This window comes from Perna viridis, chromosome 1 (assembly GCF_037379345.1).
Source record: "Perna viridis isolate PV_CMFRI_1.1 ecotype Kerala chromosome 1, ASM3737934v1, whole genome shotgun sequence".
NCBI lineage: Eukaryota > Metazoa > Mollusca > Bivalvia > Mytilida > Mytilidae > Perna > Perna viridis.
The window spans coordinates 22,271,305-22,378,508 of NC_142445.1; the positions used below are offsets into that span (position 1 = coordinate 22,271,305).

At 32.5% G+C, this 107,204-nt stretch overlaps 8 protein-coding genes across 15 annotated transcripts; 3 read left to right on the forward strand and 5 right to left on the reverse strand.

The window, feature by feature from the left end:
* Positions 1 to 523: 523 nt before the first annotated feature.
* Positions 524 to 17,056, reverse strand: LOC148627799 (inhibitor of growth protein 3-like). Of its 2 annotated transcripts, none has more exons than XM_088579270.1 (11): positions 16,921 to 17,056; positions 14,459 to 14,530; positions 12,038 to 12,144; positions 11,541 to 11,606; positions 11,047 to 11,143; positions 10,687 to 10,737; positions 8,793 to 8,999; positions 8,226 to 8,296; positions 7,110 to 7,261; positions 6,230 to 6,512; positions 524 to 4,842 (listed from the first exon to the last, which is right to left on the reverse strand). In XM_088579270.1, the coding sequence occupies exons 1-11, from the start codon at positions 16,946 to 16,948 to the stop codon at positions 4,732 to 4,734; spliced, it is 1,245 nt and encodes a 414-aa protein (XP_088435396.1). In that variant the 5' UTR covers positions 16,949 to 17,056; the 3' UTR covers positions 524 to 4,731. The 2 variants fall into 2 exon arrangements, with proteins under 2 accessions (XP_088435396.1, XP_088435388.1); XM_088579262.1 differs by having other exon boundaries at positions 8,196 to 8,296.
* A 329-nt stretch (positions 17,057 to 17,385) lies between these two features.
* LOC148627800 (aminomethyltransferase, mitochondrial-like) lies at positions 17,386 to 25,320 on the forward strand. 3 transcript variants are annotated; one of them, XM_088579282.1, is made up of 7 exons: positions 17,386 to 17,549; positions 20,356 to 20,733; positions 21,040 to 21,118; positions 21,776 to 21,921; positions 22,545 to 22,731; positions 22,969 to 23,085; positions 23,836 to 25,320. In XM_088579282.1, the coding sequence occupies exons 1-7, from the start codon at positions 17,463 to 17,465 to the stop codon at positions 24,054 to 24,056; spliced, it is 1,215 nt and encodes a 404-aa protein (XP_088435408.1). In that variant the 5' UTR covers positions 17,386 to 17,462; the 3' UTR covers positions 24,057 to 25,320. The 3 variants fall into 3 exon arrangements, with proteins under 3 accessions (XP_088435408.1, XP_088435422.1, XP_088435412.1); XM_088579296.1 differs by lacking the exon at positions 17,386 to 17,549 and adding an exon at positions 17,647 to 17,772; XM_088579286.1 differs by lacking the exon at positions 17,386 to 17,549 and adding an exon at positions 17,817 to 19,607.
* A 1,502-nt stretch (positions 25,321 to 26,822) lies between these two features.
* Positions 26,823 to 34,098, reverse strand: LOC148627801 (calcium-independent phospholipase A2-gamma-like). The gene is made up of 8 exons (XM_088579235.1): positions 33,932 to 34,098; positions 32,268 to 33,093; positions 31,796 to 31,947; positions 31,037 to 31,300; positions 30,805 to 30,865; positions 30,169 to 30,360; positions 29,600 to 29,795; positions 26,823 to 29,337 (listed from the first exon to the last, which is right to left on the reverse strand). Exons 1-8 carry the CDS (start codon positions 33,949 to 33,951, stop codon positions 29,060 to 29,062), a joined length of 1,989 nt encoding a protein of 662 aa, XP_088435361.1. The 5' UTR covers positions 33,952 to 34,098; the 3' UTR covers positions 26,823 to 29,059.
* A 2,242-nt stretch (positions 34,099 to 36,340) lies between these two features.
* LOC148627802 (uncharacterized) lies at positions 36,341 to 82,484 on the forward strand. 5 transcript variants are annotated; one of them, XM_088579315.1, is made up of 53 exons: positions 36,341 to 36,541; positions 38,131 to 38,289; positions 38,834 to 38,906; positions 39,399 to 39,509; positions 39,923 to 40,047; positions 40,585 to 40,768; positions 41,098 to 41,166; positions 41,753 to 41,969; positions 42,233 to 42,345; positions 42,620 to 42,745; positions 43,053 to 43,393; positions 43,845 to 43,969; positions 47,003 to 47,032; positions 48,003 to 48,109; positions 48,658 to 48,755; positions 48,955 to 49,056; positions 49,799 to 49,936; positions 50,301 to 50,412; positions 50,683 to 50,808; positions 51,099 to 51,299; positions 51,758 to 51,867; positions 52,333 to 52,423; positions 53,594 to 53,731; positions 53,884 to 54,036; positions 54,294 to 54,353; positions 54,651 to 54,805; positions 55,330 to 55,426; positions 55,774 to 55,907; positions 56,942 to 57,110; positions 57,687 to 57,787; positions 61,064 to 61,186; positions 61,554 to 61,619; positions 62,583 to 62,603; positions 65,585 to 65,865; positions 66,419 to 66,597; positions 66,968 to 67,119; positions 67,500 to 67,589; positions 68,282 to 68,469; positions 68,877 to 69,042; positions 69,343 to 69,493; positions 69,912 to 70,049; positions 70,672 to 70,850; positions 71,061 to 71,124; positions 73,089 to 73,188; positions 73,537 to 73,693; positions 74,410 to 74,510; positions 75,014 to 75,162; positions 76,239 to 76,409; positions 76,946 to 77,041; positions 77,631 to 77,819; positions 79,398 to 79,467; positions 79,647 to 79,834; positions 80,821 to 82,484. In XM_088579315.1, exons 2-53 carry the CDS (start codon positions 38,144 to 38,146, stop codon positions 80,932 to 80,934), a joined length of 6,885 nt encoding a protein of 2,294 aa, XP_088435441.1. In that variant the 5' UTR covers positions 36,341 to 36,541; positions 38,131 to 38,143; the 3' UTR covers positions 80,935 to 82,484. The 5 variants fall into 5 exon arrangements, with proteins under 5 accessions (XP_088435441.1, XP_088435432.1, XP_088435449.1 ...); XM_088579306.1 differs by lacking the exon at positions 47,003 to 47,032 and adding an exon at positions 56,249 to 56,293; XM_088579323.1 differs by lacking the exon at positions 62,583 to 62,603.
* Positions 58,056 to 59,177, reverse strand: LOC148627803 (uncharacterized). The gene is made up of 2 exons (XM_088579353.1): positions 58,590 to 59,177; positions 58,056 to 58,373 (listed from the first exon to the last, which is right to left on the reverse strand). The coding sequence occupies exons 1-2, from the start codon at positions 59,175 to 59,177 to the stop codon at positions 58,056 to 58,058; spliced, it is 906 nt and encodes a 301-aa protein (XP_088435479.1).
* A 4,839-nt stretch (positions 82,485 to 87,323) lies between the features above and the next one.
* On the reverse strand, positions 87,324 to 89,061 carry LOC148627804 (uncharacterized). Its single transcript, XM_088564687.1, has 3 exons — positions 88,602 to 89,061; positions 88,076 to 88,368; positions 87,324 to 87,818 (listed from the first exon to the last, which is right to left on the reverse strand). Exons 1-3 carry the CDS (start codon positions 88,804 to 88,806, stop codon positions 87,363 to 87,365), a joined length of 954 nt encoding a protein of 317 aa, XP_088420813.1. The 5' UTR covers positions 88,807 to 89,061; the 3' UTR covers positions 87,324 to 87,362.
* Positions 89,062 to 90,771: 1,710 nt separating this feature from the next.
* Positions 90,772 to 93,493, forward strand: LOC148627805 (uncharacterized). The gene is made up of 4 exons (XM_088564688.1): positions 90,772 to 90,935; positions 91,398 to 91,791; positions 92,346 to 92,599; positions 92,855 to 93,493. Exons 1-4 carry the CDS (start codon positions 90,924 to 90,926, stop codon positions 93,299 to 93,301), a joined length of 1,107 nt encoding a protein of 368 aa, XP_088420814.1. The 5' UTR covers positions 90,772 to 90,923; the 3' UTR covers positions 93,302 to 93,493.
* A 6,387-nt stretch (positions 93,494 to 99,880) lies between these two features.
* Positions 99,881 to 102,110, reverse strand: LOC148627806 (uncharacterized). The gene is made up of 3 exons (XM_088564689.1): positions 101,887 to 102,110; positions 101,201 to 101,514; positions 99,881 to 100,835 (listed from the first exon to the last, which is right to left on the reverse strand). The coding sequence occupies exons 1-3, from the start codon at positions 102,026 to 102,028 to the stop codon at positions 100,350 to 100,352; spliced, it is 942 nt and encodes a 313-aa protein (XP_088420815.1). The 5' UTR covers positions 102,029 to 102,110; the 3' UTR covers positions 99,881 to 100,349.
* Positions 102,111 to 107,204: the final 5,094 nt, after the last annotated feature.

Genomic DNA, 107,204 nt, shown 5'->3' on the forward strand with positions numbered 1-107,204 from the left:
TGTCCATAATGAATTGTAAGTCACTATGCTCAAGTGTGTCAAAAAACTAATCATGTGTCCATACTTGCCTCAAGTGATCAGAAAAGGGAACAGCGGCAAACACATAACAACTTTTAGCTATAAAATTGAAGTAAATGAAGTTGTACAGACTTTTATGAAACTATGCAACAAGGTTCAAAACCATCCAAGCCTGAAATTTAATATTGCTCAGCTCAGAGTCAGAACATTGTATTCCAGTTGGGTGGAGGTCTTCCTGTTGGCTGCTGCTTCTTTGAGCTAGCACAATAAAGACCTGGCTCAGCATGTTGGTCTAATGAAAAGTAGGATCTGTTTGATTGGTCAATTGTTCCCGTCCTAAAATGCATGAAATATCTGCCATAGGATGATCAATCAACCTTGTTTTCAAGATGGTCTAAATAGGTGTCTACAATGAAACTTGGTTTCACCTTTATGTTTTTTTTAATATGCTCTGTCAGATCTGTCAATAGTTTACAACATGGCTTAAATAAAGTGAGAAAAAGACTACTGTTCTTAAGCTTTTATTATTAACAATGAAATGATGCTCTCACTCAATATCATCAAAATAAACAAAATATCATAACAATTATACATGATCTTCTCTTTAAATCACATGATCAGCAAATAGAAAGCATGCATTCAATCACATAAAAAGCCCCAGTAAGTCCACCTCTCATACTAACACACAGTACTACAAAACACGAGTTTCAAGATGATTAAAAAAATACAAAACTTTACAGAAAGGACAAAAAAAAAAAAAAAATACAATAGCTCATTAGAGGGCATTCTTCTTTTTTACAAATTGTTCACTGTAACAAATAATTCAGTGAAATTTTCATATAAATACATAATTTATAGCACTCATCGATCTTTTCCCCAGGATCAGAAAAATAACTTTTCAACACAGGTTACTAGTTGGAAACAACATCTTTCCCAGCAACAAATTAGTCATTACATGTCAACAATTCCACATACAAAACATTCTGTAGTGAAATATTCGGAAAGTAAAAATATCACTAAACTAGTGATGTTAAAATCTGCTTGCTAACATTAAATACAATGATTATGGTATTGTGATTTCTAGGGCAATTTCAAATCAGTTACTTCTCAGGATGTATATCATGCAAAGCAGCTATTTTTTTTTTAATTCATCAAAAATGCAAATAAAGGTATGGAAACCAAAAATTTGCTGGAATTTCTAATTTTTCAATTAAGAATTTTTAGCAAGCAGGTTAAATTTTTTTTCCCATTAAAAGAGAAGAAGGAATGTGAAAAGTATAAAGAGGTAGAGTATTTCTTTAATTTGTTATGTCTGGGTCAAGTTGCAGGAATGTCAAATGGTTTAAACATTCTGTTACCCTACCCATATACAGTTAACTTGGAGATAACTAACAGGTAACCTTAACTGTTGTTCACATTCAGAACTGTTAATGAGTATAAATCTAAGGAACTGTTAAACATATTTGGGTGGCAAAAAAAAGTAATTTTAAACACATACTTGTTGAAAAAATGCTGATCTGCATCATTTTTCCCCTCAATTTTTCAAGATTAACTAAAACTTATGTTCATTTATATAGCAGTAGCACATTTTTTACTTTTTCTTCTTTTTTTCGCAGCTGGTACTTACACATGACTAATTGTATATTTTTGTACAATTTTTGAAATACATTGTAATACACATGTATTTGGACTAGTTTAATAATTTTGAGCAGATAGATATCACCGGTAAAAAAGGTTGGTTGTTTGATCATTGACACTAAGACTGACAATTTCCCACATTTTTGTTAAGTACTTAAGATGTAGCTCTGAATGATGTACTACAATATGTGAAATTCATTGTTGATTTAAAAGGTTAAGTATGAAATAATAATAAACCAATTTTATTTTAAAAATTCATGACTAATACTATATAGGTTGTCTTTCAAAGATCTGCAGTAGTGACTAAGGAGATAGACCTAGGTTAAGAGACATAACTTTTACAAATCATTGGAACGTCTGTATTCATCATACATCAATCTGGTGTAGCATCGAAGTAACTTTGGACTGATTTCATTCTGTTTCAAAGGAAAGCTTGAAAGGCTTTGGTGAAATTGAATATGATACAAACATATTACTGATTTCAAGAGTTATGTCCCTTACCCTAGGTCTACCTCCTTTTTCTACAATTTATATCAAAAATTCGACAACAGAATGAGTACTGGTAGAATCATTGATTGAAAACTTTCAAATATTTTGCTGTGATATTAATTATATAAATTTGTCTTACAGAGGGATTCAGAAAAGCCACACAAATGTATTGTAATTTTTGTTACCTTGAAGAAACTAAAGTCACACAAATGTACTCCTTAAAATGGTTTAAAAGTTGCACTTATAAGTTCCTTTTAATTAGTAAGTTGCCCAAGGGTGTATTGCACCTTTCATATTTCACTTTTCATTTGACATCAGTTAAACACTATAGCCTGAATTGCTCACCTGGTTAACTATTTGCTTATTTGAAAAACTTGAGAAATGAGAGAGGCTAAGTTAAAATTGGCTGAATTGTCAAATGCAGAAGATTCTTTTAATAGCATTTTTCTACCTGAACCAGAATTTTACTAAACGCAAGTTTCTGAATAATTTTTAAAAAACTGTCTTCCAAACCCTATGTTCCAATTTTAGTATAAGCACGGATAAAAAATCACAAGTCATTTCGAGCACAATACACTAAAGAACCAATATGCTGATTTTCATTAAATCATCTTCAATGGTTTTAGAGAAGATTTTCAAAGTTGTACATGTGAAGAAAAAAAATTAAAGAATTGTTTCAGGACCCGTAACAAGTACATCAGTAGATGAATCATATTGAAAATTTCAGCATTGGTCGGTCCAAGATGCTGAACAATATAACCCTGCAAAAATTTTGCTAAAGGCAATGGTTTTTGAGTCACTGGTATTTGCAAAAACTGCCTTCTGACCCCTATTTCATTTTTAGTAACAGCGGCCATGTTTTTTTCACAGGTCATTTTGTGTGGGATACCCTAAAGAACAAATATGCCAACTTTCATTCAATTCTGTACAATGGTTTTAGAGAAGATTTTCAAAGGCATACATATGAAAAAAAAAAATGCTTCAGGGGCTATTACTCCCACATCGGTTGACAAATTGCTTTGTACATTTCAGTGTAGGTCCATCTCGTTATGTTAAATATAACCCTGCCAGAATATTGCTAAAGGTAACGGTTCTTGAGTTTATTCCAAAAAAACTGCCTTCCGACTCCTATGTTCTATTTTCGGTAACAGTGGCCATGTTTTATCACAGATTTAAAAAGTCACAACAATCCATTTGTGTGGGATACCCTAAGGTACAAACTTTCATTGAATTTTGTAAAATGGTTTTTGAGAAGAAGAGTTTAAAGTTGTACATACAACAAATGGCAAAAAAAAACTGTTTCAGGGGCTGTAACTCCTACATCAAATGTCAAATTGTTTTTTTAAATTTCGACACAGTTCCATCTCTTGCTAAACAATATAACCCTGCCAGAATTTTGCAAAAGGCAACAACATTCGAGTTATTTGCAAAAAATTGTGTCCTGACCCCTAAGTTCTATTTTAAGTAACAGGGGCTATGTTTTTTCATGGATAAAAAATTCAAATGGTCATTTTGTGTGGCATACCCTAAGGAATTAATATGCCAAATTTCACTGAATTGGTAACAGTGGCCATGTTTTATCACAGATAAAAAATTCCAACAGTCCATTTGTGTGGGATACCCTAAGGTACAAATATGGCAACTTTCATTGAATTTTGTAAAATGGTTTTTGAAAAGAAGATTTTCAAAGTTGTACATGCAAAAAATGCCAAAAAAAAGCCTACATCAGTTGACAAATCATTCTGAAAATTTCAGCATAGGTCTGTCTCTTGATGCTTAACAATATTACCCACCAGAATTTTGCTAAAGGCAACAGTTTTTGAGTTATTGGCAAAAAAATGCATCCCGCCCCTACATCCTATTTTTAATAACGGCAGCCATGTTTTTTCACAAATCATAAATCCCAAAGGTCATTTTGTGCACAATACTCTAAAGAACAATCAATGCCAAGTTTACATTTTGTTTGTTATTTGTTTCTGTGGAGAAAATTTTCAAAACGACGAGGGACACCAAGTGATGGCATAAGTTCACTTGGTCTTTGGCCAGGTGAGCAAAAAAGTTCATTTCAACAATTTAAAAAAAAAAATAAAATAAATTTAATTACTTCACCAAATATAACTGAACGTGTAAAATATAATATATTTGCAGATATCTTAAAAGTATTCATAACCACATCAATAATAGAAATTTTATATATACAACTTTTAATAGTCATATTCTGTTGAAATTACCAGATTTCTTCATAGGCCCTACACTATAGTGATCTCAAACACAACAGCAAGAAATCACTTACTTTTTGTATATTCATCAAAAATATAATAATAATCTTCAATCAGAAGAAAATCTTTTTTATCATAATAGTATTATTAGTTGAATGTGGAAGCAAAAAGACATTTGAAATTTAATCCCACAGGTGCAATCATTAAAAGCTTAACATGTTTTTTTATTCAAACTGATAAAAAAATATAAGAAGTTGTTTTAAGTATGAAAAAAAATTCCCAATCTATCCAAACTGCTTGAATGCACTATAATAGCAGCACTAAACCAAGAGATTTAACAGTTTAAAGAATCTGGACATTTCTGATGTTATTTTCGTCCTCGTCTCTTCATTGCAGCAGTACATTGTGGACAATACCATTTCCCCTTTGGTGCTTGAGTAAGACCAACACAGCCATAGTGAAACCACTCTATTGGACACTGAAAATAGAAAATTGTCATGTTATTCTCAGGAACTACAGTTACTGCATTCCTTAACTAAATTCTGAATTAATTGTAAGTTGGTAGAATAAAAACATTTCCAAATGAAAATAGCTTGTAAATGATATATATTTTTTAATTTTCCTTATGATCCCAAAATGGACCAGTCACATGGAATAACTAAAAAACATGCATACCAGCAGCACCACCCATCTTCCCTGCCTATCTTAAGGTGTGAAGGTACAACTGATTTCACTTTGTTTACATACCAATTAATTGCATTTTCTAGTAAATCACATTTGAACTCGAACACAAACCCAATCTAATTTTACTGAGATTGACACAAACCTAAACTTAGATCAGCAATTTACTACTTTAGGAAAGAATATCCCATCACTAAAATACACTTAAACATTGAAAATTTGTTTTTTTCCCTTGAAATGATATTATGTATAAACTGTATATTTTTTATCGTCAAATAACTGAACTGGTACTAGCCCTTTATTTAGTTATAAGTAACACATGTCGCAATAACAAAGTCTATGGGAAAAAGTTTTCTAATTACTGAAACCATCAAAAATTTTCACATACACTAATATAAAAGAGCTTTGTGGAGCACAGCAAGATACTACAGGTGAACAGTTGGGGCAAGTGTGAACACAATATTAGTTTTTTGACATACTTGAGCATAGGGACTTACAATTCATTATTGACTCAACGACTGTTAGGAGACAATGTAGCAGAAAATTTGAAATTCAATAAAAAAAAATTTTAAATCAGACCACAAACAAAAAAGTCGATTATTTTTGGTGTAGCATTTTTAGCCTTTATAACTTGAAAACCATCACAGATATATGAAATCTGGCATGGAGTTTCATAAGGAATCAAAAAAAAAAAAAAATTTCAAAATCAGACCAAAAATTAAAGTCAATTTTTTTGGGGGTGGCCACTTAGACCCTTTATACCCTGTAAACAGTAACTGATATATACAATCTGATTGAAAAAAACAGGCAGGGATTTTCATAATAAGTGATTTCACCAATTACCATTATCATTATTTACTTCCTAAAATTTGAAATAAAGCTACATTTTAATATTAAGTGTTAGGGTTTTCAAATAAAATAATATTTATGATAGAATAATAAAACAAAATTTCAAAATCCACCCAAAAACAAAAAAGTTCAATTATTGGATGTTGCCCAACATTGACCCCCTATAACTTGAAAATAGTCTAAAATACATCAAATCTGCTAATGCAAGGGTTGACCATAACTTAATAAGGAACACAATAAATAAGGAATAATCAAAATCAGAAGAAAAACAAACATTCTACATAAGTTTTAATAAAAAAAAACTATTTTTAAGTTGCCTGGTAAAACATACTTACATCATCATTATCACAGCCAACCATGTCACCATAAGATACTTGATTACACAGACAATATCTAGGTTCATTAGGGTCATTCTGCCAGTCTACAGGCTGACCATGTTCGTCAACAATCTGCAAGTCTGAGCTAGCATCATCACGTAAGAGGGGTGATGCCTCAGCTGGGGCTGGTGTCTGTGGCGTCATTGGTTGTTTCTGTCCTAGTAATGATGCTGCTGTTGATGAGATTGCTGGTGCTGCTGCTTGTTGTTGTTGTGCTAACTGAGCTGCCTTTGATGTTTGCCTGGAGGAAGAACAATGTGTTTTTTTAATTTCAATTTTTAATTGGTTCAATCATACATTTAATATTGATATAATAACTTTATTTGAAACTAATGGTGCTATTAAAAGGTGTGTGAGGACTATGTAAGAGAGCTAATATAAATGACTTCCCTTCCTTCTGTAAGAATACATTTACTATGGTAATATGAAAGTCATAATGAACCTTTAAGTTGAATTATATTCCTTCACAATGACCAAACATCATTTAAAACTTTTCAATATATTTACCCGCAAGTTGGATTATCTCCTTTTGCAGGCACCATATAATATTGACCTTGCTCCATGATGCCTAACTTTCCCATAAGATTTCTGCGAAGTTCATTGTGCATGAAAGTGAGTATAAAGCTTCTTCCTCCCATTAAGACACACTTTTAACCAAAAAGTTTTCAAATCCCTCAAAATATTCTTTTAACAGTAATCATGTTTTTTTTTTTCAATAATAATCATAAAGTATGTACATAGGCAGAGGTCATGCATCAAGAAACAACAGTATTAAAACTGTAAATGTGTAAGTTAGGAGAAAATAAAAAACTAGCTCCACCAAATAAGTACGACATACTTTTTATTTCTAGATATCTTTGGTTCATGACTAGCTGTGGGAGTAGAAGGTGCTGAGTTATATACATCTTTAGGTATTGTTAGTTCCTTGGTTAACTCAGAATATGCCATCATACTAGCCTTCATACTAGGTGTTCTTCTGCCATGTTGTAACTAAAATTAAAAGACAGATTTGACATGTGTAATAGAAATCATGGCAAAGTTTTGACATTTTGTCCAGTGTTCTACAGTTGAATTTGAGATCATGGCAAAGTTTTGTCATTTTGTCCAGTGTTCTACTGTTGAATTTGAAATAGCAAAGTGTTTAATGTAACAATAACATGTTTTCTTTAGGCTTTCCTGCAAAATAATATCACATTCGTACCTATCATGAATTCTAACTAAAATGGATTTCAAAGCCAGAATCTACTACTGCAAGTCAATATCATTTTCACAGATACCTATAGTAAACTGAATTTTATGGCTTTTTAATTCAGCATCTTACACTTAACATGCTTATTTGTGTTGATTAATTTTGGGTGTTTTTTGTTAAGCAAAATAAATTGCTGATGAAAAGAAATAGGTTTACAGTACTAAGATAAACCAAAACTTTTCACTCCAAACATTGCAACCAATCAAAATGTAGAATTAGCTAGTATACTCCTCTCAAGTCAATCTTTGTGTAAAATTAATGTAATATTTCAATATCAATTACAATGAAGTATTGTAAATGTACTGTATTCCATTTAAACCATCATCTATCTATTTGTGTAATAACTTATATCAGAGTTCAGAAGCTTTAAATACCAGTAATAATTTTAATCATCCTGAATTTTAACTGTTCATAAACATTTAATTTTAATTCATCCAACTAACACTAAAATTAATTCATAATTTCCAAAAAGAAGAACTTAAACAAAATAGGTCAGACAAATACTTGCTATTCAAGAAATGACCAGACTTGGGGGGTCATAATGCACATATAAAGGTATTTCCAAGTTCCCTTCATCAACAAAAAGTAAAGTTAAAGCAGATAATTCTTTAAGTGCCATACAACCTCCAAGTGTAGTTAAATCTGGAACAACTATTGAATTCTAAAAAGACTTGCCTTGTCAGTTTGTGCTTTAAAGAAACCCACCTGTTGTGTGGCAGCAATGGCTTGTGATGCTGCAGCAGCAATTGCTGCATTGCTTCCAGCTCCTACATGACCTAAAGAAGTAAACATCCTATTAAGTCTTCATACTTAAATAAGGGGCGAGAATGGTTCTCATACCGTATCTTACTTAGCAACAGTCTGATTATGCACTTTTTCATAAGAATTTAATCTGGAAAAGTATTCATTCAAATCTCAGTGTGAGGATACTTCATTGATAGACTAGTATACATATAGTTTGCTGTGTATGCCTAGTTTTAATTTCGTTACTAATTGCAGAGAAACAAATGCTTTTCTTAATTAACTATACCAGGCTGAACACTGATTACACAATTCTTAAATCATGATTTAAGAGGCTCATTTTGTCATTGTAGCCAAGTAGTGTTGTGAACAATATGTAAATACTCTCATTTTTATAGGACTGAAAAACTTTTGAAAATCACACTCTAAGGCTAACATTGAAATATTTCAGTTTTCTTTTATCAACATTCATCAAAATCCTTTTCAATCTGCAGTCTGAGTGCATAACAGCAGTAGATCTAGTATACATACCTAAACTGTACGTCAGTGAAGGCACAGATGTTGAAGAATTAAACATTGATAAAGCTGGAGAATTAGAATTGGAATGTGTTTTCCTCTGACCTATAGCATCCATTGCAGCTTCATGTGCTAATGATGATAAAACTTTTTCTGTAGCTAGTCTTTTCTCTGATGAGTGATTATTCACTATATTTGACTGTGCATGTAATATTTTCCGTTCTGAAATGTGGTTGTAAGATTTATTTAGATGTTCATGGAATGATCACACACAATATAACAAGACCATCTAAAAAAAGGTAGACGTCAATATCTGATCTGAATTGGTAAACCGTTGGCTAAACCCAGAACTGTAAATTTAAAATTTTCATGTCTGCATAATTTTGGAACTATGCTTGTTAATATTACATGTTACTACTTGAGCATGATTTTTTTTCTGAAATAACACATTAGTAAACAAACATTGAGACTAAAAAAAAATGGATATAAAATGATATCCGGCCAGGTTGTTTATATAAGTAGGAATTAAAAAGAATAGAAACGGTGAATATGGACAGGCAGACGGACAGACACACAACTGCAAAAATTTTTTAAGGGTATCACATAATACCTTGCCACTATGTGTGGGGTGCAGGGGTATAAAAATGTAAATTGATGCACTTTGCATCCAACAGTGCTGCATAGGTACATCATACTTTAATTGATGGGAATCAATTTCTTGCTTTTGTTCTTTTGTGAATCTCACAAAATGCATGCAATAAGAGAATAGAATAATTAGAAATCTTACATTTCATTGAGAATTTGAATTAATGAACTGACCATACCATGAAAATCATAAAAAATTAGTATCCGAAGAAAATTAGTTATTCAATATACATGATATGTAACAAAAATCCACACAAAATTGTAATTTTTGTTACCTTGAAGCAGTAAAAAGTCACACAAATGTACTCTTTCAAAATGATTCAAAAGTTACATCTATAAGTTTCTTTAAATTAGTAAGTTGTCTATATGCAGTGCAAGAAACCATTTTTTTCCCCAACTTGCCATTCTGGCTAGTAGAATACTGATCTTGCTAGCCAAATATAAATTCAACTAGCCACATTTTTGTTTTTTTTTTCTGTACTATCATCTGTTTTCTCTTGGATTTGACTACCTTCAGCCTTTCTTTTTCTTTCTTTAACTATCTTTTCATTTCAAATATTCCCTCCCATTTAAGTTTTTTATGTACTTTACAGTAACAAAATGAGTACTCCATTTCTGAACTCATATTTTAAAAAAAATATAATTATATTTCAACTGATTCATCATTATGAAACTAGAAAATCACTTGCTTCTTGTTCATTTTTATTTTGACAATAAATAAACAACTAATTTGCAAGGTAACAAATCTTAAATTACAAAGATAATTTAGTTTGAATACTAATACGAGATCAGGACCGTCATCTAGGTTTTGGCACATCCCGTTTACCGGAAATTAAAATGGCAGATCCTAAACAATGCTTTACAAGTCAATAAAATTGTGCATATCATGCCAAAATTCACTTGACATATTCAAGCTAAACTTCTTAAAACGTAGGGAACATATTTTTAATGTGTGATGTTAAGGATGTTTTCATAAATAACCTGTTGGCAGGTTAACTTTCCTTGGAACTTGCCAATCAAATGATGGTCGCCAAATTGACGAGTGTAAGCAAATGAGAACTTGCCAAAATACACATCTACTCGTATTTGGCGAGCTGGTGAGCGGTGGTTTCTCACACTGTATATGAGTATTTCACCTTTAACATTTAACTTTTCATTTGACATCAGTTTAAAGCCAATTTTAATTTTAATAAAAATAATAACTTCAACATATCTTAAGATATATTTGTAAAGCCACACAAATGAAGACAATAAAAAAACTTACTTTCTGTTCTGTGGTTATTAATAGAAGGAGGTTTGTCTAGTTCTAAAGATCCTGAAATATACAAAAATGTACATCAACTATTAACTTTTTAGTGCATCTTTAGTTTTATTGTTAGTTTCAGCGAACAATTAGAATAGAAAAAGTAACACAGTAATAAGAGTAAAATGTAACATCTCCATACACTGACAATATTGTTTTTGCTCTAGTTATTTTAAAAAGTAATTTATAACATGAAAAATTTATGGATGAAGGATTAAGGTATCAAATATCTTGTATACAAAGAATGAAGATGTTATTATTATGATAATACTCTGGTTCACAATTTCTTAATGTGTACTGGAGTATTTTAGGGATGCCTACTTTTTTCTAAAACTTCTGTAATTCCTGCATTATCAGCTTCTAGTTCCATTTTGAACTTTGACAACTCTTGGTCCAATTTTCTTAAATGTCTATCAACCTGAAACACAATAATAAAAAATTTAGCTATAAGTTTTCTGTATAAATATAAGCTCTGGAACTGGTTCCATATCACAACCACATATTGATACATGTATTACATGGTTGACAATTATTAATTGAAGGATTAAACTTCAAAATACTGCTTTCCATTATTACATTGTAATACTTGAATTCCTTTTTCCTATGAATGACACAAAATAAGTTGTTTACTAACCTTTGGTGTCTAAGCTCAAGATATAAAACAAGTTTATACTCATTTATTTAGAATCTGAAAATCAAAATTCAAGATTTTTTTCTCAGCATCACAATGGGAAAGTGTGCTGTTTTTATATAACAGTGATAATTCAATAACATGCCACTTTGCAAAAATGGCCATCCTTATCAAAAATAATTACCAAATCATATATATGGTTGGCCAAATGAACTTTCTCATCAGCATCTTCTAGTGACTTGTAATAATCCTACAACATAAAAAATATAAATGAATATGGGCTGATAATCATTTTAAAAAATGAGTCTAAAACATTGACCTCTGATTAAAAAATATCACTCATAATAGACAAATGCCAAATACTGTAAAAGTATTAATTTTTACAGTGTACTAATTTTCGCTTTTTTGCAGTGAACTCAAAAGTGTGAAAAAAAGTACCCATGAATTTCGACACTATATAAGGCTAATCATTTTTTGAATCTGTGAAAATTGACACCTGTGAATATGTCCACATAACAAAATCTGCGAAAATTAATATGTTTACATTAGTTGATATCATAACAAAACAAAACAAAACATTGCCAATAAAAGAACATATCATTCTGTTAGTTAAAGGAACAAATTATTGAGGATTAGTGTAATTTTTTTTATGTGATTACTGATAATTATAGTTATGCAAACCTTCTTAATCTTTTCAAATTGTTCATCCTTCCATTCTTGTTTAGCATTAGGCTGTGTACACTTTCTGAAGAAATTTTTTACTCTATCATCTAACTCATCAAGAGCATCTGAAAAAAAGAAGGAGAATAGTTAAGAATACATTAAATGACTGTAAAAAACAAAAATTAAACTTGAATATCTGATAGTCACACAGCTACAAAAGTAGACACAAATACTGATATTCTGCAGTGTAAGGATATTGACAATAGTCTTATTGTGCTCCTCTACTTGCTGACCTATTCCTTCACTCTTATGAGGCTGGCTTTATAGCTGATCTGATCCGAAAGAAAGAATATCATTAAGCTAAATCCTTTAATCTAAGTTTCCACTATATAGATGACATACTATCTTAGTACACATAGAAATCGATGGTAAAGGAAAACTATTGACAAAACTTTACGACAGACTTTTTGTACCGCGCAAGACTTCTAACACATAGGCTTCTGGAACAGGGTTATGTTGCTACAAGATTGAAGTCATCACTACAAAAGTTTTATGGTCACCATCATGAACTCATGGATGGCTACTGTGTATCCATCTGCGCCATGAAAACTGATTTGTTCAATGTGTCATAGTTTTTCTTTCCTCTTTCATCTACCCCGGACATAACTCAGTGGGTGTTTCTAGAAAAGCAGAAGACGCTTACCCTACTGGTGTACCGGTCCATGCTCCCAGTTTTTAGTGGAATCCGAGTTGCTCATTTGCTTTTGTTACTTTGTATGTGTGATTTTAGTTACTTTATGTTCTTTGTTGTGTATGTCTGTTTTCCATGTCTGGTCTTTGTCCCTGAATTACGTTCTTTTGATTACTGCTATAACCTCGGTTCCCTTGGTTACTCTTACTTACAGATTTTTAAAATATATTTTTCAGATGAGATGTAAGATCAACAGATTGACTTTTTATCACTATTTGCAAAAATAAAAATTCTAAATTTCCAGAACTTATTTCTAATTAACTAAATTTTGTTTTTCTTCAATTTTTTTTCTGTAACTTTGTCATTTACTCATTTTTATAAATAAATATCTATTTCATAAATTTTTCCATTAAAAGTATTTGCTAGTTACAATACATGGACCTATTTTAAAAAGCAATAAGCTCAGTGTAATAGGTAAAATATAATAAAAAGCTTTGCGAAGTACAGCATGATACGACTGTAGTGGTTGAATCCTGAATAGTTGGGGCAAAAGTGGATGCAAAATTAGTCTTTGACACACTTTAGCATACGAACTTACAATTGCTTATGGATACATCAAATGGTTTGAACACTACATGTATATTGCACTAAATTTTTCAGATTTTTTCAGGTGTGGCACCTTTGATCCCTTATAAATAGAAAACCTTAAGAGAGGTCTGAAATCTGATTGTAAAACGTAGGCAGCGATTGTTATGAGGAATCCAATGAAAAAAAAAGAATTTTCTAAATCAGACCAAAAATAAAAAAGCGAATTTTTTTTTGACCCCTTGTAACTTGAAAACAACCCAAAATACAGAAAATCTGCTATTACATTAGTTTACCAGAATTAAATAAGGAACACAATAAAAAAAAAAAAAACATTCCACATGGGTTTATATAAAACATACATTTTTACCCTTTTGGCCCCATTTATTAAAGCGGTAGAGGCCACCAAGTCCATATAAAGTGGTAAGTAAGATCATATGAAAATTTCAGAACAATTGGTCCACAACTAAAGTCATCACATGGAAATAAGTGTCCCAAGATGATAACTTGGAAGACATCAACTACTGTGCTATAACATTATACAATTGGAAATTCTTTGCGGTCGAATAAAAACTTAAGTGCTTGTCTCTGAGATATCCATGCAAAATGGTTCAGTTTAATTCTAAACAACAGGTTTTTATAGGTTATAAACATGTATGTTTAACAATGGGAAATTCAATATAGACAGATAAGATTCCCAAAATTATTTTAAGAATTTTCTGTTAATTTATTGTTTGTACATATTCACTTTTTCTGAACCTTTCTGTGACAATATTCACTATAAATCCTATAAATCAAGTCTCGAACAACAATGGGCAAAGCAGAGCACTGCAAAGTTTGTACTGAATTGAATGGTATATTCTTTTGTTAAAAGGTTACTCAGCAGGTAGAAAAGCAGAGGATGCTTACCGTACCCGTGCACCTGGTCCATACTCCCAGTATTTCGTGGAGTCCGAGTTGCTCATTTACTTTTGTTACTTTGTATGTATTATTTTAGTTACTTAATGTTCTTTGTTGTGTATGTCTGTTTTCCATGTCTGGTCTTTGTCCCTGGATTACATTCTTTTGATTTCCGCAAGAATCTTGGTTACCCCTGATTACTCTTCTATTCATGTTTACATAACATATACAATGTATTTGACAAAATATGTAAATTTGTTTACTCTGAACTTGAAGGTCCATTTCTCTCATCTCAGTGAGTCTTTCCTTCATTTCCATTGGTAAGTTTTCAATCACTGAAATATAAAATAATAATGTAATGACACATGCATGACTGAATGCATACAATGATACATGGCTAGTCTTGCATTACTTAATGACTGTCATAGAAATGTATTATATGTCTGTCAGAACAAATATAATACCTGTTAAGTTGATTCAAAACATGAATTCCAATGTATTATCAATTTAAATTCATTTGTCACCCAAGTCATGAACTTCAGTATGTAATTGTCTCTTGAGTGTCCATGACTTGTTTAAAAACTGATTGTATAGTATTGTGTAATTGGTTCATATTAGGAGATCCACAACTTGTCTTAAATATGTAAACATATCACCATTCCTAGTTTGAATTGATTTGGAAATTCACATCTCAGACTCAACTGGAACCAACTTCATAATTGAAAGGTTTTCAATAATACTGAATCAAATCAAGTCCATGCAACTAACAATAAATTAGGTCCTAAATTTCATTTTATCATTGTTTTACTATGAACCGGCCATTCATGTTGGATTGTTTTACCCCGAGCAACAGTGAGGGTTTAATAACAACATAAATGGCCAGCCCATGGCAAAACAATGATAAATGGAGTTTCCATGAATTATTTCACTTTTAATATGACTCGTTTCTTTTCATTTTTGAATAGACACGTCTGCAACTATATGACATTTCTAGTTTGTCAGATGAAAATTACATACATACATGACCAAATTAAACAGGAATTTTTACCTTTCACCTGAATCTAGTCAACCCAAAACATAAATGGTGACCAATGACTTGCCATTTTTTCATTTGTTTTGCAGGTCAGAATTACAATTGAGATCATTTACTTCAAAATTTAATAAGTGAATATTGAGAAAATGTGTATAAACCAAAAGGAGTCTATTAATTGTTGTTTTAAAATTTTATTGAATGGTTTACATTTTGAGCACCAAAATTGGTTTAAACCAGTAGCATATACATGTACTTCAGATAAAAGGCAATCATGAATGATTTTGTTAAACCTAGATATCATGTCACAACAGAATATGTAAAAGCTTCAACCAAGAAGCTCCAAGATTATTGTAGGGTACAAGTCTACTTTTCTAAGGAAGTATCTCCGGTTCTACCAGTCTTGAATATTCTCATTTTCAATGTTATGTCACACTTAAATTTCATTGGTTAATTTGGGGAAATTGAATTTAATGGAAGCCATTTGGAACTACCAAGTCCATATGCCAACATGAAAAATTCACATTTTTTCAATCTTAAATGTAACCTTCGAATATAGAAATTATAATTTAACATGCCATGGACTATATCTGTTCAAAAGATTGATGACTGACTGATTGTTGGGGTTTAACGCCCGAGTAGCAAAATTTCAGCTATATTCAGGCGATGAACATGAAATGGATGATAAAATGAACATGAATGATGATGAAATGAAACAAGGGATGGGACACAAGGACAATAGGGTCGACAAATTTTGGGTAAATAAAGAAGAGAGCAGCAATGAAATTTAAATTTGCTTTCAGAGTTCTTCATAAATTAACGAAAGGTACCTACAAAGCTTCACCTAGAGACACCTTCTATTTCTCTATGGGAGAGTTTGCCAATCACATTAGTGATGTCATATTCACTAATTTGCATAGCATTAAGTGTCAAATCGGTTGGCAAATAAACAATTGACAATTTCATGATTAGAATCCCAATTTTCAAACCTTAGTATTTTTGTTATTTTATATTCAATTTTGGTTTCGAAAAAATGTTTCATTTAAATAAAATAATTCATATTTTGTACATCAATTTATAGCTCTTTTACTTGAAAAAATAAATTTGAAATAATATTAGCAAGTAAACCTCATTTTCATATAAAATTATTTGAAAAAAATGCTCATTTAGTCTAATTACAGAATATTTATTAAAAATTCCATTAATAAAGTTTTATTGGCAGTGTAGGGAACCAAAAAGAATCTTTCAATTATCTTAAAAAAAGAAAAAGTTATGACGATTTAAAGTTGATGCCCTATGTCACACAATGGATTGTTTGCCAACCATAACCAAATCACAGGTAAGTATTGACATCAGGAAGAACTCTCCTACAAGTGCTAGTATATTCGGAAAAGATAATATCCTGTTAAATGCCAATAGTGGAGCTACATAACCACTAAGAAAGTAATTTCGAGACAACACAATCATAATGTTTTAATAAATATTTAAGGCAATACACACAAATCATTAGGAAAAAGCACTACAACAAAGCTAACAGATGAAGCTTTTTTGTTATATTTGCGCTCCATATTTTCAAAAGTTTCACAAGAGTTGTCTCCCTTGGCAGTTTTCTTTGTTATGAAATTGCCGTTTAGAGACATAAATCTCCATCCAAATAAAATAGAATTACTGTAAAATTTTCAATAAAATATTTACTTTCTAAGTAATCCTCAAGGTACAGCATTTTGGTTCTTATATTGTACAAAATTACGAAATATATTCAGAGCTTTGCTTTTGTCGTTTCTCTGCAAATTTGGTCAGTTTGAAATCTTCGACCTGATTGGCCAAAAGGAAATAATGGAAATACGCTATATTTATTAAACAGATTGATTGTGATGTTGAATTTGATTACAGGAACACTAAAATGTTGTTAAGGTATTTCATTATTCAGAAATTTAAATCAAATTAAGCATTAATTTGATGAAACAAATGGGTTAGACATATTAACCAATAAACGAACGCGTTACAAATCTACAAAGCTAGTTATAATTTTTTTTCTCAAAATAATTTATTTATATTCAGGGTGATATTTAAAGAAAAATAATAGATAAATTATTGTTGTTTTATGTTTTTAAAATCTTTTTACCCCACGTTTATGACGTAAAGGATATTAATACTTTCATACGAAACTAATATATTTTCAAGACCAGTTTTAAGCAAGTTTTGTCATCTGCTAGAACAAAATTGTCTTTTTGACGATGTTATCAACACTTACTCGCGTAACACGTCTCTCGATCGCCACTAAAGGCATATTAAGAAGTTTTTCATGTTCCAGCTGTCGTTTGGTACGGCAACAGTTCCTTATTATTTGTCTTATTCAATGAACATGTTATGCCCGTAACTTCGGCGAACTGGCCTATACCAGTTTATAATTACTCTAACAGTAATTGTCCATTTAGTTTCATTCACCAGCATCACAGAGAAATTCACAACATTCAAACTTGGTTTTCTAACTTTCTGACTTCATCTTGGTTCCTTTGAGTTTGACTTTTTTCTCATAATTCACTCGTCAGTTTATTTTACTTTTACTTTTAGACTGTAAAATGTATGACTTATCATATGTTTAGTCCCATGTATGAAATGTCTCTAGATTGTTTTCTGATTTACTTGTGATAACAGAGGTGGCAATTTTTATGACTCCATCAGTACATTGTTTTAAATTGGGCCTAATAAAAAAATTGTATGGTTCCAATGGCCAGACGGACCTTAGTTTTTACCACCTACCCTAGACGTTTTTTTTTTTTACCAAAATGAAATAATAAAATAAAAAAAATCTACTTGCTCTACCCACTTCTCTGGACTGGCTCAGTATTTACAACTATTGTGTTAACAAGCCAACTTTGTGACTTCAATGGAAATAATTTAAAAAAATAATTTTCTGACCTACCAACCCTATTTTATTCAAAGAGGTGACCAAAACCACACCTTTTTTTTTAATTTGCTTATATTGAGGCAGGATTCTGCCAGCCAGTACATGCATATAATTGTTATACCTTATGTATATATGTTTCTCTTTAATTATGTAATATGTACTTTATGAGAATAAAATTCTTTCATTCATTGGTCAAAGTCACAAATGTAATTGCTGTTGAACATGCATTCTTTGAAAATTATTTACTGGTGGCCATCCAGGTGTCTGGTGATAGTTGACAATTAGAAATTGTTTGGAATAGTTTTTGATATGAATTTGTCCTAAAGCATTAGATGACCATTGCTCTAGTTGTACTGCAGGTGTCTGGTGATAGTCGACAATTAGAAATTGATTGGAATAGTTTTTGATATGAATTTGTCCTCAAGCATTATATGACCATTGTTCTAGTTGTGCTGCAGTGTAAAATATTCCCATATTCAAGGTCATTTCCCCTTCCATCATAATTAAGACTTAGTGTTGTACATATCAGCATATGTATGTAAAATGTTGTGTTACAGCCATGTTTCCAATACCTGTTTTTGTGTGTATATACAAAGCAACGATTGCTTTTCCCCTTACTAGATTCCCCCCAATAAATCTATAATTAGCATTGATAAACAATGAAATGAAGAAGGATTTATAAATGTTATAAACTTTTCTAGCAGTGCTTTGTGCAACTGAACTTTTTTCTAGTTGAACTTTTCATAATCTTCTTGTACTGATTATGTGGAAATACCTCTAAATTGGTGTGTCAATTTATATTTTACTTTGTGAGGCAAATGATGACCGATTAATTATTGATTGACATACTTTTCAATGCTGATTAATAGGCTTATTGTTTATATATAATTAGTTTCTTTGCATAGCAAAATGTTTTGTAAGAATTACTAAGAGTATATGCAATGTCTATACAATTTAATATACCCTTAAAAGGAGGTTACACGTGTAAAGTTTTTGATCACATGATACCGTACAAAACCGTCACATGATATATAAATACTTCAGGCAGTGGCTACATTTACAAGATTCTGTGTAACAATCACCATTGAAAAGACAAATATTTCTACGAATTGTCTGAAGATTGTAAAGTATATTTTCGTCACTTTATTTGTGTTTTACTAGAAAATCAACATGTTTTAAGACACTTCAGTTTAATTGTTTTACTATGCATGACATAATATTTAAGATATGCGTTTATGATATTTGGTATGCCTTTGATAATGTTCAAGGTTAATTTTTGATTATCTTTCTCTGGTATATAACTTAGGAGATTTTTTTTTTTTTTATTTTAGTTAATCGTATCATCGTATCAACCTATCAACGCATCAATATATCATATCATCTTACCATGCAACATATCAACATATTGTAACATCATATCACCTTACCAGTTCATCTTGATATTTCAGTCTTGAACTTTACTATGTTTCATGTACGTTTTATTCTTCATCATAATAAAGATACGCATTAACAATCGAGTATATTTACACTACACTTCCTAGCCAGTACATGTTGAACAACTTCAAAGTCTTGTTTATACTTATTTTTTGTTATAAATAAACTTTTAATTAATTTTCAATGGAAAGGAAGTATGTAGGAAAATTTTATGAAGTATTTTGACACAATTTGATGAATATTAATCAACACTTTAATATACAACAATATGTTACTTTTCAACTAATATCAATGAATAGGGAATAAATTCCTTTGCAGTATGCCATATTGAAAGGACATGCATAATACATGTAAAATGCATATTTATACGCATTTGTTTTGGAAATAAAACGTGGAGACTTGCCTCAATTTTTTTAAAAGAAAATACATGTTGTTTTGCTTCTTGTTTTTTCCTACCCTACCCTACATGTACCTCTGTAGGTAAATAATTTGCAGTTGCCTGCAAAAGTATAATGTACTAGTTCATGCATTCTTCTTGCCACAAGACAAATGATCATACTTTGGTGATTTTTCAATGAGGTTTATATTAAAACAATTCTTTGGGCGTATATTAAAATTTTACACATGATACATAATACATTAAAGTCAAAATTAATTTTGCTCATGTCATCATGAGTATTTAATATTATTTTTTAGATAAGTCTTTGCCTGTCCTGATGTTGAATTACTAGAATAAGTACTGGTAATCAGTTATTTTCCACATTGAAAATTAATTTATATTGTAGGATTTAAAGAAGACTTGCTTGTATGATTTCCATGTTCATAATGGTGGTAAAATGGTACCTTTTGCTGGATGGGAAATGCCAGTCCAATACAAGGAGGGAATAGGTCCTACCCATCTTCATGTCAGATCTGATGCTGGCTTATTTGATGTGTCTCATATGTTACAAACCAAAATCACAGGGGAAGACAATATTCCTTTTATAGAAAGCCTGACAGTAGCTGATGTAGCAGGATTGAAAGATAACCAAGGAACTCTTAGTGTATTTACCAATGACAATGGAGGAATATTAGATGATTTGATAATAAATAAAACCGAAGAAGGATATTTATATGTTGTATCTAATGCAGGATGTGCTGAAAAGGACCTGACAAATATGTTGGTAGGTATTCAGGAAAATATGTGCTCTGAATTAAGTCCTATCAATTATTTTTATTTCTCTCTGGTAAATTAGTGGTTCTCAGCTAAATCATATTTTTAGCTATTTTATTACTAGAATATAAATTTATTTTTTAAATTAAAGTCGATACATCAGTGTTTTTTTTATAGGTGAAACTTTGCTTTGATTTATGTGTACTATAAAATCAAAACCTTGATTTTTGTGTTTGTTTTTTAGTTACTTATTATGCCAATAATGGAAAATGAATGGTGATAACACAGGATGTATGTTTTTTTTTTTTCATTTCAGACCCAGGCTGAGCTATTTAGAAATGCAGGTGGAGATGTGAAAGTTGAAATAATTTGTAATGGACTCTTAGCTTTGCAAGGTAAATGGAACCTGTTTTATCAAGCACAGTATATTACTTTACAGATACACAAAGTAATTTTTTCTTTATTAACATTGAAAAAAATCAACTTCAGGGGTTGATTTCACACACTTCATACATAATTGTAAAATTGATAAGTTAGACTTAATATACACTTACAAGGTTTTGTGAAATCAACCACAGGGTTACTAAATTGATATAAAATTTAACAGATGTGGAATTCTTTAATTTATCTTTTTCTTCTTATCTATCATTATATATGGCATCAGATACCTGCAAAACAGCTCATGTGGTAGATTCTCCCCAACTGTCCCTGTCACATGTGGAAGATTTTTTTATTTTGGTGTAAAAATTCACTTAGTATTTTTCACAGAAAATATAGCAATTTTAACCAAAATCCTCCCTCAAATCTTGCATTTTATTTGTGGGAGATTCTCAATATATATCATTGATTTTGTTTGAGTCTCCCCCTTAAGTGAGAGAGTTAACTGGTATGTAGATAAAACATACTGTATGCTATAACAAATATTTAGAACTTTTTTGTCCCACAAGGTCACAGAATATAGTGAAGCAATGACTTTAAAAATTGAATTATAGTTTTATCATTCTATATAATTACATTTGTATATTTTGTTTTACTGTTTACTTTTAATTCAGGTCCTTCGACAAGCCAAGTTATGCAAGATGCAGTAGATTTTGATATGAATAGTCTCCCCTTTATGACCAATAGAATGTGTAGTGTATTTGGAATCCCTGATTGTAGAGTGACACGATGTGGCTATACAGGTGAAGATGGTGTAGAGGTAATGATGAATAAGCATTAAAATATACAGACAATTCTATTTGTTTTAGAATGTACCAAAAAAATTGCAGTCATATAATGGTATCATGCTGTCCTCATTGTCTTCCTCCTCTGTAGGTATTTAATCTCTGAACAATAACTTGACTGTAAGTGAACAGATCTTTATAAAATTATACCACAAGGTACCCTATCACAAAAGGAAGGTTGGGATTGTTTGAGGGTTTGAAACGAACATTTCATTATGTCTAGAAAATAACTTGAGCAAAAGAGAATGGATCTTGTTGAAATTGTACAATGTAGAATTCCACCAATGGAAGATTTGGATTGATTTTTAAACATTTAGAAATAAGTGACCAAAAAGGAACAACGGATTCTGGTCAAAATCTTACACTGTATGAGGGAAGGTGTCTTGTTTAAATTAACACAGAGTTCAAGCTCCATTGTTACTAATTCAATAGACAAATTCATTTATCAAAACTGGTATTTACCTTGGGGTTTTCCAGTTCAACAAGGTCAGAGGTCATGGTAAACTCAGTGTAATTGACAATCTTATTTGCAGTACTGAAACCATTTCTTTATAATCTATTAGCAATGAACAAAGATACAATACTCAAATACTTGTAGATATCAGTGCCTTCTGACAAAAGCATCGAGTTGGCAGCTAGACTAGTTAATTCCAATAAAGGAAATGTCAAGTTAATTGGGTTAGGAGCCAGAGACAGCTTACGATTAGAGGCTGGGCTATGTTTGTATGATAATGATATCGATGAAACTACAACACCAGTTGAAGCTGGCCTTGTTTGGACCATCGGTTAGTATTTTCCTTTGAGTTTCATGCTACAAATATTTACTGAATATCATTAAACTATGAAGTTCTCTTATAATAACTAATCTCTTTTGTTGCATCAAATGTCTGTTGATTTTGAAAAAGTTCTTAGAATATTAGGATCGAAGGCTTTCTTGTTGTAATCTTCCAATTGAAATGACCTTAATGACAATAGGATTATGCAAATTTCATCATGCTTTTTTATCACTATTTACTGGTCAGGAAAAAGGAGAAGAGAGGAGGCTGATTTCCCAGGTGCTTTGAAAATTCTGGAACAAATCAAACAGAAACCAAAGAAGAAAAGAGTTGGGTTCCTGTCAGGAGGACCACCAGCTAGAGGTAACTGTGAATTATTCAATTTTAAATCATTATAAATGTTTTCCAGATTTGCCCCTTATGGGTCCGGGCATCAAAAGAATAGGCCTACTGCAGCTATAAGTCTGTTGTAGTAGGCAACTATATAGCCCTCAGAACCCTAACCGGCAACTGGGTTGTATGGTTGAATGGGGTAACCCTGGCATTCTACATGTTGGGGTAATCAGGCCTATATACAGAAAACGTGACTGCAAACCATAGTGGTGCATGGTGTTGAGAAAGATGCCACATTCCTCACACGTACATTGAAGAACCCTGCTGTAGTAATTGACAGTAGGAACCTTGGCTCCACCAAAGTAGGCTATATTGCCTGAACCTACCGACCTCTCCCTATTTCCAGTGGCAGTCAAAATTTCTCTATCCTATTATCCTTGTGTCCCATCACATTTTTCATTCCATCATCATTTGTTCATTTTGTTATACATTTCATGTCCATTGCCTGGATATAGCTGAAATATTGCTTCTTCGGCATTAAACACCAGTCAGTCAATCTCTCCAGATTTATAGCTTCAATCTTTTGATGATGTACCAGTAAGTACCATTAACAATTGACCTCAAGGTCCCTGCGAATTTCTTCATGTTTAAATTTTACAGCTGGAATTTGTAAATGTTCTTACAATTAGTATTACAGCATTGTTAGATGTATAATTGTAGTCTGCCTACAACTTTATAAAAAAAAGTTGAATTATAATTTACAAAAAAATATAATTTTAGCTGGAACCAAGATATTCGATGAGTCAGGTTCTAAGGAGATTGGAGAACTAACCAGTGGTTGTCCCTCACCTTCACTGAAAACCAATGTTTCCATGGGATATATCAAGACACCTTACTCAAAAGTAGGAACTAAAGTTCAATTAGAGGTCAGAAAAAAGATGGTTGAAGCTGTTGTCTCAAAAATGCCATTTTTAAAGTGCAATTACTTCACTGGAAAATGAAATATGTTGTTATCATTATACCTATTTTCTACAGGTTTGTAATTGATTTGTTACTGCCATCATATTGTATGTAATTGAAAAAGTCTATAAAAATAATGTTGGTTTTTTTTCAGTGTTTAATAATTTAAATAGATGTGTTTTGCTGTCCAGTGTCTCTCTGGGACAAGTTTAGTCTAATTAAATTAGATGTATCAAGTGTTCCATTTAGTCACTACACGTAGGATCAAACAACACTCCATTCTGCTTTCTGTTCAGATGACCTTTTCAGAAACCCTTGGTTTTTTCCATTTGAATAATGATTTCAAAATCATGAAAGATGAATTCTGATTGGCTGATCAGAAAGGTTGTCAGAACAGAAAATAAAATGGACTGTTGTTAGATCCTACATGCAGTGACTGAATGGAACAATTGATAGGTCTAAGTTTAATTAGATTGGGACAAGTTAAAATAATAACTTTGCACGAAAAACTTAGTTATCATTTGCCTATTTGAAGAAATTGACTCAGAACTCAAAAAAAGTTATTTTTATAGTAAAAACATGCAGTTAGCTTTGGAAAGCTTATTTTCTAAAATGCTGTTTGTGATATTAAATACTGCTACTTCGACTCCATTTTGAACTTTTTTTACTGTATTGCATTATCACTTGAAGTCAAAATATTTTTTCCATAAGTCTTTCCTTTTTTCATCATTATCTCACAACATTGATCAAACAGTTTTTTTTTCTTTTCTATACAGAAAATTAAGATGAGTTCTTTTTTATGTTTATTTATGACATTTGTAACATATACTAACATCTTAGTGAACATATTTATGCATTCTCTGTATTAAGCTGGTCTGATATGGTTGAATCTCACAAGGGGTATTTATTTAACATTTTTAGATATACATGTAATTGCCAGTCCATATAACATTATATGGACTACCTTGCTTCTAAATTAAGAATGTCACTATTCAAAAACTTACGCATGTTTTTCTCTTTTTTTACACAAATTCTCCAAAATAAACTACATTTGAAAAGTATAATATAAATATAGCAATTTGTTCATGACACTTTGGGTCAAGTCACAACATGTGGTCACCTCAGTAGTATGAACTAAATGTATTTCCTAAATTATAAATTGTTAATGCTGTTTGTATATTTATTGTTATTTTAATAATGAAATGTCCATCAAGTCTCATTAATGTATATCGTACATTTTATACAATATTTATTGTCAGTTTATTTTAACCAGTATTTGTATTATAACCACTAAAAACAAGAAAATTTAGAAAATAACTTCCACTTTGCGTACAAGTGTATTATTTGTCTCTGTTCGTACTGTCAGATATAAACAATATTCTTTTTAACTGTAAAGTGAAAAAAAAAAAAAAAAAGAATGCTAGTATTATTTTACCCTATTGGTACTATTAATTTGACAAAATTGTAATAATATTTTATACAACTGAATATAATTTTAAATTGCATGTAAACAAATTAGAAGCATGGAGGAGTGCCTGTTACAAGATTGATTTTTTGCTGTATTTTCTGATGTTAATCAAATTATACCCCCACTCCAATGAGTGAAGCCTATATTGCAAGCACTTTTTCTGTCCATCCATCAACTTTTTCATAGCAGGTTTTTCACCTTCTATTGGAGGGAATGCTTAAATGTTTTGTTTTATTGCTTTTTCAAGATGACTTGTACCATTTCGCCCCTTCTTCTATATTTGTTTACCAATCAACTTACTAGTTTTTTAGTCAGTGCATAATGGAAGTTTGATAACAGATTTCTCAACTTCTTTTCAAGGAAGTGCCTAGATAATTTGTATATTACTTTTGTGTAACGACTTGTTCTATGTCCCCCCTTTTCAGGTTTCTTGCTCAACTACTTCCTGTTTACCAATTGTCTTAGTATTTTTTAGGTTATACAAAATAGAAATTTGATGTTTTAATATAATAGAACTTACACTTTTTATTTCATATTTTCCTCTGTAATCTTCAAGTGAATTAGATTGAGTTTTTTTTATTTTACATGCAGTTGATACAAAATTCATTAGCACCTCTATTCTTAATAGGATACAAGTTTTCATACTTTTGTCACACAACAAATACAGTTTGTACTATAAGAACAATTAAATACAGGAACTAATTTTTGACCAACTAAGACTGATACCAAAGATATCAAGTACCCTGTAAGAAAGTGCTTTGATTGGGATTGTTAACATAGCCACATGCTCATGTTCGTGTTGTATGACTGAAACTTATTATTTAAACACATATTTAAATGTAATTTTGGATGTTTCATGATAAAAAGAAAAGGGGAAAAAAGCACTTTATTTGGGATATTTTTTCAACATCTTGCTAATTTATCACTGTTTTTTATGATTTTTGTTCTGTCTACCTCATGACCATCACAAATTCCAATCATGAATATAACTTATGTTTATATACTTAAAATAGTATAGCTACACACCAAAACCTGAAGTTACAAAAATAGTTTTAGTATATACCGTATATAAAGGTGTAACATAACAATTTTTTACTGTCATTACTTCAAAAATTTATGATTTTTTAAGAGATGCATTGTTTTTGCTGGAAATATGTGAAAAATAGATTTGTTTAGATTATAACTTAGACATCTTAGTTCTTGGCACTGTGCTTACATGTAAGGTGTTTAATTAAGCATTGTTTCCCTTGTCTATCTGGGCATATATTAGTACAATGCTTTTGTGGAAATATCTGGATTAGACATTCAATATTGGCCAAGACTCATCAGACAAAAACAATAATCTATGATTTTTATTTCTCATAAACACAACAATATTATGCCCTTTCATACCAAACACTCACATACTTAACAAACAATAAATTAAACTAAAAAAAACAAACATTGCTGAAACAAACAACAAACTTTGATACAAATGATTATGCCACTCATGCAACTAATGCACACACAAGTACAGTGAAAAAATAATGTACAAAAATGCCATTAGTTTCAAGTCACTGGACAAATAACTGATACACTTTACAATGTTATTTATTTTGCAACAGATACACTTAACAATATTATTTATTTTGCAACAGATACACTTAACAATATTATTTATTTTGAAACATTAGCACCGACAAACTAAGTCTTCAATCTAAATGCTTTTGTAGTCAAAATTTTAATCCAGCAGTTGAAAAAAAAAACTTTTGTCATTAAAGCCACTGAAATGACAACCAAATAAAGAAGACGCCTGAACAATGGGTGGCTTTAAAAATTTTATGATGTTATATAACTTGCTTTCAATTTATTAACCAACAAAAACATTATTTCCATGCAAAATTGCCAAAAACAAACAAACATACATGAACTGATTACTATGACAGCAAAATAATTATGTTTTGCAAATTTTGACAAATATGGACACTTAGAAGCATTCCTGTATACAGGTACTTGAAGTTGAAAAAATCCTTGTTCCTTTTCTATCTATACAAACATCTACATACAACTTTTCAGCTCTCATTAGCTTTAGAGTTGATTACTATATGAAATAAGAATGTGATCCTCAAAAGATGATTAACAAGGGAACAGTTGGACAAGTTTTTAAAAAAAGAATAGAAAGTTGCACTTAGCAAAGTATAACATTGTTCCCAATATTTGTAGGGGTTCAAGTACTGTTGGTCTGAAAAAATCAAAACCCAGTAAAGAATGATATGGAACATCTGTCAATATATAAGAAATAATTGTTTTTGAGTTATGGTCTGACGAATTGGCAGAGCTATATATACCATAAACTGTCCATCAAAAGACAAGAAGTTAAAAAGAGATTAAAATTGTTTTTATGGAAACATCAACTTGACTTCAGGAGAATTAAACTATAGATGAAGGATTGCATTAATTACACTAAATTCCACAATTGGCACTAGAACTAGATTCACACTTCAATGATTTAGAAAAAAAATGACATTTGCATTGATTTTGCTTTAATGAGTACAAATGATTACATAATAAAGAAAATATCAAAGTAAACAAATCGATCATGTTAACTTGCTTACATATTGTACTTATTAATTCAGTAAAAGTTGCTTCCATTAAGACATCCTTTCTTGTTTTTACATTGTATGGCATAGGCAAGAACATTAAAAAGGAGAGCAATTCATTAATCTAATAATACATAATGAAGAAAAAAAATCTACTTAAAATTCAAAATTTGTAAACATTCTTCATAGTTTTTCAACAAGTACAAAAATAAGATACAAGGTAAATATATTAACAATATTTAATTATTACTTTAAAAATTGACACCATAATGAACTTTTATAGTCCCTGAATAAGTTCAGAGCTAAAAAGCTTAACTAAGCACTTGCATAATAAATTGAGTACAAATTCTGCACCAAATAAAAACATGAAAAAAACAAAACCGAGACATAGACCAAATATATTAGTAGTATATTAACAGTGTTGTAGAACTAAGACCTAGATATAAATTAAGGATAGCAACAAGTACCTGTTTCAGTGGTTACTATGTTGAAAAATAAGCGACTCAGCAGTAATAAACTTTTTTTTTATCATTTGCTATCCCAAATAAAGAGTATTTCAATTTTCTGACAATAGTCGTTAGCCAATTCTTACACATAATGAGTACCCCACAACATCAAGGTTTCTAACGTAACTCCTTTAACTAAGATAATGAATATAATAGAAGACTAGTATATCACAGATAAAGCATAAAATACTTTTGTGAATGACTTCTTTAGAGGCCATCAATACGGTATATTCTCAGTTAATTTAATCTTAAACAATATGAGTTAATGGCATTCATATTAACTAAGGATTGGTATAACTGGTAAGAGATGTAGCTGATCTTCCCCCTTTTTTTTCAAAAACTACAAAATTTCATACAAATATAATTAGCATACTAAAGCACCAAGCACCTTATAAAAGAAAAATGTAAGACAATAGAAAATTTCAAATCAAGCAGTTGAACGTCAAGGCATTAAAGATGACCATGTTAGCTCTGAAACTTTATGATTGCATTCAGTTTCTGTAATAATTAGAATCAGCAAGGAAAGAGGAGTCTGCTTGTTGTCTTAAAAAGTCCATGGCTTTTTGATGAGGTTGTCTCTCTATCAGCAACTGGTCAACAGCATGTTTTAGCTTATGTTCATTCCTACGTAGATACATCTCTGTATCTTGCTGCATCTGAACCAATTTTTCTGTCCTTTTTTCATCAAGTCTCATATCTTCTGATAAGTATGGATTAAATCTGTAGTATGTTGATGGTGGCAATAAGTCTTGTATAATTGTATGTACAGCTGTGAAGGAAAATGTTAATAAAATTACTTTTCCGTGACTTTTACATACGGAAAATTAAGTCTGAGAATGGGTCTTTTGAATATTATTCATAATAATTTTTGAACTCTCACAACATGTCTATAATTGAAATTAATTTGATATGATATGATATTCAGATTGAAGCTTCCAACTTAATTCATTATTAATGTGCAATTTCATCCTCCTTATAATTAACCCTACATGCTAGAAATAATTGAGTGATAGGTAAAAGAAACAACGTACTTTCAGTATTTGTTGCTGCATCAATTAGTTTTGCTACTTTATCTTTTACAGCACTTTTTGTAGCAGAAATCTCTAAATTTGGTTCATATCTTCCATTACCAAGGGAGACAACGCACTGAAGTGACTCATCTGGCCATAGCAGTTTAGCTTCTGATACGGCTATAGCTGTTGGGTTATTAGCAAGTAGTCCACCATCCTAAAATTACATCAAAGTATATCAATAAACAAAACAATTTATAGTGCCAGATGAATGAATGACTTTCTTTAAATGACATTTATTTGCATGAAAAATCAATACATTTAAATATAGCAGAGGATTATATTCATTGAAAAAAGTAATCACAGAAGGAAAGAATGGGCAAAGATATCTGGATTCAAATTTTTTTTTTATTAAAGCTTGTCAGTGGCACAGTTCAAGTTTCATCACAATGTGACCCATTCATTCTACGAGAAAGATTGTTGTGTACGAACTCAAATGTTAAACATTTGGTTATGCATCAATTCAAAAATATCATAAATCAACTTTGTTGGTTGTCAGTTGAGTTTAAAAAAAATCATAGACAGTGTACCTGGTGAATAAAATCTCCCAATACAAATTCCTTGAGGTAGACAGGAGCAGCTGAAGAAGCTCTAATGGCTTCCCATATTTTATATTTACAGTTGCCAGGGTAATGAGAATATACTCCAGGAGGTAGGTTGTAAGTACGAAACATAAAACTCTTCATCTTAGGTACATTCAGCAGGCAAGATATGGCAGACACCTGTAATATACATTTGTAAATGTAACATCAGTACTGTGTAGTTCTTCGAAACAAAATATTACATTGAGTTTTCCTTAAAATCCCTTCACAACACAAATCCAATTAGAAATCCTAGAAAATAAAGCTTTGTTTAAAAAATACCTATGTGATTTGAGGTAAACATGAATTATTATAACCAAAGCAAGCACAGAAAGCCCGAGTTGCATACACTGTTACCTAAAAAGTCTTCATAATTGTGCTCATTCAAATTTTCAATTCAGCACAGTTTTGAATTTAAATCAGTAAATGCAACTGCATGATTTCACCAAAACTTGTAAATGTTCATATAAATATGAGTTATTACTTTCTGTTTTCTGTTTTTACAATTTACTTTTACATTTCATCTGAAGTTACCGATATTGAGTTTTTTTTTAAATCAAGTATACCCTTTTCATTGTATCATACCTTTGGGCAAGTGTCATCTTTAGCACAGTCAGCCATTGTCATATCATCAGAAAAGTTCTGCCTAAAATAAGTAATCATCACATTAAAAAAAATTAACTACCAGTATTTTTACCATATAAAAAAATAATTGCTGGCAGACCACCATGTATTTTAATAGAATAGAATAATAAAATCTGAAAGAGTACCAGTAATATTTAATATGCAAAAATATGTACATATATCTATTTCATACTTAAGAATTTTCTCCCATAGATCTGTGTCATAATAAGCATGATCCCAAACCAGTTTACTGGACCCAACAAGTCTGTTCCTATTAAACATCTGACTGAATTCTAAGTATCTTTCTTCAGCATCTTCTAGAGGTACCTTCAGTAGGAATAAAAGGCAGGCCAGAATAGCCCCCTGACTAGTTCCACATACATAATCAAATAATTTAGTTATATCGGTTCCACTAGTTTCCTGTAGCATCTTCAAGGTTCTGAGAGCAATGACACCCCTAAAAGAAGAAACTATTTTAATTAAATATGTGCATTTTTTTCATTCATTATATACTGTATATAAGAAGCCTCAGGAATGAATGAAGCACTGTAATACAGACGATCAAGTATTGAGTTAAATGTTTTTTTTTCATTTAGTGAATGGGTTAAACCCTAAGGCTACAAATGCAAATTTTTACCTTAAATTGTTGAACATATTTCTCATCAGTTTGAGTCAAAGCAAAAGTATACATGTATGTAATGTACATTATTGAAAGAGTAATCAAGGGAACCAAAATTCTAGCGGAAATAAAAAAATGTAATCCAGGGACAAAGACCAGACATGGATGGAAAACAGACACACACAACAAAGAACATAAAAAAACCAAAATAATACATACAAAGTAACAAAAGTAAATGACAAAAATCTTCAAAAATGTATACATGTACCTGTAAAATCAACACAAAAAGACCTATTTTCTTAACTTCTTGTTAGGGTCATCTTATGTATATACCTTGTTCCACCCCCATCTATAGATAAAACACGAACACCTCTGCCTTTAGGTGGATGGACATATCCAATCAATGACAGTGCTTGTGATACTTCAGCCTTTAAGGCTCGGTCTTTTGTCTTATGAAGTCTCAGCAGTGTAGGTAGACACTTTTCCTAAAAAAACACATACATACAATTAAAAGTACATGTAGCTAACAATAAAAACTATAATCTTATTTTGTTTATTTACTTTAAGTATAATAGACCCTTTTATTACTTTTCATATATTGCAATCTTAATATGTGAAACTGAATAATATGTTAAAAATGCTATTTACTGGTACTAGAGGTAAGGTAAACTAGTTACCTAGTTTTAATGGAAGAATCATATTCTCAATTTTATTTACTGGTCATGACTGTTATCAAAATTGAATATAATTTACTTTTGCAATGTACATTGTGTATTTGTTTTTGATAATAAGAATAGAATTTTACCTTTACAGCAGTTGTTCTTGAGTCAGGGAACTGGATAAGGTGAGAACACAAGTCCTCAGTCCTTTTCAGCTTGGACATTAGAGACGAAGCCTGCTTCAAATTATGTACCAAAGCTTTTGTTCTACTATCAATTGAGGCTTTTGAAATGAAATCTTTTCTAACTACAGGCTTTGTATCTTCCTTTGCAACTGTGGCAGTTCCTGGAAAAAATGAAGTCCCTAACATTCTGGTCAACCAAGCTTCATCAAGTTTCCCTTCAATAACCTTTGCTTCTTTTGTTGCCATTCCTGTAGTATCAGTATGTTTTACATCAGCAACCGTTTCATTGTGTGGTGTTGCAGCAGTAACATCATAAAATGAAACAATGCAGTCATTGTATTCTTCAATATGGGTAGTAAACGCATCATTTTTTGAAGCTGCACTGTAATTTTTGTCTTCTTCTATCTTATTTTTCTTTGCCATTTGTTCCTTCTTCCACTGCTGCCTTTTAAGTGTTACATCGCTTACTATCTTATCAGTACTTTTCTTTATAGTTTCCTTTATGTTAATATCTGTTGGTATGATCTTTTTCAAATCTGGTATGGAGAGATTGGGCACTTTTATATTGTTGACTACCCAATTAACATTGTTTTTCAGTCTGCTCAATGGGTGAGAATTATCTCCTTTGCTACTAGCACTGCCATCATTACCAGAGTACATCCTTTTGATGGTTTGTAGGTTTGAACTTTCATGGTTGTCAGTAGTGTGAATCCACTTTTGATTGGTGCATACTTGACTCTCCAGCAAGCGTGTTTTTGAAAGGCTGCTTCTGTAAACTGTTATGAATCTGAAAAATTAATATATGATATTGCTCATTTGCTACTAGGTTAAAATGTTTGTTTGTTGGGGTTTAACGTCCGAGCAGCAATATTTCAGCTATATTCAGACGATGAACATGAAATTAATGATAAAATGAACATGAAATGGTGATGAAATGAAAAAGAGATGGGACACAAGGAAAATGGGGTCGACAAATTTTGATTGCCACTGGAAATAGGGAGAGGTGGGTAGGGTCGGGCAATTTAGCCTCCTGTGGCGAAGCCCTTTGGTTCCTACTCCGGGAGAATACCACAGTAGGGTTCTTTAACGTGCGAGGAACGTGGCATCTTTCCCAACACGGAGCACCACTATGGTTTGCGGTCAGGTTTTCCATATTATAGCCTGACAACCCCAGCATGTAACACGCCAGGGGTACCCCTTTTCACCACCTGGGGCACACATCCCAGTTGCTCTGTGGGCAGAGCGCCCTCGCCACAGGCTAGGGTTCTGAGCACTATTTAGTCGCCTTTTACGACAAGCTTAGCGCTGCTGCAGGCCTATTCTTTTAACACCCGGACCTGCACGGGGCAGGTTAAAATGTATCTATGTTTTTAAACTTCGAAGATCAAACAATGTAGGTCAAAACAGTATGCAAATTTCAACTGTATAAACAGCATGATATTAATGTATAGTTAAAAGTTTGGGCAATCAATCCATCTAAAGCTAGATAATCATTTTAAATAACCTACAGTATTTGACCCAAACAACTGTACCTAATTATGACCAACGGAGCTGACCTGCTGACTGAGTAACCTAGATTATAGCAGTTAAATCAGTTTTACAATTGGTTTTCAAAGTCAACTTACCCACAGTGAATCTGTGCCATCCTAAATTTCTATTCGGTAAAATCTCAAGTGAACTCCAGTTGAAGAGAGATCTAAAACATATTAAACATATTTGGTTTGTTTATGTTTTGATCCGTCAACGATGAATATGTCACGTTTTGCGAAATGTTTATGGTGTGACCCAATTGAATGAGTAACAATGCATTTGATTGGCCATATTCCGTAAGACCACGACTTGACACACCTACTAATAGGCCAATCAAATCAATTGTCATACAAATGATCAAGACAATCACCGAAAATTGATTGAGAATGTAATCTAAAAATGTTTTTCGCTATGTAGCAGCATAAAACTTTCGAACTGTCCAATATTTTTTCCACCATCTCATACCCAAATCTCAATTGGAGACTGAAAAATGTTCCTATTTATCAAAAACCAAACAAACGTACAAACAAACCAACAAACTAACTTGAAACTGAAAAAAAATACAAAAAAACGAAAAAACGAAAACAAAAAACGAAAATAAAATAAAAAACGACAAGAAACAGTATTGCGTGAAATCTTACATGGCGACAAAAACAATGTGTCCTACAACAAGTATACTTATTGGTGGACATCTAGTTTGTACATAGTTTCTCATCCAATACTTCATTAAAAACTAATTACTAAAACAAATAGAACATATAATTTTGTACAGTTCATTAATTTTAACAAGAAGAAGAAGAAGATTTTATTTCCAAATTAAAGGGCCTGTTATGAGGCATGGTTGACAGTACAAACAATCACGCACACAACTTAATGCAAAACACAAAATACGAGTCACTTAAATTTGTAACAGTGTCATGAAGAGCAGATTTGCTATGAAACACTGAAGGACTACTTCCTGGTTAAGACTGGAACCTCGTGCACAGAATTAAAATTAACCCCTATATTTGCTTCAAGCCAGGTACTTTATATGCACTCCCTGCTCAAACTCAGAATACAACGATTATAAACCCAATGTTACTAAAGTACAAGTGGTACCTACGGACGATGTTAGAGGCATAGTTTCAATGTTTCTTTTATATCGTTTTATTAAATCAATATCTACATGTATTGATATATGATTATATATGTAAAGTTTCATGTGGTATATGTTATGCATAAATATGCATATAGTATACATATTTGTTTTGTTATCATATCATCACATGTAAAATAGCCACACAATGACAACACAACTTCTCATATTTTACTCTTTGTGATCAAATAAGAAATAGAGGCTGCAATTTCTACATTTTCATCGATCAGAATTATATTTGATGCTGGTTAAAAGTTTGATCATGAGTTATTTATTATGTTTGACATGGATTTATCTTTAAAGTAGAAGCAATCGTACACGACAATAGAAAATGTCTTTCATCATCAATCACAGAGGATGTACACCTGACATGAGGCACACTGGTCTATTTTGTCTGGCAACACCCGATACCGACCTCTCTCAATTTGTAATCTGTGCGATGAAACACGTCATATAGTGAAATTACTCCGTTCCGTTGTCCCAAGGACCTCATGTTCAAGTCGAAAGACCGTTTTAAATTTGTCATACCTGCACTGTTTTCCTTTTTCGTTTTCCACTCTTTTATTTTTTCAGTAAATACATATATGTCCCGTACCAAGATGGGGTATTAGATTCATCAAGATTTTTCGACTCTGTATATGCATTACATGAAAGTGGAAATGCGTCAGATAAGGTCTCAAGTCTGTACCATAATCTTATCATTGCTAAATGAATTGAAAACGATCCGGTTCTGAAAGTACAGCGTGCAGGCCATATCGATGTAAGTTCTATTTCAGTTCAATATAAAGTATGCAAGTAAAGTCAGTACAAATATTGTAAAACTTGAGTGAGCAATACAGATTTCTAAGTCAGTGTGCAATCACTTTTTGCCCACCAACTAGTAATTGCCAGTGACCGATGACTGCATGGTAACTTTAAAACACAAATTCAATGAAAATGACTCTATTAATGTTAATAAAACTGTAAATTAATATTATATTTATCAAACTTTATGAAACAAATTTTGTTTGCGTTTTTTTTTTCACTATACGTTTTATCATTTGCTTCAATTTTCTGTAATTTTTTTTATATTGATAGGATCTATATAAGCCTGTACAGTTTATACGGTTCTATTAGTTAAAGCTTTTATTCAGAAGCGACTTTCTTCATTTCCGAATAATATAATTGACCTTTGTCAAAATGATATTTTGATCGTAACCTCGTTTCTGCTTATTCTGCTCTAATAGAAGTGTCAGTTTAATGCATAAAAATATTTTACTTATTCAAATTTCGCGCCAAATATAACACACTCCCGAGTTAGCTATGCGTTTAAATTATAGGGCTTATAAATCTTGTAATAAAAATCCTTATTATTGTTGATGCGGTTGCCGAGTGACTCCGAACGCCAATTTATTTAATTCAAACACCTGTTATTTTCTAAAGTTCAACAAATTCCACCAATCTTACAATGTACTATTCATAAAATCTAAAGCCATCTTTGAATTTTCTTCGTAAAATGGGCTTACGTACTACGTTTACTCTGTATTTGTCGTGCTAGTTATAGACTATAGTTACTGAACCGGTTACGTAGGTTTGTTTACATTTGATACTTTTCTCATTTATGTCCTCTGTATGCACACTTCAGCAATATTCAGTCATTATTGAGGCTGTACAGCGGAAAAAAATTCTACAGAAATGCTGTATATATTTTATATAATTCCTCATTCTTCTTCCAGCAGTCAAGATTGCCATGGATTTGCAAAGCAAACTCAACTCATTTTTTCATCTGGGCATCCCAAAGAATAGCAGACATCTCGGTTTATACAAATCTGGGATTGTGACCACTCAGCCTGTAGAACAGTCTTCTTGGCACATGAACAAAATTTCCTGGAACTTGTTTTAATGCATTATAATTGGTGAATTTATTGTATGAATAGTGTCTGTAAAGATTTTCATGAATAACTTAGTCCTTACTTTAAGGGAATATCAGGATGTCACAGATGGTCACTGGGAATTTTGAAGCAGCTAATGTCAATTGTGTTGTGAATGGATCATAGAGGGAATAAAATGTTAAAACACACAATGTAGTACAATTAAACTCTATATAAAATGTCCTATATACTCTTATGACACTAATTTTAAACAAAATTCATTAAGTTGTATCAGTTTTAACATTCTCTATTTACCGGCCGAGTGGTCATGATCTGAGATGTCCAGACCCCCACTTTGAAATGGCGTAGCGAGGTGACGCTTCATTATTGCATTTCATTTACTTTATTAGAAGCCAGAAAGATAATTCAAGATCTGTTGCTACTACATGTGTCTTCTTTATTTATAAAAGAATCAAAATTTTTTGGGCAAATAATCCAGAGCATTTTAAATAGTAGTTTCTATATTATAAGGATTCATCATCTCGGGTGAAGGACTTGGTAGTTCTGAATGGCTTCCATTTAGTTTAAATTCCCTCAATTCACCAATAAAATTGAATTGTGACATCATACAGAAATTGAGAATCTCTATCATAAGCTGTCAATTTTTCTGTTTTCAGAAATTGCCTTTATCATTTTTTTCAAATCTAGTATTTTTATTTCCTTATGTAATTTAGGAATGTGCCCATATTATTGTAAATGATCAAAGTATGTACATCTACATGTACTAAGAGGTTATAACAGTATAAAGGAGATGTTATACATCAGCAACAGCTCTAATATTACCTAAATCATTAGAAGTTCAGAAATTTTCAACTTTCTGCTGGAAATCAGAAGTAAATCATCCAAGCTAATAAATTCATGTATGACTTTTATTTGCCACATGTTATTGGAAGTGGAAATTCACTTGATAGAAATGGAGGTGCACTATGTCCCGTGGCTACCCTGAAAGACCTGTGGCCTTCTGCCTTCTCAGAGTGTCCCTCTTCATAGTTCCATGAAAAAGTTTTGATAAACAGCAGTTTCTCTAAATGAAATAAACTTTGCAATCAGCTTCTTTTTTCTTTTAAGTACTGTATATTAGACATTAAAACAATTTGACCTTGACATTAAAATGTGAGGGTCTGTGGCAACTGCTGAAGTGCCCTTCTCCAATGTCGTCTTTATTTTCAGATCCTAATTAGACTCATGTTTATGGTTTCACTAAATTAGTACATGTATGTATTAATACCTTTATTTTTTTGTAATTTAGGTGATCAGTCAACATGTATGACTTAGGAGAACTGTATAAAGTGTCTAGTACTGACAAGGTGAAGGAGGCAGAGAGACACCTGAAGAAAGAACTTGAGGAACTTAAAAATGAATTGGAAGAAAATCATATGGCTTTTCAGCTTCCTACAAGATCTATTAGGTATTTAATCTTTTATTGTACCAATGAATGCAATGAAAAAATAAATAGCAACATGTATATGAATAGTATTTAAAAGTTTATATCCACATTTCTTTAGAAAACGTAGAAGAGGACATTTTTGTAGTCCATTTTCAAATAACTTTGATTGAAATTATTCAAACATTTCAATCATATTTGATCATAATTTACCATATTTTTGTATATGGCTACCTCTTAATGCTATTGCAGACCATCAGTTGTGCCTTATTAGAAAATGTAATGGTCAAGAAATTATTTGGCCATATTAAAGTTTACAGTTATTGTTAGAGCTACCTTTTTTTTTTTTTTAAAATGGTACTTGTATGAAAAAAATTTAAAACAAACTTAATTGCAAATGTTTGTACATGATAAATACCAGAACCAATACTTGCTGTATGACGAGTAGTACATGTTTAGCTGTTGCAGTTTGGAATCCTGAATTCTAATGGAACATTTAAGATTTATGTTCCTAAGCTAATGCTACAGTTAATATTTGTTAATAACTGTTGATTGTTCTGTTGAACAGTTCAGTTCCAATGCCAAGAGATGTGGAGTACTTTAAACAGGAAAGACAAAGAATCATCAACAGGTCCAGAGAGGTAATGATACAACGACTTGAACACAAGTAACATCATTGTCAGAAAAGAATATACACTACAATTCAAAAACAGAGTTTATGAAAGTTTCAATTCATATTACTTTAAAAAAATAATTTTTTTATCTACTTTGTCTCTTTCCAAAATTGCTTCTGTGGTTTCCAGATGCTCCATTGGCTTTTATTTGTGAGGTAAAATGAATTGGTTGAATATAAAATTTTCTTCAAATTGGTCTTATGACATCCATGAAAAAAGTAAATTGCTTCTGTGGTTTCCAGATGCTCCATTGGCTTTTATTTGTGAGGTAAAATGAATTGGTTGAATATAAAATTTTCTTCAAATTGGTCTTATGACATCCATGAAAAAAGTAGTTATCCTTTAGTATTGATCATGATGTAGACCTTGGATACCAAACACTACCTTCCTTGAGTACATCAAAGGATTAGGAGTATGTTATCTATTGACATATTTTGTTATTTTGTCTTTTCTCTATAGGTTAGTCAAGCCAGACCCTTGAAAATGCAGTCTGAACTGATGGTAGAGGAGATGATGAATGCTGAAGAGTTTGAGTATGCGCCAAAAGGACTCCCCATGTTGTTACATCAGGTTTGTTTTCTAATTCCATCTCCTGGACATAGCGGGAACACACATTTGACTTGTATTTGTATGTAATCAAGTGTGAAATTTGGTTACTTAATATTTATTGTTGGTGATTTTGAGTTACAGTTAACCATAATGCAACAGTAGAAATGTTTTTGAATGGTTTCCTGTGATATGATTTTTTGTTGTTATTAATTGTTCATGCACTACTGCACTTACACTGTTGCTTTTAAATACCCATTAAAAATTTGTTAAAACCAGTCATAAATAAAAGTAAATCATTTTGTATACTACATGTATTGCTTCAATTCGATTCAAAATAATGTTACTTTAAGACAAAATTAATTTGGTTTTTTATTTTATTTCGGTTTTGCTTAAAAATTGAACTGCCTAGATCAAGTTGTTTCTCTTTATTTCAGTATTTTCTTGAGAGAATACAGCAGTTGATACAGTGTAAATATGCCCACATGTTAAGATGGAAGAGATTTTGTGAGCACAGTAGTTCTATTGAAAGCTTATATCCTCTTTACACTAAGAGATTAACGTAAGTGAATTTCACAATTATTTGAAAGAGCTGGGGTTGTTAATGATGCAATGGCTTCACTTACTAGAAAATCATTCAATATATAAATTACCAGTACATTTTCATATGTAGTATTTTGCAGTCAACCAGAAGCTAGATATACAAAATATTATGTGGAACAGTAAAGCAAAGATACTTTTGAAAAGTCAATGAGTCAACCACTGAAGTAATCTGACATTTACAAATACTGTAAATGTATTGATTTTCACAGATTTTGTCAGGTGAACATATTCACGGGTATTAATTTTCGCAATTTAAAAAAATTATTAGCTTTATATTATGTTTAGAATCAATTTCGTGGGTACTATTTTTTGTGATTTTCTGTCCACTGAGAAAATAGCGAAAATTAGTATGTTTACAGTGAGCAAAATCAAGATTACTCAAAGTTACACATTTAACCACGATCATTGTTTGCATTATGTTCTATTATTTGTTTTGTTTAGAAAGATATAATTTTAATGCATGTGCATATCTTGTATTTTACAATGTGTTTTACAGACAAATAGTAAATGAATACAATGACTGTGTAGACAGGGCACAGAGACTTAGTGAGGCAAAGGAGTCCATGCTGTGTGGGGGAGATGGAGGTGTCATGTGTGTAAAGATGGAGGACATGCTGATTTTCCTAAGGTGGCTTGTCTGCCATTTACACTCTCTTCGGACAATTCATCATTACCTTAGAGTAAGTTGTTCCCAACTTGTAAACTACTTCTTATCTGGAACAAACTGAAACCAGATGGTATTTTTTAAAACACATCCATGAATCAAATTTTACTATATATTATGAAGCACGAAATTGCTCTGCAGCTGATGCTTAAATACTCTAGTTAACAACTCATCTTTGTTTTTCTCCATTTTGAATAATGTGCTACAGATTAGAGCATTACTGATAAAAAATAAATGTTAGTGAAAAGGGATTAGTATAAAATATTCATTTTTAATACTATAATGCATTACAATACCAGAAGTTCATGTCCTTCTAAGGTTTGATGAACTGATTTTTCCCCTCAGATATTAAAATGGATTGCTGTCCAGTATAAAGCAGAAACTGCACCACCACAGAAACAGCCAGATGAAGAGGTTTGTTAAGGTTCCTAAACCATTTATACAACAGCTATGTAATATTTCGTTTTTTTTTTTACTCTTTGAGATTGAGTTTGGCTGTATTTTAAAGCCATTCCTGATTTTATATGCAAGTATTAAAAGTTTTATAGCATGTTCTCTGCTCTTTAACTTAAAAAAGAAATAGTGTACAGCCTGAGCTCATTAACTATACCAAATAAAAGTTTTCTTTTTTAGGCATTTTTTGAATTTTTAAAATATAAAAAAGCTATTTACTTTATTCATTTCATCTTCTAAGTTTAGCTTAAGTACTAGAGATTATAGTTTAAACTTAGATTATCTAAATCACCTTTATTATTGTGAATATGTATCGGAAGATAATATAAATAACTTGAAAAAAAATATTTAAATATATTTTTCTTTAAATTTCAATATTAGAACATATAAAAGTAAATAAAATAATGTCATTTTCGCTCAGTCAATCAAAAGACAGAAGACGTCACTGGTCACCCGGGTTTATATTTTAGAGAAGCTTTTTGGTATGAAAATATTACCTGGGCTTCCAGGTTAGGTTTAAACAAGTTTTGAGATAATTCCTTTGCAGGAAGACCATTCACCAACATCTAAGATGGCATCATGGTACCAGGATGATAGTATTGGACTCTTCCAGAGACCAAAATCTGGAGGTGCTTCTCGTCCAAGTTCTGCCACAACAACTAGGGTTAATACCCCTGTACCACAACCACCACCCATTAATGCTAACCTGTTATCTACCACACCCCTTCCAACATCAGCCTTTACATATGCAGCAGCAGCCTCTGGTATGTTCAGTAATGTAATAAAAAATGAAGAGAATCTGACTAACGTAAATTGAAATTTTCTGATTTTAGGAAGGTTATTTCAAATACATGGCTTTTAATTTCATTAATGTTTTATTGAGAAAAATTTAGATGTATCACTGAATCATAAGGAAATCGATTTAATTGATGTCATGATTAGAATAAAGAGATTTGATTACAGAATACATTTTATGAACTTTCCCTGATTAAAACTATAGTTTTTTTATATGTTCTTTTTCTTTTAGGTGGGGGTTTAGCTACAGACGAATCATCTCTCAGTCTTCCCTTGACAGCTGTTGATTTCCAAACACTTAAACCACACATCAGTTATTTACTCAATATATATGGGATCAATTATGTAAGATGGTCAATACAGGACACTGTTTGATTAATATCCAACTTTTTGCTTTCTTACATTTTGAAAGACTGAATTATTTAAACATTTGTGTGTAGTTCTCTTAAGTTTTTGTTGATATTTGTCAGGGATTCATAATACATTGATATTATGTTATAACTTTATTCATCAAACAAAAAAGGTTGCCAAGAATTAATTTTTTGGCTTCAATTACTAATAAATTTTCATGAATTGTTTCCATAAACCTACAATACTTATGATTTCCATATTCTAACAGGAGCTAGAAAAGGTAGATAACTCAAGTGATGAGATGGAGTTGTATGCTGCCATAGGAAGAAAGTTCAGAACCATCTTTATGAGACAAGAACACATGAAAACATTCAAAGCCTATGATAGACTGGAGGTAAAATACTTAAACAAATCAAGATATGGGATTTTGGTATTCAATGGTAAGAATTTAATGAGCTGTGACAAATTGCATTCTTTTTAGATCTACAACATCAATGACTAGGAATAAAGAAAACCTTGTTAATTCAAAAACATGTTGTTGATAAAACTGAAAAGAAAACAGATTGGAATGGTTCTACAACAATTGAAATTACTAATGTTATTAGTTTTCAAGTTGTTTGATAGTACTGATGTTCTTAAGACGTACTTGATCTCCAAGCTTTCTTTGGAGAATTACTCTGATTTTTTCTTTATATTTACAGGTTGGTCAAGAGAGTTGGGGTTCTGATTCATGGTCACATGCACTAAAGAAAGACTCTAATTGGTTATCATTTGTGAAACTGAAACCTGAAAATGATCCAACACAACAGAAGAAATGGGCCATTCTAAGACAGAAGAGGAACATTGACCCTCTGCTGAAAATGCAGTCACATTTTATCAATGTATCCGATCCAGAGAGAGTTCAGGATACACTGAGAGACCATGCTACAGCAGTGATGAATCCTCCTACTATACGAGCTTCTAGGGTTCAGTCTAATAGAACCAATTATGATACTACAGCTATCTGGAAGAAGATTTATTCTAATTCCGACTTATATGACTAGTATGTTTATCATTCTTTCTGATGCTCTGTTATTTTGTAGAAAGCCATTTCAATATTTTTTTGCCACACAGATACTTCAAATTTCACTATCCACTAAGTTTAAAACAATTATCATAAGCAACAATTAAGATTTTTTTTCTAGATATATGCAATGTGATGCTGTTTTGTCTTTGATTCACAATTTTAAAGTTTTTATACCACTTACTAGATAGACAACCCTGAAAATGGTGCCTGAATCATATATTCTTTTGTTAAATAAATGAAGTACATTATTAAAGCAATATGATATTCAAAGCATGAAATTTAAGAGATAAAGATAAATAGGAATAAAAAAGGCAGAAACATCAGAGAAAATAACCCCATTCCCACCCCCCCCAAAAAAAAACCCCAAAAAATCAAAAACACAGAATACTTCACACTCTTGAACAGTTTGTGTTCATTACAATTTCAGTGATGACAATGCAGACAATATTTCATTAGAAGATTATGATGACAATGAGATTGAAAAGGTTGATCTGAAAAAATCAAAGAAAAGGAAAGACAGCTATGATTTTATACAGTCATCACAGATGCATGGTACTGATGTGTTTTTAGTTTGATCTAAGCATAACTAAAATTAATTCATTTTATTTCCAATCCCCGTCCCCCTATTGCAGTTGAATTTATTTTATATTGATTAAGGTATTAATATTCATGATTTCCTGTGAAATGGATGAATGTGTCTTGGTTATATTTTACTGTACATTTTTTTTGTATTTGAAAGTTTTTAGAAAAACTGAAAATTAGTACCTAGATTACATATGATTTATTATCCCATTACCATGATTTACCTCCCTTTGTATAAAGTCTACTGCTCATTCTTGAACTAACATTGAAATGAATATAACATAAGCTGATAAGGCATGTTGTCCCTTCCTTCCTTCTATAATTACATAGACTGCATGCAAATCTGTGTCTAGCCAGTTTCAGTTAGAATCTGCATGATGTTTAAACTATACGATCAGTTTGATAATTTTGTTATTACCCTTCATTGTAGATAAGAAACTTGTGAAATATCATGGCTTAAAGAGTATTTTTTTTTGGAGAAAATTTTGAATAAGTAAGGCTGAAACAGTGACAAAACATTGAGCATTGAACTTTCTTATAAAGATGTGCCATGTACTACCAGACTTAACCTTGCAGTGCTTAAATGGAGCACAGAACTCTGTGAATTGGAATATTACAAAACTGTTAGAGAATACTACAAACATTTCTGTAAAGAAATTGTGACTTAAAAAGTCATTGAATCAGGGGGGGGATTTGAGTCAAGCATTTGTTTAATAATAATTTTTTGTTATTAGTGCATATACTTTAATTTTCAGGATCAAAAGGCTAATTAAAAATATTTTCTTGTTTCTCAGGCCCTTCCTCATGTCTTTGGGAGTGTCTATAAATCACTTATATTGCCATATCAGTTAGATAAAAATAAGAATGTACCTCAGTCACATTATTTAGGGTGTGGGTGGGCTATGAACAACATAAAATAACACTTTTTAGGGCAAAAAATGTAACCCTCATTAGTTTTCACAAAAAATGGCTTGAGAACAATGTGATTAACTTTGAAAGGTCTAAGGGTATATATACTGCTTTTAAGCTCCTCTATCCAACAGTTGTATGATTGTTAAATTCCTACTTTTTTCTTGATGCATGCCTTATGACATTTAGACATATAATCTATGATTGTTTATATACTTTCTGTTTAAAGGTGAAGGTAAGTGTTTCCACATTGATATTGTAGGCAGCTACATATATCTACACACAACATATATTCTATTCCGTGGAAAATTGAAGGTCTGATTTTCAAAATTTATTGTTTCATTTTAAAAATTCCTCTTTTTTCACATATACTGTTATACATTAAAATAACATACTTACAGAATTGATATTTATGTTTATCATTTTAATGATAGCTCTTGCTAGTTTTTTGAATTTTTAATTATAGGAATTTTAGTTTATGACCTTCTATACATTTCCTTGGATATTAATAATTAATGTATATTTTACTTATTTAAATTTACATAACATCCATGTAATTAAACACTTAATTATATGATTAAGTATTAGTTAAATCTTACAATGTCATATCCTCTTTAACAAAATCATTAAACACTTGTTATCTTATAATGGTATGAGGCTGTTGTCTAGGTTTTTTCCATAGACAGTTGGTTTTCATGAAATTTAAATAAGTTGATAAACTTTTATAAGAAGGTGTGACACCATGTCCTAACAACAAAGGAAAGTTTGAATTAATTTTGAGGTTTATGGCCCAAATGTTTAGGAATTAGGAGCCAAAAAAGGACAAAAATTATCATCGTGCTTTTTTATCACAATGTTTTATACCTTAAAGGTCAGACTAGAATTAATTTTTGGGGTAAGAACTGTGTAGGAATAAGAGGCTGAAAAGGAAAAAAAACAAGCTTCTTTTTGGTTTCCATACTATAGCATGAAATCCATAACCTGGGATTGATTTTAGGGCCAAAATAACAATTTTCTAGTTTCTTGGCTATAACTTGAGTAAAAGGATATGGATCTCCATGGGTCTGTAAAACTAGCTTCCATAAGACAAAAGATTTTAATGGATTAAAATGATTATAACTTTCACTTTGGTCAGAATCATATGTTGTGTCATACATTTAGATATTCAGAACATCATAAGTTTGACTTTTGTGCCCATAATTGTCCCATCTGTTCAGGGTTCAGGCTTTGCACTTGTATCAAGCTCTGCCCTACAAATCATTTTATTTCTTCTGGTCTGTCTAACAGCCCATACTGAATGGTAGCCAAATACCATACTATATTTAAATTACTGGGGTAATATTTGCTAGATAGGTACAGTGAAAGTACTATTATTCGTGGGGAACCAGTTTTTGTGGTTTTCATGGGAAGGTCAAACCATGAAATTTGGTTCCCAACAAAAAGGAAATTTCTATTGATGTGTATACTAAAAACCTCAGAACAACGAATTCAAGAATCCACAAACTTGAGTTCCGTCTGTTATCCACAAAAATTTGAATCCATGAATTAAAGTACTTTCACTGTATATGGTTTTGTTTGTGTATCAGTCTGTTTTTGGCAATTCATTGGTTATCTAAACACTGTGTCTTTTAATTGATCTGTTCTAAAGATATAAAACAGGTTTTAGGCAAATGTTAGCCTGCAATATTACTAGAATGTTTGTCATTTAAGTTATTTTCGTATTTAGTGTGGGTTTGCTATCAGTTTGTGGCAAAGAATGACTCCCTTTGTGTAACTTGACTTGTGAAGTATATTTCTAAGCTGTATTAAACTTAGTAATATACATACTGTATATTAAGCGGTTAGAATGATTTCTGAGAACAAGACATCATTTCAAGCTTCACAACATGTGTTTGGATAAAAATTTATCATAGGAGGCTTGAACATATTGTACTAAAATATGAATGAAAATGTCAATTACTTCAATACTCAAATCTGATGAAGGTAAAGTATTGTATGTCTCTGGTGCCTATATTAGCCTAATATACAATTAGTTACAGTTAACAAACAATGAAATGAAATAAGGTACTAAAAGTAATCATTGAATAATTACAGAAGAGGAAAAAGAAAGGAAGGAACTCCTTGGTAATTTGGGATACTGGATAGTTATTTCATGGGAATTATTGTACAATGTATTGATAATAGTATTTGGTGTCAGATTTTATAAATCAATCATAGAAGTTATGGGCTTGTTGCACATTAAAAAAATAAATAACATCATCATCATTGTATCCTCATTCATATAAGTATTGGTGTATTGATGTATAACAGGCACCTTATCTCATAAAACTCATTTTTTTAGAAAAAGTATGGAATAAACACATTTTCTTTTATGGTTTATACAAGTGTTTTACTGTATAATTCTCAATATGCTTTTGTCTGTGGTATATATATATATATGCTGCTCATGATAAAAATTTTGTCTATAAACATAGACGACATTCACACAGACTTCTATTCCAAAAAAGTTTTTCATTGAATTAGAGGTCAACTTGAGTCAACAGGCGTAAGATTGGAGGCATTGCAATGGGAACAAAGGGAACTGAAACTTGAATCGATTACTACAATAAATTTTTAAATTTTCAAATATTATAGACGCCTTTTTTTATGTTCAGAGATGTATTTCCACACAACTACTACTGTTCTTGTAGCCTTCCAATCTGTTATCCTTTCTTTGTCTAGTATAAAACCTTAAAACAGTTTCCACCAGATTAGACATAAATGGTGAATGTGAAAGTTATCTATTTGTGTGACTTGTTTAAATTTTTTATTGATTTGTTCATTGAAGAGTGTGAACGAATTCAACAAAGTAAAATTACTTCGGTTCTTTTGAGTACTGTGTAAGTACGTTAGTTTATTAGACTTAGTTTGTGTCAGTATTGTTAGGTTTCCAAAGAAAGTTATGTATAACAAGATATTATAGGGATCTTGTACATGTAATTTATTGAAAATTTTTTTTTTAACAAAATAAGAAACTAATTCAATTTTACTATAGAAGATCTTCTCACAATTTGGTAGACATACAGTATTCAGTAAGCTATTTCTGTTATTGTAGGTTTGATGGATGATGGGGACAATGGCCAGGATCCTACCACAGCCCAGGGAGCTTATCTCTCATTCCTACATCTCAGACATCTTAGGCTCAGAGACTTGCAGAGAACAGTAAGTGAGATATATAAACTGTAATGCTTATGCTTCCAAATTAATATTTGGTTGAATTATGTTCAAAGATCTGTCTCTACTTACACCAAACATGCTCCGTATTTGGAAATATGTCAGGATAGATATTTTTACACTGTAACATGTAAGACGATGATAAATTGTAAACAGACTGTAGTAATTTGTGAGAAACATTACAGCTTCGGAGACTACAGAGTCTAAGGGCTGTTTGGAGCAATTCAAACTGATTGGATTTTTTTATTAATTAAGACAAATTAAAATTATGTCCAGAGATATTTATTTTTATATAGACCCAACTTACTTTTAAGTTTATGTAGATATTTGACACCATAGGATGTGGACAAAATATAGTAATTTATTAGAAGATAACAGGTTCAGTGACAAGATAGTATTAAGGGTAATATGGAACAATTTAGTTTATTTTTTTTTTCTTTATACCTTTCACTTGTTTGATGACCTATATTTATGTACACTTGGCTTGGTATTGCTCAAATTGAAAACAAATTATATTGCATGGATTTTTTTTGCAGGTACTGAGTTTGTTCAACTACTTTAGATCTATTGAGAGAACTGTCACCATTAGAGATGCTGGTTTATCTATGGACCTGGGACCTGCCAAACGTGTCAGGTATGAAATACAGGCATCAGTCATCAACTAATGAGTGAAGCTTAACTTTGGTTCCAGTAATAGAATTTAACATTCAGATCCTCCATATAAATGGAAAATTCATTTTTGAAAAAAAACTGTCCTGGATTATAATAATTTTCTTGATTTATTCTTGCAGTAATTTAGGATTTATTATAATGCTGTATTTTTTTCTCCACAGCCCTCAGAATCATCGAGCTGAGACAGAACATGATGGATCTGTAGGAGGAGGTGGGGGTATAGGTGATCATACTTATCTCCACAACACGCCAGCTGACTTCAAGTGAGTCATATTTCACATATTTTATTTCAGTTGGTCCTGTCTATTCTAACACTGAGTATTGCTGCTCAAGTATTGTGTATAACTTACAGTTTTCATACATAAATTCACACTTGTCATTTTGCTCTGAATTACTATAGATTTATCTCTGAATAACCTTTTGATATCAGAGAAACAATATAATTTTACATTGTGACGTCATTAATCTTTAAGTTGAAGGAGAATTCAGTACAATGGGAAAATATATTATTTTGCATAATGGGGTCAATAAGTGTAAATATGTCTATTGGTCCTAAAACATTATTTATTATATATATACAGTCTGAGATAACCCCCCATAATTTTTTAGTCCTAAGGTTTGTAGGGTAAAATAGGGTTTGTTGTATATAATTGTGTTGTAAATCTTTGCAGTCAGTTGGTTACCAACTGTATTTGGTTATTTTTTTTGCTTGTAGAAAGTTAAGTTGTTATATTTCTACAAATCCGCTATGCAAAGTCTTACAAAGAACATTTAATAAGGTTAACAAAAGTCTGATTTATATAATATATATTTGAATCTCATGACATTAAAATATTTTCAAAAGTATTATTGTTAAAAAAAAAATAACACATAGTGATGGATGATGACTGGTTATTCATTCAAATGGCATTTGAAATAAAAACAGAATAACACCAGTTTTGAAGTCAAAATGTCTGTAAAACTTTCTAAACTGTTGTTATTTTGTTTTATATATTATACTTTCAGGAAGTATGAAAGTGAATATATTGAATATTCAGAAGTAGACAACCATGATGACTTCTACTCTATAGAGGAAGGGAGAATACATGTCCTTGATCAGAGGGGATACTATATTATATATGATGCTGCAGAGGATGACCTCAAGTAATTTATTTCACTTCTGTTACATCAACTGTTTACTGCAATAGTGAAGAAATTTTTATATAGAGATTATTTTTAAGCAATTAGATGGTTTTTACACTACATTACAGAAATGTAGGGATTTGATACTGAATATTTCAAGCTATTTCACCTTTCTTATAACCATTTCTGCAATGTTTAAAATACCATTATCCATATCCTTTTGTGAAAACTTGTATTGAGCATTGTATGTGAAGGGTCAGTTTAATGCAAGTTTAATATAAAAGAAAAAATGTAGAATTGTTATGCATGTAAATTTGGGAAAAAAGAAATTTTTTGACTGTTATTAGTATATGGTTGACATTTTTTGTATTAATTTTCCCTACAGAAACCTTGAGAATGACCTTCTGTTATTAGCTACCCACTTTATAGAGAAAGACAAATCTCTGAGGAACCAGTCCAGAGTACAAAGACCTTCAGAGACAGCCAGAAGGAGAACTGTGAGTATTTAAAACCAGTTTTTAGGATATAACAGAAAATTTATGGGTTTGCAGTAAACACTCATCTTACTTAAAGATTAAATTATGAGTCTTTATAAAGGAAGTCTTTACTTTTTATCATGTTTTTTTCTTCTCAAAATAAGACTACATTTGTCTATCTAATGAAAACAAAGCAAATATAAATTGAATAGAAATCAACATACTTTACAATGGTTCAAATTAACTTACGAATCTAGAATATTAGGATGTTAATCAAAACATACTTTGTAGGCTATGATTAACCAAGGTCCTGGTGATTTTGATATTGCAAGCTATGCCCATCAAGAACTTGACAGATTTGGTGTTCTGTTAGATTTATGGAGTAATGAAGCAGCTTACATGGAGTCTAAAAGAGAGGTAGGTAGTGATGTGTGGATGGTTTAAACAGTGAAGTTTTTAATGTTAACCTGTTTATAGTACTATTGCTAATCTGATTCCTGTCTGTTCCTTTTCCTTTTTTCCATGCCTGTTTCTCGATTCAAAAGTAAAAAAAAAAATTAACTTTTAAGGTAGCTTGATTTTAATGAGCACTCAAATACCACATCCAGTGGTTTCTTTAGTCAATATAATAGAAATTTAAGAAAAAAGGAACTATTGTTTTTTTCCCTTTGATTAAACACTTAAAAGTATTTGCTAATCTATTACAGTTACTGGACTGCTATGTTGAAGCATACCAGCATGTTTTTGACAGAGATGAGAAGAGGATGTTGGCCCAGGTCATCACAGATATTATGCACAGGAGACCTATGTTTGACTTTGATTCTGAATACTTCATCAAGAACTACAGAGCTGAATGTATCAACATGAGACTGAAGATGAACATTGTTAAAAATGTTCTGGATAAACAGGTGAGGTCCTGTAATGTATTTATAAAAAATGTCAGCATAATCTCTTTTTTTATGTGTTTACTTATATAAGATTTGCTTCTATCAATGATTAGATATATAAAGGGGTTAAAAAATGACAACAAAAAGGCACTGTACAGCATACTGTAAACAAACACATTTTGCTACACACTTCGCGAAATATCTGTGACAATATAGTCTCCCTGCAAAAATTGTATTGCTTTAAGATGCTTAGATGTTTGACAGTAAAATTTTAACTCACATGAAATGTGCAAGTCATAAAAATATCACACTGTGAAAATATATACTTTTACAATACTTCAAGAATAAGTTGAATTCGTGCTCTATAGCAAGTTCTTACTTAAGAAGTATGCATGATTTTGTGAAAAATGTAACCTAGCAGCAAAGCTTCCCCCTTTTATTCAAAAATTTCATTGAACATTGATAATTAACTTTGACAGATTGAGGAACAGAGAGAGTATCTACAGAAAGTATGTAGAGAAGGGAATGATAAGTTTGGTATACCTTTCAGTGTTATACCAAAACAGCCCATTTCTATCAACCATAGCAGGTGAGTAATGTAAAGAAAAAACTTATTCATATGAAAACTTAACAGCAGTAATGAAAAACTTACAACAGGGGTAGAAAATTTGACAAGAAAAATGATTTTTAAGTTAAGAAGTATGCAGTTAATGAAATACAGCAGCAGGTAATTTGGTATGGGGATGTGTTCATGGAGTTGGAAACCCTCCCCTTTTGTTTTTAAAATTATTTTGTTAGCTCAGAACCTCCCTTTTTTTAATTTCTCAATCTACACCTGGAATGGTATATACAATATAAATGAGTAAGCAGATGAAAATGGTCCATTTTAATGTAAACACACAAAAAGTGATAGTTAATTGATATTCTTGAATATGTGCAGAAAAGTTTTTATATCATTATATTTGTAGGAAATATTTTGGCATTAAATATGGTACTGGTACATGTATTTATCAATGAAAATTTTATTTGGTTACTATATTGTTTTAAATTTCAGACCAGCATTGAGGAATATCTATATGTTAGAATTCCATCCATCATTATGTCTTGCCAGTAGAATTCCAGAATCCTTTAAATATGTGTTACAGGTAATGTACTTAATTACGGTTATATATACTAGTACATGGAAACCTGTCTGAACCCAACCCTCGATAAATCAGAAACCTGTCTGAACCCAACTCCTGATAAATCAGAAACCTGTCTAAACCCAACCCTCGATAAATCAGAAATCTGTCTAAACCCGACCCCTGATAAATCAGAAACCTGTCTAAACCCAACCCCCAATAAATCAGAAACCTGTCTAAACCCGACCCCTGATAAATCAGAAACCTGTCTGAACCCAACCCTCGATAAATCTGAAACCTGTCTAAACCCAACCCCCGATAAATCAAACCTGTCTGAACCCAACCCTCGATAAATCAGAAATCTGTCTAAACCCGACCCCTGATAAATCAGAAACCTGTCTGAACCCAACCCCCAATAAATAGAAACCTGTCTAAACCCGACCCCTGATAAATCAGAAACCTGTCTGAACCCAACCCTCGATAAATCTGAAACCTGTCTAAACCCAACCCCCGATAAATCAAACCTGTCTGAACCCAACCCTCGATAAATCAGAAACCTGTCTGAACCCAACCCTCGATAAATCAGAAACTTGTCTAAATCTGACCCCTGATAAATCAGAAACCTGTCTGAACCCAACCCTCGATAAATCAGAAACTTGTCTAAATCCAACCCCTGATAAATCAGAAACCTGTCTAAACCCAACCCCTGATAAATCAGAAACCTGTCTAAACCCGACCCCTGATAAATTAGAAACCTGTCTGAACCCAACCCTCGATAAATCAGATACCTGTCTAAACCTGACCCCTGATAAATCAGAAACCTGTCTAAACCTGACCCCTGATAAATCAGAATCCTGTCTGAACCCAACCCTCGATAAATCAGAGACCTGTCTGAACCCAACCCCCAATAAATCAGAAACCTGTCTGAAACCAACCCTCAAAATATCAGAAACCTGTCTGAACCCAACCCTCGATAAATCAGAAACCTGTATAAAACCCAACCCTTGATAAATCAAAAACCTGTCTAAACCAAACCTTGGATAAACAAGAAGTCTGTGTTTATATCAGTTTAGATAAGTCATGAACCTGTGTAGAACGAAAACCTGCCTTAATTAAACAAATGTCTCAGTATGAAAAGTTCAATCTAGAAAGAACTGATCTTGTTGTTTGTATGATAACTGTGTATATTTGCAGGAGTTGGTTTATTTCCATAGACCAGAGACTGCTTATGATACTTTGTTGATTGAGAGAAAGATGTTGGAAATAGCAGCAAAAGAATGGGACAAGATGGGAAAACTTGGTGATCAGTTCTCAAACAATACACAGAAAGATGTTAGTATTAACACTATTAGTTAAGTTAAGATTTGTTTATCCAAAGAAATGTTGTAATTTTTAATTGGGGGGTGAAGAAAAATTTAATATTAGATGCATGGACATCTGTACTATAACTATCATTATTCATGAACAAATTTTCTTATCAACAGCTTTTCTCTGATGTATTTGTGGATGACCCTTGGTTTATGACTGAGATAGCACAATTCCAAGTGGACCAAGCACAGAATGACACCACACAAACCAAGAAGATGGGCAAGGAGAAACAGATGCAAATGTTACAGAATGTTGGCAGACTTCTGGATGTAAGTTTGCTTAAAGATAAAACAAATGTGTACTATGATAATTTGATCAGTAGAAGTGAAAATGTTTATACGTTTTAATAAAAAATGGGACAGAATCAATACCTAAGGACTTTTTAATTGGTAAATCTTTGGAAGCGCAATGCATCATGGCCATGACTTTGAGAGATAAAAGTATGTTTTTAAATGCTCTTAAGTAGATATTATGATTATTATATGATAATTCAAGGAGAAAGCAAAATTGATTATTTATATTTTAGGCATTGACGTACAGACACAGATTGATGGATTCAGCTCTAGAGACAACCATTTTGGCTCAGGTAATTATGTGATTTTTTATTGATTTTATAAGCTGTAAGTGAAGTCAAGAATCAACAATGAATTTTTAAGTGATTTTCATACTTTTTGTGATACATGTATAATGGAAATAATCATTTTTTGCTGTCTTGAATGATTCATCACTTAGAATTTGAAATGTTTACCTTTAAGGAAAGGTTGAACTGTCATTTCATTTAAGAAAAAAAAGAAATTAATATTTTGACAATGAACAATGTATTTTAGTAATCAAACAAATATGTAAAAACAGACTATATCATTATTTTACAATTTATTTTTAGATTTACAAGAAACAGGCCCAGGAGATGGGTTTCAATGAGTATCATATGTACATCAGATCAGTACAAATGGAGTCAGCTCCCTTTAAGGATGATGCTGGTAAACCACCACCTATATTTATGACTGATGTACAGGAGGATGATGGATCTGTTTATAAGTAAGACAATAGTTGTTGCTTTTTTTAGGGGGACTTTTATTTTTTATGGAAATTAGAAAATACATGGTGAATTGCTGTGAATTTGAAGTTATTATGCTACCAGTGGATTGTTATTGCAAAAAGACAAAATACTTGTTTCAGAACATCTTGATTTTTGTAGCGTACAAGAACAGTGTTTTCTTTACTACCTTTATAATGCTAATCATGTGATCTAAACTTACAAAATCAAAATAAATGTTTGTGATTATTTATTTCTAAACTTTTAATATTGCCTTCACCATATTCTACCTATGGGGATATCACACACAGTAGAGACTTTTCTATTTCAAGATTTGATTTTGCATTGTTCTATATTTATTTACCAGTAAAAATGAGCACTTGCCATTTTAATGTATTCAAATGCAAGGTTAGTATCCATGGATTTAAAATTTTGCAGATGTCAGGCATTGAAATGTATGAAACTGTTATATGAAAAAACAAAGCATAGTATCCTGGAAATCTTCAATTTTACAATCTTATTGCAGGTTGAATGTGCCACAAGCCTTTTCTCTTGCTATATCTGAGATTGATGAAGCAGTCATTGGCAGATTTAGCTTTAGGAATAGAGATGGGTTGCTAAATGTATGTTATTGTTGGTGTTCTAATTATCTGACATTTATTTATAGGTTGGGGTTTATATTACTTGTAGTTTTATAAAAAAAAAAAAAAAAGAACTTCTGGGATGTGTTGAATTATAATCAGCATATTTGCAAATATTTTATATAACAAAATCTTCCTAAACTGACCCCTTAATAAACCCAAAACTTCTTTAAACCAAACACCTTTTATAGTCACTTTCTCATTTTTAATGCATTTAATTGAACACTTGTCTAAACCAAACAAAATCATAAACCCCCATAGGTTTTGGTTTTGACAAGTTCAACTGTATGAACTTGTTATAAATCATTCAACAAGAATATATTTTTTAGATCCTGAAACCAGGAAAGTTGGAAAATTTCCAAATTGTGCTGAAGGTACAGATTGTACATAAAAATTCCCTCATCAGTGCTGTGTTACAGCATGATACCTGTATACCCATCAAGGAGCATGAGACTTTGAAGAGGTAAATTATGTTAAAAAAATGCAAAATTGAATTTGTACCTGATGGTTTGAAGTAGTTCATGACATTTAAGATTATTGGTCTTCTTTTCTGTTCATACTTACATTCAAGCTACATTCAACTTTTAGGTAAATAAGCATCTCTGAAAAAAAAATTTTGAGATTAATTCAGGAAATGCATGTACATATTTCTTTATGAATGAATGAAGTAAATTGAATTGGAAGACTTGGTTCTTAACATTTGATGTTCTCAAATATTGCAAATAAATGTATTTATGAAGAACAGGTATTATAACTTAACATAAACGTGTGACTGATATTTATTTCAAATTGTTGATATATTAGAGCAGCTTGTAAAGATTACCAACCCTGGAAGAAATTATTAAAATGGTATTTTTTATGATGTTGCATTGTTACTCTGTATTGTATTAATGGTTTATTGATTAGAAAAGTATTCTTGTCTCTAGTTTTTGTCTGTTTCATTGTTTGCAGTTCATAATTGATTTGTTTCCCCAAAATGTAAACCTTGGATAGAACTCTAGACACTAAATCTACCCTTTTTTCTAAAGCATTAATGATATTTCAATTTATGGTATTTTTGCTCACAAGGTAGATATTTAAATTTTTTTATCATGATTTCAAACCATTTTATATTTTGATACAAATGAAAACAAAATGTTGCAATAGGAGGTATATTAAGAAACTTTAACTTGTTATGGTATGGTATGGTATGCTCTTAGTCCATCCACCTCTCTGTCCATTGAAATTATGTATTACTATTCAAAAATGCTTTGAGGGATTTTAATGATTTATGTTTTGTATTTTTTTTTCATTTTTTTACCCTTTCCCTATGTTTTAGGTACATCATTATAGGACTTAAAAACACCCAAAATAATCTTAAAAGGTGCATTGTTTATTATACTAAAGGTGCATTGTTTATTATACTAAAGGTGCATTGTTTATTATACAAAAGGTGCATTGTTTATTATACTAAAGGTGCATTGTTTATTATACTTTTTCTTGTTTGTGTTTTGTCAGTGGTAGAGCTAGTCCTACTGAAACAAAGAGTGAGAAGAGTTCCCAGACCCAGCTGACTAACTACTCCAGTAGGACAGACACTGGACTAGGGACTAAGATAAGGTCCTCTGATGCAGGGGATAAACTACGCAGGTTACCAGAGGCTTTCATATCTATACAAATGGAAAAGGTTTGTATTGTAGATTATCAAACAGTTTACTGTGAATATTTTCCCTGTATACTTGTATATGACAACATTGAATATCAGTGATCTCTTTAATTGTTTTTCTTATGGTTAATATAATGTATGCTTTGAAAAATCTGAATTTAAGTTTTTGTCCTTTCTTTGCGTTAACAATTACTTCTGTATTTGAATGTGATTTCCTGTCCATAGCAGGGAACTATAATGATTATGTACTATCACGAAACTACATATAAATCAAGGTTGAAGTTAATAACTGCTGTAGTTTAAGAATAAATCATTTATAATACCCTAGATCTCAAGGATAGTGGGTTTAATGTGTTACCCTTGTCCTTGTGTCTGTGTTTCCATGTTTCTGTAACACTTTTTTCCATCAGTTTTCTCAGCAACTGCTCATCACAGCAGCTAGAAATTTTAAGATGTTCTTCCTGTAGGTATGCCATATAGTGAAATACATTTTTTGGAAAAATCAATAACTTCCTGTTTAACGAGGACTCTGTTTATGTTCCTGATATCGTTATTGAAAGCTTGATTATCAGTAGATGTAGTCCAATTTATTTGTAGACTCCAAGTAGAGATTTGATGTTGAATGAGTTTTTCCAGAGGAGGAACAGTATGAGTCCATTGATGAGGAATAATATTGAAGAGATGGAGAAACTGAAAAGGTACTTGGAAATGTTTGAGTTGATTTGCTTTTGTGTTTTTCTTGTTCCAAACATATTTGGTAGTTTTAAAGAGTACATTTTGATTAATATTCTGTCTAAGGGGTATTTTTATCATGTTTTGTCTTTTGAAGGAAATAATGAAGACGTTGAATACAATAAATAATTTATTAAACAAACAAAACAAATATTAACAATAGCACATTTTACGTAATATTTTATAGCACAATTATTTAATAGCACTTAGAATATACATTACATAGTGAGTAAATTAATAAGGTGAGTAAACTGGTCTGTGGAGTCTGGATGACATCTTATGAGTAGGATGTCGAGCTGTGTTGTTGGTCCTGCTACGTTTGTTGGCAAACCATTTCCTGACCTGCTGTTCGTTGATGTCACCTTGCAGTGCAATGGAACGGACTATGTCTGAGTCTGGGTAAGGATGTGCCATGTTGAGTTGGTACCAGTTCTCCATGAGTGTGATGGCCTGACGAGACAGGAGTGGACGACGCTTCAGGTTGGTTGATCTGGTAGTTGTTTTCTCTGATGACTGGGTCTTAGTGGCTTCTTGGAGTACCTGTACACTGATCTACAAAAGAACAAAAAGCATTATAAATATTTTGTCATTATGAATTTTATAAAATAAATAACTATTTTATAAGACTCAAGAAGTTTGTATTGTCGCTATACTTGAACTTGAAATCATAAAAAGGACATTTAAATAATGTTTCCATGTATTCTAAACTTATAATGTTGATTTTGAATTAACCATATCCTATGTTTATATATTTTATTGTATAATTACCTCAACCCTGTCAATAACCTTGTGTAGCTGGTTGTCATAGTGTGCATTGATGGAACGCTTCAGATTTGGTTTGGTAGCTGCTTGGTGGAGTGCCTGGTATCGCTCGGTCTCGATGACTGCTGATTGGTACTTGAAGAAGCTGGAAAGTTGGTTGACCTCTGTGGAGTTCAATGACTCAAGTCGGGAGAACTGGTGTTGGAGTTGCTGCTCACGACTGAAGATACTGAGTTTGGGTTTGAGTAGGCTGAACAAGGTCTCTGGAACTGACTGCTGTTTGAGTTCTGCTTTGAGTTCAGTGATGAGTGAGGTTTCTGGTGGTGGTGGGCCCAGTAGTAAGTCAAGTGACTCAGCAAGTCTGGTCTCAGTAGCTGGCTCTTCTGTGTCATCAGTGGGTGCCTCTGCTAGTATGGCAGCAGCTAATGCCTCGTCATCTGAGTCTGAGTCAGGTTTGGTAGGTGAGTCTGAGTTGGTGACCTCTGGTTGTATAGTAGCAGCAATGATGTCTTCCAGGGTAGTTGTGTCTGTGATTTCAATTGGAGGTGGAGACTTGGCTGGAGATGCCAACAAGAAATCAAGAAAGTCAGCCATTGTTGCAGTAGTTATGTTGTTATTGTAGAACTATAGAACTTTGACAAGTGAATGATTAAACATTGGTGACATGAGGATATTTATGGTGTCAAACCAGCTTGGGATGCCAACACTGCATTTTCATTGGTCAAAGCATCAAAGTGAACAGTTTTCATGAATTTACATTGGTTGGAAACAAGCTTCTAGTATTCAGGATGATTACTGGAAGCTGGCTTGGGCTAATTACAATTATTACTTGATTATTTCTTTGATCATAGTAATCAGTATTCTGATTAATTTATAAAATTCTTCATCACATTATTTATTCCCCTAATCATATATATGATTGATCTAATAATATATTGTTGATTACATTGATTGTTATATGTTTTTTGTTTGACTTTAAAGGTAACATTTAAATGAATAATATATTTTCATGACAATAAGTAGTATTGATGTAATTTTAGACATTTAAGTAATTAAAAAATGTTTTAATATGTTTTTATTGCTAGATTGATTCCAGGTTTTATGAAGAAAAGAGAAAGTTTTTGGGATTCATATTTTTCAGTATTATCCCATCTATTCAATTATGATTTTTAACTAAAACCTTAGACATTTTTGTGGAGTTCAGAAAAAGGATAGATTTCATATTTTAGATTTTGTTGTTTTTTTTTTCATTGATATGTTTGGGAAATATTTAATAAGGTTTTGGCATAAATTATTCTTATTTTGTGAAAGATGTGACTTAAATTGGCAAAACCCATGAAATTTAAAGCCAGATTGTAAGACAAGTTAGAAATGAAATATATAAAATAAACTTCGCTTCACAAAAAATTACATTATTTGCCTTGATCAACATTAGTGGGAAAGTTTTATTATATACACATTTCAAATCCATTTCACTCATTTTGCATTGTTCATTTGTGAATATGATAAGTATAATAATTTGTACTCATGAACCACTTTCTTATTTTCTTATATTTTTATACCTGCCTTATGTATTGGTGAGGTGTTATGTGATTCCAGTTGTAATGTTTTAAACTTTTAAAATCCTTCTTTTTATGATTTTGATTTTTTGTGCATAGTTTATTGTTTTTTTGCTTTGAGTATTTGGATGCATGAACAAGTAATAAAAAAATGTATATTTTATTAGAAATTATATTTTTTTCTAATCTATAATATTTCAACATACACTAAATATCTTTAGGTAATCTGACACATTATCAGCAGTAATTATCAATTATTATTTAATGATTAAAAGTTAATCTTTTCTTTGATGTTTAATTATTAGGTGAATACTTTTATTTAGTCATCTATTCTTTAATTACACTTATAAGAGCTTTGATTACTTGGAAGTACTTGGTAATTATCTTAACACAACTCACCTTAGATCTATTCTAGTCTGTAGAATTTAAATTAATAAATGAATGATTTAAAGAAAGAAAAATAAAAATGGAGTTTTACTATCTGACCTTAATTAAACAAAAACTTTATTGATGAAATAATTCTTCTTTGTTTGTTACTAAATAAGTAAGATTTTTTACTAAACTTTATAATTGTGAAACAAAGTGAGGAAATGTCCATACAATAAAAGTTTATATAATATGTGATTGGATTGATCCTTTACAAGTTAAGAATATGTCTCTTCAAAATCAATTATTTACATTTAAGACACACAGATTAAATTGTACTTATTTTTCTATTTTAAGGGGTTGATATTATTTATTTTCTATTTTAGGGTTGATATTTGTTTTCTATTCCAGGATTTGATATTATTTGTTTTCTAATCCAGGAGTTGCTATTATTTATTTTCTTTTGTGGGGTTGATATTTGTTTTCTATTCAAGCAAGGAGTTGATATCATTTCCTTCCTATTGTGGGATTAATTTTATTTCTTTTCTATTTTAGGGGTTTGATATCAGATTTCTGTTATTCCTTCAACCAAAGGATGGCACAACACTCTCTGCGAGGACAACTGATTGCTTGTTACAACAGTATGATGAGAATCCTAGAAGACTTTCCTGAAGTTAGGTAAGGGAGATGATCAATTAAAAGGAAAAATTGATCATGATACATGTCAAATGTTTTATGTTGATGGTTGTATGTACAATTGTAAAAAAATTTGAAATGAAATAAATACTCACATACAGCTAAATATATCTCCTTCAAAGAGATCAAAGAAGAATTAGTAGCAATATTGGAGGTACAGACAGACAGACCAGGTGGAATCCTCAGACAAAACAACATAGGAGCAGCAAAAGGACAGTATGTGAAAAACAAATCGTACAAGATAAAAAAGAATGAGAAAAGTACACACTGCAAGACAAATAGATCATATAAGTTATGTTTTGTCTCTAGATTCTTATCAGATTTTTTCATTTATCTTTTATGTTTTCAGAAAATACTTTATGATAGGTGATATGACAGATCACAAAACTACAGAGGGACTCATTCCAGATCCTAGGTAAACTAGTTTTTAATTTTTTTAACATATTCTCATTATTGAACTTTTTAATCTACTGAGTTAGAGGTAAAAGTTTCTGTTTTATCGTGTTGAATGGTGATGGTACTCAACTTTAAACTTTATTAATTTCCAATTTTCAGCTTATAAATTTTAGAGTAATTACTTATTAAAGCGTTTACTATAAAGATCCGGCATTGACTATATTTAATGGAACTTGTAAAATGTAAACTTACCCTCCACAAAAAGAACACTATAGAATGTTTTAGGAGAAATGTGTTGGTTTGACAAACCACTTTTACAACAACATAATACCAATATTAGTTAATAATTGTTTTTTATGTATTTCTTCATTTTATGTTTTCTTTTTATTACTACTACAGAATGTCCCATCTAATGTAAACCCCCAGTTTGAGGACAGGGTTGATAAATCCCTCATTTTGGATTAATTTTTTTTCTTTTTGATGGAAAACTAACTTCATTAGCCTTAATCTTTGGTTTAAATATCAGGAAAAATAATCTTATTGTATTTTAGCAAGGACTTTGATATTATTTTCTTTATTTTCCTGGAGTTTGTGCAAATTTTCTTTGAGTGTCAGAAGTGGTGATCTGCTACTTCCATTCATTCCTTTACTAATTTATGAAGTTATGCCACAGAAAAAGTACCTATTTCATTTATACAAAGTTTTAAGGAAAAGAACTATATATTAGGCCAAAAGGGAACTTATCATCTTTAGTCCTTTATCTCATTCTTGTCAGTGTCACAAGCCACTTATTTGATCATCACTAAATGTGCTAAAAAATTAATTACAACATGAAAAAGCAAATAATTGACCAATTTATGTTTTTTATCACAATATTCAAATGTACTTATTATACTTTTCTTTTGTCACAATGTCTTTTCACAATGCTCTAAATACTTCTAGTATTTTCTTCACTAACCATTGCCATGACTTGTTAAAACAGCCAGAAGATCATAACACCTCTGTATGTATGTGTGGACACTGTTTGTTTATTGTTTACATATTCTGTTTTGTTCGACAAATAGAACCCTGCATCAATATAACTGCTTAAAGTACTATGTGACTATACAGTCTGTTTGCTTAAAGCATGGACTTTCAGTTCATGATGTATAGAACTTTTATAACCTAAATCTTAAATAGAAAAAGTTAATTTAGTGCATGTTTCAATTAGCAGGATGAAAAAGGGAGATAATTCTTGAATTCATAATATTCAAATATTACCAATATTTTATGTTCAAAACATAATGTAATGGTTTAAAAACCCAAAATATAACAGTTTGTTATACAGATTGATATACAGATAGGCTACAATAGACTATCAACACATTAATTTTCACGGATTTTATCAGGCAAACATATTCGCAGGTATCAATTTTGATTAGTGTTATAAAGTGTTAGAATCAGTTTCCCAGGTATTATTTTTTAGCTCACCTGGCCAAAGGCCATGTGAGCTATTGCCATCACTTGGTGTCCATCATGGTCGTCGCCTGTCGTCGTCATCGTTAACAATTATACAAAACTCTTCTCCTCTGAAACTACTTGACTAATTAGAACCAAACTTTGTATGAATGTTCCTTGGGGTATCCTGCATAGAACTGGTTTGGGGATTTTTGATTCATTGAAAAATATGGCCGCAGTTACTAAGAATAGAACACAGGGGTCAGACAGCAGATTTTTGCATATATTTCCAAAACCGTTAGGTGTAGTGAAATTCTGACTGGGATAAAAGTGTTCAGCATGATGAGATCTATCTGTGGTCAAATTTTAATTTTAATCTATTAAGCCATGTTTGAGTTATTGCCCTTTTTCAATGTTTTTTGCTCTTTTTAGTGTTATATCTTTCAAAAATCTCCTCTGACATTATTTGATCTATTGGAACCAAACTTGGTACAAATGTTTCTTGGTGTACCGTGCATAGAACTGATGTGGGGATTTTTGATCCATCAAAAAACATGGCAGCCATTACTGATAATAGAACATAGGGGTCATATAGTGATTTTCACGTATATCTCCAAAACCGTTAGGTTTATTCAAATTCTTTCAATAGCTGAAATGATCCATATTAATAGAACTACAAAAGTTTTCAGGGATAAAAGCTGGCAGATAACTCCTTGTAAGAATTACTGCCCTTGAAAGGGGAAAAATGACTTTTTTCAACAGTTTTTTGTCAATATCTTGAAAACTATGATAGATTAAAAGAAACTTTCAATTGTTGAAAAGATCTTATGATAAGTCCTACCAAAGACTTCTTGAGTCAAAATTGTTGGACAACTTCGTGTTAAATTTATTGCCTTTGAAAGGCAAAATTCAACCAGGTGAGCGATTCAGGCTTCTGGGAGCCTCGTGTTGTGGTTTTCTGTCCACCATAAAAAATATCAAACTTAGAACACCCTGAAATTAGTATGTTCACAGTATCCCAACTAATTACGTTGGGTATACAAAATAAGTGATGGTCATAAAAGCTGTCATTCCAAAGGTCTGGTGGACATTGACAAAAGTCCAGTTAAAATCTGTTTTGTTCAGTAAATGTTGTTGATCTGCTAGACCAAAAGTCCAGTTAGCATTATGAAATTATTACATGTAACACAAGGAAATGTCATGCGAAAATAACTTTGAACTTGTGAAGTCCAGGCTTTGAATTGGACCTTATATTGAACAATGTCTAAATGACATTTGCCTAGTACAATAAAAATAAAATAAAAAAAGAATACAAGCTAGAGTTTTTGATTTGCCTATTATTGTGTACCAATCATGTACATATTATGAGGTCTTTTTTAAAAAAAGTTCTATGTATCATGCTCCAAAAGTACATGCTTAATCAGGGTAGATTGTATATGTACATTTCTATAAAGAGAGACATTGTCATTGTAGTTTATCCAGTACCAAACTATAGTAAAGCACATACATTGATGATGTTCAAGGGATTGAGTTAGTTTTCTTCTGATAAAAAAACAATAACCGAATGAACTTCCTCAGGTAGTTGACTGTACAAATGAGGAGATTTAAACTTTCTATCAATATCTATGGAACTGTCTGGTAGATCTCAATTGTCCAGTTAACTACCAAAGGAAGTTTTATCTGGCGATTAAATCAAGGGATGACCAATCTGTCCCCTGAACTTCTTCATTGTTTGTGCTGTAAATCCCCATATAAACAGATATAATGGTACAGATAATGTTGTTTTTTGTGCATTACTAGATTTTGCACTTTAATACATGTAGTTTCTTTAAACGTTTATTGAATGAAATTAGAGATTTGTAAACTTACCACAATCTTGTTTCTAGTTATTTTTGTTATTACATTTCTACTGTGAACTAGATATACCCTGATTCAATGAAAAAAAAAACACATTTTTTTTCTGTGAAAAATATTTCAAACAGGATTTTCACAACCAAAGCCATAACTGTTGGAAGTATTAATCATATTTTTTCAAATCTTTGTATGAAAGAGATATTGGCTGGTACTGTTTATTTGTGTATTTAAAAAAAATAATTTAGTTTCCTTAGTTTTTTTATTTTTTTGTCATTTTTAGTTTTTGTTTTTTATTTTATTTACATTGTCTGTTAAATGATGCATAGATCTTGCAAAATATTACAAGTTTAGCTTTAATTTTATAAATAAATGTAAGTAACGAGATGCCCGGTGAGTATTCCTTATCTTCTATGTGTAAAAAGAATTATAGCTTTCATTATCAACATTTATATCACATTTGTAGCTGGATTTTGTTTTAGCTTTCTATTTACATTCTCTCACAAAAATATTTTATATATTTTTTTAAGATAATTCATCTAAATGATTTTTTCTGTCACAGTACCAGTAAATGATTAAAAAATGAAAAAAAAATGTTCATATGAGCTTGATCTTATAATGTGGTATTAGATCATACACAGAGATTCACCTTTTATATTTCTGAGTACTTATAAGGGTTTCATAATGTATTTTCAGGACTAACAAGAAGAGACCATCACAGCTTTTGACTACAGATGGAAAAAATGTGTTGAACATTTTCTTTATCCCTTACCATCTAGAAGCTCTAGTCATGTATAAGAAACTTGACGATTCTCATTGTATGAGAGCTTTGTCACATTCCCTTGTCATTATGTCAGCCATGCATGACATGTTACATTATCTGTGTGCTCATGCACGACTAGGAAGTTCTCATGCCAGACTTGGATCCAGGAAGATGGAGTTTGTGTCGGCTGATTGGGGAGGAATGGAAGGAGTTGGTAAGGTTTATTGTATCCCTTACTTGCAGAGTTGGTGGGGGCATATAGTGATAGGGGTGTCTGTCTTCTGTACTTCATTCCTTTCATTACATAGAGGAGTACACATTTCTATCTTTCTCCTATACCACTGAATAGAGTAAAATGAAACATTCATAGAAATTTTATTACATGTTTCCATAGTGCACCTCCTATTTTAGATTTTGATTCAAATCAATGTGGAGGTCAAAAGGGGGATGTTATCAAATGGGGGAGTGGAGAATATAAGGTTAGTGAACATTGCTCTTAGTTTTTCTAGTTTTATCCTTTCTATCTAAACATTTCCATTCAAGCATTATTACATGCGATTCTTTAAGCAGAAATACTGTGTTGTGATTCTGTTGGCCAGCCCTCATGTCATTTGGTAACTCAAATACACTGAAGATTTAAATAGAGTTGTTTTGGTACTTTTTGTTTCCAATTTATGAAACTTTAAATGCCAAAAAAAGATGGAATAGGCATTTGATGTAAACTATTTATTTAGTTACCCCCCTTTTTTTCATCTTAATATTATTAGGTGCTGATTTAAGAGAACTTAAGGAACAGATAAGTTCCCTCTCAAACCCTACAGACCCACAGACCGTAGGAGAATTCCTGGGATTACGGAGAGATGTAATGTTCCTGGAGTTTGACACTGCCATTAGACATTGTATGGTCAATACATTCCTATCTACAGGCAACATCACAGCTATGAAGGTATAATCATTTACAGTATTGGAATACATTTCATACACCACACTTTTCTTTGTACTTGCAAGTCTTTTGCCGTAACATTAGTCTTTTAAAAGAAAGATGGCTACCATAGATTTAATAAAGCTACTTTCTCTCACATGTATCAGTTTCATTGCTTGTCTTAATTTCATTAGTGTGTTCTGGTTTTGAATAAGTGGATTCTAGTAGAACTAAGTTGTTAAAAGTCTCTTGGTTTTGCTTGTTAACTTGAACTAGTGGTTACACTTTGCCATGTTGAAAACCACCAAAACTGGTACTCAAAGAACAATCTTCCACTTGAAGTAATGAAAAATTAAGTTCTTCACCAGAAAGTAATAAAATAATTTTTTTCTAGTCCATACAAGATAATATTTACCATGCCTTACCAAACCTGAGTAATGTACAAAGACCAAGTGTATTTAACTGTCACCTTTCTGTGCCTGAACCACTAGAACCTAGAGATGTCAAGGCCAAAGCTTGGTATCCATGGAGATCATTTTGTGGCAGGTATGTGGCAGTCAAATTGTAGAAGTTGAATTCTGTTGTTTGTATTCTTTGTGAAAAAAAATAACACACTTGGAAAGGATTATAGGACTATATTTAAGAACATAATTTATAATTTAAAAGGAACCATGTTCACACAGACTTTTTGGTTGATACAAGTATCATGTTTCTTTCATTGTTTTTGACTAGTATATGTATGTGGAAAACACAATTTGTCGATGTCAGTACATTTTGTGAAAAGCCCATGTTGAAAAAGGTTGAATGATACTCAGTGTATAAGTTATGACAAATGTTTCTATTAGTGGACATAAGTTTTCAAAATTTTATGTGTGACTTTTCTGTCAATAAGTATGATGTTTTATCATTCTTGATATCACTAATAGGAATGGACCATTTCCTCTGCTACACTGGCCCTGTCATAAGATAGAGTACAACATACAGCTGTGTTTAGCTGGACTGAATGAAGTTGACAGGTAAGTATTTATTTACTTACATTAGAGTATATAAAATATGAGTTTTTCACAATATTTTACTCGTATTTTATCATGAAGAGGGTTGGATGTTAAAATATTCATTTAAGAAATAACTACTTTTGTGCATTAACTTCTTTTTGATGTTGTGAATGTTAGACATATGCTGTAGTATGTTAAACATATCAATATTCATGGATTCTGTCGAGTGAACACACATTCATGGGTATCAGTTGCAGTTGAAAAAAGCACTTTAGGGTGTAAAAAATCAGATTCACTTGTACTACCTTTTGTGCTTTTCTGTCAACCAGGAAAAATTTTTAAAAAAACTACTACACTGCAGAAATTACCATGTTTACATTACTAGGATTCAAAAGACCAAAGTTTGATATGCCAGTGAAGCTGGTAAATATGGTGGAGATGTCATATTTTGTATACCTCATACTGGTAAAAAAATCTGCCTGTAGAAAATCTAGCATGCTTAGACATTTCAGGAACACTCAATGGTCACATGACCAAAAGGGAACAAACTTACACTGTAAAAAATAGGACAACAACACTGGATTCAACCTGACTTATAAAAGTCCTTCACACAGCATTTAATGTAGTACCTCCCTGATTATACTTTATGTAAACGGTGTCTAAAACATGTAACATGTTTCCTCTTTCCTGACTATGTAGTCTTGTTTTTATAGACATGTTGCAAATGGTGAGATTCTTGGTGTAACTTTGTTAATGGAGGATGTCCTTCAGACAGGATACCAGGACTTAGCCTTGTCAGGTGATCACGAGGAGCAGGAGTCAAATAAGGGGTCTAGAGGTCCATCTAGAGCTGCTAGCAGGGCTGACATCCTCACCCCTGCAACTCTTCATTCTAAAATTAGTAAGTAGTACTCTTAAACTGATGTTAAGAACTTAAGATGAGCTTTTTATGTTGACTTTCTTATACGTCCTTTCATTTCTTTGTTGAATGTAAACAAATTGTGTTGTAATAACAATAATTGAACTATTTTGATATTCTTAGATATTTGTTTAATATTCAGTCACCATACATGATAACAACCCACATCATATTTCTTAAAAATTATTTTCTTTAGAATGTCTTTTAAATTGTAGTGCTTCATTCATTAGTAGTAACAAAATGTACTCCTCTCAGAGAACAGTGGCTTTTTCACTGTAGATGTATGATCTAGGAATTGAATGCATGTATTAAAAAAATTGTAGTCTCTTTTTGAAAAAAAATTAAATGACTAGTGATAAAAACTGAAAATTATTCTTTTTTTTATTCAGATGTGCCAATGAGTTTGTCTAGAACACAAGAACCAGTGGAATCATACAGGCTGTTGAAATTCTTCCTGATTCTGTGGAAATGGTTAGAATATATCAAAAATGACTGGGCAAAGAGGAAGTTTGCGAAAGAACAAATAGATAATACACTACTCCACAGAGAAGTATGGTAGGTGTTTGTGTAATAATATCCCTCCCCTCAACAATAATGTTATGGAAATATCTAAATCTGTCCCTCACCACCTTTTTAGTTTTACTTGTTGTAAAATATTTATTGGACTTTAATTAATGAAGATTGGTATCCATATGAAGATTTTTTTATTCAGCTGCTGCAAGGTGATAAATAAAATTTTGGTGTGTGGTATGAAATTCTATATCTGATATGTGCATGCTTATTTTGCATGTGCAGTTCTTAAGTAAAGATGAACCTTGCATGATATATTCTTTCTTTTCATTTTTTTTCTTTCAGTAAACTGTACAAAACAGATATATTGTTGCCAGTACTACAAAATGTTGCTCGCCGACTGGGTCAGGGTGAGATGTATGAGGGTATGGCTTTAGATACAGAACCATTGGTAATGCCTAGAGGAGCATCTGAGATAGAAGTCAGATCTAAACAGGTAAACAAACATATTACATAGTATAACATAGTGTCAGTCGTGAAATTTCAGGGCAGTTTTACTGTGCTATTTTCATTGTAAGATATTTAACATAAATATTAAACTGTTGTGACTATTTTCTTCCAAGGAGATAATGATATGATTTAAAGAACAAATAACAAATTTAAAACTGTGACAGTAGCTGGATAGCAGAAACCACTGGGAAAAAAGGCGGCAAAAAGTTTATCAGTTCACATAATTTCATTCAATGTCACAATTCTTTATTGGTACGTCTACTTTTTCATTATACACTGTAGTTATTTTTTCCTGTATAAATTGATTTTTATGCAAAACTGATATACATAAGCAATAAAATAGACTTAACAGCAAAAAGGAAAAGAAATTCTAAAATTAATATTGTTTATTTTTTATATTTTAGCTTGTTAGAATGTTAGAGTTACTGGAAGTCAATATGATAACAGAGATCAGAAAAAAGTTGGCAAAGGAGCTAAGTCTTACAATAGCAGAGAGAGTCAGAGAAGAGTCAGTCAATGCTACTGATCTCTGGAAGAAACCAGTAAGAATCTTATTATTTTTCCCCCACGCATAAGTGGGGGTATATAGTGATAGTGGTGTTAATCTGCACTTCTTCCTGTTATGAAGAGGGGTACCCATCTCTTATTCATTACTCCACCTACACCACCAAATGGAATTTAATGAAACTTTCAAAGAATTTGTATTACACATTCCCATTGTGCACCTTCTATTTTAGATTTTAATCTAAATCAATATGGGGGTCAAACGATGCTTGTTATCAAATGGGATAGATGGGAGTATCAAGTTAGTATGCATTGCTTACAGTTTTTCTAGTTATTACCTGGTATTTGTTTCCAATCAGGAAGTGTTATAGATGTGTCCTAAGGTAGATTTGTATTTGCTGGCAGTTAAATTTAGTTTAAATTGTGACAATCTGTGAAATAATTATTATTTGAATGGAAGTCCTAGAACCCTTGGTATAAGAAGAAAACCACACAGAAAACACCAGCTGACCATGAGTTAATTTTCACATGGGAAACCTTTTTTCTCTGTATTATATTTTTTAGTATAACTTGGATCTTTTGAATCCTTTATCTGCAATAGAAATGCCATTGTGAAATTTTAAATTTTAAAACTTACCCATGTTGATTTCACTTTGATAGGTTATGAAGGAGAGCTTTACTTTGACCAAACCCCATATTGCTGACTCCTTTATATCAAAGCTAATGCAGGAGGGCCAGGAAACAGAGGATGAAATCACATTCACAAAGGAACATCTCAACAACTGTCTTGGTGAATTAGCCAGGAATATTATGACAAGGGAAAGGCACAACTATGAAAGGTAGGTCGATGAAATAGCTTATGATCTCAATATAATTCTTTTCAACTTTTTTCAACCTCATGGTGTAGTGTGTACCTTTAAGCACATGTTTACCATGAGAAATTGTCTTAGTTCACTTTTAGGAAATTGAATATCTAATTTCACTTGTTGTTCAAATGTTTTCTTTCTTCTTCAGATATGTTTCTAATTCATTACTGTTACTACTTTCAGCTATTCCATGTACTATGAAAACCTGCTGAGAGTTCATCATCAACTTCTGTACCAGAGAGAACAGGTAATACTGAGTGGTTTAAGGTACCCGAGAGAACAGGTAATACTGAGTGGTTTAAGGTACCCAAGAGAACAGGTAATACAGATTGGTTTAGGGTACCAGGGAGAACAGGTAATACATATTGGTTTAAGGTACCAGGGAGAACAGGTAATACTGAGTGGTTTAAGGTACCAGAGAGAACAGGTAATACTGAGTGGTTTAAGGTACCCAAGAGAACAGGTAATACAGATTGGTTTAGGGTACCAGGGAGAACAGGTAATACTTATTGGTTTAAGGTACCAGGGAGAATAGGTAATACTGAGTGGTTTAAGGTACCAGAGAGAACAGGTAATACTGAGTGGTTTAAGAAAACAGTAAAACCTTTAAAACCAGACCCTGAATAATCCAAGAACCTGTATAAACCAAACACTTTATAAAGTCTTTATATATCAATAAGTATTTTGAACCTCTAAAACCAGACCCTGAATAATCCAAAGACCTGTATAAACCAGACACTTTCTAATGCCCTTTATATATCAATTAAGTGTCAGTCCCTGTAAGAATCAGGCAGTAGGTGAAATATGGTATGAAAAAAACCATCATTTTGATAGTTTGACTATTTTAACCATCAGAATCAAGGAAAACAGACAAGATTTTCCATATCATGCTGGCCCATTGAGTTGCAATTTCATTGAAATGCACTGAAAATGAACATTCCAAGGGCAGATATCTCTGTCAAAAACTTCATTTTTCTAAGATACTATTGAACAATTTCTGAGCAAAGCCAGTGATGCAGAGATTAAATAATGGTCTTTTCAAATAGAGAAAGTATCCTTGAGTGATGTTACATTGTCAGATCAGTGGGGTTTTGACATGCATGTTTCTGATTTTTCCCATTTTGCCTGATTCTTACTAACAGTTATATTTAATAAGTATTTTGAACCTTTAAAACCAAATCCTGAATAATCAAAAGACCTGTATACACCAGACACTTTCTACAGTCTTTTTTATATCTAATAAGTATTTGAACCTTTATAAACCAACCCAATTATAAAGTTCAAAATGAGTTTGGTTTAGACAGGTTTTACCTTTTTTGTTTTTAAATATGTGCTTTATTTATTGAGTATTATTTCAGTGACAGAAAAAGTGTGGAATGCTTGAAGTTGTTTTCCCCTGTTTTGCATTTCTAAATGAATTCATATTTTTAAAGTTCACTGATTGACAAATATTAGGATAACTGTTGTCATGTAGACACAGCTGCTTTCTTTATAGGGAGCATTCCATTCTCTTTTCAAACATCCAGGTTCTTGATGATTTAGGAGATCGAAGCCACTCACATCTGCATAGAACTGAAAGTTTAAGTAAAAGGTAGTGGGCGTAGTTACCAAAAAAATCAGACAAAAAGGCAATAACAACCATTTAAAGTTAGTTGAGAAACTCTAGACTGTATTGCACAAAGCTCAATTAAGTTTTGATGGACTATTTGATATTCCATTGTCTGTTAACACTTGTAGAATTCAACCAATTGCTAGTTCATAATCCATTAAAATTTACTAGACATTTATTTTTGTGCATCCCAGTACTGGAGTGTAACTTGGTAAACAATCCTTTTTTTGCGTCCCAGTACTGGAGTGTAACTTGGTAAACAATCCTTTTTGTGCGTCCCAGTACTGGAGTGTTACTTGGTAAACAATCCTTTTTTTGTGTCCCAGTACTGGAGTGTAACTTGGCAAAAAATCCTTTTTTTGCGTCCCAGTACTGGAGTGTTACTTGGTAAACAATCCTTTTTTTGCGTCCCAGTACTGGAGTGTAATTTGGTAAACAATCCTTTTTTTGTGTCCCTGTACTGGATTGTAACTTGGTAAACAATTCTTTATGTGATAGTGTTGTTGATGTTAATGCTTTTTGGTAGTAAGTAAAACAATACTTTCTCAATAATCAAAGTCTGATTGAATTAATAGGTTGATAAAATTATCTCCCCATTACAGGAAGTGAAACAGTTAAAGGGGCAATTGAATGGTGCCCAGAGAGATATAATGGTTGAAGTACAGACACAGATGGCTGAAAATGTCTATGATCTTCTAATGGGTAAGTTTGGCACATCATAACAAATATTACAAATTATAATGCTTTTCAGGATTCATTATAAGAATGAAATTTGATGGTACTTGAATTAAATCAATGAGTTCAGAAACAGATTCTTGCTCCTCATTTATTAAAATGGAATGTCATATCCTAAAAATACTTGTTGAAAATTACAATGGAATAGCATTCTTCTATTATTATGGTATAATTTTTAATCAAATCCAGATTCGGAAGTCATGCCATGTGAAAGTATCATTTATCGGAAATATGATAAAATAATATTTTAAACTTTGTTCTCTCCAGTTTATACAAGGCTTGCTTACAATATAATTGCAATTTGTTTAATTTCAGAGGTAACTGCTCTTAGAGGAAAGATCCATGAAATGAGAGAGATGAGTCTGACACAAGAGGCTGACATTACTGATCGTGTTAGGAAGCAATATGAAGATGTGGTACACAGTTTGTTTGATAGCACTGCGAAACTCAAACTCAGGCTGGATGAGTTTAGGTAAATGGTCCTATACATTAATTAAGATGAGTTTAGGTAAATGATTCTATACGTTAATTAATAAAAAAAAGTTTTAATCTATTTGTAGCTACTTGCCGGTACTTTTTCCGTGTTGGAGAAAGATAGAGTCTTAATTGTTTGTAGTCATAGATTATCATGGAACAGACTATGTGAACAAATTATGAACTTTTGTCTAAAACAAATTTTCAAAGTCCAAAATTTTAAAGTCCTTCCAATCTTCAACCAAATTTGAAGTATCATTAATTACTTTCTACAGGAAATGATTGCAAGTGATGATATCTCAATATTATTTTCAATTATGACGTTATGATTTATAATCAACATCTTTACTGAAAGTTTTAAACATTAACTAATAAACAAAATTGATACATCATTTTTGCTATACCCCCACTTACCTAGCAAAAAGTGAAAAGGGTCCATACTTCCTTTCTTTCTACCTTCTGTCACACAGAATGTTCTTTTCTACCCTCCTACACCACTGAATGGAAGTTCATGAAACTTTCACAGAATCTTTATTACATATTCCCTTTGTGCACCTCTTATTTTAGATTTTGATCTGAATCAATTTGGAGGTCAGAAGGGGGATGTTATTAAATGGGGGAGTGAGGGTATCATATTAGTGATATAATTTTTTTGTTCATTACTACATTACAAAGTCAATCAAATGCATCTAGTTTATATTGGATTTTTTGTAGAAATGAGTTGCATGAAGATGTAAACACTGAGATCAACAATACCAGGAAAGAGGCTCTGAGAGAAATGGATGAAGTCAGAGGTAGAACAGAGCAGGAAGCAGGTAAGATTATTCTGATGGAGTGAATGACAAAATTATGGGTAGAAAGGTAAACTGGCATTGTAGTGAGACCTTCAAAACTGTCTTTCTAACCAATATGGTGTACCTTTCTAATTAGAGTTGATGATATGTATGCAGTGAAATGATAATAAAATATTGGGCTTGAACTATAAAATACACTGTTTCTTCTTTTAAGTGTGAAATATCTTTTTGAGATCCTTACAGTTTTCAAAAAATAAAAAGAAAGAAAAAACTTCGATTTTGAAAGAGATTTGATTTGGATGGAAATAAATTTTTACATGTCAACTGCCGTATAGTTGATGGGCATGCATGACATGTACTTCTTCAAGGTTGGGCTTGGGGTAGAACAAAGGAGATTTTCTTGCTGGGACTTGTATTATGCATGCTTATCGACTATCTTCAGTTAACTAAAAAGTGTCTATTGCCAATTTGATCCCACCGTGGAGGTACATGTATTAAAAGCATGTCTTGAATTTGAATTTCAGAGGATGAGTTGATGAAGAGATACTTGGAGAAGTCAGATGACCTTCGTAGATTACAACAGAACAATCACCAGTTAAATATGGGATTTATGAAAATGAAAGCTATGAATGGATGGAAGCAGCAGCATTTCCAAGTCAAGTTCCTAAAGAGGGTTTGTTTATTTTATCCTTATAATTTTTTTTCTATTTGTCATATGAGAACATGGATAATAACCTCAGTTTTACTATTTTATGTTATGAATGAATTGATTTGGATGAAATTTTGTAATTTAATCATACAAGATATTTTTATGGGTGACACCCTCACTAAACCTAAAAATTATTCCATTTAGTGTCCACTAATTTAACAGTTTGTTGCATTTTTCCCCCTATTCTTATCAAATTTATAATTAATGACTTTAGTTTTTACTTCATATTATGGTGAACAATTAATTTCACCTATTACTCTAAGTAATATTTATTCTCTGATTGCACATAGTGAACAATCCAATTTCCATTTTTATGCAAAATTCAAAAAATGAACAGTAAAACATTTCTTACAATTAAATGTGTTGATAAAAATGACTCTGAGGCTGTCTAGAATGGTATTTTGCAACTATTTAGTCCTCTTTGTTGGAGTGTCTTTGAAAAAACTTCACACTGCTTGAACATCATTAACTAAGTACCAACAGACATAAGTTTGGTCATATACCTGGCTAGTTTTCTGATATTTGAAAAGATCCAAACTATCGATGTATTTTAATTCAGTTACCATAGCCTGCCTAAAAAATGGTCTTTTCAGTTTCTAAGAAGCAGTTGTTGTAAGAATCATGCAAATTCTGTAATATGTGATACACCTAAAAAAAGACTACATATTCTTATTTTTGTTATTAAGTTGCTTCGTAGGTCTATATGATGAAATGTATAATTACTCATGCCAGTCTGTCTGTTCTTAGGAGATAATCAACATGGAAAATCCAATAGTTTCTATTGTATTTATTGTAATTTACAGAGTTATCTCTCTAATTTTTGAATTCTATAGTACATTCTATAAAATTTTTATCTCCTAAGAGCACATATTATATGAAAAGCCTCATGTTAATTTCTGTTTACTATAATATTTTAAATAAAATGTCAAAAATAAAAATACATGTATCTAGGCTTTCAAACCATGAATCACATTTTGCATGATTCTTATGTAGAGTGCTACCTAAATGTTGTATTATTTTAACTTATTGGTACATTCTAGGTGGAAGAGTTATCTAAAGAATCTGAAAACTCCAAGAAGCAAAATATACAACTTGATATGAAAGCTAAAGAGGAGATTATCTCCCTTAGAAAGCAATTAATGGCCATTAAATCAGCATTAAACAAGGCTGAGAGAGAATACAGTGATATTAAGAAGAAACTTGAAAAAGAGGTAACAATTCATTGAAAAGTGATTTTAAGGAAAATTTGGAAAATATTTAGTTATTTTATTATTTTAACACAGTTGTTTCCTTGTAATGAAGTACTGCTTTCCTTGCAGTAGTAATTAATGGCATATTATTTCATCCTTTCCACTAAAACTCTTTTTTACAGTTTTAAATTGTCTAATATTCCTGAAGCTTGATGGCATTGTTTTTTTAATTTACATCAGGCGAGTAAAAACCTAAGTACCTTTGTTAGCCATTGATATAATACACCTCTTTTAGTCTTTTTTGCATGCCAAATATATACTTCAGCAACAAAAATTCTAATCTTCTACCAAAAGCCTTAACTTGTGGTGGTATATGTCACACATGTTCATCAACTACGCCACAGTTAAGACAAAAAGGTCTATTGGCTATCACTGGAAAATTAATTGATTGATAATGTGGTAGGTATAAAATGATGCCAATGATAGACTTATGTTACAATAGGTACCAGTGGTACTCTTAATGCACCTAATCTTTAAAATTTTCATTCAATTTGTAGCTAAAAGAGAAACAGAAGAGACTCCATGAGGAACAACAACAAGCATATAACAGAAGACATCTGGAACAAACTACTAAAGAAAATATGAACATTCTGGTAAGGTCTGGTTTACATAAATTGTTTGATTACCCTATCCAATCTGTTAGGTCATATACATGGGTATATAAGCAAGTAGGCTTATTAATATTGATGAGATATTTAGGATTACAATGACATCCATTTCTTAGTCTATCTATGTATGTTGTAAACACAACTGTTACTAACTCAACAGAATTTGATGAAAATTCATATGATATGAATGTTGGGTATCATTTGTTGTTGTTCATTGCATCCTCAAATTCTTGTGATGAAAAATAATCCAACTCTAAGGATTACATGTTTTGATTTCAAGTTAGAGCTAATGGTGTTTATTTTGTAATTTGCTGTTGGTAGTTAGTAGCAAAATACCACTGTCTAAATTGTTGAACTCAGAAGATGAGACAATCATTTAGGAAATTGTATTTGAAGATACTTGTTACACCTTGCAAGTAATAATAGTAAGATGAAACAGTAGAAGTTATGAAAAACTATAAACTTTGTTGTATATGTCACAACATGTATTTTGTTAAGTTTGTGAAGTACTTTTTTTTACTTAGAAAAAATACCAACCTCATCAATAACTGGATACAATACTTGTTATTTACAGGTTAGAGAGTTAGATGATAGAGAAACAAGACTTAAAATATTGACAGAGGAACAGGACAAACACGAAAGATTACGTCAGATCAAAGAAGAGAAGATTGCTAAAGACATTGATACTGTCAAGAAACAACTATCTCATGAAAGAAATCTTAAATTAGATGCTTTCAATAGAGTAGATGATCTACAGACACAGGTACTAAGCTTTATCAATCTTAACATATATCTCCTAGTTTTAAACCCGACAAATGAATACCTGGGGAAAAATGAAAAGGAAGTACGGTCAAACCTTGTTAAGTCGAAGTCGAAGGGACCATACAAAAATGTTTGAGTTATCTGAGGTTCGAGTAATCCAAGGTCGAGGATAAACCTGAAATACTAGTAGTTCGGTCAATGATAGTTTCTGAATTTACATCATTTGTTGTACATGTACATGTACTTCACTTTACACGGTACCTCATAATGTCTTGTGTTTCATATCGGAAGATATTTTTTGGTATGTTGTATATCATGTTTGAAATACTGAACAGCACCGAGTGTTTTGGTGAAATTTTCTTTTTTATTTTTTCTACATCAAAAATATCATAGTTTATAACAAGCTGCTTTGTTTGATTCACAATCAGGATTATCGTCAAACCATATGCTTTACATTACTACGATAAAATTTCAAATTCACTAGCGAAATAAATGTAGATGTTGAAATACTCTTAGTATCATCTGATTGATGTTTCATTAAATAGTCAGATACCATTACAATTCATCCGTATTTTAAAAAAAAAATTATCAAAATATCTGATATCACTGTTAGTGTAAATTCCGACGTGTTATTAATAGAATTTTTTAACAACACACGCAATTTTAAATTAATTAAATAAACAAATCAAACCATAAAGAGTGTCAACAAATTAATTTTAAAAGCCACGCTAATCGTTGTTAAAACACACTTCGATCATGGTTAGTAATAAAGCAATCAGTTTTCTGACTAATTGTTTGACTTTGAGATATCAGGATTAATTAACCTCGAAGTCCTATGGAGGGGACTGATTGATTACCTCGAGTTATCCGAGGTTTCGGGTCATCCAAGGTAAAATTGTATTTGAGTAAGGGGAGTTTTGCTGGGACTACTAAATCCAAGGTTGACACATCAAGGTTCGACTGTAGATTTAAATTAATTGGTTAGGAAACAAGTTATACTGAGATTTTGGTTATGTGATCATGTGATATTTTCATATTGAGTCGAACATCCTACCCTCACTTTGGATCTATTTCCAGACTCAAAGCATGTTTGAGTTTTGATTTTTATAAAGCTCATGTGTCATTTGATAACATAAAGTTCAATTAGTGGTTTCTGTACAGGGGTACTGGACAGACAAAGATTGTATCCGTATTCAGATAAGTAATTATACAGATATAATAGATATGTATGTCCTCTTCATTACAGAAGGGGGAAAAAACCATCATGTTTTTCTTTGCTGCATTAGATTTACATGGACTCTTGTATGAAGATTCCTCTAATGATTACTGTGAAAGTAAATGTATTGATTGACCTTGTTTGCCATTTCCAAATTGACTACCTAACACGTGCAAATAATAGATAGGGGAGTTAATTTGTAGCTTTAGTGCTCAGGTTTTTGTGTCATAGTTTAGCTGGACAACCTTTGAACAAATTTTATCAATTTATGATGGTATAGTGTAAATACTAAAAGAGAGGGTCAGATATATCTTATGCATTACCCCGCTGTTTACTCTAGCACAAAATAAATTTTCTTTTCAGGTCTATGACTTGGAAAGTGTGATGATAGCAAGGACTCAGTCTGCCATATCATATTCCCCTGCTCCAACTAGTAAGTTAACAGCCTTATGTGTAATCTGAACAAATAAATCTTCTGAGTTGATTTGAAATGCTAACATTTGAGCTTCCATACTAACCATGCCAAAATGGAAACATTATTTTTCTTTAATTAACTTGGATTTGTTTTCTCTTCTGAAATTATTATGGCAAATTGAATTTTTTTTTTTTTAGCAAAAACTCGTTCCACAAGGAACCATTCAGCTGCCCGTGGACAAAGTGCATCTAGTAGAGCCTCCACATCAATGTGGCCACCCCCTGTTACACTTCCAGCTGGTTATAGAAGCCTTACCCCAGGACCACATGGTGCCATAGAGCAACTCAATAACTTTGAGGCCAAGAAAATTCAAAGGCCTAAAACGGTAGGAACATTCAACTTGGAAATTAACTTAGATATGATAAAAAAATACTTTGATCAAAATCATGTGTCACCCTCTGTCTAGTCCTGACATGGTATAGAACATAATGAAACTTTTACCCATTTTTTCTTAATTTTATATACACATATTGCTACTTACTGAGAAAGATTTTACATTTCATTTTGATACAGATTGTTTAAAGCAGTTTTACGGTATGATTGAAAATATGTTCATGTTTTGGGAAGAGTTAGTTATTCCTTCTTTTATCAGTGTATGTGTATCTTTTGAAATTTTTGTGATTTACTGGTAAGTATCAGTATATTGTGAAAGAATTTTAATCTTTGGGTACCAATTTTGGGAATTATTTCTGGAGGAAAATAAAATTAAGAAAACTATCACAAGGTATCATAAATGTTTCATTGGGAACGAAATTGATTGATACCCAACAAGTTCTCGCTTATTGAGCTTAACAATTATATCATCCTGTGAAAAATTGGTACCCAGGAGTTTAAATACTTCTACAATAACTCTTTCATTTTTCTCATGTTCTAGTTCTGAGTTTATTTATATATCAGTAATGTTATGATTTGTATAAGATATGTAGGTTGTTTTTATTATAAAACAATTAACATGAGGAAGGAAAAGGTATTCTCAAGAATTTTCTAAAAATGAATTAAAAAAAATCTGATATAAAAATCTTTATTTATTGACATAAAAGACATGAAAAAAGATTGAAGAAAATAATGAAAAAAGTTGAGTAAAATAAAGTTTGTAACTTATGAGCAATATTGAAAACATTGGATCCATTCAAAGGATTCTCTATCATGATGTTATCCATCTATTTCTTATAATGGCATTTTACTGAGAAAAGCTGTAAATTACAAAATTTCAGCTTCTCAAGGAAGTTCAAGATTAGGGAAATCCTAGATGATTAACACAAGATACATGTGTACAAAAATACATATTTAAGTTTTCCAATTATAATGCAGGTTGGAGGGAGATTGAGAAGCAGGATAGCAGAGCAACTGCTGAACGAGCTGGAACTAGATAAACACAGAACCATTGTACAGCTAGAGGAACTTCAACTAGAAAGTGGCAAATAGACAGTGTCTCCACATTTATAGATGTTATCAAGAGAAAGACTCATAAAGACATACGTGATTATTCATTATTTGTTGTTACAGTAAAATATGAAATGTTGAAATATTTCACTAAGAGAATCTTTATTTGCTGGGTATGAGTTTTTGTGGTTTGGTGAAATTACAAAATTTAAATTGTAAGATATTCAAGGAAATCTGTGGTTGTGAAAGTCCATGAACCAACAAAGTTTCACAGAAAACCACAACATATGAGAAAAGTACTTTCAAGGAACTTGATCTATATTTTTACAGTGCTTCAGCCAGTGGGCTATGAATTGTGTCAAAACCTGATGATAGGGAATAGTGTTCATGTTATTGATTTATTTATTATCTATTTATCATAATTATATGTTATATGGAGTATGATTTAAAACATAGTTTTTGAAAATTTTATTTTATACACACATTCCATCCATAAAATTGTGATTTTAGTGTTTTGATATCCTAGTTTTTGTTTGTGTTATGGGTGGAATTATTTGTTATTTAATAATGTTTTATTGTTTTTAGATATTTGTCTTCAGAAAATCTTAATTGATTACCATAAATGTTGCAAATTAAATTTTGTAAATTGCTGTGCTTAGACTAATGCTCTTAAGTGAGCATTTGTTCAGAAGATCAGCATGGTCTTGAGAAATCTATTTTCAGCATATTCTCACTTATGAGTTGTTTTAACTTTTTATTTCAGAAATCTCATTGCAGCTAAATGTTTTTTCTTTGTTAAGTTTAAATGCTAATCATTATTCATGGAATTTTGTCTCAAAAATCTCATTGCAGCTAACTTTTTTTTTTTCTGGTGAATTTGAAATTCTGGTGGAGATTCTATAGTTTTGAGCACAGGATAAGGTCATGAGCACATGCTCTGATAATAAAATAGTGAATGTATTGTCTAGATATTTGAGACCTGTTCAAGTTATCTTAATTTGCATCATACAATAATGTTATATAGGTTGTTTTTATTTATGTATAGGGTGTGTAAGTCATGTGACCCCGTGATTTCACGAGAATGGGTCCTTATCTACCATTCAAAAGCATATTGATTTTTCATTTAGAAAGCGTTGAGTTCAGTGATAGGGGCAAAAAACTTTCTGTATAAAAAATACCAATGAAAATGACAAATAACTATTTCTACATGATAAATGAAGTAAGAAAATACATAAACTAGAAGATTTTGCATTGTTATACAGCGTTTCGAGTACCCGGAAGTAAACAATAAAATACAGATCGGTCTCCGGTTTTCAATACATTCTACATCGGAAATTCCGGTAAAGAAAATGAAACTAGAACAAGACTTATATACCCTATAGAGATAAGCTGTTAGCCACATGGTGCTTACAGAAAATTTATTCTCTACTTTTTTTCATTATTATGAATAATATTCACTTAGATTGTTATGTGTTATGTGCTTTAGCTGTTTGAACTGATTAATGTGTACAACAAATGCATTTAGAAAGACTGTGATAAAATTCTATATAGAAATTTTATTCTTATTCCAATAAAATGAAAAAAATAGTTGATTTTGTGCCTACATCAGCTCAGAATTTATTGTGTTTTCTTTCTCAACATTTACTGGTTTATCTGTTTCTACACAACTCCTTTTATATAGTTAATTTTTGTCCTGAACTTGGCACTAGTCATGTGTCACATGACAACATCTGTATGGTGTTTTGCCCCTCTTGAAGGAAAATTTGAATGCATGGTTTCATTTTTGCTGGTCTGGTTTTAAAACATTGATTGTCTATAAAGTGATTGATAATATAGAACTGTCTGGTGAAATGGCAAAAATCCTCAATTTTTTAAAACATTACAGTGACCTTGTTGAAGTGGAATAGCCCAAGGTAAATACCAGTTTGCTAAGTGAACTCATCTATGGAATTAAGTATGGATCTGCCTAAGTCATTGATCCGTCAAACTGATCCATTAAACCAGTAATCACATCTGGTGACCTCAGAGTGGTCAAATATCTTAAATATTCCATTGTTTTGTTTGTCAATTTTTATGCATATTAGCATAATGCAATAGATTTAAACATCAATTAATTACTTTTATTTTACATTTGTTTTATTCTTAGCAAAATACAATATGTGGATTTAATACCTAAAATTTAAGGTAAATTTAATATTGTAGTATATTGGATTTATTCCAATGAAAATTCTTCAAATTACATGAACCGATCATCAGTCGTTTTACATAACAAAAATGTGATCAGATCGATCACTGGTTATTGATGCATCATGGATCCATGAAATAGCTGTGTGGATTGGTTCAGGGACAGTACTTTCATTTGCACTTTTATTTTTGAATACAGTTTCTATGAGGCCTTCTGAAAGATTTCCAATAAAAAAAATATTTGGGTTTTCACATTGTATCTTGAAATATTTTTTGACTGGTTATACTGTAGATTTTTTTTTCTGGGCGGGGGGGGGGGGGTTTCCTGTTCATCTCCTGTAAAAGAACGTAACCAAATTTTAAGTTTTAATATCTCCAGTGGTCTACTTTTATTAGCACTTATATTTCCTAAAACAATTTCTATGGGGCTTACTGAAAGATTTACATTAAAAAATACTTGGTATTAAGAAATGCATGATCACCCTTTATAAGCATCTGCCTGGTTTTAAGGCAGAGCTGTACACAATAACACAGGAGCTTCAAATCTATGATCATTTAAATATACACCTTTATTCAACCAGTGAAAAAGCTGAAAGTAGGAGATTTTCTCCTACATGGTAGGAGATTTAAACCCACAGAATAGGAGATTTTTTATTCTATCATTCCAGTGGTCACCTACTGAAACTCCTAACAAGTAATTTTTTGCATGTGAGGAAAAAATTCTCCTACGGCAGTTTAACTGCTTGAGAAAAGGTGTCGATTTAAGTTATCACAAAGTTATCAGTTCAATAGATGAACTTATTTAGCAAAATTAGTATTTACCTTCGGCTATTCCAGTTCAATAAGGTCAGAAGTCATTATAAACTCACTGTAATTGTGTCTATCCCTCCAGCTTTAATGCTTGGTAGTGTACAGTTAACATTGTTTGTATATCCCCCTTTGTCTATCCCTCCAGCTTTAATGCTTGATAGTGTAAAGTAAACATTGTTTGTATCTCCCCCTTTGTCTATCCTCCTAGCTTTAATGCTTGGTAGTGTAAACACTGTTTTTATCTCTCTCTTTGTCTATCCCTCCGGCTTTAATGCTTGGTAGTGTAAACATTGTTTGTATCTCCCCCTTTGTCTATCCCTCCAGCTTTAATGCTTGGTAGTGTACAGTTAACATTGTTTGTATCTTGCCCTTTGTCTATCCCTCCAGCTTTAATGCTTGGTAGTGTAAAGTTAACATTGTTTGTATCTCCCCCCTCATCTATCCCTCCGGCTTTAATGCGTGGTAGTGTACAGTTAACATTGTTTGTATCTCCCCCTTTGTCTATCCCTATAGCTTTATTGGATGGTAGTGTAGAGTTAACATTGTTTGTATCGCCCCTTTTGTCTATCCCCCCAGCTTTAATCCTTGATAGTGTAAACACTGTTTTTATCTCTCTCTTTGCCTATCCCTCCAGCTTTAATGCTTGGTAGTGTAGAGTTAACATTGTTTGTACCCCCCTTTTGTCTACCCCCCCCCAGCTTTAATGCTTGGTAGTGTAAACACTGTTTTTATCTCTCTCTCTTTGTCTATCCCTGCAGCTTTAATGCTTGGTAGTGTAAACACTGTTTTTATCTCTCTCTTTGCCTATCCCTCCAGCTTTAATGCTTGGTAGTGTAAAGTTAACATTGTTTGTATCTCCCCCTTTGTCTATCTCTCCGGCTGTAATGCTTCGTAGTGTACATTTAACATTGTTTGTATCCCCCATTTGTCTATCCCCCTAGCTTTAATGCTTGGTAGTGTAAACACTGTTTTTATCTCTCTCTTTGTCTATCCCTCCAGCTTTAATGCTTGGTAGTGTACAGTTAACATTGTTTGTATCTCCCCCTTTGTCTATCCCTTCAGCTTTATTGGTTGCTAGTGTAGAGTTAACATTGTTTGTACCACCCTTTTGTCTACCCCCCCCCCCCACAGCTTTAATGCTTGGTAGTGTAAACACTGTTTTTATCTCTCTCTCTCTTTGTCTATCCCTCCAGCTTTAATGCTTGGTAGTGTAAACACTGTTTTTATCTCTCTCTTTGTCTATCCCTCCAGCTTTAATGCTTGGTTGTGTAAACACTGTTTTTATCTCTCTCTTTGTCTATCCCTCCACCTTTAATGCTTGATAGTGTAAAGTTAACATTGTTTGTATCTCCCCCTTTGTCTATCTCTCCGGCTGTAATGCTTCGTAGTGTACAGTTAACATTGTATCCCCCCATTTGTCTATCCCCCTAGCTTTAATGCTTAGTAGTGTAAACACTGTTTTTATCTCTCTCTTTGTCTATCCTTCCAGCTTTAATGCTTGGTAGTGTACAGTTAACATTGTTTGTATCTCCCCTTTGTATATCCCTTCAGCTTTATTGGTTGCTAGTGTAGAGTTAACATTGTTTGTACCCCCCCCCTTTTGTCTACCCACCCCCCCCCCCAGCTTTAATGCTTGGTAGTGTAAACACTGTTTTTATCTCTCTCTCTCTTTGTCTATCCCTCCAGCTTTAATGCTTGGTAGTGTAAACACTGTTTTTATCTCTCTCTTTGTCTATCCCTCCAGCTTTAATGCTTGGTAGTGTACAGTTAACATTGTTTGTATCTCCCCCTTTGTATATCCCTTCAGCTTTATTGGTTGCTAGTGTAGAGTTAACATCGTTTGTACCCCCCCCCCTTTTGTCTACCCACCCCCCCCCCCAGCTTTAATGCTTGGTAGTGTAAACACTGTTTTTATCTCTCTCTCTCTTTGTCTATCCCTCCAGCTTTAATGCTTGGTAGTGTAAACACTGTTTATATCTCTCTCTTTGTCTATCCCTCCAGCTTTAATGCTTGGTTGTGTAAACACTGTTTTTATCTCTCTCTTTGTCTATCCCTCCAGCTTTAATGCTTGGTAGTGTAAACATTGTTTGTATCTCCCCCTTTCTCTATCCCTATAGCTTTAAAGCTCGGTAGTATATAGTGTTCAGTATGTCCTTCTGTCCGTCATTCTAACAAACTTTTGAATTTTCAACTACTGCAAAAGCACTGGACGGATTTATGAAACTTTTAAAAGAGGTTATGCCATTGTCTACCTGTTGTTTTGAATTTTGATCTGATTGAGTTTTCCTTCATGTAACGTGGACGTTGCCATTTACTCAGATAGGTGGTGGTACTCAATCTTGTTTCCTGATCTCCTTAACTATACTTAATAGATATTGATGCAAGTTTTTGTGCATGATCATATTTGATAATGCAGGTTTTTTTTTTCTTTTTATTTCTTTTTACTTTTTTTTTAAATCCATTATATATAACACAATTGATTCAGCATAAGAACAGAATGTAACATAAACATTTAACTCTTCTTGTTGGTGTTTATTGTAAAATTCGTGTTGTAGGTAGATGAGTAAAGAGACTAAATTATGAAGGTACTGAATTTCGAATGAAAATTTGTATGAACCATGATAGTAATAAAGAAATTTCTTAGTTTAACATATCTGCACATGAAGAAAAAAATTAATCTTCTGGTTTTAATTTGATCGAATTTAGAGTTCCGTTAGTGCAACATATATAATTTGTCTTAACTCAGGAGATGGATATTCCTTAACTTTAATTGCTTAATGAATGTTTATAAACATTTTTTTATATAATTAGAAGATACTGCTGTTGTGCACATTCTGCTTTGATTTTCAACCCGAATGAATTTGGCATTTCTTGTAGGTTTGGGCAACTCCCAAAAATTAAACTTTTTTTTTTTTATTTTTGGTCCGATTTCAACTCTTTTTTTTTGATCCCTCATAAAAATCCTGCGTTTTCAATCAGATTTCAAATATCTCTTACGGTTTTCGAGTTATAAGGGGTCAAAGGGGCCATACAAAAAAAATCTACTTTTTTGTAAGATTCAGAATTTGTTTTATTGGATTCCTTTTGAAAATCCCTGCCTGCGTTTTTCGATCAGATTTCAGAAATCCTTTATGATTTTTTTTAGTTATAAGGAGTCAAAGAGACCCGACCCAAAAAATCGACTTTTTTTAATTTTTGGTCTGATTTTGAAAATTTTTAATTTAATTTCAAATTTTGTGTCCATAATGAATTGTACGTCCCTATGCTTATGCTGTGCTCCATGAAGTGTTTAAAATGTTATTATAATGTACGTTTAAATGCACATTTAAGTAAGATTGACGGGTAAAGTCCAAAAAATAACCACTAAATTTCAAATAATTAAGATATTTTACTTTGAAATAAATATATTTACATTTTTATCAATTCATACAAATGAGCACTACACATGTTTTAAGAGTAAATTCAAATGCTGTCAACTAGTATGCAAACTGTTGATACATCCCGTATGGATATGGAAAAGCTGGAAACTGTGGTATGGCTTGATGGAAAGGATACATAGACCCGGTATTATCTGGACTCGGAGTGTTTACACTCTCAGGTGACGACGACCCAGATAGAGGCGAAGACACTGTCGATGAAGGCGATGAATTCCTTGATAGAGTTGGCATGTGCGGTCTGAATGGAGATAGTCCATGATAGTTACCAACTTGTTTTTCGAGTGCAGCTGGTGGCAATGTAGGAAGTTGATTCTGGTAAGCAAACGGGTTTTGAGCCATCTGATATGGTGAACTATGAAGCATTGGGTGAAAGGTAGGTGGCATCACTCCATATGGTGCTGTCTGTGATCTTGCCAACTGGGGTATCAAATTACGCGACTGAGGTTGTTGCTGGTTGCGTTTACGGAATCGTGCTCTTTTGTTCTGGAACCAGATCTGAAAGACAATAAAATGTACTGTAACTATAAGCTTACTTGTATTTTTAAGAATCGTATGCTTTTGTCATAATTGCGTACAATGACGCTAGGAAAGGGTCCAAAAGACCGGAGAGAATAGTTCTAGCTGAAAAAAACTACTACGGAAAACACACTTATATCATATTTGCTATACAAATCATTATTTTGTTTGAGCGTTATGTTTCTGTTGTCATTGCGATAAAATGAATATCGGTTAATAAATATGACAAAATTAACCTTTAGTTTTGGCTCTGTTATTCCCAGTTCCATGGATAATATCTCTATCTTAGCAGCGTCTGGATACGGATTCTCATGGAAAGATCTCTCAAGTGCATATAGCTGTTTCTGTGTGTAGCTTGTCCTATTTTTCTTCCTTTTCTCGGGTTGGGACGATTTTGGCGTATCATTGGGCACGACTATCGTATTTTGCGAGTGAACATCTGAAGACTTTCTTGTTGATTCTAGAGAACTGTGGTTTATCAGCGAATCAACAGCACTGTGGTCAGCTGCTGTAGGCAATATTTTCCCATCTATAAAAGTTACATTAAATAGAAATCTATTTTAACACTATCTTTTTTCAAATCTTTTCTATGATCAACCAGCATAAGAAACGTACTTTTTCAATCAGCTGTAGCATAATTCAATGACGATTAATTAAAAAAATAAATGGAACAAGTGTGAAACGAGCATCCTGACAAGGCTAAATGCAATGAATTCGTAAGAAAATATATTTTAGATAAATTTGTTAGAAATGGGCACTTACCCTCGTTTGTTGAACTGGATTCTTGATGTACTGCATCATTCTTGGCTTCAGATGATTGTCTGGAATTTGGTCTACTTGTTTGAACATCCTCCGCTGGAACGGGCATGATCAAACCCTGAATGTATTGATGATTGCTGTAGCATGATGGCATAAAGTGAGGCATGATTGATTCAACCTCTTGAACGGAACTGAATGATTCTTGCATCGGTGGGATGTCGATGGTTAGTTCTGGTAATGCCGAGTTTTCAATCAACGGAGCTGTTGATGTAAGTGCTTCACCTTCTCCGCTACCACATGCCAAGTTAAGAATCTGCAAACAAAATAAATTGTAGGGAGTGTGCGCTACTGGAATGCAGTAAAATTTAAAAAAAAAAAACAAAAAAAATTGTTGTTCTATTATCTAAAATTTTGAAAACAGTGGTAGTCAGATGTTGTTTTTTTAATGAATTCCAAACATATCGTTAAGTCCATATATAAAGTAATAAAACAAACTAAATTACAAAATCATGTGTTGACTTAAATATTTTTTCTTTTTTTTTTTTGTTTTGTTTGTGTGTGTGTGTGTGTGTGTGTGTGTGTGTGTTTAGGCTTACCTCGTCTTGCATTTTCTTTTTTTCTGTTTATCTGTTTGTATGCAGAAAAAAAATGTTGCTAAATTGACGCAAAAGTGTCCTTTTATACACTTCATTACTTGTGACTGTATGGCTTTGAGTTAATCAAATTTAATCAACCGAGGTGAATACGTCTGCTCAATAGATTGAATAACTTGACTGATTACTAATCAACTTCTATTGCCAGAGTTGATAAGTGGCCATTGTTTATTAATTAGTATACTGTAAACATTTGACAAGAAACGAATGGAACAAAACAAAACAAATTCAGTAATACACAATATAAGAAACAAAACAGAACATATTAGGAATATATCCAAACATTGATTAATTTCGTTATGATTATTTTTACAACGAGAGTGTTATATTTTCCTTTTCTCTATCTTGTTTGTTTCTTTTTGTTTTGTTGGATTTTTTAGTAATTTATTGATTACTTGAATTATGTTCAGTATACAAAAATTATTCAATACAGCAGTTCTCTTCTATAATAAATCAGGATATTAATAACTTTTATATTTTTTTTCTGAAGTTAGTTTTACATTATGCCAATGACAAGAGTAAACAATTTGAATATTTCTACTCAATTCTGGGTTACAAATCTTTGAAACTCTTGAGAGTTTAATATTACTTTTTACTGACTAAAACTGCAGAAAAGCTTTTGAAAGACATGCTCAATTTAAGGACTATACCCAGAACACATGAGTTAGATACCTAAAACTGCCCAAAATGGGTATGGATAGGAAAATTGAAAAATCGTTGAAGCATCATTTTAGGTGATTTTGACGATTCAAGCCCGGTGGTGTGGTCGAGATAACTACGGTTGACCCGTTTCCTTCGATAGTTAGTATAAATGAAATTTTAAAAAAAAAATGTATTTTTGATTGATTGTGGCTTGACGTATTATGGTAGATATTTCTTGCATTTCAGACGGGAAAATATCATTCTTTCTAGTAGTATAATACGCGAAGCCAGATTTTTATTGTGCTAGCTCACATGACTTGGAAAACGCACCCGTCTACATTAGTATGCTATCTAGTAAGATGTGTTTACCTAAAATACTGCTCTAAAAATACCATTTGTATTTCATGTACCGGTAATGACAAATAAAACCTCGTATAAGTCTGATAAATGAGTTCCAGACACATACATATATGTTACATCAGGTCAATCAGTAATACGTACAAAAAAACGACATTAAACATATATCATAACAAAACTGACATATTTTGTATGAAAGCATCGGGGAAAGGTGTAAAATTTTAATGTATAAGCAGTAGAAAAAAAGATTTTATACATTTATTTACTTATTTTTTCTTTAATTCTTGTTCCGCCCGCTCGAATGTTACGCTTTTTTTAGACCATTCTTTAGGTAGTTTTATGATTTAATGCATTTGCCAGTAAAACCATTTTTCTTCTTTTCCACCCTTTTTTACGATTAAGGTTTGAAACAGATATTTATGAAACTATGGAAGGATCATTCACAAAGCATACAGACTAATCAAAGAAATGACTACTGTTGATTGGTCAGTGAACAGTGTTCAAGTCGATCACATGAGAAGACGTTCTCGACTCATTCAGCCATCTCACCGACTCATATCGGCAACCGTATGGGGTAATTTGTTCTTCGACCAAGCACATATTTTGTAACAGAAGCAACATATCGCTGAATGAACATCGTTTCGGATCTAGGAAACAAATCTGAAAGGACAAAATGCCCGAACAGGTCAGTAATAATTCCAATACAATTCCTATCCAAAATTTTACAATGGTGTATGTCCATGATTATCCTGAAACCCTTATCCCACCATATGCACCTCTATATCAAAAAGTTTGTTTTCATTATCGCATTTTCTCCAGTTCAGTGACGATATTTGTATCCGTGTACGCTTTTCTTCACTATTTTACCCGTGCATGGGTTGATCAAGAAAATTGAGGTTGGGTCCGATCCAGATACTTATAAACGGGGATTCCAAATTATCATGCCCATTCTTGTCAATTTTGTTAACAGAACCCCCAGAAATGTGCATGTTAACATCACTGTGACAAATCTCTTTAACCCCACACAGAAATGAAATTAAGAAAAAGTAAACATGTTTATGACTTTAATAAATAACATTTCCCATAGCATTAATTTTTTGGCAATTTGGTTGAAGCTTTATGTTATTTTTTTTTATTTGTTACTTAGGTTATCGATCTATCGTTTGGTGGGAAAGGAGAGAATACGGCAACACTTGTAAATTTGACAAGCGACGGGGAGGAAGAAAAAGCGACCATTGAAAATTATGAGTTTCATTCCGGAAACATGCCAGATTATCATCAGCTTGTCAATGGTCCAGCGTCGCAATATCCATATAACTATTCCATACCTCCCGCTTACTATCCCATGTCTTACTATATGCCACCATTCTATGGGTATGGTCAGAACTTCCAGACGATGATGCCTAAAGCACCACAGAGTATTGCACAACACGATGACGACAAACACGAAAGTCATCAACCTACACAACAGATGTTTCTTGTAGATACTCAGCCAAAAGCAGAAAATACGTCATCCGATTCTGAAAGGTCAAGTCAAGAGGGTAAAATTTTGAAGTCTCGTTAAAGCAAACAGCACAAAGTTGTCATATCTGGTTTTAAAGGAACTAACCATCTCATAGATAGTTTGATTTTCAGCAGAAAATGTATGCCAAGTTGGACCACAGCTGCTTGAAACAAATCAAACATCACCCTATGCATGTACCATATTCACAAAGACGAGTACATTATGTATTTATCAAGTATTCAAACTAGAAGATCTGTAGGTACAATGCTTCTGCTGGAGGGGCTACGACTATCCCTCCTCTTTTTGGAAGCAAAAAGGCGTTAAAATTGTTTAAAACGAGCTTTAAGTTGGCTAATCACTACTAAAGTCTGAAAAATTTCGCCCAAATACTCCTCTCCCCGAACCCCCTAAAAAGTTCCAGCTGTGGGCCTACTTCATTTTAGTATTATCACATGCGACGTTACATGTCGAATGAGACAGTATCCGGCAGGGGTGAACACGAAAAGATCAGAATAGTGATTCACATCTCAATGTTACATTAACTACTTCGTTCATTGTTGATCACTACATTGAATTCTTATATTATTTCAGAATCGGATTTAATACATTTTACAACAAACACAAAGAGTCACGAATCTCCATTTGTTAAAGATTCTATCAAAGGCAGAGGTAAACGGTCACGAGATACCCTTAACGAGTCCCAGAAAAGGAGGAAGAACAGGACGAGTTACACTCCGAGACAGATCGACGCTTTGGAGAGAGCATTCCAAGAGAGTCCATATCCAGACGGCGCTATGTTGGAGACGATGTCATTAGAACTCGACCTACCTGAGTCAACGTTGAAGGTATTGTAGCTTCAACACTTTAAAATAGAATTATTTTTCAATGAGTATTTGATTGTCTAAAATTTGTCGTTTTGAAAATTTAAAATTGGTGATTCCTGAATTTTGAAAATTATAATTCGTTCAGTTACTTATTTGGACAAATGTAGATGACGAAAGTTCGACGCCAAAAAAATTTATAATAATATTCTATGCTAGTTGGTATATGTCAACTTGGTTGAGACACGGAGTACTAAAATTCAATCTTCTTATTTTCAGATATGGTTTCAAAATAAAAGAGCGAGATGGCGAAAAAATAAAAAAGAACTACCGAATGGAGCTACCCCAAGAACACCGACGGTGTCTAATAAAGTGCTAGACGGGGATACACCAATAAGCCAACCGATTCTTCACGGATCAACAGCTCCATTGGCGCATCATCCTTACATTCAACAGGCCTATCAAGCAGGTATTCCATCGTCTGCTGCCGACATGACGACTGGATACAATCCCATGCAGTACCCATCGATGGAACCCCAGGTTCCAATTCCTTCGAGAAATTCCTCGCCGACATCAACCTCGCCGGCAACAAGAACTCCGTCGCCAGATACAATCGATAGTATACACCCTGACGATTCCCAGAAAAATCGGCCTTTAGAAGAGGCGGGGCCACAATACCCACCGTTTACTCATTTATATGACATGTACCAGCGTTACGTATGCTAATTTTTATTTCACTGCGTCGGAAACAAAATGAGGTGTTCAGTGTAGTGCCTAGCTATGTAAATTCAGAATGAGTCTGAACTATAATAGTGCCTTTATCTTCTGCATGCAATTTTTTATACACATCGCCTTTGTATATATTGTTTTAGATCATCTTAACTTATTAATTTTTCATAATAAATGATTTTTTATACAGTTGATTTTTATCATATCAAGCAAGTTCGTATTAGCGTACTACATGCATATCATCGTCTTCCCACAGAATAATTGAAATGCTGATAGTAAGATACTATAAGTTTTAAGATGCTGATCTTCTGACATGATTATTTGTAACTTGTAAGGCAGTGAAATCGCCAATTGACGTTCGCCCTTTAAACGATTTCATTACAAATAATCATGAATGGTCGATGTGCATCTTTTAACATATTTACGACATTTCAATATTTTGTTCTTGTTTGATGGAATGTGGATTGTTTGATTTTATTTTCTCTGATTATTCTCGGTTTCTATATTTGTTGTTTGTTCTATTTCAGCAATACCGAAGGTAAAGACGAGAGGAAATCTGTGGACAAAACAACACCGAAAAAAAAAAACAAGCACATAACAGACGAGTAACAAATCGAAAAACACAAATGGATTAAAAGTACACACAGAAAACAACTTCACTGAAAAAATGTGAACACGTGCTCTGAAAGTGTCAGCAGTTAAAACCTTATCGTCTTATCTTTTCCCGTGACGTTCATGTTTTTGAACATCTCCCTTACTCTCCTGTGGTAAAATGATCAAAATGTCTGTTTTCGGCGTACTTCTATCTACGCTCTCTTATTTCTGAAAACTATTCTTAGTTTCCCCGAACTAAATTGTAGTGAAGTGATCATCCAGGCCCGGTAAAAAATGGTAGAAATGAAGGAAAAACGCTGACCTTCCGCACCCTCCCGTTCTCAAATTCCTGTAGCCGCCCATAGTGATAAAACCTTTGGAGCGGTAATTCGTCATCTTCGGTAAACCTGTCAATTGTCGATTTACATTTTAAGTACGTAATATGGAATGGCACTAGTTGGCCCGACACCTGTCCACAATCTCCAAAACAGAGCTTTTGTCAATAAAAATAGAACGAACTTCGAGCTGATGAATCATCCCGTAAATATATGTTAACTGCTAGTAGTCCTTAGTTTGTACATTTGTGTAATTTATATTCAGTTTCTTTATTTCCGCTGTAACAAGGCACTCCGACCTTTTTGAATTGATTTTATGTGTTTTTAATTGTGTAATATTTTTTCCACAGTGGCCAGTTTTTAAAGGAGCAGGGTTGTGATCACGCCAAAGTACTTAAACCCTGCCGCATTTTTGCGCCTGTTCCAAGTCAGGAATTTCTAGCCTCCGTATATCTTGTTTCGTTTACACCTTTAGTTTATTTCCGTGTTACTTGAGTATAAAGGGGTAACTATTTCGCTGTACCTGTGTATAATGATGTTTCGGGGCAAGTGCAGCCTGCCCTAGCTGTGGTGTGAGGGTTTCCTCGTCGTTCATTGAAGACAAGTGGGTGGCCTTGGGCTGACATTTTCATCCCGTTGGGATTGTCTCTTTGACATGTTTACCATACATGTTCTCGTTATATTTGGTACTCTTTTCCTCTACAAAAATTAAGACTTATAAATATGGAATACAGCTTTTGTTTCATGACAAAAAATAAATTTACATATGGGTTGACATCATTATTGTGGGGAAAATAAAAACTTAGAAGCTCAAAAAGATCGATGTACATATATAGTTGCGATAACTTCTAACCTCTCTTTGATTCTGTCAGGATTCTCTGTCATAGAATAGTTCTAAACTGTCAGTTCTAAACTGTTCTGACCCGTGACACACCATGCCAGGATATGTCACGACTTCGGACAAGCTCTGTCATAATCTGTGCAAAATGTGTCCTGACCCAGGACAGCTTCTGTCAGACCCTGCCAGGATCTGTCAGGATTTCTGTTCTATCAACTCTTCTAGAACAGTTTTCCTGACAGATTCTGCCACAATTTGAGAGAGGTTAAAAGTGATCGCAACTGTACAGACAATTAATCCACACTTTTCCTCTTCTCACCTCTTAATTCTTTTCCCCCTTTTTCTTTTTATTCTTGGCTATTTGCACGCCCTCTCTCAACTGTTTCTTCCACACCGTCATTGTCTTCGTTATTATGCTCTTTGTATTTCTTGTCCACCATTTTAAAATGATTTCTGACGATTTTTTCCTGGCGCTTGTGGAATTCTGTATCTTCCTTCGCCTTAACTCTTGTCATTGATTTCATTTGTTTTTTTTTTTTTCACCTTTTTACGTAGTATAAAATACATAGCCTTGCTATCAGAACTTCAATGGACTTAAAAAGTACTTCCGTTTCTAAAAAGATAGATGAAATTACTCGAAAAATTTCAAAAGATGAATTTTAAACAATTTCTAATGTTGAATTGCATTAAAGACTTGTCGTGCCATGAATATTTCTGTTTGTTGCGCAACGACAGAGCTCATAGACAATGGCTCGTCTCCTGGGTTTTCTTGCCCAAATACTTAGAGAACTGTAACTGTATATCATGTAAAAACCTTTAGTTTATCTCTTTTTTTCTTGGACTCTTCATTAGCTTTTTGAACGGTTGTTTTCTGTGTGTCTTTCGTACTATTGACTTCTGATCTCTTTTTCTGGTCAATGTTTTCTTTGACCGCCTCTGTTGCAGCAGAGATTGAATCTCGGCACAGATTTATTGCTGTATCAACAATTGTTCTCTCTTGTTCTACATGAGCAGATTGGTCCACATTCTTGATTATGGTGTCATATATATAATAATTAATGTTACCCCCCCCCCACTCCCCACACAAACGCACTTTCTGTTGAATTCTTACTTTTATTATATTATTTAAAAATTCAACTTTTATAATAGGATAGTTATAATAACATTTGAATTTTTAAATTCAAATTTTTATATCACACTTTGTCTGTTAAAAAAAAGTATGTGAAAGCTGTTAATCTTTTCAATAAAAGAAAATGTGTGATTTCATTTTTTTTATGTCAGGTGAAGCGTTTCAATTTATTAGTCCACATTTTTTGTTTCAGAAAGATGTTGATAACTAGTTCAAGTCCAAACCTCTATACACTGCTTCCGTAAATTTAGATGACAAAACATCAAAGAAATTCGAGAAGCTCGATGTGCATGAAGTTGTTGATTAGCAAAATATATGTTCATATCAGAACGGAGTGTGATAAAATAACATATGTACAATGTGTTGCTGCTTCATTTTTCATTTTGGCATTTTCAGCTTTAACTTTCCCCTCAACAGCAACTTCGCGTACTACTACGATGGCCACGTCTTCACAAAAACTTCACTTTTGTCTTCAATCTATGTATAATTAAAATAACAAACAACATTTAAATGGGATGGTCTTTTTTAACTTATTCTGGCACCGAAAAGGGAAAAAATTGAAGTACTATTGGTTTCCGTCAAATGTTTGACAAATGATGAAAAATTAAAAAAAAACAAATTAAAGTAGCAAGGTAATGTGAAGTTCTCTTTTTAATACACAAACAAAGCAAAACGAAGCATCAAGGTCCAATCTTCAAATCCCGTGGCATACAAATTCCTCTAAAATGAAAATGCATATTCTAATTAAGAATAATCAAGTGAACCAAGATTATAGCGGCAATCAAAAAAAGCAATCAAGAGACAAAGACCAGACATGGAAAACAGACACACACAACAAAGAACACGAAGTAACATACAAGCTTACATACAAAGTACTAGTAACAAAAGCAAACGAGCAACTCGGACTCCACTAAAAACTGGTAGCATGGACCAGGTGCACCGGCAGGGTAAACGTCCTCTGCTGTCCTAAAAACACCCGCGACTTGCTCATAAAAAGTAAAGTCAGGGGTAGACAAAAGAGGAAAGGAAAACTATGACTGTTGAATAAATCAGTTTTCATCGCGCAGATGGATACACCATAACAATCCATGAGTTCATGATGACGACCATAAAACTTCTGTAGTGATGACTTCAATCTTGTAGCAACATAACCCTGTTCCAGAATAGATACATTGCATTAGCTTACCTCTTTGGATTCTAAAGTGGTACCAAGTCTTAACTGGTCCGTTCTCCTTGTCTGGTTGGATAGCACTTACTTGAGGGCCTATTAAATAAAGTAGTATATGTCAAATTGATAAGCCATATTAAACTCATTCGGTACCTTACCTAATACACATTAAAAGGAAACTGTATGTCCGTTCAGTGACATGCTATTTTCCACTTTTTATAATACCACTGCCAGTTCATCAATTTCGTTGAATGACATTGCTAATCATACAAATGAAGCATTTCCTGATTGTAGACTGTATGAATATGACCATGGCATAAAGGGATTATAAAACAAAGCATCACATTCATTACCCATTCCCAAATGCATCAACTTTGCCCTTTAATGAAACTTGCTACAACATTGAACAAACTTAGAAATAGTAGGTATTGTTTGCCGTAGGCCACCTATAATGCTATTTTAAAACATTTTGCAAAATTATTTTATAAATGTACCGTTTGTGCTACTTTTCGTTTGGTTCGTTGTCCGATGCATGCAAGTGAGTAGTGAAAAAATGGTACCGACAATGATATCTGCTTTATTAATCTCCATGTTGGTCATACCTAAAATATGTTATATAAATATATTACAAAAAACTGCTTAGGGATTATCCACTGCTGGTATTTTGTTGTTGCGAATTATTGTGAATCCCCGTAAGCGAACAAATACTGTTTACTTAGACTGGGACTATCAGCCTATATGCATGAGCCAAATTTATTCCATTCTCCAACTCGAAGAAATAAGATCAGTTTATTTTTCTTTCTACTCTTTCCGCTAGTAATGAAGAATGATATTGCAATGCTCATTTGACGAAAGTAACGTCTGTGTGGTTTGACCTCGATCGACTTTTAAAAATTTGGACCCGTCAACTTGCGTGATCGACGTTACGACTAACGAACGGTATAAACGACGCGACTTTATTTTTAGTGTAGTCTTTGGTACCTGGAGATTGACTTTACTCACACTCTTCAAAAATGATGAGTTCTTTTCAAGATTGTTTATGAATTCCCTAGGCCAGGGATATGCTTATAAAGGGCGAATCATGCATTTCTTTACACCAAATATTTTTTTTATTGTAAATCTTTCTATAGACCTCATAGTAACTGTATTAGGAAATATAAGTGCTAATAAAAGTAGTCCACTGGAGATATTAAAACTTAAATTTCTTTATGTTCTACTACAGAGAAAGTACGGGAAGTATCCCAACAGAATTTTTACACTATAACCAGTCAAAGATATTTCAAGGTACATAGGAAAACCCAAATATTTTTTGACTGGAAATCCTTCAGTAGGCCTCAAAGAAACTATTAAAAATAAAAGTGCAAATGAAAGTTGCTCACTGGAGATATTAACACTTACATTTTTGTTATGTTCTACTACAGAGAAAGTACAGGAAATCTTCCCGCCAGAATTTTTACACTTTAACCAGTCAAAAAAATATATATTTCACGATAAGTAACAGATCAAAATACATGAACAGATGAAAAGTTGTTTTTGGGACCTAACAAATGTATTTATACAGTTTCATTTAATATCTTAAGATATGATGAATCACCCCTGTCTGCATGGTTTTTAGGCAAAACCACACTTAACACACAAGCTTGCTGACCGGCCGCTTAACCCAAGATGAAAACTAACCGACCCTATCGGTGCGCCTGGTCCATAATCGCAAAAGGAATGTAGTTTTATTTATTTCAAAAAGCTTTACTCACAAGAGATATTTTTAGTGGCGACTAGGCTTGAAAACTGTCAGCGTTGAGGCGAGAACTACTAGTTAATCAAACCCAACGTATCAGTAATCCCCCCTTTTTCAAGTCTTGAGCCCTACGATAAAAACAATCATGCAATATAATATCTTATTGAGTACAAATACTAAGATAAACCGCTCTGGTAAAAGTGAAGAGAGACTGCTTTGAAAATTGGACATCAACAAACTTTTTATTATTATTTGTACTATCACGTTACCAAAGATAATTAGGGCCTGTAGGGGGCAGACCAGAAATATTCTGAAATATTCTGAAAGATTTCTTGGCTTGGACTCGAACCCATCTTTCCAAGATTAAAGCCCCCCCCCCCTCTCTCTCGCGCGAGAAAAAAAACAGATCAAAAGCAGATAATGAAATTGAAAGAAATTCAAAATACGAGCCATGACTCATGCGTTAAGTTAACTTAGTGAGCAGAAAAGATGTTCTTCCGTGCTTGAGAAACAGCTAGCTTTCAGTCGCAATCAAACAATTTTGTTTTTCATATTTGTGATGTCTGAATGGATAGTAAAGTAGTTTATTTGGCATTCATATAATTGGGTCTTGTTTTTTGCTGTCTTTCTCTGACATAGCAAACTGATCTTGATAGCAAAATAGTCTGATAGTTTGGATTCTATATGTTTTTAAGAACATCAAGTTTTTGAGATTGACGAATGAATGTATAATTTGAGGATAAATGCAAGGCGATACCGACATACAAACTGATAAAGTATATATTATTGTTTTATTTTATACGCTGTATACAATATATTCGCTGTACAATTCTATATACAATTACTGAAACTTAAGTAGATTCTTGTCCATAAATTTACATTCTCTCTCGAATAGCGTTTCCTCGAACCTGCGATTCAACGAACTAAAACTTATACAATAAAATCATCAAAGAAAATAAAAAAGTGTGTTCACTTTCTTGCTTTAAAAACCTGTGTCATCCTTTTCACTTTCTCACAAATGTAGCGTCAAGTTACTGTACAAATTAAAGAAAACACAAGACTCTATCACGCAAATGATAACTTTTATAAGAAAATCAGATATTTCGGTTTTTATTTGCACTACTTACAAAGATTTTCGCCATCGAATTCACTTTCTGGCTCTAAAATATACAGCTATAGTTACACTGTACAATATAAATTGTATGTACAATTGCATATAGTCAACAATACATAAAAATAATAAAAATCAACAATAATAAGGCGGACACATTCCATAAGAGTATGAAAACGGCACATAAGGGGAGAAGTGTGGCGGCAGTCTATGCTGGTATGGTGGTGTCATCTGTGTGTGGGGTGACTGTTGGTTCTGATGGTCTGACATATTTGCAGGCGATGACGACGACGATGTTGTCGATGAAGGTGAACTGTTCGTGACGGGGGTAGATGGCACAACTCTACCTGGAGTTCCAAAGTTATTGTGTGTTCCTAAATGTCCCGGTGTCCCCATTAAAGGTGCTGCGTGATGTCCTGGTGTACCCATTGGTGGAGCAGGGTAGTAAAATGAGCCTGGAACAACCTGTGCCGGTGAACCATGCAACATTGGATGATGATGTGGCACGACCCCGTATGACCCCATTGGCGACATCATTGGTGACATCTGTGCCATATAAGCTGGGTGTGGGTTCTCTGCAGCACGTCTACGCCACCTGGCTCTCTTGTTCTGAAACCAGACCTGAAATAACGACGAACTAATAGTAACATTGCTTTGATATAAAGCATATGAAAACACTAAAACAAATTAAAAACCGTAATTATAAAGGCAACCTCAACAGAAAGCTGGAGTTCAAAATAGAAAAATAAAATACAGTTTTCATAGACTAGAATTTAAAGCTAACTTTTAAATTGAGTTTTTTTCCAAGAATTGTGCACTTTCTCTCCGTGTAGGATTATGCATTTACATGTACCTCTGTTCTATTTTAGGATGTTGAATAGTCTCCTAGACATTTTTAAGGAAAATGGCTTTATTTATCATTCATACACTCCTATTCTTCTCATTTAGCAACGACAATTTTTGGTATCATTTTATTTTTATCATACCTTAATTTTTGTCTCTGGGATATCAAGGTCACCAGCCAACTTCTCCATCGTTTCGGGTTCTGGGTATGGGTTTTCATGGAACACTCTTTCAAGTGCCTGTACTTGCTGGGGTGAGTAGTTAGTCCTGACCTTCTTTTTGACAACATTTTCACGGGGACTGTTTGTTGAATTAGATGCCGGGGAAGAACTATTGCTGCCTCCCGTAGTTGGAGATTCCATGGACGATGAGCTGTTCGTTGACATCATTGATACGGACGAATCAATCTCTCTGGAACTGTCTACTCGTGTAATGTCATTTACGACATCTATTTCGTCTAAAAATTTAATTCATTATTGATAAGTGCCACTACTGCTTATTGCAATAAATTAATAGTAATATGACGAGAATAGGTATGGTGTACATGTTAAAGAGACAACGATCCCATCGGGATGAAAACGACAGCATTGTAAATTTACTTCACAATTTAAAGATGTACTGCTCATATATGGGAGTCAAAAGCTATACTTGAATCGGAACTGAAAATAACTACTAGAATATGTGCGAATATTACATATTTGGAATATCAACTCTCAAAATGTGAAATAACATAAGTATCTCTAATTCTGTAACGTCCTAAATACTAAAAAATCTTGCATTTTTCACAATCGATAATACCGAAAGCAAACCTACAAAAAGACATACATACCTTCTTCGCAAGATTTATCAGATTCGCCATCTGAGGGACTGTTCTTCTGGACAAGTCTCTGTACCGTCAGATGTCTCTGTGGTGGTGTTTGGTATGCCGTCATGATTGGAGCAGTAATACGACTTGGTGTAAGAAACGTCATGCTTGGTGGAGTTTTAGGTCTGCTTTGTGGCCGTTGCACGTATGCCAAGTTTTGGTTCGTCTGCTGTATATGGGTTTGGGTTTGCTCAAAATGGTAAGATACACCATAGCGCGGGATGGGTTGGTGAACAGCAGACGATCTGTCAAGTGCGGCTATTGGAGTCGATGACTCGAGTTTGATCTGAGGTATCCTTTGGTCATCATCTGTGGGCTCTGTACCAACTTGGTTACAATTAGCATCGTATTTTTTCTGGACAATCTGAAATTAAATAGAAATGACTTTTACAATAACACCTACATAAAGTGTAAATAAAAGTTTATAATGCCCCTAACAAAAATCCCTGTGAAAAAAACTTCTGGTAGCAAGGCGAAAATAGGACGATACAGGATGGGAAGGGGACACGCGAATCCTCTTATAAAAGTCAACTGCTAACAGTGTGATTTCTTAATTGTGACGCTTTACAGTGTTTTCCATGACTTATTTTTCTGTAATCTAAATTAAAATTAAAATGAAATATCCGCATGGATAAACAAGGGATTCTAAATATGTTCAATTTTCGGGGTGAAAATTTGAACACTTATGATATATTGACCTTACATAACCAAATAAACGCAAATCTATACTAAAATAAGGGGAATTCTGCCATAAATTTGATTATTAATAATCGAATACTAAACATTGAATACGAATTAAATTCACATAGAACTTACCTTTTCTTGCATTTTGGAATCTATAAACGTATTCACAGCAAGGTTTCAAATTCAGAATGATTCTCAAAAATGGGTTCAGGGTTCTTAAATACAAGAACTATTTGACCTTTTGACATCATGGAGTAAATCTAGAGAAAGTTTGAGTTGAACATTTCTTAGTTGATTACTTCTTCATTTTCATTCACATCTACTGATTAATGTTCATCAACTTGATTGATAGTTTGAAATGGCCATTGTTTACTTGTTAGCGCGCATGTCACACCTTTTTAAATCTTCGCGTGGTCATTTGATTGCTGAATAAAGACTTGATAATTGTTGTAATCCAATTACTGAAAACAAAAGTTAAATAATTATTTCCTAACTATTGTTTAAAAACGAAAAGTGTATTTTTTGAAAAATTAAATTTGCTCAATAAAAATCATTTTCTTACAATTAATGAAAATTGTATGGTCTCATTTTTGAGATGGCAGATATTAAGGGAGAAAAAACTGTCAAGAAATATATCTTTAGTTTCCAATCATTACACATGTCCTTAAGTGTTTTATTGTTTTTAACAAAAGAATGATAAAGGATTATTGCAATTCTCATCATTTCTTGCTTACTAGTATGCTTAAATTGCTTCATTACCGCTGGCAGTTTCGGTTTTGCTTTTTATGCTGAAATATAAAAAAAAATAATGTCTACTGTAGACCCAAATGATAATGTCTCAAAGACCGTTATACTTATATATAAATTATCTTAGTGGATTTCATCGTCTTTGAAAAAAACGGAAACTGTAGTTTCTGCAAGAAGAAGGGAAAAAAAGTAAATCACTTAGTGATACTCCCGCTCCATATAGGAGCGATAAATCACCCATAAGTGATTTAAGGCATTCAGACGTAAAAAAAAACAATAGGAGCACAACGGCATCATGTGATAAAGATCTGTGAAAGTTTAATCAAAATTCATTTAGCGGTTTCAGATGAGATGGTCTCCCCCTAATCGACAAAAGACTAAATGCATGTTTTGCAGCAGAAAACCCCATAAGTCATTCACATGGAAAAACAAAACAATAGGTACACAATGGTATCATGTAATAAAGAATCTATGAAAGTTTCATCGAATTCTATTCGACAGTTTCAGAAGAGTTGAAGATTAGAACTGGGAACGGACGAATTGACTAGGGGACGAACGGACGGACACCATGCTTGCTATATACCTCATGTTTTTCAAGCGGGGTATAAAACAATTAAACAATTATTCATTTCAGTAAATCCAAGGCCGTATCCCGTAGGTGCGACGGGTGCGATCACACCATCTTTAAAACAACAACAACAACAACAACAAAAAAAAACCCAAAAAATTGATTTACATCTCGAGCGGCCTGTAAATAAAGAGAAATCATACCAGATAACCAAATAAAATTGCCCATCAGTGATCAGTTCACACCTCCCATTCAGAAAATCTGGCTACGGCCCTGAAATCACTCCTAGTGTCAAGAATGTCCAGATTTTACTTTCTCTCAGACATTTTACACGACAAAAGACAATTGTGTAACTTATATACACAAGTTATATGACAAAACAGATGAATTAATGCAAATCTGGTTAAGATCGTTATTTCACTATCATTTATATTTCATTTTTATGATAGCTTAGGGATCAACGTTGTAAGTCTGAAACCTCCACAAACTCTGAAATAAGAACCGTCCCCACTACACCGGGAATATGAAACAATGCAGTTGGATTAAAATAGTTCACGAACAGATCGAGAGTTTCAGAAAAATAATCAAGTCTAGACTGGAAACATTTGTTTTTGATCAACTACTCCATTTGAATGTCGTGAACAGAGAAATGTGTCACTGCTATGTGATAATGTTCATTTGACAAATTAAAAAAAAGAAAAGAAACAAAAAAGAGATGGGGCTGATATCGTTTATATTATTTGGGCAACCATCCGCTCCTTTTTTATTCTCATTTAGTTTTTGTACAATGTGTGCTGTTTCTGTGCTTAGTCTTGTCTTCATATCTTGGTTGATGAGCTGTGGACTTTACTGTAACCATTGTTACACCCGATTTAAATTTTTCTTCACAGTTACTAATTCTGAACCTATACCTTGTTATATCTAGTGTAGGGGACGTGTAGAGTCCCGATTTTGTCTCACCATACGGAAATTCGGACTAGGGCAGACACAAGATCCTCATGAAATAATAAACAAAAATTAAGTTTAAATATTGATCCCCTTACAAATGTAGGCTGTATTCTCAGATCAAAGTGCTAAATTTACAAATCAAGTTTAAACTTTACAGACCAAAGAGTAATCAAAGGAACCAAGATTCTAGCGGAAATCAAAAGAATGTAATCCAGGGACAAAGACAAGACGGGGAAAACAGACACACACAACAAAGAGCATAAAAAATCAAAATAATACGTATAACGCAAAAAAGTAAATGAGTAACTCGGACTCCACTAAAAACTGGGAGCATGGACCAGATGCACCGGTAGGGTAAGCGTCCTCTGCTTTTCCAGAAACGCCAGCCGAGTTTAAGTCAAACATTTAAATTTCATGCAATAGTGAAAGCAAGTTAAATAGAAAAAAAGAAAATGTTGCAAGTACAGGAGATTCGATTCTCATGTCTAGTACTAACTTTTCGTGAATGAGGTAAAACAAGATCGAACCTATTACAATGAACATTCTGTCATTGTGCAAAATCAATAGAAGTATGTAAATGTATTTCCAATAAGCAAATGGTATCTGAAATGATGTAAAAGTTGTCTTTAAATTGTTCTAAATTATATTTTGGTATAAACCTATTTATGGTAAAATTCAAGGGAATAAATGGCGGGAACGTATTCAATTGAAATGTAACGGGATTTCAGTTTTCCGACGCAGTCAGTATAGTCTGGAATTTTTAATTGACAACATGTTTGTCCTGTGTGGTGGACGTGTTTTTCAACAAACGGTCGGCATTCCAATGGGAACAAATTGTACTCCTTTACTTGCTGATCTATTCATTCACTCTTATGAGGCTGACTTTATAGCTGATCTGATCAGAAATAAAGAACATCGTTTGGCTAGATTCTTCAATCTCAGTTTCCGCTATATAGATGACGTATTCTCTTTAAACAATCCTAATTTCGGGGATTTGATACATCGCATCTACCCAAAAGAACTTGAGATAAAGGATACTACAGACACTGAAGTCAGCCTCATATATTGACCTACACTTAGAAATCGATGGTAAAGGAAAACTATTGACCAAACTTTACGACAAACGTGATGACTTTTCATTCAGAATTGTCATCTTTCCTTTCATCTGTGGCAACATCCCTTCGGCTCCTGCGTATGGAGTGTTCATATCACAACTAATACGTTATGTCAGAGCTTGCCGAAACTACGCAGACGTTTTGTATCGCGTTAGAACTCTAACAAACAGGCTTCTGGAACAGGGTTATGTTGCTACAAGATTGAAGTCATCACTACAGAAGTTTTATGGTTGTTATCATGAACTCGATCGTTATGGTGTATACATCTGCACCATGAAAACTGATTTATTCAACGGGTCATAGTTTTCCTTCCCTTGTTTGTCTACCCCGGACTTGACTTTGTATGAGCAACTCGGCGGGTGTTTCTAGAAAAGCAGAGGACGCTTACCCTACCGGTGCACGTGGTCCATGCTCCAAGTTTTTTAGTGGAGTCCGAGTTGCTCATTTACTTTTGTTACTTTGTATGTATGATTTTAGTTACTTTATGTTCTTTGTTGTGCATGTCTGTTTTCCATGTCTGGTCTTTGTCCCTGGATTACATTCTTTTGATTACCGCTATAACCTTGGTTCCCTTGATTACTCTTTCGCCCTTTACCCTTTGACCTTAAAGACGCTCTTCCATGGAAACGCAAGTCACCTGAACGTAATTCCGTTCCCCGTTTGGCAAAATACTGATAACTTGATGGTGTTAAAAAAATGTATCGAAAATTAAAATTGCGTGCCATGTATTATGTTATTTCCTAAATGAAATGTAGAAAATTACAGGTAAAAGGAACAAATTTGACTGCGTCGGCTATCTTTATTTTTGAAGATAGTGCTTGTTTTTAAATATTACATGAAAAAAGTTTGGTGACCCCAATCTGAAATAATGTTGCATAAAGGTTCTTTATCTTGAATTTTTTTTAAGAAATTAAAATCCACCATTTTTTATATAGTTAGCGAAACAGTGAAAATTCCCTGCACAAAATCTATGCAAAATGTTGTAAAAATCACCTATGTTTAGGCTCAATTATCCCGAAATTAAATTCGGTAACCTATGTTTTTACAGTATGGTTGTTCAAGGTAATCTTTGAGAAAAAAATAAGAAAATCTATCTACTGTTGGGTATGATCACAGACTCGGTCCAAATGATGAATGGTAGTTGGTAGAAAAGAAAATCATATTTTCATACACCAAAGCTAAAACAAAACAATGGTAATTATATGTTATGAAAGCTGTAG

Excerpts from the sequence above, each read along its gene's own strand:
- LOC148627803 (XM_088579353.1), bottom strand. The coding sequence starts at position 59,177 with ATGGCTGACTTTCTTGATTTCTTGTTGGCATCTCCAGCCAAGTCTCCA. Across the intron at positions 58,374-58,589 it reads AGGTTATTGACAGGGTTGAG|ATCAGTGTACAGGTACTCCA; the intron begins GTAATTATACAA and ends GTTCTTTTGTAG.
- LOC148627801 (XM_088579235.1), bottom strand. The coding sequence starts at position 33,951 with ATGGCACAGATTCACTGTGG. Across the intron at positions 31,948-32,267 it reads CAAGAACAACTGCTGTAAAG|GAAAAGTGTCTACCTACACT; the intron begins GTAAAATTCTAT and ends GTGTTTTTTTAG. Across the intron at positions 29,338-29,599 it reads TGCAGCAACAAATACTGAAA|CTGTACATACAATTATACAA; the intron begins GTACGTTGTTTC and ends TTTCCTTCACAG.
- LOC148627804 (XM_088564687.1), bottom strand. The coding sequence starts at position 88,806 with ATGCAAGAATCATTCAGTTCCGTTCAAGAGGTTGAATCAATCATGCCT. Across the intron at positions 88,369-88,601 it reads ATCCAGTTCAACAAACGAGG|ATGGGAAAATATTGCCTACA; the intron begins GTAAGTGCCCAT and ends TAACTTTTATAG. Across the intron at positions 87,819-88,075 it reads TAACAGAGCCAAAACTAAAG|ATCTGGTTCCAGAACAAAAG; the intron begins GTTAATTTTGTC and ends ATTGTCTTTCAG.
- LOC148627806 (XM_088564689.1), bottom strand. The coding sequence starts at position 102,028 with ATGACGTTTCTTACACCAAGTCGTATTACTGCTCCAATCATGACGGCA. Across the intron at positions 101,515-101,886 it reads TGATAAATCTTGCGAAGAAG|ACGAAATAGATGTCGTAAAT; the intron begins GTATGTATGTCT and ends TTAAATTTTTAG. Across the intron at positions 100,836-101,200 it reads TCCCAGAGACAAAAATTAAG|GTCTGGTTTCAGAACAAGAG; the intron begins GTATGATAAAAA and ends TCGTTATTTCAG.
- LOC148627805 (XM_088564688.1), top strand. Across the intron at positions 91,792-92,345 it reads TGAAAGGTCAAGTCAAGAGG|AATCGGATTTAATACATTTT; the intron begins GTAAAATTTTGA and ends ATATTATTTCAG. Across the intron at positions 92,600-92,854 it reads TACCTGAGTCAACGTTGAAG|ATATGGTTTCAAAATAAAAG; the intron begins GTATTGTAGCTT and ends TCTTATTTTCAG.
- LOC148627800 (XM_088579282.1), top strand. The coding sequence starts at position 17,463 with ATGTTATCAACACTTACTCGCGTAACACGTCTCTCGATCGCCACTAAA. Across the intron at positions 17,550-20,355 it reads CATGTTCCAGCTGTCGTTTG|GATTTAAAGAAGACTTGCTT; the intron begins GTACGGCAACAG and ends TTTATATTGTAG. Across the intron at positions 21,922-22,544 it reads CAGGTGAAGATGGTGTAGAG|ATATCAGTGCCTTCTGACAA; the intron begins GTAATGATGAAT and ends AAATACTTGTAG.
- LOC148627802 (XM_088579306.1), top strand. The coding sequence starts at position 38,144 with ATGTATGACTTAGGAGAACTGTATAAAGTGTCTAGTACTGACAAGGTG. Across the intron at positions 38,907-39,398 it reads TCATCAACAGGTCCAGAGAG|GTTAGTCAAGCCAGACCCTT; the intron begins GTAATGATACAA and ends TTTTCTCTATAG. Across the intron at positions 73,694-74,409 it reads CTCAGGCTGGATGAGTTTAG|AAATGAGTTGCATGAAGATG; the intron begins GTAAATGGTCCT and ends GATTTTTTGTAG.
- LOC148627799 (XM_088579262.1), bottom strand. The coding sequence starts at position 16,948 with ATGCTGTACCTTGAGGATTACTTAGAAA. Across the intron at positions 9,000-10,686 it reads TAATAACCACAGAACAGAAA|AACGGAAAATATTACATGCA; the intron begins GTAAGTTTTTTT and ends ACCACATTTCAG. Across the intron at positions 4,843-6,229 it reads TTGGCTGTGATAATGATGAT|TGTCCAATAGAGTGGTTTCA; the intron begins GTAAGTATGTTT and ends TTCTATTTTCAG.